The 129,224-nt window shown below is 33.9% G+C and overlaps 5 protein-coding genes, 1 non-coding gene and 1 pseudogene across 10 annotated transcripts; 2 read left to right on the top strand and 5 right to left on the bottom strand.

Annotated features, from left to right (window-relative positions):
* The first annotated feature begins 9,945 nt into the window (after window positions 1–9,945).
* LOC110794303 (probable NADH dehydrogenase [ubiquinone] 1 alpha subcomplex subunit 5, mitochondrial) lies at window positions 9,946–15,101 on the top strand. Its single transcript, XM_021999249.2, has 2 exons — window positions 9,946–10,378; window positions 14,643–15,101. Exons 1-2 carry the CDS (start codon window positions 10,066–10,068, stop codon window positions 14,843–14,845), a joined length of 516 nt encoding a protein of 171 aa, XP_021854941.1. The 5' UTR covers window positions 9,946–10,065; the 3' UTR covers window positions 14,846–15,101.
* A 954-nt stretch (window positions 15,102–16,055) lies between these two features.
* On the bottom strand, window positions 16,056–20,631 carry LOC110794302 (uncharacterized). Its single transcript, XM_021999248.2, has 3 exons — window positions 20,102–20,631; window positions 18,842–19,079; window positions 16,056–16,630 (listed from the first exon to the last, which is right to left on the bottom strand). The coding sequence occupies exons 1-3, from the start codon at window positions 20,429–20,431 to the stop codon at window positions 16,497–16,499; spliced, it is 702 nt and encodes a 233-aa protein (XP_021854940.1). The 5' UTR covers window positions 20,432–20,631; the 3' UTR covers window positions 16,056–16,496.
* An 11,778-nt stretch (window positions 20,632–32,409) lies between these two features.
* Window positions 32,410–40,232, bottom strand: LOC110794286 (wax ester synthase/diacylglycerol acyltransferase 4-like; annotated as a pseudogene).
* A 4,098-nt stretch (window positions 40,233–44,330) lies between these two features.
* Window positions 44,331–44,403, bottom strand: TRNAN-GUU (transfer RNA asparagine (anticodon GUU)). The gene has a single exon. It is a non-coding gene; the product is annotated as a tRNA-Asn (tRNA).
* A 1,421-nt stretch (window positions 44,404–45,824) lies between these two features.
* On the top strand, window positions 45,825–52,769 carry LOC110794300 (delta(14)-sterol reductase). The gene is made up of 13 exons (XM_021999247.2): window positions 45,825–45,983; window positions 46,062–46,179; window positions 46,281–46,351; window positions 46,859–46,915; window positions 47,708–47,799; window positions 48,735–48,782; window positions 49,941–50,061; window positions 50,148–50,194; window positions 50,853–50,934; window positions 51,069–51,145; window positions 51,300–51,419; window positions 52,004–52,078; window positions 52,164–52,769. The coding sequence occupies exons 1-13, from the start codon at window positions 45,936–45,938 to the stop codon at window positions 52,315–52,317; spliced, it is 1,110 nt and encodes a 369-aa protein (XP_021854939.1). The 5' UTR covers window positions 45,825–45,935; the 3' UTR covers window positions 52,318–52,769.
* A 638-nt stretch (window positions 52,770–53,407) lies between these two features.
* On the bottom strand, window positions 53,408–65,601 carry LOC110794299 (potassium channel SKOR). Of its 4 annotated transcripts, XM_021999246.2 has the most exons (14): window positions 65,391–65,601; window positions 64,820–65,087; window positions 59,759–59,983; window positions 59,613–59,676; window positions 58,417–58,756; window positions 58,029–58,324; window positions 57,444–57,524; window positions 57,004–57,102; window positions 56,669–56,890; window positions 56,379–56,570; window positions 55,377–55,452; window positions 54,995–55,289; window positions 53,870–53,991; window positions 53,408–53,764 (listed from the first exon to the last, which is right to left on the bottom strand). In XM_021999246.2, the coding sequence occupies exons 2-14, from the start codon at window positions 65,083–65,085 to the stop codon at window positions 53,520–53,522; spliced, it is 2,523 nt and encodes an 840-aa protein (XP_021854938.2). In that variant the 5' UTR covers window positions 65,086–65,087; window positions 65,391–65,601; the 3' UTR covers window positions 53,408–53,519. The 4 variants fall into 4 exon arrangements, with proteins under 4 accessions (XP_021854938.2, XP_056693872.1, XP_056693876.1 ...); XM_056837894.1 differs by lacking the exon at window positions 65,391–65,601 and having other exon boundaries at window positions 59,759–60,077; window positions 64,820–64,960; XM_056837898.1 differs by lacking the exon at window positions 65,391–65,601 and having other exon boundaries at window positions 59,759–60,074; window positions 64,820–64,955.
* A 16,846-nt stretch (window positions 65,602–82,447) lies between these two features.
* LOC110794298 (protoporphyrinogen oxidase 2-like) lies at window positions 82,448–91,523 on the bottom strand. Of its 2 annotated transcripts, none has more exons than XM_056837886.1 (18): window positions 91,258–91,504; window positions 91,122–91,161; window positions 90,646–90,781; window positions 90,464–90,529; window positions 90,294–90,359; window positions 90,116–90,172; window positions 89,816–89,892; window positions 89,466–89,502; window positions 89,312–89,377; window positions 88,934–88,974; window positions 87,330–87,459; window positions 86,269–86,442; window positions 84,703–84,777; window positions 84,200–84,323; window positions 84,022–84,130; window positions 83,826–83,900; window positions 83,625–83,731; window positions 82,448–82,937 (listed from the first exon to the last, which is right to left on the bottom strand). In XM_056837886.1, the coding sequence occupies exons 1-18, from the start codon at window positions 91,373–91,375 to the stop codon at window positions 82,825–82,827; spliced, it is 1,611 nt and encodes a 536-aa protein (XP_056693864.1). In that variant the 5' UTR covers window positions 91,376–91,504; the 3' UTR covers window positions 82,448–82,824. The 2 variants fall into 2 exon arrangements, with proteins under 2 accessions (XP_056693864.1, NP_001413364.1); NM_001426435.1 differs by having other exon boundaries at window positions 82,501–82,937; window positions 90,294–90,344; window positions 91,258–91,523.
* Window positions 91,524–129,224: the final 37,701 nt, after the last annotated feature.

Raw genomic sequence — 129,224 nt, 5'->3', positions numbered from 1 at the left:
AAATTTAATTTAAGAACATAATCTAAATTAACAAGCTTTAATTTAAAATAATTAGTTACTTAGGGTTTAAGAAATAACCAAGGATTAAGGAGAGAGAGAAGGGCTGGACGGCGGTGGCTCGCGGCAGGGGTGTTCACCGGCGACGGTGGCTGGGCGCGGCAGAAATTCACGGCGACGGTGGCTGGGCGCGGTGGTGCTGCGAAATTGACAAGGCTAAGCTACGAAAACAGAGGGAAAAGGAACGAAAAGAAAAGAAAGAAAGAACAAGGGGAGGAGAGATCGAATGAGAGGGAGAAGGCTCACCGGCGTCGAGGGAGGAGCCGCGGCGAGGAGGGTTGCTGGGCTGCTGTGTCGGGAGGATGAAGCTTTGTTTCCTTTTTTTTTTTTTTTTGATGTTTCACGTGAGTGAGGAAGGAGAAAGAGAATAGGGTTTTATTTTTTTTGTTTTACATGAATTAGAAAAGAGAAAGGAGTATGGTCATATGGGTTTTGTTGGTTTGGGCTTTGCCCAATTGGGCTAGGAATAGTAATTGGGATTTGCTTTCTAATTCCAATAGAACGTGATTTCAAAATTCGAATTCGTTTCAACGTAAAATTCAAAAATACATTTGATTTCGTAAATCATTTAAAATATTCAAAATGTAATAACATAATTATATTTCAATTACATATTCATTTCTAAAGTTCGTAAATTTACATTTAAATATATTAAATATACGTTAAAGTATATAATTAAAATATAATAAAATTACGGGGGATTACACTTACGAGGAGAAACCAATTGAAATTCTAGAACGAAGAGAGAAACGACTTAGAAGCAAAGTAATTCCAATGGTTAAAGTCTTGTGGGCCAATCACTTGACATCTGAAGCTACATGGGAAGTCGAAGCGCAAATGAGAGCGAAATATCCCCATTTATTCGTTTAGAAACGATAAGATGTATGAATTTTAATATCTTATTTGAATGATTACGTTATAATGTTATTATGCCATGTTTGTATAGCTAATAGAACGAATAAGTATGAATTGTATGATTTCTACGAATGGCTAGTTCTACTGAGTTCCAGTTTCGAGGACGAAACTTTTTCTAAGGGGGTAAGGATGTAATACCCCGAAATTTTAAATTCGATTTATTAAAATTAAAAATATTTATTAACTTAATTTCGTTTTAAATAATTACGAATAATCGAATTTCGTTATTTTAATCGTTTATACGATTTATTTTAAACGATAAATTTATAAACTGAAATTATTTATTTTTTGAACATTTCTATTTTTAGCAATTTCTGAAAATTACAAACAATTTCTGAATTTTGCCAAAATTGTGAATTTATTAAATAAAAAAAATAAAAAAAGGGGGAAAAATTTCTGCTTTATTTCCCTTGCTCTCCACGCATGAACCAGGAAGTTTTGACTTCCTCTCCTTCCCTCAAATCAGTCCATGTTCAATTGCTTGAGCCCCAAGGCCTTCCCCCTTCTAGAATCCTTTCAAAAATTACAAAATCCCTTCAATTTCTGATAAATTTCAATACCAAAATCAATCCACAAAACTGAAAACAATTCTTCCTTGTTCTTCCTAAAATCGAACCACCACCACCTCCGGCAGCCACCACCACCACCGTCCACCGTCACCCACCTTCACCACCTATCAGTCGCAAACGCCCCCAGCCACCCAGACCACCATCCACCACCACACACCCACCCGCGCGAACCCCTTGCCCTCCCCTGCCTTTCTTCCCCTCCTTTCCTTCGCGGCACCACCGGCCCCACGCCACCACCACAACCACCACACCACCAGCACCACTCTACTCCTCCGACCACCATCAACAACCACGTCCACCAAACCACCGCCCAGAACCACCCCGTCGTCCTCCCTCTCCCTCGCACCTTCCCCTCCCCTGCTTCCCCTGTTTCGCAAATCACCACCCCCCCTTAACTGCTGTGCCGCCGCTCCACCACCGTCACCATCGCCGTCGCATCAACCGGCGTCACCCACCCCAGCCAGCCTCCCTTCCTCCCTCCTCTTTCTCCTCCTCCTCGTTCGTTCCCTTCCCCTTGCCCCTGTTCGTGCCCCATTCAAAAAAAAAAAGGAAATCAGTTTCCTTTGAAACTTGATTTTTATCCTCCCTCAAACCCAATTTAAGGATTTGGGCCATTTCAATTGGGCCTTGGTAAGTTGAAAACTGAATTGTTACTTTCAGATTTCCTAATTACTAATTTTCACGTTTCAACAAAGTTTTATCATATAATTATTTACTAATGAATTGTTTATTATTTTCAGGTTTAATTATCGTTTTTACTAAAATAAATTACTAGCCCGAATTAGCACAAAAAGGAATTTTTAATATTATTTACATGAAAATCGATTAATAAAATATATATGTATTTCGATTGAAAATTCGATTAATAACAACATTTTCGTTAAATTTCGAAATTATAATTTTATTAAAATTCTTTTTTTATAAATTTATTACTTATAAAATTTATGATTTATAAAATATTGATTTAAATTATTTATCAATCTAGTACTAATTCAATTGTTTAATATTTTTAAAGAAATTGGACTCGGAGCTCAAGACGAACGAACCAACGAAAATCCTTAGCAAAGTCGTGGAAGTGAGGTAACGGCTATTGCTAGTACCCGCAATCCCCTTATAAATGTATTATGAAATTATGACGTTATGATTGGATTTATGAATTAAATGTTTTGACATGTTTTATGGATTGTGGGAATGAATTATGATTTGTTTGAATTATTCTTTATAATATGATTTGATTGAGTTTTCTCATAAAATAATGTTTATGCAATGCTATGAAAGACTTGATATTTTATTGATCCCAGGATCAAAATGATGATTTATGATATAAAAGAGTTATGTTATTTGAACTGAAATACAAGCCAAGACTTAGTAAAAATACATAAAACATGATAAATGAAAGTGAAATACATAGTTTGTCTGGCGGTATATAAACTACCATCTTCCTATCTATCGGTCATGCATGCACCACGGACACCTGTCCACCCATGGATCACGAGCTCAGGCTCCCATGGTTATGAGCCCAGGCTCAGGGCCCAGGCCCATGTTACGATGATGAGCCCAGGCTCTTATGGGCCCAGGCCCAGTGGAGAATTCCTTCACGGTTCGTACTTGCCGACAACTAGCATGTTAAATTGCAAAGTTTATGAATGAATTAAATATGATGTTTTGATTAAATGTTTTACCCATTCTATTCTCCCTGTGTTATTAAATAAAATGAATTGAAATGAATTTACGCTGCTAGAATAGTTTGTTACTGAGTCTTCGGCTCACCGTTTTTGTTTTCTGTTTTAGGTACTGATGGGGACGATGGACACGAGTAGTGGCGAGGAATTTCACGTTAATAATATTCACCTAGTTTATGCTTAAAGTTTTAATAGTTTTAATTAACGACTTTTAGTAAGTTATGCACTTTTATTTTGATAATATAAAGGATTATTATATATATTTTGGAGTATTTAATGGCTTATGATTGATGTTTGCCTTGTAATTTCCGAATAGGAAGTTACGGCAGGTAATGTCCCGACCAATTAGGTTAATTCCGCTGCTAACTATGCTCTAATTATTGAGTTAGAGGTCGGGGCGTTACAGGAACCCTTCTCAAGCTTAGACAACGACATAGTTTGCATTCCGGTCTTACTGAAGTAACCCCTGTTCAACCGCATGGTTTTTGGAATGTTAAAATAGGGCAACAGGCGGAGGTTTATACCCCTTTTCATTTACAGGTGGATGCAGCCTGTAATAAAGACATCCACCGTACTGGAACGGGGTGGTCTTTATCATCAGCTACACAAAGTGTACAATAGCTCACATTGGGTCTTGTTCCTGGGGCATGTCACATTATGCGACCCAGGGTGAAGCTACAACGTGTCTAAATGGAATGCAATGGGCTATCTCTTGCTCGATTCACTCAGTATTAATTTTAACTGACTCTTTTGTCATGGTCTCGCCTTTACAAAAGCATCAAACATAGGATATTCATCAGCAATGGACGATTGACATGATACGACAAATGGGTAGATTTTTCTGCAGGTGCGTTACCTATGACGTTACTCGAGAACAGGTGCAGGAAACGCATGATCGTGCAAGGAATGAAGTTCAAGAGGGATTTTATCGGGCTACTTTTTTCGTTTTAGTTTTGTTTCTTTTTGTTTTTTTCTTTCCTGTACTTTTCCTGAATGCAAAAAAAAAAAACACTACCCAACCTCCTATGTGTATTAAATAATTTGACCTTTTAGCATTAGTGCATTACATTCTTGATGCCCCTATTCTTTTTTCCAACAAATTTGGTAAAACTGCATTGGCTAGAATCATACTCCGTTATATAATGGCGACTAATGTGTTGGGAGTTTTCCAAAGGAAGACGAAGACTCTAAATGCTTCATGTTTCTAACAACGACCCTACTTACATGTGTCTATTTGTCATATTTACAACACTTCTTGGAAAGATTGGATTGTTTTCAACCTTAAACTCTATGGACTGGAAAGTAATTTTCACAATGTCTATTTGGCATATTTGGATTTCAAGAAACAAAACAGTTTTCGATTTCAAAATGAAAAGTGCTTTTTCGCTTTACAATTCTTTTTTTATAGATTGGAAAATTACTAACTTGGATTTGCAGGGTAAGACCACAAATAAGCAGATTGGTCAACCAGGTTACAAAAAGCATTGGACTGAAGGAAATAGTGCCCTTGGTCCAAGTATGGATATAATATTAAGTCTAATAAATGCGGTTCAGTATTAATTAACAAGTTAATAATTCAGTGAGATCAAGTGAGCTGAATGCCTAGCTAGAGGCCGCTTCAGTTCAAGTGGAATTAGTTATATTAATCCACAGATTACTCTTGACTGAACCTGTAGGGTCACACAAATAGTACGTAAACGGATCAAGTATTTAATGGCATTAAATACTCCATCTATGGATATTCGGAATCGACGGATCTTTGTTCCAGTGGGAGCTGAGATCGTCAAAGGCAAGCAAATGAATACTCCGGAAACGATGATATTGCCGGAAACGGAAATATGGATCGTATCGGAAATATAAATATTATCTAAGTCTTAGATGTTGCCGGAAACGGAAACATGGTACGTATCGGAAAATATTAATGGAAATGGAAATATTGCCGGAATCGGAAATATTGCCGGAAACGGAAATATTGTCTGAATCGGAAATATTATCGGAATCGGAAAATAATTCCGGAAACGGAAATATTAAATATTTGCTCGAAACGGAAATTAATTTCGGAATCGAAAATATTAAATATTGTTCGTATCGGAAATAAATTCCGGAATCGGGAATTTAATCGGAAGCATATCGTACGAATTAGCATCGGACGAGGCCTGCCAGACGAAGGCCCAGCACGAAGCCGGGCCATCGCCCAACAAGCCAGCGCGCCACACGAACAGCCAAGGCAGCGCCAGGCCCACCGCAAGGCAGGCCCAGCGCGCGCCCAAGGCTGCGGCAGTCGTGGGCTTCGTGGCAATTGGGCTGCGTTGCTCGGGCTGTGCGCGCGCGCATGGCGCCCCTCGTGGGCTGCTGTGCGTGCGTGTGTGTTTGTGTTCACATACGAAACCTAAAGCGTATAGGATTCGTTTAATGATTAAATTCCTAATCCTAAAAGATAAATTAATTAAATAAGAGTTCTACTAGGATTCTAATTTAATTAATTCGTATCCTAGTAGGATTCTAATTCTCTTTCCATACCCCTATAAATATGTGGCCTAGGTTCACAATTTATAACGAGTTTTTCAAGTATTCGAAGTGACATTTTTGAGAGCAAAATTCAGTCATATTATTGCCCTATAATACCCGAAAATTATAGTACCTTAAGGGCGATTCTAGTTGGTCAATCTTAAGGCGGATCCGGACGTGCTGTGGACTATCTACGGAGGGACGACACTTGGAGTCCTAAAGACTTGTTCTTGTTCGGTTCGGGCGCAGCTAGGGAGGGCACACTACAAAGTGTATGCATCTAAATTATGCTATATGATTATGTGTAAATAATATGTTTCCTGGCATTATGGTTTTTCCGCATGATTTATGTTTATTCATATGTATCATAACCTAACATGGACCCCTCATAAAGAAGGTTTCATGAAGCTGAACATTGATGGGGCTTGGAAATCAGGGAACGTGGCAGGAGGGGGTGGTGTATTTCGAAGGTATATTGGTTCTTGGTTTGTGGGATTTTCAAGCAAGTTTAATGTCCATTCTCCCCTAGCATCTGAGTTGTATGCACTTTAAGAAGGTCTAATGATTGCAAAGGACTTCATGATAGATAAATTGGAGGTGCAAAAAGATGCTTTGAATCTTAAGTTACTGCTAGCAAAGGTCAATGATCAGGCTCATCATGAACTTGGTCCTGTCCTTAGGGAGGTGGATCAATTGTTGGGGCAGAATTGGATAATCAGTTTTTCTCAAATTCCAAATTTTTGTAACAAGGTTGCTCACTCCTTAGCTGCACATTCTTTGATTATGGCAGTGGGGCATAAATTACATTACATTATTCCGTCCTGTGCAAAGGAGGATTATGAGAGTGATTTTGAAAGAGCCAATCCAGAGTATGCAAATGATATGAGAAGGAACGCTCGTGATAAAGTGCTGGCAATTGGAGCAACTAAGAAAAAAAAATGCTGACATTCTTAACAATACCAGTGCTAGTTCTTCAGCCTCAGAGATTGTGTTTGGATCTATAGTCTCTAATATTAAACAAGTTGTAGATAATTCAACAAGCAAGGAAGCAAGGAGCAAAGATAAAGGCAAGGGAGAGGAGTTCAGTCCATTCGTTGTTGGTGGTTCAACAATTGACAATGTCATAGATATTGTTGAAGTTGAGGACGATGGTGAAGATGGTGAAGTTACCAACTGATTTGGATGAAAGTCTATTTTTGGATGGCGCATAAAGAAGAAGTACAAGTATTGGCGTCAGAATTATCTAGTTTTATTTGTAGATATATGTATGGTTTATTAGGTATGAACTTTAATCTAGGGGAATATGCCACATCGTGGATATGGGTACATAGTATTACCCCATTTTGTCAAGTTTTTGGGTACGACGGGGAAGGAAGAATAAAATTAGGGTTGGCTTTTGTTCGGTTTTGGACAATTTTCCTCACTTAGTGTGGATTTCGGTTTGGTTTTTGCACCGCCCTAATTAATTAATATATTTCGTCGGTTTGGGTAAAAAAAAAAGACCCTACTTACATGTGTCAAATTGTTAAATGCAATGTGCATATCAATCAATACCTAGTATTTAAAAAACATAACCATCTCCATTTCAAGGACATATAAACAACATCATTTTGAAGACATGTGGCGGACACGTAAGCAACAACATTTTGAAGACATGTGGCCTTTAATCCTCCCTTTCAGCTTCTATAACCTCCAAATTTAATTCAACTTAATTCAATGAAGTATTAATTTCTTCAATTCCTAATCTTCTCCACTTCTCCCTCCACCTCCCTTTTCAATGTAACTGAATTGAGTTTGTCATTTAACTCATAACATCCCTTACAAATTCAACATCCCTTATAAGTACCTCATTTGCAGATACTCACTTGGATTGCATTTCTCATCCCAAAATATCAAGGCACAATTGAACGTTGTCGGCTGCCTCAAGATCTCTAGTGACTTTCTATCTCTTTCACTCTATTTTAAGTTGAATTCCATTTATATGTATATATGAGCAGTTGATAGTTGATATTTTTACTGCTGGTTCATAATTATTATTGACATCAATGTGCAGAATTCAGCAATAAGATATTCTATCAAAGGATTGGATTATAAGGTGAAAATGGACCATGTTAAACAAGGGGGTGATGAAAGACTGTTTTAAATTTTTGGAGAATGGCTTCAGTTATGAGAGACTATTTTCTACAATTTTAGACAGCAAATTTATTGATCCATCTGAAACCATTCTTTTGCGGGTTTAAATTGGCATTCTCTTTGTAAATATATGCATTCGTAGGTAGATTGTCGTTATTTTTTATTTTAAGCATTATAATAGCAGCTTGTGCAATTGTGCTTCATGTAACTTATAATTTGTTTGATAAATTGTAGTTTCTCCCTCAAAAAAATAGTTTCAAGTTTCAAGTGAGTAAAAACCCGTGCGAAGAACGGGCCCAAAAGCTAGTTGATTTATATATTTTTTACCCCTCTTGTAATAGGTTTCTATTCCTAGATACTTACGACTTTTTTACATTCTAAGGGCTATATATAAGCAATAGAAAATGGAAATATTTAATTATACTGAGTATTAATCACATCGATATGATTAATGTCATGTGTTCCTAAATTAATTCTAATTCAGGAAGTACATTGGATGTTTATTTGTAACCGTAAGAGTTGCATACGGAGTATATCATTACCAAATCGATTAACTATTTTGAAAAGAAACTAGTTAGTGACACGGACGATGCAATATATTTTATTGTTTATGTTATTTGCTCTTTATCCGGTTAATGATTGTTTTCCTTGCAAAACTTTTTGTATTTGTATTAGTATTTGTTTTATTTAATTTGTTGCCATATGAACGTTTTCAGAATAGTTCGTATGTTTAGATACTTCGTATTTTGTTTTTTCAAGTCTTACTTGATTGGTACTCTGTATAAAACTTTGTTTTTTTTTCCTTTCTAATTCACTTATAAACATAAGAAATTTCTTAAAGTATCAATTATTATAAATTGAATAACAAAAAACATATATTTTTGGAAAAACACACAATTGATTATCTAAGTAAGTAGTATAACAATTATTATTATTATTATTATTATTATTATTATTAATGTTGTTATTTTTTTTATTATAATATTAACATTATTATTTATAATAAAACCAAATGCTAACAAAGTCAAATATTTTACAAATAGTTAGTGGGAAGCCGAGATACAATCTGGGCCCCCACTCATCTGGCTATAGCAAAGCTATCCTGGTGAATTAAGAAAGATTAAGTAGAAAAAAAAATATTATAATAGGTTGTTATTCAAGTATATATTGGGCATTAAAGTTTTAGTATTTATAAGAATGACTTTTGTCTTTTTCCATTACTTTAGAGTCATACATTATATCATTGTAGAGATGGTTATAACTTTACATTATAAATAAGAGGTCATGGGTTCGAACTTATATTGATACTGACACATCGTCGTTTCACTTGCCAAATCACAGCGCCACTTGACAACGTGACATTCCTTGTCCTGGATTTTAATAATAGTATATATTTTTTTCATTTTTAATAACGGGATTGAGCATTACCGAAGTTTATATTTTCATTTTTTCCTATATTGACTATTCTAATAACAAGTGACCACTAATGTGCTTATGTAAACCTAATTTATGAATAAACCCTATCAATTCATATAAGGAGTAGTTCGCTTTAATTAGTTGCTAGTTAATAATTCATTTGTTTTTAATAGATGCATCACTTTGACTTTTTACATTATTTTTATATACAAATTTGACCATCAATATCTTTAATTATATATTAGTGAAAATTATAAACAAAATGAAATTATGAAAATATGCATTTGAGACTAACACAACAGCAATCGAAATAATAAAATTTATATTTAGATAATATATGAGTAATAAACAACAATCAAAGTATGAAGTATTTGTGTAATACCGAATACTACAAAGGTCCGTTCTATTCGACTTATTTTGTTTGAACTTATATCATCTGAACGTGTCTAAACTTTATCTGAAAAAAATTATTTTTATTTGAAATAAACTTATTTGTGTGTGAAAATGTATGAAGGTTTTTTTTTTCTGTTTCTAAACTTATATTATTTGAACTTAATTGAAATTATTTGAACTGATTTGTCTGAATAAGTCCAACAGAACCGTCAAAACGACGTAGCTATTGAAACGGAGGAAGTACTAAAATAGAGAGAAAAACCCCGTATTGTGAGAGTTGTGGCCGTTAACACCACAACCACCAACACAACACCAACAGTGAGGGGAGAGAGACTAATCAACTAGCTAGAGAGAGAAAAAAAAACTAGCGACGAAAACAAACAACGAACAAGATGTTCTTGAGGAGGATAGCAAGGCCATTAATGGCGAAAGTTAAGGAAACAACAGGGATCGTAGGTCTAGAAGTAGTTCCAAATGCAAGAGAAGTCTTGATTTCTCTCTACTCCAAAACCCTAAAAGAGATCCAGGCAATTCCTGAGGATGAAGGCTATCGGAAGGCCGTCGAGAGCTTCACGCGCCAACGTCTCAAGGTTTGCCAGGAGGAGCCTGATTGGGAGGTTATCGAGAAGCGCCTCGGTTGTGGTCAGGTTGAAGAAATCATTGAGGAAGCTAAAGATGAGCTTACCTTGATCTCCAAATTGAATGGTCTGTGTTTTTTTTGCTATTCTCTCTCCTCCATTTTGTTTACATTGTTGATTTTTTTGAATTTTGAGTTTTGCCTGATTTCTTCATGATTTGACATGAACCCTAGTTTTTATGAGATGTTACTTTCTTGATTTTAAAAGGGTCAGTTTCAACGATGATCTACTAATTGAATTAAATATCTTCGAAAAGGGTGTTTGTTCATTGCCATTTTAATCTGCCTTTAGAAATGCTGAACCACAGATTTATGATAAGAGGATGAAATGAGGGTTGGTTTTTGTACATGATAATGTCAATGCTAACTTGAGATTTGAGGTTCAACCCAAATGCGTGGTTTAATTATAAATCCTTCTGATTGAGAAGGACTGGATCATAAAATCCGTAGCCAAACGGTCCAGAATTTGTAAATGTTGATGTCAATCCATTGATTGGTCATAGTAGGAATTACAAACTTTGAATAACGGTTGTTTCTAAAATATATGCGGGATAATTGTGTGCATTGAAGAAAACCCCTGCTACTTGTTGAGGATTAGTTAAGAACTTGTGAGTTCAATGAATGGAACTATAAGTCTCTAACCCCTTTGTTCCACATCGGCGAAATAAAGTTTTGCTGGCCTTGATTTGGACATTTTGTGTCTTGTTTTGGGTCAAAGGACGTCTTGTTATTGGCTGTATTTGAGGTTTGGCTATGCATTGTGATTGATTTCTGAGGCTGTGAGTTAAGGATCCATAAAAGCAACAGACCGGGCAAACTAGAAGGAAATTAAGGTTTATACATTCCTCATTGGATTTTGGACATCGAGATCAGGTTTTCTACTTGTTTGACCCTCATTAGTACACATTCCTGCAATCCTTGGGATAGCTGGTCAGCTAGTGGCCTGTAAGTACCTTCTTGCTCATTGCTATATCCTTTCCTGCTGCGTCTCCAATAAGCATATGCGCAGCCTGTTGCAAAACATTCTTGCCGCTAGTGAAGAGTGGAACTGGCCCTTGAATCTCCTTGTCAGTAGTCATTGATATTCTCAAATTATCGACCCACAAGCGCTTCAAATCCAATAATTCAGGAAGGAAAGAGAGGAAATTTACACACTCATCAATTTGTAGACATCTGGGAAAGTTTTTTTTTACTCGACTCTAGTTATTAGGTGCTTTTGCAACTGTGGAGATAAAAAATGGCCCACTTGAATCTTCTTGTCAATTTCTGCATCTCTCCGTGCTGCTTTTTTGATAAACGCACATTAGACCTCAATTTTTATTTATTTATGCTGATTGATTTTTGAGCACCCAGACCAGTTTTGTACTCTTTTCACCCTCATTATACGAGCAATGCTTGGAATAGCAATTGGTCCACATGAATCTTGTTGTTCATTGCTGTGCTGCGTCTTCTGTTAACACCCTTCAACCTGCTAATTAGCATTGTTGCCAATTATTAAGATTGAAAATGGCCCATTAATCTCCTTCTCAATTGTCATTTCTCTGCTTGAGTTATTCACAAACAAGTACAACAAATCCTGGAATTGAAAAAGGACATTAGGAATGTATGGAAGAGTCATCAGGTTGTGAACATCGAGATAAGGTTTTCTTGACAATATACTTCTATAATTACGCACTTTTGCATTGGTTGCGATAGAAATGACCCACATGCATCTTCTTGTCCGTTTCCGCATCCCTCCCTGCCGCTTTTTTTATAGTCACACATTTGACCCTCTCCTAAGCAGTAAGCACTCTTGTCAGTGGTTGATATCAAATCCTCTTGTCCATTGGCATATCCCTTCCAATTACCTAGCTTCTAATTTGTTTTCCCTTATTGGATTATCAAGTGTTTCTCCTGTAACCTTTGATTTACTACTATCAGATTCAAGTCTTATGTTCTAAACAACCCATATGAAGGCAGTGGGTTACTGGTTATTTAACTGATAGACTGTATGGCATATGAACTTTTCTTCTTTCTATTACGAGTTATTGACGAATTTTTAAAGTTGCATACTTGCATGCATGTTTCTATTAGTTTACTGACATTGTAAGCAAAGAAGTCTACCTTCACAATTTTAACTGCAGTTCATTGATTTTGTTTACTGTAACTGCTTTTCCATCCATTCCAATGATTGTAACTCCCGTATTGAAAAATTTCAGTCTCATTTTGAATGTTATGGCACTGATTGCTGAGCGAACATTACTATGAGGTATAGGCAACTAAGCATAGTGCTGAAGTAGTGAAGTAGATCTAATCCAGTTGTCTTGGTGCCTAAATATGGGCCCACATAGAGATGACAACTTGCACGATCGGTTTCCCCTCCAGATCCCATATCTTCTTTACCCTTTTTTGCTCATTAAACAATGGATCATCAGCAAAAGTATCTGTTATGTGGGTCCTTAATCAGGAAACAGCTCCTACCTACAAAAACTACATAGAATCATCTATGAGTCCCAGGTCTCTTGTAACTAGTAGTAGAATCAATTAAGATTTAAGAGGCTCTTGTAGTCTTGTTACTGTTGTTACATTTAATGTGACTTATTTATTTATTTATTTATTTATCTTACCTTTTAGCTTTCATTTATCAATATCGTTCTTAAAATTATGGTCTTATTAGGAGGTGGGAAACTTGGAGAACATTAGGATTTACTGTGTTTCTATATTCTTCCTTTTATTAGTTTATTACACTTGGAGAACATAAGGACTTGCTGTGCTTATTCTTCTTTTATTACTCCTATAACAACCTTCCATTGGGGAAAAATATATTTCCACCCGGGAAAGTATGCAGAAATAATTTATTGGGGGGAAGATATTTTAGTTTTGGATATCCTCCTAAATCAATCTTCAACCGACGTTGGGGGGGGGGGGGGGGCAAGCAAATTAATCCAATGCAAGTGATTTTGAACATATATGTTTTCACTTGGGGAAGTATGCAGAAATAATCCATTTGGCGAAGATATTTACTTTTGGATATCCTCCCAAAATAATCTTCCACTGGATATACCTCACTACGTTTTTAGCCAGTGAAAATGTTGTCCTTAGACCAATTGTTCATTTAATGCTTTGTAGTAAGTGTGGCTAAAATTGTTAATGTTGCTTGCTGGAGGTAATATGTTAGACCAGCATGATTTTTTGTGGGTTTATTTATTTGTTTAATTTGATCGGTTGTATACAAGCATGTCTACACCTATAGCCTATAGGTATATCCGTATATTATTCATGGTTTTTTCATTTGGTTAAACGAATTTATTTACACAAATTAAAGGAGAAAATTTCTTAAAAAACATATCAAGGCATACCTATAAGATTTGATGACAATTCTTTTCAAAAATCAAAATCATTTGAGTACAAGGTTAATCAAAATGATACTAGTCCACAAACTAGCTAAAGACTCTCAATAAATTTTGTCCATATACATGAGGCACCTAAATATTTGTCTATTTTTATTAATAAATTTTTTAGAATATGTTACATAATTCCCATTAGCTTAAAAGAACAAAGAAAAAGTTAGAAGTCACTGGAACAACAATGCTATTTCTTTTGAGAAGGGATAAGAGGAATACTCTGTATTATAGTATCAACACACCCAAAACTCTTGAAAAAGTGAAAAAAGGGAAATGGGACAAACAATAAGGGACGGGGAAAGTATATTATTAGTAGTATTGAGAATGAGTTTGTTCCTGATTAAGAGAACTAACTGTCATATTGTCTCATCTTGGAGTAGTGAGACAATGTTATGAGAGAGTGTCCATAAGAATGCCTGCTGACCTGATGGCTTGCAGTTCGGAATGTATTGATACATCTTGTCGCTGACTGGATATTGGATTCTTAGTGCTATACTTCTATACTGCAATTGGCAGCAGAAAATGAAACTTCAATTATTATTTTGTTTGCTTTGACCAGGTAGAAAGTTGAAGTAAACCTTAATATTCCTTTCCAGATTAGTGAGGTTACCTAAGCTGCTGTATGAGAAAATGTATTGTGAGAGAAAAGAATTGCGAATTGATCCTTTAAGAATTCAGCTAAACCAAGAACGAGAATCATCTAAGATGCTTCAATTTTGCACGGATGCTCTGACCTGCAAAATGAAAATATTGAGTCCTAGTTTTTTTTTCTTTTTTCTTTTTTCTGGACAGGTTATTTTGATGATTAAGCAGTTCTTGGTTGTCATTTACCTGATCAGGGTTTTGCGAGTTTCTGTTGCAGTGCAGTTTGACATTCTCCTGGGTGTCTGTAGTCTATACCTTTCGTTGTGTCAGTATTTAACTTGGTTCTAACTTGTTTGATTTACAGAGTGGAAGCCATGGGGGGTTGATGATGACTATGAGTGTGAGATTATTGAGAATGATGCTCCAGTTCCAAAGCACGTTCCATTGCATCGGCCTGGCCCACTGCCCGCAGAGTTCTACAAAACGTTGGACGCAATTGCTTCAGAACCCGTGGACAAACCAGCCATTACGGATGGTGAATCAAAGCCAAAGCAGCAGGATGCTTAGCTTATTTTGAGTGTGGTGCTTATTTGGGGTTTTTTGGAAACCCAAATCTATATCTTCCATTGACTTTTGATCTCATCAGTGTAGTGAATGAAAATTATTTACTCATCTGAGAGACGTAATCTGTTTGTTTCAATAAAACGAAGTTTGGGTATGAGCCGGTCACACTAGATGACCGTTTTGTATGCACAAAACCGAAATTTTGATTTGTTGATAAGATGATTGTCTATGGAGGATTTGGCTCAGCCAACATTTACAATTGCCTCGAAAAATTATACTTCCTCTCTTCCTTTAAATGTTGCACCATGATTGACTTTTGTTCCTCTAACACATTACTTCTCTTAACATTTCAAGTTATGTGAGAGCAAAAATTATCAAAAATTGATATTCTAAAAATATATATTGATACGAATCTAAAATGATCACACATTACTGTAACTTTTCTTAGGTATGACACAAAAAATGGCCAAAGTTCGTAATGTGAATAGTTGTACCATTACAATGACGAGGGATATGAGAAATTTCCAAAGTCCAATTCTGTTGAAGTAACTGAGCGACATCTCAACATGAGCACCTCATTTCTACTTCGTATGTCTTTTGCACCTCTCCCTGTCTCCCTATTCCCGTCGATGTCACCTCTTCTCTTTTTACTCTTCTTTTCTCCCACTTCACAAGGAACCCCATTTGTTTGAACCGTGTAGAAGAACTACAAGCTTGTTTTCATGACCATTTTAAGATATCACCAAAATCCAATCATATTTTTTAAATAGTACTCCCTCCGTTTCTTTTTGTTTGTTACGTTTGGACTTTTGCACGTTTATTAACGTATAATAAAGATTCTTTTTTTTTTTATTATTAAAAAAATAGCCCAAGTAAAACCTCAATCCACTAATCACTACAATAACCAATGAAATTGTTTTATTTATCAAATGAACCTATAATGGAAAAGCACAAAGATTGCTAACTTAACATACTTGGAAAATGGTAAAGAAATTTAATGAGTTGAAAAAATTGGACTAATTAAAAATTAAAAGTTGGCACAAAAAATGATAGTATAATAAGTTTATAAAAGGAAAGATTCTCCCACGTAACAAACATTGTGAAAAACCCTAAAAGAAATACGTAACAAACAAAAAGAAACGGAGGAGTACTCCGTAATAATAAGAACATGTTTAGATTTCCTAACACGCCACGTTACAAATCTAGTGACCGATAGAGAAAATACTGTTACATTTAGTAACATTACTTCATTAAGTAATATCTTGTCATGGGATTGATTCCATTACTATTCAAATATATTTTGATTTTATATAACTTGCACTTTACCTATCTTCGTGTACTTTACGTATTCAAATCTTGATAATATTCTTTTCTTCTATACTTGACAAATACTACTACATAAGCACACTACACAGCTCTAAGCTTGATCAACGCCAAAGCATTCCAGAGAGCAGCCAAAACTACAAAGCCAGCCCCGACATATACATACATCATACATCAGATCATAGACATCATTGTTTGTGCTCAGCACTAGTTACTGAAAACCATAGCTATCAATAAGAAGCTTATGCACCAAACATGTCGGACTTATTTTCACAATTTATGCAGACTCCAGATACATACATGGTGTCCGGCTTCTTTTTCATGATCAGTATCAATCATGATGGTTATTCCGCCGACCTGAGGTATATGCTGTAAGTGCTGAACCAGTGACAGTCACTGAGTGCTTTGCAATGCCGGCACTTTTCTTTGTTACCAGCCACAGACTCCAAAAGAATCCAATCCAGCCTAGCAGACATTAACAGAAGAAAATCAGCAGGTGAATCAACAACAGACATAATTCATATACACGAGGCAGAATATTACTTGCTCTGTTCAGAAATAGTTGCATCATTTTGACTCGTCTTTTTATTGATACACTTCGTAAAATAAATAAATGAATCACGGAGTGCATAAAAAGTTGTTGAATTAGTATCAGAGTTTATTTTCAAAATAGATACCAGTGGTTAAAGTTGTGCGTTTACAAACATGAAAGTCAAGATGGTGTAGATATCTCTATTCGGAGGAAGTACTGGGTAAACAAATTTACTGGTTTCAATGTTATTGTACTTGAGAAAAGATGTGAAATGCAGTCTGAAGAAGTGGGAGTGACTCAAATACAGAGAAAAGAGGGAACTGGGTTTCAAGCTTCGAATGGATCTAATAATCAAATTCATTCAATGAAAGGATAAAATCAGTAAGCTCATTGAAACAAGGTCTTTGCAACCAATGACAATCCTTCTTTTACTCACTGTTTCCTCTAAACAGTCATTTCTTTTAATCTTTCCAGGTTTTCCACAAATAAGACAACTTGCATGACATAAAAGAAGACAGTGCCTTAGCTTTGAGTGTTTTGATCATGCTACTAATCCAGTAATCCTACACTATCATAGTAAGATCCTGATTATCCCTTAATTGTTAATGGGCATCTTCATAACCTAGCATTGTGAACAGTTGACTTCTTCAAAATTTACAGAAAACTTTGTGATGACATAATAGTAAGGTCTCCATAAACAATTTCCATTTACGAAATATTGGGCTTTTAGCAAGTTCAGCCCCTTCTCATGGGCGTTTGCCAAAAATCTCCTACCGTAGTATTATAAGCATCAAACATGAAACCATACAGACCCTTTGAATGACGACAGTGAAGGATATCATGTTACCAAAAATCTATAATAGATCCTTTGTAAATTAGCCAATTATAGACTTGCTTAGAATTGAGAGCCACTAATAAAATCCATTCCTCAATTTAAAGCAGAGTGTGAATGATATCCTAAACCCTACATATGAATTCCAGGTGCCTTGGGCCCAAATATAGATGTCCGGAGATCCGGACAGGAAAGAGCCAACCTCAAGACCACATCAGCGACCAACTACGTCAACGCGTAGATTATATGTCTAAATTGTTGATTTAGACCCCCTTACTACAATTACTGTGTATTTGAGGTCCAAAGAAATAAAAGCAAGTTTCACATTTTAGGATCGAGTAGGAGATAGCAACTACAGAGCAATACTGAAACCAAGGACCGTTCTCAGGCAGATTATAATTACAACTTCTAAGAAAACACAACGATTGAGATGAAAATGAATCCTTTGTTCTATTCAAGCATTATCCCTTGGCATGACAGCTAATCATTTGATTCAGATGTCAAAGAAAGACGTAAGTATTTATCCTAATTGGCAACCACTAAATGCCAAAATGCTGGAGAATAAATTACATTGGATGGGGCAATTGCTCTCCATTACAATCACTGTATTGACTAGCACAAAATTGTGGTTTCCATGGAGGAATGGTATAAGAGAGGTAGCTACACATCCATACAATTGTCTCAAGTAAAAGCTGGTTGCTCTCTCATTCCTCAACAACCACCTTACATCCATTTGTCAACTACAGATATAAGAAATTTTTTGGTACATATGGTGAGAACAGTTGAAACTGTATCATGGTTGCACAAGATTACAAGTGCGTTCAGTGAAGGTCACTGCTTTCGGGTGGTCATGAAGTTTAACCAACTTACCAGGAAAAAAAAATAGCAAATATTGGAACGACAATCTGCAGTAGATCATATTCCCTTGGAAATTTACTGCACTTCTAAGGAGCAAGAACTGATGCACTCTACAGTTTGTGCCCACTCTAGAAATAGTGGATCAGCTCAAAATTCAAAATTAAAGAAGGCTCAGGCACGTATCTTACTCTTCAGGCTCACCTCTTAGTATTAATCACAATTTTTACCCTCATTATCACTGAAAAAATGCCACCTCTCCACAAAGGAGTTACTAGAATAGTGAAGTTCAAATGTTCAATACAACTAGTTAAGCGAACAGAAAAAATGATAACACGTCAGTGATGAGGCTGGAGTAAGCACCGGCAGATTAGTGATCTAAAAGAAGTATCATAACACACACAGGCCATAGCACCAGAGCAGCAGGATAAAGGACACAAGGATTCACAAAGCGTACCTGTAACAATGAGCGCGGTTATGATTGCTGCTATTGTCACAGAGGAAATGACAAAAAAAGCAATTGACAATGCCCCGATGTAGATTCCTGCTAGACAGGCAAAGAAAATAGCCAAGAAGCCGCCAGCAGCAGCCAAAGACATAAAAATTGATAGGATGATTGCATTGACAGTTGCTGCTGCCAAAAACAGCAAAAAAACTAGCACCCCTGTCAAGGTTAGAAGGGTAATTGTCCCAACCTGCAACAGAAGAGGAAAAGATCAAACATATTCCCAAGAAAGACGAAGTTTACCCTGTAATAAATATAACAAAAAACAAAACAAAACCAATGTCATGGAAGAAGCAAAGAGCCACTCAAGAGAAGGTTCTTAGCTCATCAATCTGCTAGAAGAACAACAAATACTCTCATCCCTTTGTACCATTCGGTACAAAAGGCGACTGCAATGTTTGAACTCAAAGAGTCCTCTTGATGGATTATCAACCCCAATGAGATAGAATCAAGAAAAGGAAAATTCTAGAACCAGATTAAAAGTATATAGTCCAATACCATTGAAGATACAACGTATCCAGAACAAAATTATCAACTTATCGCCTAGTACCAACTACCAAGATTAATGGATTATCGATCATTTTGAGTCTATGGCTGTTAAGGGACTAACAGATCATGAACAAACTAACATCAGGGTAATCTCGCAAGTGTTTTGTGGTTTTATGATGATCAAATTGAACGCAAAGATGGCCATAAATGTCCAATCCCCTCTTCTACATTCCTTATTGACATATTGCATGAAGAGACAAGGATGGAAATACACTAAGACTCCACAACTCTCGGCCACACAAAGACTCTTGGCAACAGTGAACATCTCGGCAACACAACATAACTACTGCTCGAACTTGAAGCATCCAAGTCTTAGCGCACCTCACCGTGCTCGTTAATGTCCTCAATCATCATTTAATTATCCCAAGTGCAATTTTAATCCGGGTCAACGATAGCAACAGTGAAAACCATTACAGAAAGAAATCATTGATGAAATCTGGGATTGGCATATGCATCAGATTCCTCAACATTCAACAAAAAGTACATACATAGAAATATACCATCAATCTTAATTGTACCAATAATTGAAACATCTTAGGATAGGCTAATCAAACAATTAACAAGATTTCCTAAAATAGATTAAAAGTCAACAATAAATAAAACCCCCAATTAATATCAGAAATTGTCCAAATATCAGAAATTGAAGAACAATGACGAACTTACAGAAATAACAAGGAGCAAGCGAAAAGAGCTCCCATTACGGGCCCACCGAAGAACATTCAACCCAGTACTTCTAGAAGCGTCTCGAACATGCGGAAGGTTCTCTCTGAAAGAATCCTTGGTTCGGCGATAAAAAGAAGAGGGATAATGAGGATCTGGGAAGAAGATCGGAAAGAGAAGCGATGAAAAGGCGTCGTATAAACTCTTTGAATTTTCTTCAACCCCTTTGAAATGGGGTTTTCCTGGTTTGTTATTGTTGTTGCTGCTGTACTCTTCTTCTTCCACACGTTGTCCACCATTAACAGTCGTTGTTTCATCTTCTGTGTTCGCCATTATTCGTTCTACTGAAGAATTTGATGATGATCAATGATTGAAGTTGATTGATTGAGGGTGGATTGACGGAAGTGGAAGTGAGGAATGAGAGTATGGAAGTAAATTTAGTCGCTTATATTGAATTGATTGAATTGAATTGAATTGAATTGGAAGTGTGGGTCACGATGTGGTAACGACATGTGCGCGATGCTCGTGTTTTTCGATTTCGGGTACGTTTGCCGACCTCAATCACAGACTTCGTTTCTTTTAACGGATAACATTTTCAATAAAAATTACTCCGTACTTCTTATTGGGTTTTTGACACTATTCACCCAAACTCGTTTATTGGATTTTTGACACTATTCATCCAAACTCGTTTGACTTCATTTTGTGATACATAAGAAAAATATAGCCACGTAGGAACTCATTAGATTCGTCTCAATAAATATTTTTTAAATATCAACTTTTTATAATTTTTTCTTATTCATAATGAAAAATATTAATGTTTAAAATCGTACATTGTCAAACGTGCCTAAATAATTGTGTCATTTAAAAAAACAGAGAAAGTAGTACGGAGTACGTTTTTTTCCCTTTTCCAAAATGATTTTTAATGTATAATACAATTGCAAATTGAACTAAAATAAGTAAATTTTGTTATTTGTTAGTACTTTAAGAGAAAAATTAAAGGAAAAAAAAAGGGAGTCAAAAGGACAAAATGGATGTTTGTTAGATCGAAAGAAAGTGTTAAGCATATTTATTGCTTCAGCTACTCATTTGGTTTTCTTTGTTTTTCCTGTTTTAATTGTAAGCATTTTTCATTCCAATAATATCATTAATATTTTTAATTTTTTGTTAGTAAAACTACAAATAAAAATTGAATTTCATAAAACATTCATTGATGCGAATAAAACAAAACCTCACACGATGACACATTTTTTATATAATAATAATGAATTAATAACATCCCTCATATTCTAAATATTTGCAAGAAACTGAACAAGACGCAAATTATGAAACGGATGGAATAATATTTATTGGTCTTGTTTCCAATTACAACTTAAAGTTTAGTTGTTTACAATTTGCATTAGAGGTAGTTGATTACCTTTATGTTTAGGAGATTTGACTGCGAATTTGACTAAATGTTTATACAAATGTGTTTGGCAACACTTAGGTTTTGTTATGTTCTCCTTATTTCCACTTATTTTAGGAAAAAAAAATTAAGAATAAAGGTTAATCAAGTACACTTTATAACTAAAATAAGTTTTAATAAGTTCAAATAAGTTCTGCTAAATTCTTATAAGATAAATTCAGGTGAATATAACGGTTTTTTAGTTTATCTATACTAATATATTAAAAGGCGTTGTGAAAAAAGTCGATGTGCCACGTAGTGCTCTTCTCTTTGCGCCACATCATTCACTCATCAAGTGGTATGTCATGTCATGGACAACCAAAAATCATTACAATGAGATTCGAACTCCAGACCTCAAATGTGGATGACAATATTCATTACCATTTTAACCAACCACCAATTGTGTTTTATCTCTTCACATTAATTTATAAATAAATGTTAACATGTAGTCAAAAATAACTAACTTTTTATGTGACTTTTTATTTTCTATGGATTATTTTGGAAAAAGTTAACAATTAAAGAATTAGGACAAACAAAGAAACACGAGGTCATAAAGTCTCATAAGCAGCAACTATAAAAATGTCTTGCATGGCTGGATATATCTGATTTGGTGTTTATTAATTTGCAGCACATAGTTCAACTAGAAAATTAATTACACAAATTGTAAGATGATCTAATTGAAAAATTAGATGGTATGACATAATGTGCCTGTGTAGTTGACAAATTTAATGGATCATTTTCACTTTATGGTATACATGTCTATTGTCAAATATTGAGCTCAAGAAAAATCTAAAAATTTAACTATTCAATGTATAAACCGGGGCATCGCCCGAGCCACACACTAGTTATTAATTAAAAGATGTTGGCTACTACCCACCTACAAAAGATGGGTAGCTGTTTCAATCCAAAAAAAAAAGATGTTGGCTACTTAATGTGTTAAATGACATTTATGAACATCAATATACTAGTGTTTGTCATTACTAATGAACTAATGCACGGGTAGTAAGCTAATTGAATAAGAAGTATTTGAGAAAGAACTAGTTATTGTCCTGGGAGATGCCCCGATGATTACATGTAATTTGAGAACTAATCTTGATAAAATTTGGGTTAAATAAAAATAATTACAATATTTTGATATTAAATACTTATATAACAATATTTTGATATTAAATACTTACATATAATATGATATAAATATTTGTGATAATTTATTTTTACGTTTTATTTATGTAAGGGTGAGTCAATATAAAATTTGGTTAAACATAAGGGATCGTTTGGTTGGGGCATTTGGAATGGATTGAAATGGAGCTAGAACTCATTCCATCTATTTTATTGTTTGGTTGGGCTTTGTTGGGATGGAGTCTCATACCTAGGGGGTTCTATCTCCCTCCCAAACCCTAGGAATCCCATATCCACCTCTACCCCAAAGATTCAAAATCCATTCCACCCAAGTTTCTAACCCTAGCTCACAAAAGAGGGGAGAGAGAGAAGGTGCAGCCGCCCACCATTACCAGCCACCTACTATCCGGCGACCCTCCGGCGACCATCACCGGTGACCGTCACATCTTCTCCGGTTGGTTAATTCATGGTCGAAAGTCAGTTTTAATTATTATTTTTCTTTAATTTCGTCATCTGTAATATATCTTGGATTGAATTGTTGTTTTGGCTATCTGTAATTTCATGATCTGTAAAAAAAAAAAATCTTGAATTTCGTCATCTGATACCATGGCTTTCTCATGTCAACTATGGCTTTGTCCAAAAATTGATTCCTCTTTCATCATAATTCAAAATTTTGAACCCGTATTACTCACCCCTTTGTCCAAAAATAACACTATTTTCATCATTAATTCTATATATTCACTCCTTCAAAGGTTCGCTGATTAACATTAATGCCCGTGCATCATTTTTCTCAAGTCAATTTGGTACAGCAATTCTATGTTAGGGATAGGTCCTTAGGCTAACAGTGGTTTGTGGTTAATAGCAAACATCTAACAGTGGTTTGTGAGTCATAAAAGAGACAACAAATAATTTTAGCTACTGAGTATTGTAAACATTAAAATTTAAGTTTGAATTTTTTTGGATAATTATTTGTGTGGAATCGTAGTTTTTTCCAAATTTGATGATATATTACTAGTATATCTAAAAAATTATATTCAATATATATTTTAAAAAAAGTTGAATCAGAATCCATTTCAATAATGAACCAAACAACATGAATGGGATATATAATCAATTCTAGGATCAAACCAAACAGTTTCAGTTTGGTATGGGAAATACAGTCCATACCTCCCTGGTATGAGACTCCATACCATTCCATTCCAGTTCAGCGAACCAAACGACCCCTTAGTAAATTAAATTTAAAATTAAAATGGAGTAGTCTTTTATTATGTGTAATACTCTTTTTTTATGTGCTCTAGGTAAATTTAGATGAACTTGCATGCTAAAAAAAGTAATCATAAATAAACCTTAATGAAAATGAAAATGAAAAAAAGAAATTAAGTATAGTTTAGTTTCATAAGAAAAAAGAAAAAATTCAACTTTAGATTGTAGGAACAATGACTAGTAATGAACGAATAAACTTATCTTTAACCAAGTCGTGGCGTGTATGAACACTGCCCTAAAGTTGAATTTGCCCCGTTACGTACACACGGCCTCTTGACAATCAACCTCCAGGGTTACACGACATCTATCTCGTTGGTGTAGTACAAAAAGATAGATTGAAAACGAAATTGAACGTTGCCCAAAATGAATCAGAGAGTATGTATTTGAGAGGAAAATTTTCGGAGAGCAATTTTCCTGTGTTTTCTTTGTGAAGGAGGAAGCCAAAATAAATAACGGAAGGCTGAAGAATTATTTCGGGAAGGAAATAAATTCAGTAATCAATTAGAATCAATCAACGACTCAATTTCCGGAATAAAATCTGTAACCGTTATGGAAAATATTCGGTTACCAAAATACAACAACTAGCCGTTACACGGGATTGATTGGTGGCAAAAAGGGCCCCACCCACACCCGTGAACGCGCCGCGCCACTCGCCCGAGCCCGGTCCGGCCCGCGCGCGCGCGCGCGCGTGTGCGGTTGCCTAGAGTCTCCTCTCAAGTCTTCTAACAAACCTATTAGTGGAGTGAGGATATATAAAGTGGGTAAAACTCTTATTTTTTGTCAATGTGGGACAAGCACAATTTTCATTCTTTTGAAGCATCACTACCTATACTTCCAACAATCCCCCACATGATTCAAAAGAACAGGAAAAACTAGGAAGGAACGTTTTGGGCAACGGAGACTTTAGTTTTGAAAGTGTCAATGTCTTTTGGACTTGAATTAACACCCAACGCATACAAAAATATCTTACAGTCGTTTTAGGTAGATTTCTCATTGAACCTATCACGAAGTTAGTAAACTACTTTTGCGCGTTTCAACTTTTCTCAAATCAAGACTCGTTTTCGCAATTTGTAATTTTTTAGTGCCCCACAAAATACCCGGATTTTCATGAATGCTCTAGTGGTCCTAAGCCTTAAGGACTCTCATATGGGATTGGGCGTAACCCCCACATTCACATAGGTAAGTTCATCAAGTTTGTACTGTCACAAACCACCTTTTCAAGGCTATGAACTTATTAAGAGCCTTAGCTCAACCTTACGCATATGACAGTTAGAAAAATACTAAATCACTTTTATTATTAGGAAGGGTAGTAGTAACAAACATGAGTTCTTTTGTGATTTCGTTTGACCCATTGAACTTAGATTTCCTAAGATGGGTGTCCACCACAATTTACTCCACAATAGGCTTTAAACCCATTCCTTGTGCTGACTCAAGCACCATTTTTCTACAAAGGCCTTTGGTGAGAGGATCTGCAATATTCCTCTCGGACTTTACATACTCGAGTGATATTACATTTTTTCTGATCAGATCTCTAACTATAGCATGCCTTAAGCGAATATGCCTTCTCTTTCCATTATAGGCTTGATTTTTCGCTACCCCAATTGCAGCTTGTGAATCACAATGCATTGAAACTGAGGGAGCTGGTTTCCCCCACAATGGAATATCAGCAAGCAAACTCCTTATCCATTCAGCTTCCTGTCCTGCCAATTCTAAAGCAATAAACTCAGATTCCATAGTAGATTTGGCAATGCAAGTTTGTTTAGATGATTTCCATGATATAGCTCCTCCAGCAAGAGTAAAAACATAGCCACTAGTAGATTGAATTTCATCACTATCCGACACCCAATTGGCATCACAATATCCCTCAAGAACACAAGGTGCTTTATGATAATGTAAACCCCAATTGATAGTGCCTTTCAAATACTTCAATAATCTAATCAATGCATTCCAGTGATCTTGATTAGGATTATGAGTATATCTACTCAATCTACTAACCGCATATGCTATATCAGGTCTAGTGTAGTTCATCAAAAACATCAAACTTCCAATAATCTTGGCATATTGTTCCTGTGATACAGAATTACCTTTGTTCTTTTTCAAATGAATACTAGAATCATATGGGGTTTGCACTGGAGTGCAGTCAAATTGACCAAATTTCTTTAAAATCTTTTCAATATAATGAGATTGGTTTAAAGACATCCCATATGAAGTTCTAGTAATCTTTATGCCAAGAATCACATCTGCCTCTCCTAAATCCTTCATCTCAAAACAAGAATTTAGGAAAGCCTTGGTTTCGTTCACTATGTCTATATTGGTACCAAAAATTAACATGTCATCCACGTATAGACATATGAAAACGCAACCAAGTTTTGAAAGTTTGGAATACACACAAGCATCAGAATCATTTACCTGAAAGCCATTAGAAATAATAGTTTGATGAAATTTGTCATACCATTGTTTAGGTGCTTGTTTTAATCCATACAATGATCTAATGAGCCTGCATACCTTATCTTCCTGTCCAGGAACAACACATCCCTCTGGTTGCTTCATATAAATTTCTTCATTCAAATCACCATTCAAAAAAGCAGTTTTTACATCCATTTGATGCACAACAAGATCATGAATGGATGCAAGTGCAATTAAGACTCTAATGGTGGCAACTTTAGTGACAGGAGAATATGTATCAAAATAGTCTACACCATGCTTTTGACGATGACCTCCTACCACAAGCCTAGCTTTATACTTAATCAAGGATCCTTTTGGAGTATGTTTCTTAGTAAAAATCCACTTACTACATAAGGGCTTGCAACCTCTAGGAAGATCAGACAAAATCCAAGTGTTATTACTCATGATAGACTCAATTTCACTATTTATGGCCTCTAACCAAAAACTTGAATCAATTGACCTCATAGCTTCTCCATAGGATCTAGGGTTTTCTTCTAAGAGAAATGCATCAACTTCTTGCTCGTCTAATAACTCTTTCTCAATTAGGAAGGCAGTAATAAAATCGGGTCCAAAGCTAGACTCAGTTCTAGTTCTTTTACTCCTTCTAGGTTCTAGAGTCTCACTAGATGATGCAATGTCATGATGCACAATGGAAGGTGGAGATGCAACAGGTAAGCTTGCTTGAACATTAACTTTCATAGGAAAAATATGCTCAAAAAACTCTACATCCCTTGACTCACGAATTGGTCCAAAACCATATGCATCCTTAAGAATGAATCTATATGCAGCACGGTTGGACGCATAACCTATAAAAATACCATCCACGGTTTTAGGTCCAATCTTACTCCTTTGGAAATCAGGAAGTCCTATTTTTCCCAAACACCACCACACTTTAAGGTAACCCAAATTAGGCTTAAACCCTTTCCACAATTCATATGGGATTTTATCTAATTTCTTATGGGGAACACGGTTAAGCACATAGCAAGCAGAAAGAATTGCCTCACCCCACATGTTAGTAGGCATACCAGAACTTATAAGCATAGCATTCATCATATCCTTAAGTGTCCTATTTTTGCGTTCAGCTATTCCATTCTGTTCTGGGGTATAAGGAGCTGTAACCTCATGAATAATCCCATTAGCTTCACAAAATTTCTTTAAAGGAGTTCCATCATATTCACCACCTCTATCTGATCTAACTCTCTTTATTTTCAGGTCTAATTGGTTTTCAACCTCAGCCTTATAAATATGGAATTTCTCTTCTGCCTCATCTTTAGTACTCAATAAATAGACCTTACAATAACGAGAAAAATCATCTACAAAGGTAATATAATAACGTTTTCCTCCTCTACTCATGGAATTCTTAAAGTCGCCTAAGTCACTATGAATTAGTTCTAGTAGGGTAGAAGATCGACATACATTCTTATTAAAGGCTTTTTTCGGGTGCTTAGCTTCTACACAAACTTCACATTTGTCAAAAGAGGTATTACTAAAATCTGGAATAAGACTAAGTTGTTTGAGTCTCTTGACAGATGCAACATTCACATGACCTAGTCTAGAATGCCATAAAGAAACTGACTCAGCAATATAAACAGAAGCAGAATTATTATTATTATCAGTCACAACATCAAGCACAAATAAACCCCCATTACAAAATTCCTTACCCACAAATTCACCATTTCTGGTAAGTACAAGTTTATCAGATTCAAAAGTTAACTTGATACTTGCTTTGTTAAGTAAAGCACCAGAAATGAGGTTCCTGCGGATATCGGGTACATGCAAAACATTTTGCAAAGCAATAGTTTTTCCAGAAGTAAGCTTTAGAAAAACTTTTCCTTTGCCAAGTACACTCACAGTGCTTGAGTTGCCCATGAAGACACATTCTCCTTCAGAAACTTTTTCATAGTCTTGAAACATTTCCTTGCTCGAACAAATGTGGCGAGTTGCTCCAGTATCAACAACCCATTCAGTCACGTTGCTCACCAGATTCACCTCGGACACAACAGCAGCAATGATGTCTTCAGTGAGATTAGCTTGAGGCTTGTTCTCCTTTGGCTTGTTCCCAGGTCCATGTCCTTGCCTGCATTCCCTAGCTGAATGACCATACTTACCGCAAGTATAGCAATTTCCTTTAAACTGCCTTTTCTCCTTGTTGTTGTTGTTCTGCCTTGTACCATGGAACTGATTTGGACCATTGCCTTTCGGTCCCTTATTGTAACCTGCATTTCTTTTAGTTTAAACAAGATTAGCAGTAGAGGAAGAATGATCAGTAGTTTTTCCCTTGGTTTGGATACGGTTCTGCTCTTCAATCTTAATGTGGGAAACGAGTTCTTGAAGGGTAAAGTCTTTTTGTTTGTGTTTCATGGAATGGACATAGGTTTGCCAAGAAGGGGGTAATTTCTCAAGGAGACAATTGGCTTGGAAAAGCTCACAGATTTTCATACCCTCAGCAACAATATCAGCACATAAATGTTCATACTCATGAACTTGATCAAGGACAGGCTTATCATCAGTCATACGGAAATTTAACCAACGACTACAAGCATATTTCTTAGTCCCAAAATCATCAGTTTCATACTTAGTTTTCAGAGCATCCCAAATTTCCATAGCATTCTTAGACTTACTATAAATCATATAAAGAGAAGCAGTCATGTAGTGCAACAACATCCCACGACAGGTTTTGTTATCTTTCTTAAAATCCCTAGTGGAATTAGCAGGGGCAGCAATAACAGTAAGACAATAATCTACCCCTTGACCCAAGAAAAACTCCATCTTATCAGACCACATCTTATAATTCTTCCCATCGAAAGGATCTAACTTAGACATATCAGGGATGAAAGGGTTGGGAAGCATGGCAGAAGTAAAAGGGATAGCCGTAGGGATATGACCAGCCATTGTAAAAATAAAACACGGAAGAAAAAATTCAACTTTAGATTGTAGGAACAATGACTAGTAATGAACGAATAAACTTATCTTTAACCAAGTCGTGGCGTGTATGAACACTGCCCTAAAGTTGAATTTTCCCCGTTACGTACACACGGCCTCTTGACAATCAACCTCCAGGGTTACACGACATCTATCTCGTTGGTGTAGTACAAAAAGATAGATTGAAAACGAAATTGAACGTTGCCCAAAATGAATCAGAGAGTATGTATTTGAGAGGAAAATTTTCGGAGAGCAATTTTCCTGTGTTTTCTTTGTGAAGGAGGAAGCCAAAATAAATAACGGAAGGCTGAAGAATTATTTCGGGAAGGAAATAAATTCGGTAATCAATTAGAATCAATCAACGACTCAATTTCCGGAATAAAATCTGTAACTGTTATGGAAAATATTCGGTTACCAAAATACAACAACTAGCCGTTACACGGGATTGATTGGTGGTAAAAAGGGCCCCACCCACACCCACACCCGCGAACGCGCCGCGCCACTCGCCCGAGCCCGGCCCGGCCCGCGCGCGCGTGTGCAGTGGCCTAGATCCTCCTCTCAAGTCTTCTAACAAACCTATTAGTGGAGTGAGGATATATAAAGTGGGTAAAACTCTTATTTTTTGTCAATGTGGGACAAGCACAATTTTCATTCTTTTGAAGCATCACTACCTATACTTCCAACAGTACGTAGTCAATGGCGAATGTTCTATATGGCGCGGTTGGGCCCGCTACAAAGTTTTTTGTAGTGTGTTTTCAGTTACGGCCCCCTCTAATATTTGTATATAATTGTTTAAATTGCATACTATATTGTTTAATTTTTCTACTGCCCCCCTCATAACAGTATCCAAGATCTGTCACTATACGTAGTATCTTTTTTAGTAATAGTGTTCTTAAATTTTTTTGGGTTGTTAGTATTTGTATATATGTTATGATCCATATGTGAAAAATGGACAATAAAAGATGTGGTAATTATTCGAAACCATTTTCAATAAGGGTAACAAAATTACATTTCTTGCAATCACTATGTTGTGAAAATTAGCAATAACATAGCACGTGTGAAAAAATAGTATAAATACACACTAATCCTATCCAACTTAAATATATTTAAGTAGAGTTAAAAGACATAACTAATACTTAGCTAAGATGGTAAGCTTTCTACTATACTTCTTGATGGTCCCATGTTCGAACCTTAACGAAAACATTTTGTTTAACAATATTAAAAGCACACCCTACATGGCGACATGTCATCGTTGATGTGACGCCTTGTCATATTTAGAGAAGGTGACACATGGCGGCATAAAATGGTTTGTCTTGGAGATTTAATAATAGTATAGATATTATATGTCAATGTGGCTATGCCATCTAATGGTGGCGACATATGGTGAGATGGCATAAAATGCCATTGAAATTTAATAAGAGTATAGATATAGGAATGAGAATGTACTAATTAACATGGTTGGTTTAAATGTGTACAATATATGTTGGTCGTAAATCACATCAATCTTGAATTCTTATAGGCAATTCACCGTTTTTTCGTATTTAAGCTACTACTCTCAACTTCCAAAAGAGTTAGGATGGCGTAGTTGTTGTGCTATGCATAGGGGTGTGCACGGTCCGGACCGAAAATTGGACCGGAATTGGATCGGACCGGACTGGACCAATAGATTTCGGTCCGGTCTTCGGTCCTTGAAAATATACGATTTCGGTTTTTCGGTCCGGTCCGGTCAAAATCCGGAATTTTCCGGTTCGGACCTGTGACCCGGAATATAAAATTTTTATATAGAAGAGCCCAACTTGTAGCCCACGTACATTAATCTCCCCAACACAAAAAAAACCTTGGATATTTTTTATATGTCATTGGCCTTTATCACCTTTATATTAAGCTTATGATGTGATGTATGAGATACTTAAAAAGAAATATAGGTTGTAAAAAGATAAAATTGTAAAAACAAATTGAGTTTAAAATTGTAAATCGCAAAAATTAAAAAACTCGGTCCAAACCGGTCCAAAATCGGACCGGACCTGAATTTTCTGGTCCGGTCCAGACCGGATTCTTTCCGGTCCGGTCCTTGGTCCGTGAATTCAGAAAATTCTGGTCCACCGGTCCGGTTTTGGACCTGTGCACACCCCTAGCTATGCAGACTCATATATAATTATGTTTATCATATGTATTTAGAAAATTTATATTGAAACAAATCTAATGATATCGCATAAGTTAATGTTTTACTCTTAATTATACTATTAATTACGGTCAAAGTTCAATGAATAGTAAACATGAGGAACATTATGGATCAGAGAGATCCTACCACATGCACACCTAGTGTACAAGACATCTTGTACATCTTGCTTTTCTATTGGTTGAAATGACATATTTATTGTTTTTCATTCTCATTTATTAGTGGGATTGATGATATGTCAACAAATTAATGGTGGTGGGCAAGAGAATCTTGTATACTAGGTGTACATGTAGTCTTTTCCAGATCGGAGGGAGTATGTGTTTAAATGTGTGAATTGAATATTTCGTGAAGCCAAAATGAAATATCGAATTATACATATCTATAAATATGACATTAGGAAAATGTGAAAGATTTAATGTCCCCAATGACAAAGTGTGAGAGATCGATTAAATGCCCCCAACAAATTTAATTGATTAAACAATCATTTGGCAATATGGTTGACAGAATATTATGTGATAATACAAAAGTAAATATTTCAACTTAAAGATTAAAATAAAACACCCAGAAAAAAATAAGTAAAGAATATAAAGACATTGTAACAATTGACCTAAAAGATCGAGCAGATACAGTTAATGATTATTCATTCATTCTGAGTCTTTGTAGCTTCGTGGTATATTAAAGAAGGGTGATGATAAAGGTCGCAAGTTGCGACAACATTTAGTTGTCGCAATCTTACGTGTCGCAGTTTAATTGGTACATATAGGCGACACGTAGGCTATGAGTCATAATAATATTTTTACTATCAATGCAATATTTTTACTATGAAAATATGTAAATAAGGTAGTCGATATAAATAAGGAAATAAATTAGAATATTAAGATTTTCCTAGTTTTTTTTAAAACATTTAAAGTAGGATATATAAATTAAATATTTTATTTTCCAATTAAAATAATGACACATAAGCATGCCATGTCATCATTGTGACACGGCTTAAAGGTCGCATGTTGCGACCTTTATCATTTTCGATTAAAGAAAAAGCAGTCTGGATGCTTGAGTTCAACCTCTGGGAGTCGATGAAGCCCTTTTCAACACCAACTCCAATCCTTATAGTTTGCGCGTAACTCATAATTGTTATTACCAGGCTCTGAAAAATCATGGAGTTAGTTATTGAAGTATATTAGTTTTTGAGCCCGTTTAAAGAACGAGCGGTTATATAGTGGTTATTTAGTCTATCTTTTTAAGTTCTAATTTTATATAGCTTTTGATTTTAGAGAGAATATATGATTTAAATAGAGGTAATTTTGAAAGTTGAAAGAATACATAAATTAAATAGTGTATTAATATTGAGTGTTAATCGGGAAGATGGAGTGAAAAATGTTGAATGAATAGATTGGTGAATTGATGTTGTATGAGGAAGATGGAGTGAAAGAGTCGATTGGAGTTGTATAATATATCAAACAACAAAGAAAAAAATAAAATAAAAAACCAAATTGATGGAGGAAAGAATGAATGACACGTGTTATCTAATCAAATATGTTGATACATGTCATCTAATCAAATATAATTTTCTTTTTTAAATACTAGGTAGACTAGGTATAGATATGTATATATATTATCAAAAGGTCTTGTGCGCACAAGGTGTACAATAAATTTATTGTACACCAAGATAACTTTAACCTTTTTTTTTGTAACTTTAACCTAGTTTTGATTAACTTTTATATTAGTAAAAAAAAATTGATAGATAAATATTTTAAAGGGTTAAATGATTAATTTTATACATTATTAGTTATTTTGAAGAAAAAAGTTTTACTAAACTGAAAAAATTTATCACTGAAAAATCGATAACTTTTACATATATATGTTTAACTTTTAAGCATTTTGAGTTAACTTTTACTCCGGTGTACAATATTTATTGTACACCCATTGTAAATAAGAATTTGTGATATATTATGGAATTAAAGTAGAAATTAAGTGTATTAATTATTGTTTTCTAATTACCTGAGGACTGCCTGAAACCATGAAGTACATGCCTTTTATTGGATGATCAGCCAACGTCACTTGTTCAACTGGGCCGATCATGTTTGTGATTGCTATGCTTGATTTGTTCAATGTACTATGGATCACTTCTGCTACTACCTGAAACAAAAAATACGGAGTATATATTATATTTCCTCCGATTTTTAATACTCGCGATGTTTGTGATTTCTACATTATTCACATATTATACTTCAACCATTATTGGTGATTTATACATAAGATAAAATATAGTCGTGTTAGATCTTATTAGATTCGTCTTAATGTGTATTTTCAAAATATTAACTTTTTGTAATTTTTGCTTAAAGAGAATTAAGATATTAATGGTCAAAGTTGTGTATTGGAATGTGTTAAAGTAACAAACGTTGCGAGTAAAAATGAACGGAGAAAGTAGTATTCTCTCCGTCCCTTAATACTCGTCCCGGTTTGACCGGCACAAAGTTTTAGACAATTTATTTGACTTATTAATTTATTAGGTGGTAGTTGATAGTATAATACAGTTAGGCATTGTTTGGCCAAGCTTCTAGAGGATAATTTCTGTTTCTAAAAAGTAGTTTTCTAGAAACAGTTTCTAGAGAAGCTATTTTGAGATACGGAAGTGTTTGGCCATGAAATTTAAAAGTAACTTTGAGAAACAGAAACATATTTACACTGTTTGGCCAATTATTTTTCCAAAGTTTAATTATAATCCATTTAATTTAATTTTAGAAAAGTAAAAAGAGAAAGAACCCCAAATTGTTAAAGATGCATCATAGCAGAGGAGATCGATCAACAACATCACCAATCAAGTCCACATTCCCTTTTCTCTTCACAAGAATTTATTAACAATGCCTCTCCACATCACTTCAAATCATCCTATGACTACCATTATAAAAATCCAGAACCCTAAGAAATAAGGTGGAGGTCGAATTTAGAAAAGAAACTGTTAGGGGCAACTTACCTACTCCCTCCGTCCCGGAATACTTGACCTGTTTTCCTTATCGGGTCGTCCCTTAATACTTGACCTATTTCTAAAAATGGAAATATTCTAACAATCTATTACTATATACTAAAAGAGACACCAGGAATGACACGTGTCATTTCCTGGTGCGATTTTTTCCCGTCAATTTTTTTTTTATTTTTTTTTACTTTAAATACATTACGCCTTTTTAGGAAACTAAGATAAAAATATATTTTAATTACTATAAATGTGTACTGCATAATATATTATTGGAGGAAAGCTAAATCAATATTATTTTTTCCTTTATGATATAATTTTATTTATGTATTATTATAACTTTTTAATCTGATAAGAAATATAAAAAATATTGGTAAATGAACTTCTAATGTTAGTCTACTATTAATAATATAATACATGGTAACTGGTAAGTAAGAATGTTAATTAAAATAATAATACATGGTAAGTAAACTAACATATAAGTTTATTTATCAAGATTTTACTCAATTCAAAATATGTTGTATTTGACTAACTCGGTTATGCTCGGGTCTTTTCGAAAATTAGTCTTGAGTCATTCGGGTTTGGTTAACGTTGTTAGATCGTTCTACATACAAAGTAAACGACTATAATTTTTAACTTTGTATAGTAATATGCAAATTTAGTTCATTTGAATATATTTTTTACACAACTTTGAATTTATACTTTTTCATATATCCTTTTTACTTTCATGTTTTTTCCTAATATCACAAGTCTTTTAGTCACTATTAAAATAATAATTTTTTTTATTAGTAGCCGTGCGTTGCACGGGCCCTAAACTAGTACTACCTCCGTTCCTAAAAGTTCTTTACGCTTTCCGTTTTAGTCCGTTCCTGAAAGTTCTTTACACTCCTACTTTATTCCATTTTTACTCTTATTTGGCCCACCATAACTTACCCACTCACAATACTTTAATATTAGTTTTCACCCACTCACATTGTTGGACAATTTATAGCCACTCATTTTCCATTTGTTACCCCACCATCACATGTTCACCAAAATTCCTTAATTACCGTGCAAATAGTAACCGTAAAGATCATTTAGGAACGGAGGTAGTATTATATTATTTCTCACTCCACCCCTATTAACCCACCTACCCCCTACTCCATACAAAAAATAATTAAAAATTCAACCCCTACTCTCCTCCAACCCCACCTCTTAACCCACCTCCCACTAACTACATTAAAATAATATCCCACTATCAACTACTACTTATTAAATTAAATAAGTCAATTCAAGTCCCTTAAACTCTGTGGCGGTCAAACCGGGTCGAGTATTCCGGGACAGAGGGAGTATCAACTAATTCAAGAAGTCAACTCATTGCTGGAATATAGTGGTGGCTTGGAGGCTGATTTCTCTGATCCTGGCAAGTGTGACGGTGGAGTAAGCGCCAGTAACTTTTTCAGTCAGTGATTCTCGCAGTTCAGAACTGACATGTGACATGAGTGTAATGAGAGAGGGGGGTGAAGAACAAATAATGTTTTTAGGTGGGATATGATGGAATTACTATCAAAATCAGGGGCGTTATTGTCCAGCTAATGTTTCATTAAAGAGGAGGAAATGGCTCCCCGAGAAACCATTTTGAAAAGCTATGTTTTGTAGCTTCTGCTTCTCTGCATTAAAAACTCCTCCAGAAGCTGTTTTGGGCTTCTACAGAAGCTGAAGCCATTTTGCTTTTAACCCCTATTTGGCCCATTTTGTGTTTCTCAATTTGAGAAGCACTGTGAGAAGCTTGGTCAAACCGCTCCTTAGTGGGAAATTTGTAAAATAAAGGGGTGGGGTGGGGGACGGGGTAGATGGAACTTTTTAATGTTGTTTTTTTTAGGAAATATATATGTTTGTGGGTCCATGATAAGGGAGAGAATTACTCCCTCCGTCCCATAATATAAGGCCCGTTTAAACAAAGTCACGGTTATTAAGGTAAAGGATAACATTGATAATAAAAACAATAATTATTTGTATTTACAAGATAAATTACATGTTAGTTGGCTTTTATGGAGAGGGAAATTAGATATTAAAGGTGTGTACATAATAAATAGGCCTAAAAAGACAAAAATCAAGCACTTGGGTTGAATAAAAGTCAAAAAGTACAATTCTCAAAGTAAAAGTTCTGACTTTTTTAGGACAATATTGGAATTACAATTAGTGCATGAGGGTATTATGGGTAAAAAATAATGGTTTAAAATAGAAATAGGCACATCATTTAGGGACACTATTTTAGGAAAACAGACACTATATTATGGGACGGAGGGAGTAGTATAAATGTATAGAAAAGGAACGAATATTAAAGGACGACCTTATAAGGAAAGCGGGACGAGTATTAAGGGACAGAGAGAGTATTATACTACCTCCAGTTTATAAATATCTTTACGGTTACTATTTGCACAAATGTCGAGACAAAAGTTGAAAAGTTGGTTGAATGTAATAAAATATAGATAAAGTAAGATAAATGTGTAAAAAATGGGTGGGTGTAAGAAAAAATAAAGAATAAAGTAAGAGAAAATGAGTGAAAATAAAATTGTAAATATTGTGGAGCTGAGAAGAGTAACATGTAAATTTTCATATCCAAAAATAGAATAAAGCAAGTATATAGAACATTATGAAACAGACTAAACGAAAAGTGTAAAGATCATTTTAAAACGGAGATATGAGTCTGCATGATCAATGAAACTCGATCTTAAAACAAGATAGCATTATACTTCCACCGTTGCGAAAATATCGCACCATGATTGACTTTTACTCTTTTAACCATTGCTTCGACACTTAATATCTCAAATCTTGTGCAAGTAAAAATTATAAAAAAATAATATTTAGAAAAAATATATTGATACGAGTCTAACATGACCGCATATGACTAAATTTCTTTTACGTACGAATCCCAAAAAATAATCAAAGTCGTAGTGTGTATAATGTAAAAAACAAATGGTATAATATTTTTGGAACGGGAGAAGTATTGAGTTTCATATATGTACCTCAGGTCCTTTGCATTTCCTTAAAATCTCAAAGCACTGAGCAGTGAGATAGACTGCTGGTGAATTTCTGAGCCGTGTGATCTGCTTCTGTGCCTCATACACAAAATCAACAACGTTGGAGTATCTTTGTTCATTGATTAATTGAGGCATTGCTATATGCAAAAATGCAAATTGATTCCCCCATATTTTCTTATTATGTGCTTTATTCATATCCTTAGCTGACATATAACCTCCAATATTCCTAGTATTGAGTAGAACCAATGCTGTTGATTCTGAAATGCAAGATTCTGTCTCAGTTTCTTGCATGTATCTTCGTATCCCCAGGAATATTATGCCTGCAAGAATGTCATTTACTGTCTACATACACCAGTAGTAAATTAAGTCAGTACTGATATGATGTCCCTTTACGGCTCGTTTGGTAACCGGCCATAAACTGTGTCAATGGAAATGAATTTGTATGTAAATTTGTAAGGAAAATCAACATACATTCATATAATAATGCTACATAACTCTTAAATATCTATTTTTCTTCATAAATTTTCATTACCGTCCATTACCATTTAGAGAGTGGTACTGGGTGGGAAAGCAAATTTATGAAGAAAAACACCATATTTGAGATAAATTTCATTACCATGGACATTAAGATGTCTTAAACTCCGCACCGGTCAAACCGGTGCGAGTATTAAGGGACGGAGGGAGTATATGAACGAAAATGATAAAAGTCGTAACATGCGACCTTTAAGTCGTGTCACAATGATGACATGCATGCTTATGTGTCATTATTTAAATTGGAAACTAAAATATTTAACTTATACGTAGTATAACCTATTATACATGTTACAACAACAAAAAGGTAGAAAAATCTTAATATTCTAATTTATTTCCTTATTTCATACCGACTACCTTATTTACATACTTTCATAGTAAAAATATTCGGATGACGTATAGCATACGTGACGTCTATATGTACCAATTAAACTCTGACAATCTAACACGACATTTATCATCACCACTATATGAATTAAAATGCATTGAAAACTAATCCATGTAATATATTTCATGACTATATTCTACTTTCTCATACAAATTAATCATCAAGTTACTATATTTCAATTTCTCATATACTATATTCTACTTTTTTTTTTTTTTTTTTTTTTTTTAATAATCCCGCGTTTTTAATCAAACAGAACTTAGGAACTATAAAAATGAAACAGGGGGAGTATAATCGTATATTGAACGGCTACTAAAAACAAAAAACAAGAGATCGAAAAGGACACTTACTGTGCCTAGTTTAGTTCCGATGAGCTTAATTTGATATAGGGATAATTCTATAGTAGAGATCTCGATTGGGAGGAAACCCAGACCAACATTTCCAGATCTGATGGGTGTCTTATCATCTTCTTTGCAGGTGCTTTTAAGAAAACTCCATCCAAAATCATAGATTCCTGATAAAATTCTTGGCACCCAACTGGTAATAATACCTGCTGCTGTATTGTTGCTCTTGATTTCAGAGCTTGCTGATTGAGTTGAAGGAAAAGTTAATGGAAGTGAAGGATTGTCTGCTCTTTTCAGGCAAGACAGAAGTGCTCCCATGAGAGAATAGCCATCACCAAGTGCATGATGAAGCTTGAAGATGAAATGACTTGCTGCTTTGCTTGTTTTGTATTTTATAATATGAAGTTCCCATAAAGGCCTGTGTTGTGGTAATGGTTCTCCAGTTAATTTTGTCAGATATTCATCATAGTAATTGTCATATGATTCAACTGATAAACCATCTGGGAAGCTAGGGACTATAACATGATCTTCAAGGTTTACTTCCACTCTTTTCCATTGTTTTACTTCATCTTTCTTCTCAGATATCTGCTACAACGTACATACATAAGCCAATTAGCCAACATTTAATTTTAATCAGTTAATTAAGTAGTGACAACGTTGTTAGTTAGTGTCAGATGACCAACTCAACTAAAAGCTTAAGCTTATCAGTTTGTGACTGTTAATTCACCATTCACCACCTTTTATATAAGGTGGTCTTACACAAAAGACCGTTTTGGTGTCATATTAGTTAAACAATGAAATTGATTAGTTAAGCACTTGAATCAATTAGTTAAGCAATAGAATGAACACCACCTTTTATATAACGCGGTCTTACAAAAGACCGCTTTGATGTCATATTAGTTAATCAATGAAATCGATTAGTTAATCACTTGAACCAATTAGTTAAGCAATCAAAGCGGTTTTTTCGGTCTTACACAAAAGTTGCTGCGGTTAATTTCAAAGTTGAATATAGGATATTACCATGATAGAAGAAAATCTGGGGTTCAAGGGTAGGAAGACATCTCGAAGTTGTGGCAATACACATGATCGAGTCATCTATGGGAACTTCAAGTTCTAGAATGGCAAGGATACAAATAGACAACACTTTGCTGTTGAAGTATTGTCCAGTAGGTGATACTGGTTCTGTTTCTTCATTTTCCTGTTTGCCTCCATTCGTTACTATTTGCAAATTTGGAGTCATTTTTTCTGTTTTTTGTTGGATTATAGACTTATAGTTGTAGTGCAATAGGTGGTGTTTTGCCTTTGTTGGCCTGGTTGTGGTGATTAGAAGGGGAACAAATGATTTGGCAATGTTGAAGTGGTGTTTGCCCTTGTGGAGTTATGGTGATGGAAGGGAAACAGCTCTGTGGAATTTATAGACGAAAAATAGTTAGTACCTGGTCCTCCGATTTTTGAGCTGAACTGAATAATAAAGAAATAATAAATAATAATTCCCCAGTTTCTTTTTTGTTGCAATACTTTATCTTTTCACGTTTGTCATAAACATTAACAATTAATATCATTAATTACCAATAATTAAATTTATAAAAATGAATATTCGGAAAATATACATTAGGACGAATCTAAATTGCATTCCTTTCGTTTTTCACATTGAGAATTTTTTCTAAAATACCATCATTCTACAGTTAGGATAATTAAGTCATTTTTATGTTTTTAACTTCATTCTACAGTTAATAATATTGTATTTTTGCTAAATTAATAATACGAAATTCAGAAATAATGGCAGATCATCATATAATACCACGCCCCATGTGGGGCCTGGCCCTCGGTACAGGCCCAATAAAAAAGAAACTTAAATAGGTTGAGACGCTGAGTGATTTAATACCCCCTAAATAAAAGTAATATGGGCATATGGCCCATGTTCTTTACTCCGCCTGGACCGTCTTGGTCTTAAACATTCTCCAAATCACAACTTCCTTCTACCTTAATTTGGCAGTAAAATTGGGCCCACTTTTGAAACATTCTACTCGTTAACTTCCTAGACTATTATTATAGTACTATTATTGTAACTAGAGTCCAATTGTTGTAACTTCATATTGTCTTTGCTCCCGTCAAAAAAAAAAAAAAAAATATTGTCTTTGCTAAGTTTATCGTTAAATGTGATGCAACTTTTTGTGTTTCTACTTTTCTTGCTTTTTATGTCATTGTTTGTAGGAATTCATACCATATGTTCATTGCGGGAATAGTTGGTACTTTCACAACTGTTCATCTAATGCTGTCAAAACACAAGCTATCCTATTAGTTACTTCCTGGGTGAATGGTGATAGAAAAGACATGGCAGCAAGTCACCATCTTGTCTAATCCGCCACTGAAGAATGCTATAAATAGTAAGGGGCAAATTCAAAAAGAAAAACAGAAAAAGAAATTAGGGCTAATTTATAGGGACGAATGGAGTACTTGGTCCACCATTCTGAATTTTCGGGTGGCGCACCGTTTTGGGTACCGGGAAGTGTGGCTCGAAGGCGATGCAATTTATATCACACGGGTGATTGACGAAAAGGAATGTGGCTTCTCTCCTTTATTCCTAATTTTCGATGATATATGTGATTTATCTAAGCTTTTTAATGTTTTTGTCATTTCTCTGTTAAGAGGTCGGGGAATACGGTAACCCACCTCGTTGCACAATGGGATACTAGGAGTAGTTCTTAATTGTTATGTATGAACTCTTTTTCTCAAAGCCTTATCACTTTGGTGGATTTGGACTTGCAATAAAATTCCGGCCTAACTTTTCCCAAAAAAATAAAGTACACTTCGTATATGAACCAAAAGTAGTACAGGTTGTAAATCAATTGTTGGTTATACAATTCAACTAGTTTTTACCCCCCTGCGATGCACGAGTTTCTTAATTTAAAATTTTGGGTACATCATTTATGTAAGATAAAAGTTGAATACGCAAATTTTGAAATAATAAATGTAAAGCATTTGGAGTATAATGAAATTAAATTTAGAATGTGAAATAAATAAAAGTATTTTTAAAATAAAATGAATATCTAATTAATTAAGGAGGAGAATTGAAAATGATGAATATAGATGATGATTTAACAAAAAATAAAATAATATAAAAAAGATGACACGTGAAATCATTTCATGCAAACATTGTGTTTTAAAATATTAGAATAGATTTGGGGTAGAATGTTTTTTATAGTGAAAAAGGGTTAATAAATTAAGACATAACAGTCACGTTATTACACCTATTACAGTCCGAAGTCAAAGTATTCAAGCAATAACTAGGGGGAGAGAGGGTCAGGGTCCTAGCTAGTTATATTCACTTTTAAAGTTATGGTTACAAGCCTTCTTCGGTAATTGACATCCACAAGTTGATATGAAGTGGAATATGTGCCATGTGATTAACTACAACTACGGAACTACCTACACACTCATTTTTAAGTTTGTTGGTGCAGTGGGTCTCTTGTGTGGCCACCAATTAATAGTCTGTATTCACTATTCACACAAGGAAATAAATTGCGCAATTTAAATTGACGGTTATAACTAATACTTCATAATTACTTCGTGGAATCTATATGCATTCACACTCTCCATTGTCTCAGTGGTTACCAGGATTAACTTGTTTTATTTTGAATCCTTTGACCGTACGAGTTCGAATCCTGACAACATATTTACATGTATTTTTTTTCATGATTTTGTGCCTCTTGTAGGCGTTTTTTTTTTTTTTTTTTTTTTTTGCGAATGAGCAACCTAAATTGATTGTTATAACTAATACACATAACGCGGAATCTATATGCATTCACATTTTTCATTGTCTCAGTTGCTACTAGTATTAAGTAGAGCTTTATTTTGACCCCTTTGATCGTACGAGTTTGAATCCTGGCAACATACTTACGTGTACTTTTTTTTTTCTTTTTCATGATTTAGGGCTTCTTGTAGGCATTTATTTTTGTGGGAATGAGTAACAAGGCAATATAAATTATAAATGAGGGTAAGGGAAGACCTATCTTGGTTCTAGAATTAGTGACGATCAACGATTGAAGTTGATTGATTGAGGGTGGAAGTGGAAGTATGGATGATGGAAGTAATTCGGTCTCTTTTATTGATTGAATCGAATCGGATGTGCGGGCACGATATGGTAACATTGACCACGTGAGTGGTGCTGGTGTTTTCAATTCCGGGTACGTTTGTCGACTTTCGGTTTATGACTCCATTTGTTTTGACGGAAAACATTCAGTAACAACATGTGGCGATGCTCGTGTTTTTCAATTTCGGGTACGTTTGCTGAATTCGATTTATGACTCCTTTGTTTTAACGGGAAACTATTTTCAATGGAATTAAAAAATTTGCAAAAAATAATTTTCAACAAAAATACAATTGCAAATTATGCTAATATAGTTTTCCTTTATTTGTTTCTTTACGAGAAAAATCATAGAAGAAAAGTGAAAGAAAGAAATGGGAGTGGGAAGAACAAAATGGATATATGTCGGCTAGATCAAAGTGAAGTTCTCCATACATTTATTGCATATATCTTAACTATTCCTTTCGTTTCTTTTTGTTCTTCATGTTTTGACTATAAGCATTTGTCAATACAAGTACTATGTACATCTTTAACCATCAATATCTTTAATTTCGTATTAGTAATAATTCAACAAAAAAATAAAAAAAAATCCTAGAACACTCATTGATACGAATGAAACAAGAGTGCTGAGCACAACATCCTTATGCACCCATTTCACATGTTAGGTATAGCTTGTGTATTCGGCGACTCCCTATTTAGTGCTCAAATACTTACTGGACAAAAAAAATAGTACGGAATTGAATGGATTTCCATTTAAAGACCTATTATTTGTAGGCATAAAAAGTTTTCCCTTTTGGTTGTTCTGTATATGTCTGTTTTGACCTGAGTGGGCGTTCTGATGAGATTAAGGTATGCCGTAGAAAAAAAAAAAATCTAGATTTTTTATCTTACGCCAAGTTAAGAAAGCATTTATAATTTCAGCCAGTTTATTACTATGATTTTGTTGCTTTCGGACTCGAAACTGAAGATCGGAGAAAGCGGAAATCTGACAAGTTGGTTCCTATATAATAATTCGTGAAAAATTCCACGCAAAAAACTCAACGCATCTTTGAATAAAAATGATTTATTGGGCGGAAAATCGAAATAAACCATTTAATTTAATATATGAAGACTCGCTTTCGCTACGGCTCCGGTGGGTTCCCTTAACCAAGCCACTGCCTATGAGTCGTCGGCTCATTCTTCAACAGGCACGCGGTCAGGGTCTGGTCCCCCTCCCACTGCTTGAGAGCTTACGGTTTCATGTTCTATTTCACTCCCCGATGGGGGTTCTTTTCACCCTTCCCTCACGGTCAAATCCTCTTTTTTAACGATTGAATGTATCTCTATAGTCCCATATTTTGTAATTCCCGAACTCTTTCTTCGGTATCGAGGATCATTGAAATAAGCAAAAATACTATTTTTTACGGAAAATACCATTTATGGGTACGACGAGATAGAAAAAAGGACAGGGATGGGGTCACCCACTTACCTACTCTTAACGGTCAAAGCGAGCCCCTTCATTCTGAATTAAAGAATGAATCGAATCTCCCAGGTAGGATTCGAACCTACGACCAATCAGTTAACAGCCGACCGCTCTACCACTGAGCTATTGAGGAACAACGGGAGACTCGTCAAGACCCACATAACTATGCATTTTCTTATACTTCATCCGTTTCAAAAAAAATTGCAACACTTTGATTAGCATGTTTGCCAAGACACAACTTTGACCTTAAATATCTATAATCATACCTTTTTTATAATCTTAAAATTTAATATTTTGAAAATATACAATAAAATCAATCCACCAACATTTCACTTATAACATTTGCTTTAAATAAATTAGTAAAAACTTATGGTCAAAGTTAACAATTTTTTAAAACGGAGGAAGTATATCGAGTATAAATTAATATTGTACGTGGAAGAGAAATTCTCATTGGTAAGCTTGTGTAATTGCACTTTTCCTTGGTAAACTAATAAAAATTGATTATCTCTAATAATCCTGTACATATAATTATTATCATTTGTAGTATTAATGAAGCTAAAAACATAAAAATGACTTAATTATCCTTACTATTTATGGTTAACAACATAACATAGTTTTCTCTCCAAAAATACGAATATAGTTTTCTCTCCAAAATACTCCATCACTATATGGTTGGACAAAAGAGAGAAAATAAAGAAAAATTTGGAGAAGAAGATAAGAGCATCTCCAATGATTACATACAGGGGCTAGCTTGTAATTTTCATAAAAATTCAAGCTACTAGCCAACCATTGGAGTACATATGAATAATTGGCTAAGTTAAGCAAAATAGCTACAAAGCTAATTAGCTTGGGAAAAAAAGAACGATTATTTATTTATTTATTTGATAAATATGTGAATTGAATATTAAAATAAATTTAAAAAATGGTTAAAAAATTCAAGCAACTCGATAACCATTAGAGCAAAATACACACGAAAAAATAGCAGCTTGAAAATCTGATGTGGAAAATGAAAGCAACTTATCAATTTGCTTACAATTAAAGATGCTCCAGTTGTGATTTTTTTAAGGGGAAAGGAAAGTGGGTCTACATATTTCTGAAGGAAGAAGTTCAAATATCAGTGATGATTTTCATTTTGAGTTGGTAGGGGAAAAAAATGGCGTTCACTTGATAAACCTTTATAATACTGACAATTGGAGTACTATGCTTAAAAATAGTGTTATGAGTCACAAAATGGTGAAATTCAATACGTTGCTTGTTCATTCCTTCCTTAGTTATGAGTCACTCTTAAAAAATGGTGAAATTCACTATTACTATGAGTCACAAAATGGTGAAATTCACTAGTATTACTATGCTTTTTTTTATTCCTTCCTTTTAGATGCTCTATATTTCTTGTTCAAACAACCTAGATCCAAGCCTTGTTAATTACATATTTTTCAATTTCTTTTTTTGTTTTACTTTCTCCTTTTCTGATTTAATTTACGGACTAATTTAACAACTAGTATCACAAAATTACGGAACCATTTAAGAAATGGTTCCAAACCGTTTGACCCATACGAATAATGGACTCCACGACAGGACAAGAGATTGATAAAACCAGAATAGCAGTTTGCGATCAACAACACAAAATCAGAGAGTGAGAAGAGAGCTGAATCAGATTCATAAAACATGGATCTATACTCATTGCTTCAATCATCCATCCCTTCTTTGACTTCTGTAAGTCCACTTCTTCATTCAATTCCCTTGATTTTGCTGCTATTTATATTAATTCGATCATTTCTATGGAGATTTTAGGTGGGTTTATTGCTCTCATATTTTGGTTACTTGGCGGTTATTGGCTCAGTTTTACCTGGCAAGATTGTTCCCGGCGCCATTTTATCCGACGGCACTCGCCTCCATTATCGCTGCAATGGTTACTCTCTATCTTTTATATATAAAAAAAACAATCGTGATTTGGGTTTTGCAGTACTACATTTATCAATTTGTTTTTTTGTTTGTTTGTTGGGTTTTTAGGTTTGTTGTCATCGATTTTGTCGCTGTTGCTTCTTGGTGGTGGGATTGCTACTGGATTCGTATCGCCTACAGTATGTAATCTTGGCAATTTGCATATTTTGTTTAGAAATATGAAGAGTTTGAGTAACACAGAAATAATTTATTTTACTATTTGATTTAGTAGGAGTTGATTTGGGTTTATGTAAAACGAAGTAGTAATTGTTAGAGAGTAATCTAGAAGAGCTGCATGATTTTCTCAATTGAAAATTTATGCACCTGGATTGTTTATTGGAAATCTTAGCTGTAACTGTTGTCATAGCAACCATCCTCATCAAATGATACTTGCAGTCATGGTATCAGAAACTCAGACTTATGTAATTATAATTGTTAAATGAGGACGTAGTCTTGATTATTTGCGTGTAAACAGTAGTCTTGATTATTTGTGTGTAAACAATTAGCCATGGTATAAGAAAAAGCAACAAAAAAGAAGAAAGAATGAGGTTATAGGTTTTTGCTTCTGTGTGCATGTATTTTTGCTTATTTGGCTTTGCAGTTTTCTTTTGGCTTGCAAGTAATTCGACCAATTTTCTTATGTGCAGGTCATTGTTGACAGGGGACTAGAGCTTTTATCCGCAACCTTTATATTCAGTTTTGTTGTAAGTGATGCCTTACACTTGATAAACTAAAATTGTATCGAGGGCCTCCATATATTTGTACTCATATGTTTTTCTCGTGTTAATCCTCAAACATACTGACCATTGTAATTGTTTTCCCCCCTTTCATTCAACTATAAGTCTTTGTATGTTATGCTAGGGCTCTAATCTTTACATTCACTTGTGGCATTCAACCAGATCGCCCATGGACTTAGATTAGAGTTGTAGTATAAAGCTAGAGACCACTCATCTATATGAAATCTTCTAATCTAATATAGTGTCTAGGTTGTCATGTCATCTCCAACATCGTAAGATTTTGATCTAATATCGAGTCTAGATTTTGCAATTGCAAGGGTAAGACTGCGTACGTTCGACCCCCTTGTTGCGGGAGCCTCTCTAAAGGCAATGGGGTAATGGTAATGATAATGATGAATGGTCGAGTAAGTCTAGAGATTGATGCGGAGGATTATAAATTACAATGGGCCACATTTTGTCCGAATAATGCTGGATTTAAGCTAAGGACGCATACGCAAGCAAGGAATACTTCTACGCTTTATTAGGCAGCCTTACGTATTAAGTTAAAGGGTGTGTGTGAATAGCGCAAAAGTCAGAGCGTTGCAATATTTTTAGAAGGAAGGAAGTATCACATATCACCTTATTTTTCAAAGTTGCTATTACTTGTCTTATATTTTTATTGCGTCTTTTTTTTTCTTTTTTTTGTGATTATACATTTTACTTGTAATTATTATAGCTCGAAAACATCCTCCACTTATATTATATTGTTTTAAATGCAAGGTAAGCTTGTTACTTTGTGTTGCTGGTTGCACTTCTCGTGACAAAGGTTCATCACTCAAGCCTTATGTATCTGGAAATTGGATTCATGACTGGTACGTTTTATAGATGATACAAGAATCATTTAACTGTATGTTTCTTTTCCATCAACCTGAAAGTAAAAAAAGTAAAATTGTGAACTTTGACGTCTTACACATCAAAATAGAATGATGTTTAAGAAAGTTAGGAATAAGAGTTGTTTAGATAGCAAACAATGGTTTCGTTCTACGACATGCCTATAAATTCCTAAAAAGTCAAACTCAAATTTTGCATTTGTTGAGGCAAAACTTGAAATACTTGCAATTTTTTGAGATGAATCCCAATTCATTCAACGTGCGCCTTTTAATTGTTGCATATTGAAAATCTTCACTTATGCTGTTTTATGTCTCCTCTATCAAAAGTTTCCATGATCCACTGTTTTAGCAACTCCTTGCTTTTAACATCGTTGCTTCCGGGAGCTAATAGAGTTAATACTTTCTTCTTTAACATTGTTGTGGATATTCTCCTATTTGGATAATACAAAGATAAGGAAGGGCTTGCTTTTTAATCTCAAATCTGTCCAACTTCAGAATGATTTGATTTATTAGATCACCACTCTTCTTTCACATTCCCTTGAAATCCCCCCATTGAAACATAGTGTTAAACTTATGATTAATGATCTTTTAATTTATTTTATTTGAAGGGAGGGGGAAATGTTGCAAATCATCGGGAAAAGAAGTCAGAAATTTAAGATATTTAGTTCTAAACTAGAGGTCGTTGTTGTAGTTTCTAATTTCTTTGCTATTTTAATATGAAGCATGGAATTGAATAAGATTGTTTTGTTGCATTAAGGCCATATCACTATATTATATTATTATTTGTTATCAAAGTCAATTTTTGTGGATTTGCAATTTCAATCACGCAACACCTAATCAGTCCATTTCTAGTTATGTATTTGGTCTTAGGATTTGGTCCGCTTATTCTTGCTATTGGTTTCTGTTGTCTTTGATAGGTGGTTTGGAATACAGCTGAATCCTCAATTTATGGGCATTGATCTCAAGTATGTTTTACAACTTTCACTTTCTTGAAATGCTCCTTTTGATTAAGTTATACGTTGTACTTATCATGCTTTATTACTAAAACTTACTTCTTTATGAACCTTTTGACGTGTCTTCCAACCCCAGCCCAATGGTTGGTAGGTGGCTTGGTTGTTTGGTTCAATCTATGGATGTAACCACAAAACACATAAGCTTGAAGCTTCTCTCGGCTTCTGATCTCTACTTTATTGTCTTGGGACTTCCAAACATTTTTTTGTTTTTTTTGGAAAGAGACTTCCATACTTAATAACTTGCAGAATTGCTACATGGTTGAATTTGGTCTTTTTCTTGTTTATTTGCTTTCTTATGTTTTCACCTTGCTTCTTTCTGTACATGAGTTGTTTAACTAAATTCAGTTAGAGCTTTGTCATGGTTAGGGCCGGTTGTTTCAACTTATTGTAACTTTTTTTTTGACTTGTTTTAGAGAAAATAAGTTCATACTTGCAAGTTGCAACACTTACCTTTTCGAGATGTTTCTGAGAAATTGCAACACTTCTTTGTATAGTAACTTTTACATAGTATAATGTTTATCATACAATATGAGAATATAACCATAGGATTTGGAATCGATTTGGAATCCAAAAGTATATTTCTGCTGGTCCAATTGCAATATATGTGATGATTAATTTTTGGATTTTAATATGGGCAGTCCTGAATACATATTTGTAAATTTTAAATTTTATTGAAATATCGATGTGAAAGGTGTTAGACCAAACAATGTAACATTGTTTCCGTTTCTTAGTAACATTCAAATTTGTGGCCAAACAATTCTATTTCTTATAAGTTTATCTCTAGAAACTGTTTTTGAGAACTACTCCTGGGGGACAAAAGTTGTTCTTAAGAAGTTTGCCCAAACATACCATAAGTTAATAAAACACAAATAACTTTTTTTCCAGACAAAATTAAAAATAAAAATTCAGACAGAATATGTCCATGAGTTCAGATAATTCTATATAAGTTCAGATAAATTTCAGTCAAAATTAGGTGAATCAAACAAAGCCTATCTGAACATGCATATTAAGGTGTTTGCTACAGTTGACTCCTGAATATGAACTGGTTACTTTGCATTAAGTATCATTGCTGAAATAAACATGTTTCATGCCTTAGCATTCTGTTTGCAGATTTTTCTTTGTGAGAGCTGGGATATTGGGCTGGTTACTTATTAATCTTTCAATTTTGGCTAAAAGTATAGAAGATGGCAACTTAAATCGATCAATGGTTCTATACCAGCTATATTGCACTGTAATGCCTCTTCTTGACCCTCATGCACGGACCATTGCTATTTTATTTATGGAATGCTAATTTTGTTGTCTCATATCTTTTTTCAGTTTTACATCCTGGACTATTTCTTCTACGAGGAATACATGACTTCCACGTAAGTGCACATCCTTCTCTTTATGCTTTTAAAGTTCCAATGAAAGTTTTAAGCCTTAGGTGTTGTGTGCCTTAGGACGAACCTTTTTATTCTTTCATGCGTATGTGGTGAGGAATGGCTAAATTTTGGCTGTTGCATGTCTCTGGAAGGGGGATTCCTACTCTCTTCTTTGGGGTTTGGGAGTGTGGTGTCTTTAGTCTTTACAACTACATCTGTTTTTCTTTTGTTATATTCCTGATCGAGCAACTCTACAGTGTTCACCAGTATTTTGGGAACTTGAAGCCTATATTAAGTTTAGTTATATAAATGGCTAGCAGTTCTTTTCGTTTTTATTGATCCAAAAGCAAACGAGTGATTTTTTTGCTACGTAAGACTACGTTAGTGTTCGATCTGTAATACAACTTGAATGTGGTCAATATCTTTAGAGCTCCTGACTACAATGCTTGATATAGCTGAACCTTTATCTAACAAAAAAAAAAGTGCTTTCTTCATGTACGTGATATGTGGTACTTTCACATTATTGTTGCGGCATGCGTTGAAGTGCAAATGAATCTTGAAACCTGAATGGTTGCTGATTTCCTCATTCTTTGGGTCCTTCATCAGTTAGAGATAATTGGATTACAACTGTTTCTAAATTTATATTATCTCTCTTTTGTAGTTGGGACATAATCGCAGAGAGGCTGGGATTTATGTTGGTCTTTGGGGATCTTTTGTGGATTCCTTTCACATTTAGTATCCAGGTATATTTGGCCCTTTGAACATCCTCGTCAGAGCCCATTAATTGCTTTTGTTATGTGAACTCTTTGTGGCATTATTCTTTACCTTTTGTTTGTTTCCGTGCTTCCTATCTAATTTTTTATTGAATTTGATACAGGGATGGTGGCTTTTAAGAAACAAGGTGGATTTAACCACTGCTGCTGTTGTGGCAAATTGCATCGTCTTCGTAATGGGGTAAATATTTAGTATTATATTGTACATTTGGCACTGTGTGCATTGGTTTTCTTGTTTGTGCTATCCTTTCCTAATCCCTATGCTCCCCCGAGTCCCTGCCTGGAGATATCTATTCTCTATGACGCTCAGTAATTACAAGTTCTAATTTGGACAGGTACCGCATATTCAGGGAAGCTAACAGGCAGAAACATGTGTTTAAGAAGAATCCTAAAGCACCAATATGGGGCAAACCTCCAATGGTCATTGGAGGAAAATTGCTTGCTTCTGGCTATTGGTATGTTTTCCATGATTTCAATAAACTTTAGTTATATAACAAAACAAGAAAAGATCAAACAAATTATGTTCGAATATTAATCTTTAGTAGAATAATATTTTGTGACTGCATATTGTAAGAGAATACTCCATACTTGATTATTTAAGATACAAGTAAAATTTGTTTGTTCACTAATTGAAGGGTCCATTTGTATTAAATTTCTCTTCACATTATCGCTTTATTCTCAAGATAAAGGTTACAAACTTACAACTAATTGCCACGAACGAGTTGGAACACTCCTGTACAGCAAGTGTTCATCGCCATAGATTTGTCACATTGATGAAAACAGTTCAAATTAAGTAGTCTTCCACGTTCTTCTAGCCTTGTATATTGTCAACAGTAGAAACAAAATGAGAAGTTATAGTACTGCATGTTCCAACCTGGACTATGTGATGTTGTAGTATAACATACGGAAAATTCAAGAAATGGGTGCTTTGAAGAGTTGTTGTCCATGCATAGGCATTTTACATGACAATAGCAAAATAATCAACACTTCATATGACAAATCATTCAAAATCTTAATGCCTTGTATTTTTTGGTTGTAGGGGAATCGCTAGACACTGTAACTATCTGGGAGACTTGTTATTGGCACTGTCCTTCAGCCTACCCTGTGGAATCAGGTGACTTTCATACTCCTATTCTCATGGTAATGCAATTGTGTGCGCAACCTGATAGTTCTATTTACTCGGTGTCTCGTGTTTGCAGCTCTCCGATTCCTTACTTTTATCCTGTATATCTTCTTATTTTGCTGATATGGAGAGAGAGAAGGGATGAAGCTCGATGTGCACAGAAGTACAAAGACATTTGGGCTGAGTACTGTAAAATTGTGCCCTGGAGAATTTTGCCATATGTTTATTAGGAGTGTACATCATCAACATTCCCTTCAGTACGGTGAAGCAGAGATACCTCTTCTTCAGTCCGCCATTCCAGTGGTGTCGTGTCTGTACTCAAGCCTCATTTTGTTTTCCCTAGAGGTGAATCATCAACTTTGGTATTTCAACTAAAAGAAGAAATCTTTTGAGGGAAAATATCGTGTGGTTTCGAATTGGTTAGTCACTATTATGACTATGACGAAAGTATCAGTGTTTGGTTAGTGACTATTGGCATATCATTGGTTAAATGTTTGGAGTTGCTTAATTTTTCTTAAGCACTATAGTTTTAGGTTTATTTGTTGCTTTTTCTTCTTCTTTCTGGGTAATTAGTCATACAGCATACAATTTTATTTTTGTTAATCTGCGAATAATATTGTCACAATTAGTTGTCACTATTTGTACTATGTAATTCTATTGGTCCACATCATTTTTTAAAGAATGGTCAGTTTAATCACTTTCTCAGTCTCATTCTGTTTCTTCCACTTTTATTATCCAGGCAAAAGTTTTGCAAGTGCTTGGGGATATCTTTATCTTTTATACTGTGCGGCTGAATGTAAAAAACTAGTCGAGCTCAAGCTCAAGATTAAAGTTCAAACAGGTCCTGAACCCAAACTCGAGCCCGGGAAAAACAAACTTTATCCAGTTCAGCCTGGTAAAGACAAACTTTTTCCAGTCGAGCCTCGTTGTTCTAGTTGCAACATTATAGTTCTATTTACAGATTTGGATCAATTCATCTTCTTCTACCGCAATTTAGAAGGTGGACCATGGTGCACATAGAGCATGGTGCACTTTAAGAACATTAGTATATAATTAAAAGAACATCTGGTTAAGTAAAAAGAACATCGATATATTTTTTTTTATATTTTTAATAAATTGTGATTTTTTATAACAAAAAAGTAAAACATTATATTGCATGTTCTTTTGTCATAGTGTCATGTTCTTTTGTTTATGCACATGTGTTCTTTTGGTGCACATGGTGCACCATGCTCTATGTGCACCATGGTCCATACTCCACGGATTGCCGGTCACGTACTTATTACGAGAGACGTCGCAGAGCTTAATCTAAATACAGAAAACTTCAAAATGCCATTTTTTTATAGAGCCTTTACATTGAAATGAATGATTTATGTATAACTGCTAATGAATTATACATGAAGAAGAGGGTGTTAGAACTTAGAACACATGCAGCCTATTCTGTTTCACTTATCATATACAATTTCTGACCATTCTCAATCATATCAACATCAAGTATTTTACCACCATCTTCAGATAAAATACAAGAACCTTCTGTAGGAAACTTCAACTTTTCTGATGCCAACTTAATCAACTCATCTATTGTACGCGTTACCCATAAAACAATCCCTGGTTTTCGGTTCTCTTTCGTTCCCCATGGGTGGAACGGAAACACTGTACATTTCTTATTCAGCTTTTTATCTGCAACCAAGAAATATATATATATATATATATTAGAATAACATGTAGTCCTGCATATCAATTTCAGAAGAAAAAACTCAGAAACAATATCTATCAGTTGATAACCAAGCATTTCTTCAATATGGCCAGAGGATTGAGACAGTTGAGCAGCTTTTGCAGTTTCTAATAGCTTTATCAAATTCTTGTTTCCACACATCCATGCTTCATCTAATGGTGTGTTGCCCCATCTGCGGAATTCATACCGAACAAGTAAGAACAAATATTACCTTAACAACCCGTTTGGTAGTTTGCTATAAATGGTGTCAATGAGAATGAATTTGTATGTAAATTTGTAAGGAAAATCAAAATCCATTCCCATGATAATGTTCACTCAAAATTATCACTTTTTTTTTTTTTTATAAATTCCCATTACCATCCATTACCATTTGGGGAGTGGTATTAAGTGGGAATACAAATTTATAAAGAAAAACACAAAGTTTGAGACAAAATTTCATTACCATGGACATCATGATGTTATTTTCTTGCCAAATTAAGGGTTCGTTTGGTTGATTGTGGGAAGTAGAACTTCCTAGGAAGAAACTTTTCCCATGAATAAGCACTTTCTAGGAATTGGGTGATATTGTTTGGTTAAACATGGGAAGTTAATTCCCATGGGAAGTTTCACTCACCTAGGAGAACCCAGGTAAGCAACTTCCTTCATTTTGTAGGAAGTAGAACTTCATAGGAAGGTGATGTTTGGTTGACTTGGGTAGTAACTTCCCATGGGAAGTTTCATTTTATGGGAAGTTAATTCCTTAGTTAACTTCCTAGGAAGTAGCTTGATGATGTTTGGTTGAACTTGGACATTTGTAATTTATGGGAAATGGCATGGGAAATGTGACTTACCAAGGGGAGTGTAGGTAAGTCACTTCCCATGTTCCATGGGAATTACAACTTCCCAAGGAAGTTCCAATTCCTCCATTACACCCATTTCATGCCAACCAAACAACTTGTATATATATACAATTCCTAGGAACTCAAACTTCCCTCTCTATTTACTTGCAACCAAACATCACCGAAGTGTGACTTCCCATATTTTTGTCAACCAAACAATTCTAAAATCTTCCATTTCCATGGGTTTTCATGTCTACCAAACATCACCTAATACTTGTATTCATTCCCAAACGAGCCGAAAGTGCATGATCATATGTCAATCTTGATTTCCTAATCTATTCCACAAGATTTCATTACCTGTCTTTCAATGTAATATAAGCTCCAGCCTCTACCAGCAATTTGGCCATCAAATATAACCCTTGAGAACAAGCAACATGTAGTGGAGTTCTATGATCATAATCTTTGGAGTTTGGATCCATTCCATTTGTCAGAATTCTTTTCAAAAAATCCACATCCCCACTTAGAACAACCGTACAAAGAAAAGAACCAACATCTTTTACATCAATTCTCGCCTTCTCTTTGTATAACAACGCAGCAACCTTGTCATGTCCATTTTTGACAGCTTCTAATAATGGTGTATTACCAAAATTATCTGTGGAGATATCGAGTAATTTATCAGTAATTCTGTTTATTGAAAAACAAAGAAACTTGAACAAAGAAGTCAAAATCCCAAAAGCACCTGTCTTGTTCACATCGGTTCCTTCTTCAATAAGGAATCGGACAATATCTTCGCATCCTCCTGCTGCAGCTATATGCTGTGGCCAGAGGAAGTTTCAAGATTTATCAGATTATTTACCCAGGTTGAAACAGCCAACAAGATATATAACGCATATTTTTACAATCCTCTAAAATCATTACTAGGGCGTTGTTCTGTTCGACTTATTTTGACTTATTTCAGACGAGATAAGTTCAGATAAGTTCAGATAATATAAGTTCAGCAAAAATAAGTTTATTTTTCCAAACATTTTCACACACAAATAAGTTTATTTCAGACAAAAAACGTTTTTTTTTTCAGATAAGTTCAGTTAAGTTCAGATAATACAAGTTCAGTCAAAATAAGTCCAATAGAACGGAAGCCAAGTCACAAGATTCAAGCGACATGCTACATAACGTGAAGATACAAAGTACAAACCCACTAGATCTGGCAAACGTGTCGTGTCTGGTCATGTTCGTGTTGAATATGAACGGGTTGGAAAATCTCAACACTAACCCGACCCATTTAATAAACGTGTCGTGTCATGTTGACCCGTTTAACTAATCGTGTCGAAAACTCTTAACACTAACCCGTTTTTTCATGTCGTGTTGTCGTGTTTGATAAAGTTGGCTCCCTTTTATAAAGTTCACAACCCAATACTTTAAATTATTGGCTGTTTTTTTCTTAACCAGCTTAAGCGGTGTCAGTTTCGTGTCATTAACCCAACCCATTTAATTAAACGTGTCGCGTTGTGTCGTGTTGACCCGTTTAATAACAGGTCGTAAACCTTGACATTAACCCGTTTTTTCGTGTCTGATTCGTGTCGTGTTAGATTTTGCCAGCTCTAAAACCCACCCATTATGTCTAATGGCGGACCAGCTAAGGACCGAGGGGGTGAACGTGCCACCCTTAAAAAAATAAAAAATAAAATAAAATAAACTGAAACTGTAAATATGTAGCAAACTTCAATAAGGCTTAAAATCATACCAGTGGAGATCTTCCATTGTAATCTGTCTTCTTTAGATCAGCTCCAGCATTAAGCAAACTCTTTAGTTGATAAAGATCACCATGGTGTGCAGCATTGTTTACTTTCAGAGCAAGTTCTGATTCTTGCTTTGCTATATGAGATGCAATATCAGATTCAACTTGCTTCAAGTTGTATTTTCCATTATTATTTCCCTAAACGTCAAACAGTAAAGGTTGATTAAATTGACTTCATACAACGTAACTCAAGAAAGTGGATGCGTTGCAGGATGCAGGTTGAATCCTGTAATTACCTCAAGGAGATTGTCATATATTTTTTTACCGTCATAGAAGTAAATATCAATAATATTACTCAATGACTCTTTGTCAATCCGCAGAAGCCGGCAAAGTTCTAGAACTCTGACTATACTAGGCTGAGGAACATTGCAAAATATGGAAATTTGTCCAAATGTGTTGTTAGGTTCAAGAAGTGATATCGTCTGTTCTGATCCATCTTGCCCTATGCCAACCTCCTCCTGTTGAACAACAGCAACAGATATATTGATCAAATCCTACAAACTCTATCAAATTTATGAAAAGAAATCAATTGGATAGAAGAAAACAGAAACACAGTAGCAATGCAACATACCAGCAATCCATGACATATGAAATAAAGTTGATCTACTACGTTTCCTTGCTCCAAAATTACTTCACCTGGGAGAAAAAATTCTTCATGAACTCTAATAACCTGCAAAACCAAGACCATATGTTATCCATTAACCATTTTATTCGTTTATCACTAAGCGCATATTTAACACCATAATAATTCTGAAAGTACGTGTGCTTTGTTCATTCTTATTAAAGATTAGCATGCAGAAGCTCAAGAATACTTTATCATTGTACTAGCAACAGAGAAACACCATCACCCAAGTGCTGAAGTGCATTACTAGATGGAATATTCTACATAGTTTCTATAAATTAACTAGAAAATGAGACAAAAAATATTGTCCTGAAAATATAACCCTGCATAATTTGTGATTTACTAGAACTTCAACGATGCATTATAACTATAAAGATATTGGAACTTACAATCTGATTGATGAACTCTGGAGAACATCCTTTAAAAAGAGGAGCTTTTTCTATGTACGGCATGTACAATGTTTGGGAAATCTGCACAAAAAACATAATTAGTGTATCCTTAGACACCAAGGATTAAGTGATATAACACGGAAAACTACAGGAACTGGAGTCTAGAGCTACTAGATTAATTTCTTAGTTCAAACACCTTCCACTCAGGAAAGTAGAATACTCCTCTAATTCCACCATGATTGAGTTTCAATTCGGTTTTCCAAAAGTGATTTTACTCGTTCATTTTTAGTACAGTTCACGCATATAGTTGGAAACTTTTTAATTACTTGAACTGGTGGATAGCAATTGATATATAGGTTTGTTCAACTAAAAACTATCACAATATGATGCATGGAATGAGTAATATCGAAAGAGTTTGTACAAATTTTGACATCACCAAAGGCCTATGATTGTGTAAATTCAATTTCTCAGATGCATATTGAAGGTAAAGTCTAATAAGGATCATTAGACAGACACAATTTTGTCTAATAAGGACCATTAGGGATAAACTACAGACTCTGATGTTTCTAGTTGAGATATTATTACCTTAGCTCGGAGAGATATGGGAATGTCCTTGAGAACAGCAGCCTCAGTATAGCTACTTTCATATTGTAAACGCAAATGACCTTTGATCTGATTCCTGAGGTCCCTGTTAAGCCTATTTCTGTTCATATATTTCATTACTTCTGTCATTTTATCCCTGAATCTTTCAGTCTTAGAACCTTTAACTATCAATGCTGTCATATTACCAATCAGATAAGCACCCAAAATCATATCAAAAGAGACATAGATCATAATGAATATCATTTCCCTCATATTCACAGCATGTATATCACCATAACCTGCAACATAACAAGAGTACTGAAACATCAGTGACTCATCTAAAATTAAACATCAGTGACTGTTTTGCTCTATGAAGTTTGAGATAACTCACCTACAGTAGCCATAGTGACGATGGCAAAATATAGAGATGTGGTATACCTCCTCCAAAGATCAATTTCCCTGAAGTGGGAATAACTATAGTCTCCCAACTTTAAACTACCAATCCATGTGTAACCTTCTTCGCGTTCAGGAATTGTAGTGGCTAAATAATAAAATATGCAAGCTGCTGTATGTGTGCAGTAGAGTTCGACAGTAAGAAGTTTCACAATCCTGGTAAAAAGGTAGTTGATTCTGATATCCTTCTCCATTTTCTGGAGGAAAAAATGTATCTTCCTTGCCCTGCACAATCTGATCCATAGCAAGTATCTAACTGCTTCCCTATGATGAGATGCCTGCCAAGATATATATATTGTTGTCAGAACATGCAGGATGAGCTGAATTTTCAGTACTGCAGTGCAAAAAGGTTGGATTAACAGTCTTCAAAGTGGATCAAGTTATGAAACAGAAATGGAATTATGTGGCTCAACAGAGCCACAGGGGATCAAGTTATGAAGCAGAAGTTGGATGTGGTGACTAAACCTGTCAAAAATCAACCCGAAAATATTGGGTCTGAAGAAGATTTCATGACCAATAACCCGATTTTATCCAAACCCGAGCAACCCAACAAGTAATGGGTCAAAACCCGAACGAACCCGTTTTTTACCTAACCGATTGAAAATCATTGTATTTTTAGTAATAAATGAGATTATGAGAAATTTTAAGCACAGTAAACAATTTATTGTTAGTTTGTTACTATTATTGGGTTGCAATATGATTTTGATTTGAATTATACGCCATATTAGGGTCGAATCTGACTAAATAAAAACATTTGTAGAAAAAATTGTTAATTTGTGGCCCATATTTTGTACATTTATTACCCAAATTAATGAAAATAAAACACGCATTTTAAAATCTCTCTACTCGTTGGGTCGACTCGAACGGGTCTTGAACAAGCATTTGTAAACCCGGACACAAAAGTGACTGACCCGAATTAACCGAATCCGAAAATATTTTTTTACAACCGGACCCGACCGACCCGTTTAACAGGTCTAGTCATGACTAGTGTTCAAGCCAAGGACTTCATCAAATGATCAAGCTTATAAAGGTTACACTTTAAATCCAAGAAGGCATAAACAATCAATGAAAAGATAGACAAGTAGTGATAAAATTTAGACTGAGAGGGCAAACTGATCCCAAAAAACAGAATACCTTATAAATAAGATCCCATGGCAAACAAGCCAACAAATCTACCACAAAAGTTGATTTCAAGTACCTGCGAATACGAAAAGAGAATGATATAATATGATCTACAAAAACACAGTAGTATGGAGCACATAAATAACAAAAAATGGCACCTGAAGGCGATAGATGGACGTTGATAGACCATACGGTAAGTCTGTTTATCTCGGTATCCAACAAAGAATTGAAGCACAATGTCGACAAGGAAAGCAATTTGTCCAACAATGTCTAAGACGAACAAGTTCTCAGGAAGTCCTCGGAAGAAACCAAACTCCATTGGTGTAAAGAATGAAGAGTAAATTGCCCATAATAGTATGAAATTATCCCATGCCTTATACCACCTGCATTTTCCATGATGGTGAAGCAATCCTCAGTTTCAGTTTAACGACACTACAGTCAGTAGTGTGTGTGTACGACCACCCCACAACAATTCTGCTGCTCGAGTTGAACCATGATAAAACAATAATCAATCAAAATATAATTTACAAGTTATGAAAACATATTGTATATTTTAGATTTTGAAATGAATTTTTGATTGCCTGCAACATAATGTTTAACTTGAAACTTTAAACAACTACCTTATAGAGTTATAGTTTCAGCTCAATTTCAGATAGTGTGTCCATACATAGCCTTTTTACACTTGCATCCAATTCAAAACAACATTGTAAAAGTTTTGGTATATTTTAAAAGAGCGAGATCGAACTTAGTATATTTTTCTTTTGTCAAAGGCCACCATTGGCCAGAATCCCAAGGTTGACTCCACTTTCCGGCGTTGACTTCCCACGTGAGACCCACTTCCCTCCCTTTTTCCGTCCCCATACAAAGCAGTACAGCGTAATCCATCTTCTCCTCTGCTTCTAAACCAATCCTTGGTTCTAGCCATGTTCAAACTTCAAACCCCCATTTTGATTCGACCAGAAATAACATTTCACGAAAACCAGGGCTAATATAGCCGCCCCAAACAGATAAAACCCCATAAAAATAAAGGCAAATTATACGAGAATTCACCCTCAATTAGCTTCATTCCTTTAATAGCGCGAAAATAAGAGAAATCAAAATCAGGCAACAACAAAATTAACCAAATGAGGACGAAGGCGGAGGAGAAGAGAAAGAAGGCGTGTTTTGTGGTTGAAATGGTGGTGGAGCTACGGTGGAGACTGAGGCGGAGGCCGAGGAGGAGGCGAGGAGAAAGACGATGTGGTTGGGTTGAAAGTAGAGATGTCCAGTGGGTCGGGTTTGACCCAGCCCACCTGACACAATCCATAGCAGGTTACGTGGGTCAAACACACTTGTGACCCATGATACATCCCAATCTAACTCGGATTTTTCTTTGATGTGTTGTGAGTCGGATTTTTTCAACGAACCCATTTCGATCCACACCATCGGACCCGATACAACCCGCCACGGCACACCCAACCCACGAAACTCATTTTAATTTAAAAAAATTGTACATTTAAAATGCTAATAAATTCTAATTTTATTGTGTAAATATACATTTACCACATTTATGTGAGTAAGTGAATAGCATAAAAATTAATGTTAAGTTCATACAAATTTTATAACTTTTTATCGCTAAAATTCATGTAAACCTACCAAACCCACCTGACCCACCGGAAACACATATGTCGTAACCCACCAAATCCATCAGACCCGCCCGACCCACACAACCCATCACGACCCATGTAACCCACGGCCAATCATGTATTGTGTCCATTTTTTCCGACGCAGCCCACGACTCGACCCACCCTAGTTTGACTGAGGCGGGTCGTGTGTCAATTATCGTCGACCTACGACCCACCAAACCCATCCACGACCCACCCAACCTGCCACGTTGGCCATCTCTAGTTGAAAGGAAGCGGGAAGAGGGTGATATTGCGAATCTTGGGATTTTGTGTCAATTTGGAAGGAAGGAGAAGAACGAGAGAAGTTAGGTCAAAAGTGGCTTGTATCTAAAACGGACATAAATGACTTCTATTAGTACTTATTATTCATTAATTTGGTATTGGTAATAAGATTAGTGTGATATTAATTTGCTATTGGTAATGAGATTAGTGTTGGTACTGACATATTTTAAGTTGATAATAAAAATAGTTGTATTTAGGTGACTTGTGTCCAATTTAGTTGCAAGCCACTTGATCGACGTTTAGACAAGCTCAAAGAAGAACAACTTACTTAGGGTTATTAAGTGAGCGTTAACAAGTATCAATTTAGTTTTGATCAAAGTTTGTTCACTAAGTTAAAAAGTAACTTAAACTAAAATTGTAGGCTCGATTAATAAACAAGTTTAGTTTACCTATATACGAAGTATGAGTTCTAACATGTATAGGCTCACGAATAACTCTTTTATGTTCGTTTATATTCAATTTATCTTAGTTAATACGGTTTACTATAAAAACAAAAATTAAGAATTAATAAGTACCAGTAGTACTCTAGTAGGTACTTGTAGTACTATGCTTTGTTACTTTTGTATTCGATCATTTCAATTTATGTTCAAGAAAAACAAAATGTAACATCTTAGTAATTCGCACCATTGGGTTAATTTAGCGTATATCTTAGTGTTATTCAAACCGACTTCACAATAATCTATTTGTTATTAATTTAGTGTATATTGATTATAGTACAGATAAGTTCAGACAAATTTAAAAAATGTAAGTAAAAATCAGGTGTATAAAACGCACTCTTTATTAGTTACTTAACCTATACAATATTCTTAATTACTACCTCTATTTTCCAGTGCTTTTTATAAAATTAAGTAGTTACTTGATCAACCTAGCTATACATAATATACAGAGTTAGTACTCTCTCTAATGTCTTATAAAATTGAAACGAGTATTTGTCAAGCATTCATCGTATGAACATATACAAGTCGTGAATATATAATACTTTATACTCCGTAGTAAATATCACAAGCACGGGTACTTTTTCCTACTACATTGATTAAACTTAATCTTGCTGGTTTTTTAAGGCTCGCCTATTAAAATGTCTATTAATTAAGTTTATCTATCTCCGCTTTAGCCAACCTTAGCTTGAGCGTGAATGAGTTGCCTACTCATGAGCCGAACTCCACCAACAAAAAACCTAACTAACCAAGCTCGATTAAACAAATTAAAAGCTCGGTCAGAAAATTTCTCATCATGTCTAGTTTAAATAGACTAATTACTCAACTCAACTCGTTGACATTCTAATAATAATGTTGTTTAGTGGTCCAATTGTTGACAAAGGTTAATAACAATTGAATGATCCATGCAGTCAAATTAAGGAAAGCATCGGACAGAAAGCATATGTAACTTTTATCCTCGTTAATGCCAATCTCAGTTGTTTGCCACTCTCTATTCCCCTTAACAACCTAAATCATGTGATCTAACTCGTCCATTCTTGGGCTATGTTCTCAACGGCACCAAATATAGGCACATGTGGCTGAATTGGTTGCACAGAACAACACAATCTTGACCCGATGCCCTCAAAACTACAAACTACTTTGTACTTCATCCGTTTTAAAAAGATCTTTACAGTTACTATTTGCACGAACTCCAATGCAATATTTAACTACTAATATATCCAAATCTTATTTATTAGAAAAGGTAGTGGAGTATGGAAAAGTAGGAGAGAGAAGGTAAATGGGGAGTTTAATGAATGTAAGTATGAAATTGTGAAATGAGAAGATTATGTGATAAAGTTAGTGGAAAGTGCTGTGGACCAATGAGATGAGGGGAGAGAAATTCATGGGCTCTCCATGAATGTGGATGCTCTTAAGGTTGGGGACCACGTGCATATTGGAAGCTTTCCTTTTTATTTACCTCCCCATTTCTTTTCTAATTATGAGACACATCTAACATTCATGGGAACCATCCATTTTCCATTTTTGCTCCAATGGGAAGGGTGAAATCCCGTGAATGTGGATGCTCTTAGTGCACTCACTAAAGATTATCATGTTCTATGCACTTAATCGATCTATAGCTGGAGTCATTGAGTCAAATTCGGAATATTTTTTTATGTTCAATATATGAATAGAATTTCAATAACTTGGCTGTGAAATTTAGTCTAACTACATTTAAGAGTTTGTCTGTTTTAATTTATTTTGACTTATTTCAACACAAATAAATTCAGATAAGTTAACTAATACTCTGTATAAGTTCAGATAAGTTTATTTAGACAATTTAACACATAAATAAGTTATTTGTAGCAAAAAATAGTTCATATAAGTTTAGATAAGTAATTCCATAAATTAATTAAGTTGAACCAAATAAATCCTGAAGTGTTAGTTACGTTGCACAATTAGAATACGCAATGGGGTCTATTTGCTTAGTTGCACAATCAGAATAAGTAATGGGGTATATGTATATTTGCTTCAATTCAAAGCTACAAGACTAATTTATGCGTACATTTACCTTAAGCATAGGGTTAATTTGCCATTATTTCCCTTTTTTTTTTTTGTAATAATCTCCATTCTGTGTATTTACCCCATAGTATCACATTCAATTTGATGGTTAATAAATTCTTTGGAAAAAGCACAATCAGTTTCCATGCCTAATACTAATAGGACACTGGTGGATAGGATGCGCATAACATGACATATAATCACTTACTAGATTGTATACGATTTTTTGCAAAAAATTTGTGTTATAAAAAGTTATACTCGGTATATGACATGACTATTGACTAATACTATTAACAACAAACAACACTCGTTATCATTTATGGATGTTAACTACTTTGAACTTTCCCTTTATCCGGATAACATAAAATATTGTTATATTTTAGTATAACTAATAATCTTGCAAAATGCATTTTAATAAGTTAATAACAATTTCCATAAAAAAAACAGTTGTTTTTATATTTGATTGATAAGTACTCCGTAATCCATAAAAAAAAAGTAGTTAATAACAAAACAACACTAGAAAATGTACATGACATAATAATTAAAAGGTGATAAGTTGCTAATTTCTCCTAACCTATCGTAATTATAGCAAGTTTAGGAATTTACGGAGGGACGATAATTCAAAAAAAATCTATCAGCCAGTTGTTTAACTGATTTTTTTCCCATTTTTTTGAAAATGAGTCAAAAACACAGCTCAATCGATTTTAACTGCCACGTATGTGGTTTTAAAGGTGAAAAACAAACTGAATAATAAAAAAAGAAGGAAAAGAAAAAAGAGAATGTGATACGACGAAATTACCTGTTGTTCTCTGGGTGTATGACAAGACCATGATAAAGATCCTTAACACCATCGAAGAACCCTTCTCTACTGAACTGCCTACGAGTCGACTCATGGCTAAACTCGGTGGCCAACAAGTCGAACCGGCTTCCCACCGACGAGTACAGCCGTTCTCGCGGCTGCTCCACCACAAAATCCTCCTCCCGATTTGACGACGACGTCGATCCTTCCGCTCTTTCTTCTCTGCTACTTCTTGACATTATCCGAGCTATTTGTTTCGGCTTCATTACTATATGCATATTCCCCAACATTTTTATGTTAATTTTTTTAAAAAAAATAGCTGGAATTATAATAATAGAAGTTTTCCAGAAACAAAAAGGTTGAATAAAGGTGGAAAGAAAAAAAAAAGAAAAAAAAAGACGAATTAAAGAGAGAATATCACGAATTCACGAGAAATCTGAGGAACGTAACTTGATTAAAACTCGCAAAAATTAATTAAGTCGTTTACACAAATTACTATATTAGGAAACAACAATATTTATCAACACCAAAATTAATTATATGGAGTAATATTTATAATATAATTACTTACTTCAAATATTGTTAAAAGGTCGGGCTACTCTGGAGTTGATTTTTTGTTCATGCAGTCGTATCGGAAAAATTCGATCGAAATGGGGATGAGAGAGAAATACAAAGAGAGAAGTGCGTATGTGGATATTATGGGGGGAGTGGGGGAAGCCAATGGCGGGGAATATAAATGGAAATACAAATTGCATAGCATTTGGGCAATATGCAGCTTTCTTTAACATTTTTCAATTACCTAGTTGTTGCTATTTGCCACTTTGCCCATGGTATGTATTCAGGATAATTACGTTTCCCTATGTTTTTTTAACAAAAAAATATATTTAAAATCGTTACCCTAATCGATACTTAAAGAATTGTAACAAAAGGATTAATACTTAATAATGTTAGTTAGGCCCTGTTCTTTTTGGCTTAATTTCAGTTTCAGGACTTATTTGACAGTTCAGTTCAGTTCAGTTTAATTCAATTCAATTTAACTAAATATTATTATTATTATTATTATTATTATTATTATTATTATTATTATTATTATTATTATTATTACATATATTATTATTTATATTATATTACTTATTATTTATATTATTATTATTATTATTATTATTATTTATAACTAATTATTTATTATTAATTAATATAATTTATTATTTATAATTTTATTATTATTTTTATTAATTAATTACGGATTATTAGTTATTAATTATTTAGTTATTAGTTATTAATTATGAATTATTATTATTAATATTAATATTTTTCATTTATTATAATTATTTAGTAATCAATTACATATTATTATTATGTATTATGTACGTAGTAGTTATTTAGTTATTACCCCCTCCGTCCCGGAATACTTAACCTGTTTTCCTTATCGGGCCGTCCCTTAATACTTGACCTGTTTCTAAAAATGGAAATATTCTAACAATATTATATTATTTCTCAATCCACCCCTATTAACCCACATACCCCCTACTCAATGCAAAAAATAATTAAAAATTCAACCCCTACTCTCCCCCAACCCCACCTCTTAACCCACCTTCCACTAACTACATTAAAATAATACCCCATTATCAACTACTACCTATTAAATTAAATAAGTCAATTCAAGTCCCTTAAACTCTGTGCCGGTCAAAGCGGGTCGAGTATTCCGGGACGGAGGGAGTAGTTATTAATTATTATTTAGTTATTAATAAACATTTTTTATTATTATTTTGGGTAACTAACTACCAGTAGTTATTATTTATTATTTATTATTTCGGTAATATTTTGTTAAGCTAAGTTAAGTTCAGTTTAGTTCAGTATAGTTCAGTTCAATTCAGTTCAGGAGCTTTTAATTCAGTTCATTTCAGTTCAGTTCAATTCAGTTCAGTTCAGTTTAGTTCAGCTCTAAAGAACGTACATGGCCTTAGGTGGTATCACTGTCGGTCTTTAGTTTTTGGTTTTTTGGTTCTGAAAGTCATATGAATTAGATTGAATCATGAACAAAAAAAACAGTCATAACTATAGTACTCCGTAATCATATTTATTTTAAAAACTAACAGCAAAAAACTGAAAACTAGTTTCTGGTTTTCATATGTTGGTGTTTAGTTTTGTAAAAAATGAAAAACTGAAAACAAAGAATGACACCGAATGGACCCTAATTACTTCCATGTTCTCAAATACTCACACCACTTGCATTTGCGGGTAATTTTAGAAATGTTTGTGGTTAGTACATATTAAATAAATAAATTACTGCGTAGATGGAATAAATGGTGATCGATATATTAATTGTTTTATATGATACAGACACAATGATGAATTAGTGGTGTAATTTGAAAAGAGAAAGTGGTGCAAATATTTAGAAACGGTTGAAATAAACAAGTGTAGCCTGTATTAAAAAAACGGAGTGAGTATACAAAGGAAAGGGCATGAGAGGAGAGTGAGGTCCATAAAAGGAATGAAGAAATAATTAATAAAATAGGTGAGATTTAAGACCATTAGAGAAAGGTAATTTTTTTAAAGATATAACTCTTATTTAAAAACGACCAATTAACTCTTATTAATTTTTTTAAAGATATACCCCTAATGTTTCCAGAATGCACCAAATACCTCCGAGGTTTAAAACAATAACACAAAATGCCCTTAATGAGCATTTTCTGTCCATTCCGTTAACTCTTTAACTTTAATTAATTTATTTATTTTCCTTTATTTTCCTTTTCTTTTAACTCTTTCTCCTTCCCAGAAAGTGTCTCTCTTCCAACTCTCCATTGATGCTGCCATCTTAATTGAGAATTTCTACAACCCAATTTCAAAACCTACCAATTAAAGTAAAAGTTCCTATCATTTATCATTTTAATCATCAAATTCATATCCAAACCCAGACATAGTTATCCCCAGAAATTTAGAAAACAGGAAAAAAAAAATTCTAAAAAAATCTCCAGAACATCGATTTGAACTCCTTGTCAAAAATAGGGATAAGCGACTTCCAATTTGCAATTCAATTTCCTCCACAATCTTTTCAAATTCACGCCTCCAATTCGCTAGGGTTACAGAATCTCTCTCCTCTTCTCAAAATTTTGCACTTTGATTCTTTTTTTATCGTTTTCGGTTTGATTTTGGTACGCCGGCTGGGTGGTGTTGCGTGGTTGCGTCCATCGCGGAGGAGAAGGAGTCAGGGAGGGCGGGAGAAGGTGAACATGACGAAGAAGGAAGAAGGAGGCCGCGACTCAGGCCTAGGCGGCGCGGCGTGGTGTTGCATGGCTGGGGTGCTGCTGCATGGCTGTGCCCAGCGCGGAGGTGGAGGCAGGGAGCCGAGTGAAGGTGGATTTTTATTCCTCTCTTTCAAATCGAGACCACCATTGTTGTAGCTTGAGGAGAAAGAAAATGGTGGGTTTTTATTTTGGGAGGGATGAAGAAATTGAAGGAAAGTGACGGTGAGGAAAGAGATGAAGATTGACGGGATGAATGGGGATTTCCAAATTGATTTATTTGACATGCCATTATTGGAGGTTGAGTGATGGATTGAAGAAAGAGGGAAAAAAAATTGAGGCTAATTTTTTTTTTTTAAGATTATACTTAATTGTTTTGTTAGGTGTTTAATTAAGTTAATTAAGGGTTAATTAATGTTAAGATTAATTGAGAAAATAGTTGAATAAGGGCAAAAAAGTAAATTCACGCTAACGAAGACATAACGGAATGGACGGAAAATGCTCATTAAGGGCATTTTGTGTTATTTTTTAAAACCTCGGGATATTTGGTGCATTCTGGAAACAATAGGGGTATTAGATGCATTAAAGCAAAGCTCGGGGTCATTTCATGAAAAATCCATTTTTTTTGTTCACTCATGCCACATGTCAACAAGTCTGGCCATGAATTGGTCTTTCAAACGAGTTCATGAATTTATAGTTTCATTCTCTTTCTTCTCTTCTATCTCCTCTCTCTACGTGATTTATATATTTTTTTTAATTCTATTTTCTCTCCTCACCCCTAAACCTAAGATGTTGCTAAACATGGTCTGAGTTTCGCAAACTGAAGAAGTGTTGAGCATATCAATTGTCTGTTGGTTCAGTGGTGAGTGGGGCTGAACTTGATAGGGAGGACCCGTGTTCGATCTCCCGCAGCAACAATTGAGAGGGGACTGAAACCTATCCACTCATAACTCGCCCTGAATCCGAATTAGCCCTGAGGGTGAACCGGATGAAAAAAAATTAAAAAAAAAGTGCAGAGTATATACCGGTTGAGGTGCATTTATATTGCAGCATTTCCACTATGTGTCTATGTTCTTATAAATTGAATCAATTAATATTAAAAGTAATATTGCTTTTACATTCTCTACATCAATAATGTGTGAACCACTCGTGCAAATTTAGCGGACCATTATGGCATTATCCAAAAGTAATTAAGAAACCCCATCAAACTTTAGTACTTTACAACCCATTATAACTCACAAAAATAGATTATTGTATAGTGTATACATACATATAATTTAATCTTCATATATGTTATTGTCATCATTAGATTTGTAAATTTTACAACAAATTTGCCAACATGTTGGTGATATAAACCACACTAAAGCATTATTATTTATTTATTTATTTATTTATTAAAATGAGATATATTAAATCGCTAAGAAAATTAACAGTGGAAGTTATTAGGGGTTGTGGATAAGTTAATTAGTAGTGTTAAAAAGTTGTAATTTTCAAAAACAAAAAATGCACATAAATAGAGGAATAAGATATATATGAATGGTTGTGGTTAAAAGTTGGAAAAATTACATTATTTATGTATAGGGTAAGATGATTTATTTATTCATTATTGCTACAATACATGATTAAATTAACTAGTATGGAGTAATGAATGATTTCACATCGGAATATATTATTATTTACCTGGTTTTCACTTATTTTTTTATAAACTTAATGGAACTTATAAATTGTACTACGTGCTTGGATATCCCTTTTTTTCCTGAAGTTATATGACCTTGTTTTTTCTTACACACACTTTGCAAGAAAAAACAGTTTTTTTTGGTAAAGGCAATACAACAAAGCTAGGCTGCTTTTCTAGCACTTGAGGCTAACGAATGAGCCCTAGCAACAATAGACCTCAGAACTTTGGAACAACAAAAATAAGCGAATGAGGATATCTTTTGTTATCATGACAACTTCCATTCTGACTGACGTCGGGTCCTTCAGAATATTGATCACCTCCATGCAATCTGTTTGAATTTCAACTCTTGTGTCTATGCAAGTCACATCTTGAAGTGCGAGCCATATTGCTGACATCTCTGCATGAATCGGAGAAATGTCTCTAATGGTTTTCTGCCCTTCACGTTGCATGCCCGATGGAGTAGTTATCACCCACCCTGCTCCTGCATGATTATTCGTCATTGGGGTGTCCTTTTTGACCTTCTTACGGGCTCCATCTGTGATGATAACCGTTGGGTGAGGTCCCGAAGAAACGCCATGTCTCCAAAAGAGGTCCCCTAATTAAACTTCTCGTGCATCCCATGCTAGTTTTAGCCACCTGTAATCCCCCGTAAATTTATAAATTTTATAATATATATTAACGTACATTATTTATATTTAAATAGAATTTATGAATTTTAAGTAATAAATATATAATTAACGTATATTTATTTTATTTTAATTACGTTCTAAATATTTAACGATTTTAGAACTTTATTATATATTTAATGTATATTTAATTTTATTTAAATATATCCTAAATATTTTAACGGTTTGTGCAATCAAGAATGATTTTAGAATTTTATGTTGAAAAGAATTTGAATTACGAAATACATTGGAATTTGGAAAATAATCATAACCGGTTTTGGATTCAAACAAACTCAATTCTAATTCCTAGCCCAAGTTGACAAAGCCCAAATAGATAAACCCAAAACTCCCCACACTTGTTGAATTCACGTAAAACAAAAGAAACAAAAGCCAAAACCATTCCCTTTTCAATTTCACGTGAAAATCAAGCACCAAAAACCCTCAACCCTCATCCTCCCAATTTCGTGGAACCTGCTTCCTCTTCCTCCCTTTGCTCAGCCGCCAGCCGGCAGCCTCGCCGAACCACCGCCAGCTTCCTCTTCCGTTCGGTAATTTCGTCTTCCTCCCTCTCCCTCTTCTTCTTGCTTCTCCTTCATTCTTACTCTTCCCCTCTTTCTCACTTGCTGCTCTGTGTTCGAACCAGCAACCACCAGCCCAGCACCACCGCAGTCACCTTCGGCTCGTCGCTAACCTCTTTCCGCCACCCCTGCTCGCCGCCGCGAAACCCTATCGCCGACCAGCACGTTCTCTCTCCTCTCTGTTTCGTCACTACTCCACGCGGGCCATCACCACCTTCGGCAACCAGCCCAACCGCAACCTCCACCGCGCCCAGCCGCGTCTCCTAGCTCGCCACCACTGCCGTGCCTGCACCACCGCCGGCCAGCACTCTCCTTTCTCTCCTTTTTGGTTATTTCTTAAACCCTAAGTTATTTAAATATTTTGATTTAAGTTATTGATTTTAATTTATGTTTCTTGAATTAAATTATTAATCTTTATAGCTAAATTATAATTTTCAGATGTGATATTGATATTGTAAATTAATTAATTTCAGTTTTGGTTGATTAATATGTGAGTTAAGGTTTTAAATTAGTTTAGTGATTTAATTCATGTTTATTGAATTTAAATTATAAGTTATTATGATTAAATTATATTTTCAGATTATATATTATGTTTAAATAATAAATTCAATTTTCAGATTATGCGATTGCATTGAAATAATGATTTTTAATTATTAAAGCATGAATTTTTAAGGTTTTAATAGTTTTAAAATCATGGTATGATGTTTGTGAGTTATCAAGGTTATTGTTTTTATGATTTTAAGCATATTAATTATGGTTTGGCGAAGTTGTAAACTATTTTATATTGCTGGAATTTTAAAAAGGGATGCTTTATTGGAGCTTATGATAATTGGTGATCATTAGTGTAGTAATCACTATTCTAGGAAGTTAATTAATTAAGTTTCGATGTTAGGGAATGTTCTAAACATGTTTAGGATGTGTTTAGAATACGTTAGTGTTGCTGTAAATTATTAGGAATTGATTTGGGTATACGTTTCTTGATTATTTTAGGCGGAGAATTCTTTGTGGGTGACTTTTGAATTCGTTAAAGTGGCCTATCAGTTTGTTTACACAAGGTACGTACATACTTGTGTGCTTGGAATGTGTGTGATTTGTTGAAACCATATTGAAATGATTGATGAACTTCGTTATGTTGAAACGATTGAGGAACTTGGTTATGTTGAAATTGTTGATGAACTAGGTTATGTTGAAAGTGCATGTTTAATATTGTTGGATGGACATGTTAAGCATATATATTTCGTTATGAGAATTATAGCATGTTGGTATGGATGATTGATGCGAACATGTTGGTTGGGAACATTAGATTATTATACATATTGATTCAGATCGATTGTTCATTGTTCCCTTTTAGCTTTTCACTACTTTATAAGGGCCGAGGACCTTGTTTAGTAAGTTGAAACCTTATACCCATCTAGAGGGGTTGATCAGTATTAAAGGAAAGGTTGAATTAATTGGAATAAGTCTTGTGTGACATCTCTGTGATCACTTGTTTAATTCAAAGATAAAAGAAGTTGTGTTTACTTGTTAAATATAATATTTATGTTTGATGAGTCATAACCAAGTATTAAAAGTTAAGTCATGTAAAGTGAAGCTGAGTAGCAATAGCTTTAGACTGTGCACGTCTAAAGTGACGGACAATCAGGAGTTGGGGTCATGGGTCGCCTATGGCTTTTCTGGGGCCGGATTGATCACCGGTTCTATTTTATTTAAAAGTCCCTCGATATCGCAGGTCATTGGGGTTTACGGAGTCGCGCCCGTACCTCGTCTTCCTTAGTGAAGAAGAAGAAGTTTCTAGTAGACAGCTCAGTCCATTGCCTATTTCAATTAAAATAATACTCTTGTTATAAAAGTCTAGTCCAGTCTAGCTTAGTCTAGTCAAGTGTGGTATTCAAATTAATATGTGTCGTTTGCCCTTACTTATATTTCATTAACATCATGTTAGGATTGTTCGTTTAATAGAATTATGTTAGGATTATTATTGTTTTAGTATGTAGTACTCATCTTTGCTGATTACGTGCTTTTGCTTGTGCATGTTGATCATGGCTATGCCTTATTGATCCTGTGATGACCCAATCTTTGGTGAGCAGTCTCTAAGGATCAATAAGCATTGTCCATCTGCAGGTTTGAAGATGTTGCATCATTGGGATCGGGAATAGAGAGCTTGTATTTAGTTTTGATTTGCTAAGTTGACTTGGGTTTGTTAATTGGGACTTTAAACTTGTCGAACTATTTATATTTCCTTATTTTCGTTGGTTGATTTTTGGGGATTAAACCTGTAATCGATTATTTATAAACCTAAAGTTAGTCTTATGTTTTCCGCTGCAAAATTCTGAATAAGCCGTTACGTTTTCACACGGGCGATAATGCTTTGATAATTCTCTACGTTTTATATTAGAAGATTATTTTAGAAAAGAGAGAATTATCGGGGTGTTACAAAGTGGTATCTAGAAGCTAAGGTTTTATTTTAATAAATTTTTAGGCGCCTATTTAAAATAAATTTCTTAAAAATCGAGATTCTATGTATTATAGTGTTCAAAAATTGGTACTTTTTTTTGGGGGGCCGATTTCATTTTACCTTGTTTGAAAGTATACGATATTCCTTATTTACGTTCGAAATCAAATTATTTTTCCAAGTTAAAGTGATACTTTGGACATTTTTATTTTTCTTATTATTTATTATTCAAACAAATAAATAAAAATAATATGAATACATTTTTTTTAAGAAGGAGTTCAATTTTTTTTTAAAAGTTGTTTCAAGAGTTAGAATTCGTTAATTAGGAAATATAAATCTTTTCGAATTAATAACTTTATTCTCGAATTTATTCGCTACGCATTTTCTTAACTTATTTCATTTTATTTATGTTATATTTTTATTTATGTTATTACTCTACGTTATAATTTTATTATATTTTCGTTCTTTTATTTCGTTATATAAATGATTCTAATGCTTTAGTTTATGAGAGATGGGTAGTATAAGAAGGGCATATAAGATAGAATTATATGTGCATTAGTAGCTAGTCAATGATAAGAAATTGATTGTTATGTATGTGCATGTGCTAATTGTTTAAGTGTTACATTTACAAGTGCATAAAGAATTGTTTGATTCCACCAAACTTATCGATTACTGAACCTTGTTTATGTTTTGGCTGGAAAATCGTTAGTGAGACCTTGAATTGTTTACTTCAGGAATAAAATGTTTCTTTCCAAGTATACCAATATAGGATCCTTCGAGAAACTTGATATAGAAACCCTAGATATTTACGTGAAGAAAATTGTGTTTGGATGTGAATATTATGCTAAAGTTCAAGGGAAACCTATCTTAATGAGAAAGGATATCATAGCAGCCACTATCATTAATTGCTTACCTAACAAATTTCCATACCTAGAACTCAAGGAAAAGTTTAAAGACATGCATTCTGATAATGGAACTCCAAACTTGGCTAAGTATGGGACTTGGGATGGTAGATGGAAATATGATTCAGAAATTCTGACCACCATTATTGAAGCGGCAGAAAGTGGGTTTAGAGACGGTAAAATCGTAGGAAGTCATGTTGGGGATTCAGTTACAGAAGAACCTATGGGAATTAGTGTAAATAATGACCTAGAGGAAAATGATGTAGCTGTGGAGAATGAGAATGTAGGTGTTGAGGCAGAGAATCCTAACCCAGCGGCTCATGAGCCAACCATTGAGATCTCTAGTGATTCGGATGCAGAGCTCGAAAGTGAACATGAGATGGCAAGTGAACCTAATCAAGATGAAGACATGGGTGAAGATGCAAACCCTGAGGAAGACCCCGATGAAGACCCTGAAGAAGAGTTCGATGATCTTGAGATCTAAATTTCACTCTGCAAGTTTCAGGAGCAATGATTAGGCAAGAGGCCACAAATATTTTGAAGTCATAAATAGTTAATTAGCTCTTTCATGTTTTAAAGAATAAGTAGCAAGCAAAGCTACAACTGTTTAAGGTTTAAGTTTATTGAAGTTTGAGATGTTCTTTATTATTTTCAAGGATGTAATAAACCTCTATGGAGTTAGCAATAAAAGTTAAAGTTTTCAAGGAATTGTTCTTTATTCTATTTTGAGGATTCCATAATACCCCAACCTCTAGGTAGTACGTCATGGATTAATTGTTTGCATACTCAATGTGAATTGTGGATCAATTTAATTGCCACAATAATATTAAATGATGAGTACATAAAGGAAGTGAGGGCCAATCTAGACCCTCATGACCAATATAATTCAAAATGTTATGCCTTACATGCAGTGTGAATGTCTTTCGTGAACTATTGAGGATGATTTTTTTTTAATGATTATTGCATCTTGTAGACGATCGTTGCACATTTGCAGACGATTGTCGTGCCTTCGTAAATGATGTGTATTAATGTGAACATTGTTGGTTGAGGCGATCTTTATTGCCAATTCAAGTATTAAATTGTATGGGATAACGTATAGGTGATGTTTCAAACCTAAAGTAGAGTATACTAATTGCAGGTCGCGTTCTAGAATGGCCAACAACAATGATCTAGCTGCTGCGATTCGCCTCTTAGCGGAAAAGCTAACCCAAGAGAGAACTGAGCGCCCCGATTCTGCAGGGGAAATGTTTGAAAGACTTTCTAAGGTTAAGCCACCGTATTTCAAGGGACAAGCAGACCCTACCTTCCTGGAAAACTGGATTAGGGAATTTGAGAAACTATTTGAGGCTGTGAGTTGCCCTGGGAGTATGAGAGTAAGTCAAGCTGTTCTATATCTAAAAGATGAAGCCGACCTTTGGTGGAAGGAAAATGGAACTAGACTAAGTGCTGTTGAGGGATTCAATTGGGATTCATTTATTGTTGCCTTGAGGGGGAAGTTTTATCCTCCTTTTATGAGAAAGCAGAAAGCGCAGGAGTTTATCAACCTTAGGATGGAGAATATGACTATTGCTGAATACTATAGCAAGTTTATAACTTTATCGAGGTTTGCACCTGAGGTGGTAGCTACTGAGGAGCTAAAGGCTCAAAGGTTTGAGCAGGGGCTGACTGATGAAATTCAACTGGGATTAGGTGGTGAAACTTTTACATCCTTAGACATAGTGTACGGGAGAGCTGCTCATATTTATGGGCTACAGTCTAGAAGGGACAAGAAAACTGTGGTAATTGGGGAAAAGAGAAAAGATTTTAATGCTGGGGGTAACCAAGAAAACTTTAAAAGGAATAGAAACGGAAATGGGAATGGAAATGGAAATTTTCAAGGAGGAAACAATCAGGGGCACCACAACAACTCGAACTCATCTGAGAGAGTGCATCATTGCAAGATGTGCAGTAACAATCACCCTGGTAAGAACTGCAAAGGAGAATTAGTGACCTGCAACTATTGTCAAAAAAGGGGACATAGGGAGTATGAGTGCTTCACTAAACACAGAAAGGAACAAAATAGTAATGGAGGTGGAAACCAAGTGAGGTTTAACCAGTCTGGAGGTCAAAATTCAAAGCCTGAAGGGGCACAAAACAATCAAGAGAACTATAATAAGCCTGCAAATGATAACAACAACCCGAATAAGGCTCCAGGAAAGTTGTACATGATGAATCAGAATGAGGATGAACGATCTGCCGATATAGATTCTGGTACTTTTCTATTAACTCCGCACAAGTTAAGCATTATTTAATTCTGGTGACTTGTTCTTTTGTTTCGTCATCTGTGGTGAAAAGTCTAAAGTTAGTAGTTTTAATGAAATAGGAATTTTGAGAATAGAATTCGTCGAAAGAGAATTTTGGTTAGCTATTCCCGGATGTGAGTTACGAGGGCGTAACTCGTTTTCTTTAAGGGGGTAGAATTCGATAGAAATTCGCGCTTTTTACCTATTTTATGGCATTTTTATGCATTTATATGCTTATTTTAGCAAATTTTACAAGTTTAGGCAAAGCAAATAGACTCTCCGCATAAGAAAAGGTGTTCATGAGTAACACAAACAGCTTTGAGTTGGCAAAAGAGTGCACATAGGTGGCACAAGTACTTCTCTAGTAAGAATAAGTTAAAAGCTTTTGGGGAAAATGTGGGAAATTTCGTGTCAAGTTTCGGGACGAAACTTCTTTTAAGAGGGGTAGATTGTAATCCCCCGTAAATTTATAAATTTTATAATATATATTAACGTACATTATTTATATTTAAATAGAATTTATGAATTTTAAGTAATAAATATATAATTAACGTATATTTATTTTATTTTAATTACGTTCTAAATATTTAACGATTTTAGAACTTTATTATATATTTAATGTATATTTAATTTTATTTAAATATATCCTAAATATTTTAACGGTTTGTGCAATCAAGAATGATTTTAGAATTTTATGTTGAAAAGAATTTGAATTACGAAATACATTGGAATTTGGAAAATAATCATAACCGGTTTTGGATTCAAACAAACTCAATTCTAATTCCTAGCCCAAGTTGACAAAGCCCAAATAGATAAACCCAAAACTCCCCACACTTGTTGAATTCACGTAAAACAAAAGAAACAAAAGCCAAAACCATTCCCTTTTCAATTTCACGTGAAAATCAAGCACCAAAAACCCTCAACCCTCATCCTCCCAATTTCGTGGAACCTGCTTCCTCTTCCTCCCTTTGCTCAGCCGCCAGCCGGCAGCCTCGCCGAACCACCGCCAGCTTCCTCTTCCGTTCGGTAATTTCGTCTTCCTCCCTCTCCCTCTTCTTCTTGCTTCTCCTTCATTCTTACTCTTCCCCTCTTTCTCACTTGCTGCTCTGTGTTCGAACCAGCAACCACCAGCCCAGCACCACCGCAGTCACCTTCGGCTCGTCGCTAACCTCTTTCCGCCACCCCTGCTCGCCGCCGCGAAACCCTATCGCCGACCAGCACGTTCTCTCTCCTCTCTGTTTCGTCACTACTCCACGCGGGCCATCACCACCTTCGGCAACCAGCCCAACCGCAACCTCCACCGCGCCCAGCCGCGTCTCCTAGCTCGCCACCACTGCCGTGCCTGCACCACCGCCGGCCAGCACTCTCCTTTCTCTCCTTTTTGGTTATTTCTTAAACCCTAAGTTATTTAAATATTTTGATTTAAGTTATTGATTTTAATTTATGTTTCTTGAATTAAATTATTAATCTTTATAGCTAAATTATAATTTTCAGATGTGATATTGATATTGTAAATTAATTAATTTCAGTTTTGGTTGATTAATATGTGAGTTAAGGTTTTAAATTAGTTTAGTGATTTAATTCATGTTTATTGAATTTAAATTATAAGTTATTATGATTAAATTATATTTTCAGATTATATATTATGTTTAAATAATAAATTCAATTTTCAGATTATGCGATTGCATTGAAATAATGATTTTTAATTATTAAAGCATGAATTTTTAAGGTTTTAATAGTTTTAAAATCATGGTATGATGTTTGTGAGTTATCAAAGTTATTGTTTTTATGATTTTAAGCATATTAATTATGGTTTGGCGAAGTTGTAAACTATTTTATATTGGTGGAATTTTAAAAAGGGATGCTTTATTGGAGCTTATGATAATTGGTGATCATTAGTGTAGTAATCACTATTCTAGGAAGTTAATTAATTAAGTTTCGATGTTAGGGAATGTTCTAAACATGTTTAGGATGTGTTTAGAATACGTTAGTGTTGCTGTAAATTATTAGGAATTGATTTGGGTATACGTTTCTTGATTATTTTAGGCGGAGAATTCTTTGTGGGTGACATTTGAATTCGTTAAAGTGGCCTATCAGTTTGTTTACACAAGGTACGTACATACTTGTGTGCTTGGAATGTGTGTGATTTGTTGAAACCATATTGAAATGATTGATGAACTTCGTTATGTTGAAACGATTGAGGAACTTGGTTATGTTGAAATTGTTGATGAACTAGGTTATGTTGAAAGTGCATGTTTAATATTGTTGGATGGACATGTTAAGCATATATATTTCGTTATGAGAATTATAGCATGTTGGTATGGATGATTGATGTGAACATGTTGGTTGGGAACATTAGATTATTATACATATTGATTCAGATCGATTGTTCATTGTTCCCTTTTAGCTTTTCACTACTTTATAAGGGCCGAGGACCTTGTTTAGTAAGTTGAAACCTTATACCCATCTAGAGGGGTTGATCAGTATTAAAGGAAAGGTTGAATTAATTGGAATAAGTCTTGTGTGACATCTCTGTGATCACTTGTTTAATTCAAAGATAAAAGAAGTTGTGTTTACTTGTTGAATATAATATTTATGTTTGATGAGTCATAACCAAGTATTAAAAGTTAAGTCATGTAAAGTGAAGCTGAGTAGCAATAGCTTTAGACTGTGCACGTCTAAAGTGACGGACAATCAGGAGTTGGGGTCATGGGTCGCCTATGGCTTTTCTGGGGCCGGATTGATCACCGGTTCTATTTTATTTAAAAGTCCCTCGATATCGCAGGTCATTGGGGTTTACGGAGTCGCGCCCGTACCTCGTCTTCCTTAGTGAAGAAGAAGAAGTTTCTAGTAGACAGCTCAGTCCATTGCCTATTTCAATTAAAATAATACTCTTGTTATAAAAGTCTAGTCCAGTCTAGCTTAGTCTAGTCAAGTGTGGTATTCAAATTAATATGTGTCGTTTGCCCTTACTTATATTTCATTAACATCATGTTAGGATTGTTCGTTTAATAGAATTATGTTATGATTATTATTGTTTTAGTATGTAGTACTCAGCTTTGCTGATTACGTGCTTTTGCTTGTGCATGTTGATCATGGCTATGCCTTATTGATCCTGTGATGACCCAATCTTTGGTGAGCAGTCTCTAAGGATCAATAAGCATTGTCCATCTGCAGGTTTGAAGATGTTGCATCATTGGGATCGGGAATAGAGAGCTTGTATTTAGTTTTGATTTGCTAAGTTGACTTGGGTTTGTTAATTGGGACTTTAAACTTGTCGAACTATTTATATTTCCTTATTTTCGTTGGTTGATTTTTGGGGATTAAACCTGTAATCGATTATTTATAAACCTAAAGTTAGTCTTATGTTTTCCGCTGCAAAATTCTGAATAAGCCGTTACGTTTTCACACGGGCGATAATGCTTTGATAATTCTCTACGTTTTATATTAGAAGATTATTTTAGAAAAGAGAGAATTATCGGGGTGTTACACCACCCCGCCTAACTTTGTCGGCATACAGTCAATTCTTTTCTAGTAGCCCCTATAAATACCAATAACCCTTTCCGGATTGAACTCCTCCCTTCCAAAAACAATATCGTTTATGTGCAGCCAAATGCTCCAAAGAAGGCCAACGAATGTTGCTGCCGCTTCTTCACCCGGGTTGTGCTTCCACATAAAGTTAAGAAAATTGCGAACCCACCTCTCCAAATTTAGGTTATGACCATCTATTCAAATTCCAAACTCAAAGGCTGCCCAAATTCGTCGAATCAGTTCACAGTCTCTTAATATATGTTCTAACGATTCCGGGGCGTTGTGGCAAAACACACACTCCACTTGAACCCCACACCTCGTCTTTGGAGACCCACCTTAGTTGCAATCGCGTTATTCATGATTTTCCAGCCAAACAGTTTGCATTTTGGCATAGTTTTCATTTTCCAGTACTTCTTCCAAAATAAGTCTTCCGAGCTCTCATGGCCCCCATTCCGAAGGAAAGTGCAACCTGATCTAACCGTGAATTTTCCGGACTCTGTGCCCCCCAAACTAGCATGTCCTCCCTTTGAGTCTTGCTTAAGTGTGTCGTGAGAATGCTTCTAGCTATCAAAGGAGGGAATAACTTCCAAATCATCGTCGCATTCCAACATCCACGCTCCGTAGCTCTGACACCCAAAGAGGCATCTCTTCATTCACCCCCATTCCATGATTCTTGAAAACTGCTTTCCCCACCTCAACCATATATCCTCCACAATGTCAATAGATTTCCCATCTCCCACTATATGTGTCAAACCCAACTTGAACGATGTGGCCGCATTGCACATACTCCTATATGCCCACGAGGCTCTGCCCACTAGCTTATTCGTGCGTGCCTGGTCAATTGGGAATTTACCATATTTTCCTTTAATCACCTGACTCACTAGTAGACTGCTCTGGGTTTGAATTCGATTCGCATTCTTGTATAAGAAAAACAGTTTACAATACATTACATAATGACAATTGACAACCCACATTGAGTAAGGTTGAGCATTTTTAAATGGCTCACATGTGAGAAATCCTCAAGTATTATTTCCTTCACTTTAGTGCTTGAAATTAGTGTCACTTTGGTTCTTGGTTAAGATGATTTTCTGGCCTTATTAAGTTATGTTTTCCTTGGTGAGGATAACTTTTGTCGAGTAGGGTCATCACCCAAAAAACAAAACTTTTGCCGAGTAGGGTCATCACCCAAAAAAAAAAAAACTTTTGCCGAGTAGGATCATCACCAAAAAAAAAAAATGCCGAGTAGGGTCGCTTTTATGACCTGTTGTTCAAAACCAGAGGTCAAGAACCAGAACTTACGACCCTGATTTGCTCCAAGGTCCAGTGAATATGCAAATTCTTACCTTCCTCCTGTTAAAAAGACATTCCTAGGACTAGGAGTGTTGAATCTGAGCAAATATGATGTGAGCTAACGCATTTAAGGTGTCTTATACTCATATAATTTTCATTTATTTTTCTGAATTTATCTTATTTGAACTTAACTGAACTTAGTTTAGTTATAAATTGTATTTGACCAACTTTTTATTCCCCTGAACTTATCTATTGAACTTTAGTGAACTTGTTTAAATTTATTTATACTTATTTTTCTTGAAATAAAATGAAAAGGGGAGCCTTAGGCCCATGAGCTTCACCAAGAAGTGTTAATTGAGCAAGGCGAAAAGAATGAGGCTCATACATTTGAATAATACAACTATACAAGTACGGAGTAACAAGTTTGAATAATTCTCTTCAGTTTGGATCCAACATGACTCAAAACTGTATCATACTAGCCAACTTTTGGTGTCCACCTAAAATACCTAATATCCCTTTACTATTTATATACACTTTTTAATGTTTACAAAGTATATACTAAGACATACATTTCCATCCAAAAAAAAAAAGAGTTGATATACATATTTTTATTAAAATATGAAGCAAATCTTTTATTCATAGCTTTATAAACACAAAAAATGGGAATTTTGGTGCAGGTCACGTGCATTTAAATCCAGTACACTTGAAATTAGGAAGTGAGGGTACCAAACAAAGGCATTATAGTTGACTTTGTTTATAGCAAAAAAAAAAAAAAACAAAAAGTAGAAAAACCATCAACCAAAACTGGAGTCGAGTCCAGATTAAAAGCCAAACCTTTTTGGCCACCCAAATGGGATTACTAAACTAATTAATTATTGCATAACTAAACTAATCAAAGTGGTATAATACGTGTAACTAACGAACAAAAAGGGATGATTTTATCCACTTTGTGGTTGAGTTGGCAACAACAACAGCCCACTCAGCTAATTTTGTTTAATTAGCTGCTAATTAATTATTTTATTATATTAATTAGAGATAAACAAGAGTGTTAATTACAAGGGGTTAAGGGCTTAATGCTGTGTGACACAATCTAACATTGGGGCCAAATTAAGGAAGGAGGCAAATTTATTGACTCCCAAAAATGAGGTTGCATTGTTAGAATTCCACCTGTACCACAAAATTCCCACTTGGGCATTTTGGTAGTGCCCTAAGTGACTTGTACAACAGTTTAATTAAACTAACCAAACCACTACCTATGACTGATTTGAGAAGAGAAGGGAATTCTTCTGAAACTGAGTTTCAGCCTTCAACTATTTCAGACTGAGTGTAGGAAGCTACACACAATCACGTCGATGTGTTTCCTCGAATTATAAATGACTTTATTATATAGTCTCCTCGGTCATCTTGTTAGACTCGAGATAGGATATCGCAAGCTCGGCAGCTTTGTATCCAGAGGCTATTGACTTTCCCACAGACAGTCCACCCTTATGGTTACCTGAAAAAACAGCACAGAAAAGACCATTACATATTGGGGTAGTCGGATTAACTTTTCACAAAAGTAGAAAACAGAACTACCCTGATAGATGATAATTCTAGTCAAGTCAATTGTCCCTTTACTTTGATTTGATGTCTCAAACGAGATGTTTTTAAAAGAAACAATCAGAATATCAAGCAACATCAAACACACAACTTCAGCTTTCAGAAGATGGGAATTCTACATATACCACAATTTTGCATTTAGGCTCTGTTTGGTTTGGTGTAAAACGTTTTCAGTACAAAATGATTTTCCATAAGGGAAAACGCAATTCCAAACTAGTTTTCCTTTGTTTGGTTGCTTAAAAGAAAAGCGGAGAAGATGATGGTGAATAATGAGGGGAAGAAGGAGATGGAGGTGAGGAGGAAAGGTGGAAAAGTGGTTTCCCTCCCTTTCAAATGGAAAAAGGATTTTCCACCTTTGAGGGAGTTATGGAAAATTGTTTTTCATCCTTGTCAAACCAAATAAAGTAAAATGATTGAAAAGGGGAAAATCATTTTCCACGAAAAAAACGTTTTACACCCTACCAAACAGAGCCTAAAAACAATAACTTGCTGGAAATTACTCTCTGCGACACTCTGCTGTTACAAGTCAACGCTCCTGATAGACTTTAAAAGAACTCTATTGTACAAGCAAATGAGAGGTTACCTGCGTAAAAAAGTCCAGGAAGGTCCCTTTCCATCTTCTCTATTGCTCTAAGAACTGAGTCGTAATTGCGTCCATAAAGAGGGAATGCTTTGCTCCAGTAAAAATGACTGTTGTCAACAATTGCAAGGTTAGTTTCAATGACCCTCGTCACAATTCAAACAGAACAAAATCGTGTAAAGTTATGTGAATGATAATCAATACTTCACAAAAGTAGGTTCGCCCTCGGTGCCCAACAGCTGCTGGAGGTCAGAAGAAACTATTTGCTTCAGTTCATCCCTAAAATCAACAACAAATCCAAAGGAATAAAATTAGTAAGAAAGAGTGGCAGAAAGGTGGAAATGATCAGCACTAGGATTACAAATTAACAGACATCAAAAACATTGAGAAATGTCATTACGTTGAAGCTTTTGCAAGTTCTCTATTTCTGCTACCTCCAACAAAGGTAGTGTATAGATACACATCAGAGGGAGCACGATCAGGAAACATCATTGAGGAAAACAAAGTACCTGAGATGCTAAGAAACTAGCATTAGATGTAATAATATGATTTATTACACAAGAAAATCAGAAAATTACCAAGAGTCTTCAGCCCATTATGTTGCTCATTAGAGGGTACAAGAACACCAAAACCCTCAAGAGGTCTCTTCACATTGGTCTTCTTGAATGTAGTAATAATAACAGAGAGGGGTAGACAGCTCACCTGCTCAGGAGTAATCAAACTTAACACATCAGTACTGACCTAGGGATAAGGAGGCAATTATGAAATCATAAAAAATCAACTAATAAAGGCTGAGGACTAGCTAGTTAGGATTAATAAATATATAATGAAGCTAGATGAGATCAAGGGAAATTTTATGGTACTTAAAGAAGAATTGAGGAAGGTAAGTCGATTACGCAAATGAATCAATCAATGAACAAAATCCAATCTAGCGTGTGCTAGGAAAAGAGTGAACAGGTATGGGAAGTCTTAATTTTACAACTGAAATAACGTAAAGAAGCATTTACAAACCACCATATCAAGCATATTTACGTACGTACTTCATTCCTCAAAAAGTTCTACCTACAACGAAAATACATACCTCTGGAATGAAGTCAAGAGAAAATGGGTTTCCACCTTTCATAATCTTCAGTTCTTTGACATTATTGATTGGGGCCTGTCATAGAATCAAACAGATAGAATATATTCAATAGAAGGAGAAGTATGGAATTTTATATACATTAACTGATAAAAAACTATCAATGGGCAAGTAGAGCCTAACAAAATCATCAGGTTTCCATTTACCATCTAGCAGGTAGATGGACACAGAGATCAATTTTGACCACAGGAACATAAAAGTACAGAACATATAAAAGAAACAAACTGTAAATGTTATGGAAGTTGAAATTATACAGCCAATGTGGAGATTACATGACCTTTTCATGCAAGAAATGCTATACAGCTTATAACTCTCAATGAATATCCCTGCTTCTCTTGCTACCCAATATTTATTTTTCCTTAAACACCAAAAAGGAGTAAATATAAACAATAAACGTGCCAGACCCAAAAGTGTGTGACTCATGCCTACACCATGTAAATATGATGTGATACACAATGTCGAGGAGATGATACCATGAAAATTTTAAATATATAGTCACCTCATTCAACTGTCATATTTGCATCTAGGGGATAGCAAACAATTCTGTAAACAAATTCAAATATACTTTAGCCCAGAATCTTCAGGAATCATTTTCATATCTTCCCAGTTACTATCTTCCCTTTACGGCCAGAGGTTACTAATTGAATAATCTTTGATTTCTTGACCTTGACTCCTTGAAGGAACAAATTAGGAATGAAGATTTTCGGAAGAAAGTTGGACTTGCTGATATTGAGGATAAGACAAGGGAGAATCTGCTACGTTGGTTATGGCATGTGAGACGTCGACCAGAAGATGCGCCAGTAAAGAAAGTGGAAGGATGAGATTAAGAAATTTTCAAAAGAAGCCGAGGGAGGCCAAAGATGACTAGGATAAAGGGAGTTAAGAATCCCATGAAGAAAATGGATTTGCATGAGCATGTAGCACTAAATAGTAGCTACTGAAGGAAGAGGATCGTTCTGGATGACAACGAGAAATAAATTCCTGGTTCATGAAGCCGACCCATTCTTTTGGGAATAAGGCTTTGGTTGTTTTATTGTTGATTTCTTGACCAATGTCCAGTGGTAGGGAGCTCACTGCTCAGTTCAGATATTTACTGTACCTCCGGTTTTTGTAAGTTGCTACATTTTTTCTTTTGACACTACTCACACAATCTACTTTGATTCCTCACTGAACGCTAGACAAAAATCACAAAATACTAAGCTTGATCCATGGAACTTTTCCCAGGAATAAATTTTATGCAGGAGGGGTGATGCTAGGGCCTGTGCAATCAACTCAAAACATTTTAACATTAAGGAGGCACCTAGGTGACAGACTTTTCTGTAGAAAGAAAAGGGGGGTCATAAAGGCATGGTTACAAATCAGATTTTTTTTATTTAAAAAAAGACCTGAATGTTTGAAATATTCCTCTCTGACCCTATAGCATGAATGCAAACCAGAATAGCAGCTGATCACAATATCTCACAAAAGAAGTAAGTGCCCTGAGAGTTGGTAAAGTAAGCAAAAACTTACGGTCACAACGACAGCATCATATGGTTGATCTTGGATGGTGCTGTTTGACATAGAAGACACTGACCAATTCTCTGATGTAAGGCTTCCATTATGGCTGTATGACAATGAAAGAACCTCAGACTGGAGTTTGAGTTCATCTTCACCAAACTCTTTGCATATAGTGTCAACTAGTGTCTGGGAAAGATAAATTAATCAGTAAAAAGAAAGAAACAAAAATTATATCAGTAAACAAAACAGAACTTCTGTGAAATTGTTAAGGGAGCCATAGGTCAAAGTCAAGGTGTCTCAATGCACCTTACTTGCAAACTTGCAAGCAGACTTTGACAGAGACTTCATTTGTATTAAACGCTTGCAATCATTAGATGCATGCCACCTGACTTCAACTTAATTATGTTATACAAAAATGTTCACTAGGAAATTGCTTGCCCTCCTTGTATTCTAAACAGTGGAAAAGAAAATGAAAGAAAAGAAAAATGACTCCAACAGTATGCAGCCTATCCCCCTCTCCTACTCCTCAACGCCAAAACCCCTACCAAAATCCAGTACATCAGTCTAAGTCTTATAAATCATGGAAAGATTCCTTCAGAGACGATTTCAAATTATCCAACCAACTTCCATCCCCAGATCAGCTTATATCTTATATAATATTTCCCCTGCTTTCTCGCAACTAAATGGGCCAAACAACATTATATTGTTTGTCCATGCCTTATTTATAGTAAAGCCTATAATCAAGGCTCTGTGTCTCTAATTGTGACATCAATGCACTACTCGCCTCCCCGGCCCCAATATGAAAGTGTATTTAGGTGATACCTTTGATACTAGGAAGAGGTTGAATCACCTTCCAAAAGGAGATAAAACCTGATAGAGAAGATGTGACAGTCACCTGCATCTAGGAAAGGTCCCTTATCTGGTTCTCTCCATCTTATTAATAAAATTAAATCACTTTCGATCCTTCTGAGACCAGTTTAAATAATATTCTAGATTTCTACCTAAAGTTTGAAGGGATTACAGAAGTAGTACAAAATGGTACAGACAGTGACATTAAAGCTATATGTGAATACCTGCATTCCACCCTGAAAAGAAAACGAACCACGTACACGTGGCTTCTTATTAGAAGATTGCTTTTCTCCACCCTTTTCCTTCTTGGATGACAGTTTAGACTGAATGAATCCAGAAATCACTGAACCAAACCTGGTGGATAATGGATTCATGCACACAATTCATTAGAAATGGTCACTTAACAAATCAGCAGGGAAATCATATTTGTAATGGACATGTCAGGTCCCGCCGGAACCATGTCATGCAGTTTAAATATTCTCATTACAAATAGCTACCTGATTGAACCAGTAATACTGACAAACACTACCAGTTGCATTTAGCTGAAAATTACTCTGTTCTTGACTTAATCTAATTCACCAACCAAAACCAACAACAGTTAACTAGAAATACAAAGATGGGCTCCGAGAAAGCAAAAGAATATGATTGCACTTGATAAATAAAGAAAAATATCCACCCAGAAAAGTGCGCTTATGGAAGAAAGCGACCAGCATAATTTAGAAGTCTGTACATAAGATACAAAAAAAACGAAATGGTCTTACAGAAGAAGGCAGAGCAATCCCATATTTTCCCGTAAGAAGAATTAGGTTATATCATACTCTAGGACTATATTATTAAGATATTGTTTTTCCTATTATTACCACCAATAATGTGGAAAACACTTTCAACGGTCTTTCTCATTGTCCACTAATGTGTTTAAACCAAAAATCTACCACCCATTTCAAACTTCAACTAGCGGCTGGTCAAATAAATTTATAAACAAACTTGCCAACTCAACTTCAAAGCATTTAGTAAGGAGTCTTCTTTTGTAAAAGAAGAGTAAGTTCACGTCTCATTGCATGGAAATATTAAAGATATTTGGAGAGAATTCTTCTGACCTCCTTAGTTTCAGATTGTCAACCCCCCTTTCCTTTTGCAGTTTCATCTGCCATCTTCCCTCCCTTTCTCCCTCCCCCCCCCCCCCCCCTTCCCTCTTCCTATTCCACATCAAGGCTTCAACCCTCCTTCCCTCTTCCTATTCCACATCAAGGCTTCAACAGAAAAACAAAGTAAAGGGAATTACAAGGTGTCTATATTTTCCAATTATCCAAAGTTTTGAAGAATGGAAGCAATACAGGGTTCAATGTGTTCTTTTGAAGTTTTCATGGTAAAGGATCATAAAGAGAGCTAATATGAAGAGTGCAAAAGGTTTTTATGGCAATTATGTACACTTCTAACAAATCAGCTCGCCTTTTGCCCAAATAATCAAGTCAACCATCACATCTATCACTAGTGGAATGACTAAATGTGTTAAGAGTATGGTGCGATGAATTCATCACTCAGCAGTTGCGAATTAGCAACAGATTTTAATCCGCTGTCGTGTTTTTAAATTTATGTGTTAAGATGTCTAAGAAAAGTTGATATAAAATTATTGTACAGTAAGAGCTTTTCACTAACAGCTATATAATCAATTATTTGCTAATTGCTATATAATCAATTGGCAAAAGCAACATTGAATATCAGGAGAATTTAACACAAAATAGTCAAGAAAACTGAGAAGTAAACAAATACATCAATGGATAAACTAACATGTATGTCAGATAAAAAATAAAGGATTTAAGGTCAATACCTGTTCTCAATATTCCATAATTCTGGAAATGCATGACGCATCTGCACAAGAAATAAGACATGAATACAATGGTTAATTCCTTACAGTGGCTTTCTAAAAAAAAGGACAAAAGAGAAGAACATCAAGACAAGCATCAAAAGGAACAAAATAATTAACAATAAAGATAATATTGATACATCAAATAAATGTGACTCAAGTTAAATTGAACTTTCTTTTGGAGCATGGGTAATACAGTAGTAAAAATGTACAGCATGGGACCTAAAAGTTATTTCTGAATATAAAAAAAAAGCTATATCTTTCTAAGGAAGCACAACTGAAAAAGAATTTGTTTACAACCTCCCACAACTGGGAAGAACTGAAACACAAAATATTACTTACAGAAAGAGATTGAGGATCTCCACCACTTGTACCCGCGACAAAAGGATCAATTAAATAATCAACAAACTACATAGAAATATATTTATCAGCAACATTCGAATAGAAGAGAAACATACGTTACTTAATTGAAATGACTCAGACACGGTAAGCATACCTCTTTCCCAAAATGCCGCTCAAAAAACTCAGCCACACTGCAGAAAACCAGACAGTTTTGTCAATCCAGCAAGTCACACAATCACAAATAACTACAAAGAAGTTGCACAAGCCCTTCACACTTAATTAAGCTCTTCTTTGATGCTAGAATATTATTGCCAATTCAATAGAGGGTAAAACAAGCAATAAGTTCGTTTATTGAAATTGATTGAGCAATACCCCCAGGACTCAGGAATTTTCAAGATTGTAGTTTGAAATGTATGCTCAGCTCTCGGAAGGAAGATTAGAAGCAAAGTGTCATAAATCTCAGCAACAGAAACTTATAATGTTCAAAGAAGGATGGACAGTTACCTTTCTTGGGCATTCTCGTCAGAAACCTTAGCACCATTGTGTTTTTTCCAAAGAAAAGGTTCCAACATAATTTGTAGCTGAGCAAGAAACAGCGACAGTTTGTCAATAAAAATTTTGCAGCTCAAAAAAAAATAAGTTGCAACAAATTATTGCAGCAAAAAAAAGAAGAGGCTATGCAAGCGAAGTTGCATTTGTATTTCCTCCTTTTCAAATCCTAATCATTCATTGCATATTTTGCACACACCAAAAGTTTAGAAGTCAATGAACTCTCAACATCAATTATTTGTTAACAGAAATGACCTTAGATTTTGCTGAAAGGATATTGCTCTTCAGGAGCGCAACTGGATTTGAAGGTAACTGCAAACAATAACAAGCAACTGTAAATACGATGGCGAGAAGGGAACATGCCTCATCCATCACCTTTTATTTAGAGTTAGAAGATAATTACAATGGTCAAAAGAAAAAGCAGCAAACTAACCAGCACAGGAAGACCATCTCTGGCAATGTATCTTTTGTTTTGTGAAATTGGCTGTGAAAGAGTAAGCTATCAAATAAAACCTTACTATGAAACTACGAAGCATTCTACGATATACGAAGCTGCAATAATAGCTAAAACAATGGCAATCTTAAGATATACCAAAGACTTACTAGCTGTAGCTTCTCACGAATCCCGAGATCATCAAACAAACTCGTGACCTCCTCATCGCTCTCTGTCTGCAAACATAGTAGGTGATGACAAGTTAATCACAATAACCAACACAAAATTGAACAAAAATCCAGAAATTAACTTCTAGCTAAAGTGTAAGACCTGCAATGTTCACAAACATTACCATGGTATTTGCCCCTTCATCCCAAATCAAACCATCCTTTACAACAGTTTTGAGTTTCCCACCAGCTCTACTATCAGCTTCAAACAATGTCACATTCAAGCCATTCGATTTTAGCTTATACGCCGCAGCAAGTCCACTACAATTCCGCAAAAACAATACAGCAAATGAATAAACTCGGACATATAACAGAAACTGAAAAGTATTCTCTTATGTTAATCAAGAAATTCAAACATCCCCTTCATCCAAATAAGTATGTGCATCTATAAATATGATCCCAACCCCATTTCTTTGAACAATACATAAAGGGGAATTCTGCATTAGTTTGGAACATCTAAATTCAAAAACTTCAAACAGATTGTTAATCCAGAAATTATAGCAAAATTGTGGCCATTTGCATTACAATTATCATATAAATTGCACCCAAAAAATGTATTTTTGAAAAGAAAAAAAAAATCAGCAGGAAACAGTAAGATTACCTAACACCAGCACCAACAACAGCAACCCTTTTAGCAGAAACTTGGGGAAAAACCCCAAAATTAAGAAGAAAATGTCAGAAACATAGAAAAGCGGCAAAATGTGTAATGAAAATGGAAAGGGATAGAGTTGACTAACTGGGTTGATTGACTTGATTTCGCTCAGAAACGTTGCCCATAACTGGGTTGTTCTTGGTGGGTGAAACCAGCGATAAACCCAGATTAGTTGATAGCTGGGAAACCGGTAGTATTACCATTCGATCAGTTGGAATATGCAAACGGATGAGCAGTAAATTTGATACAATTCGTGTGCAGTGAAGTGCTAACTAAGAAAGAGGCGTTTGGTACGTGGGAGTTGCTGGGAATGGGACTTTTCTGTTTTCATCACTCCTAAGGGCCCGCCTGGTATGAGAGTAATGGCAGGGAAAAAGATAAAGCAGTAATAATTCTGAGTTTTTTTTAAGTTTGGATTGGGGATAATTAGTTAGTGGGGTAACTTATTCCCCTAAAATGGGGGTTAATTGTTACAATTCCACTTGTATGGACCCGGTTCACCATAAGATTACCATGGACCAGGGTAATTAGGTAATTTTAACAGTGAGTAAATTATAGAAACTGTAGGTTTTGTAAAGTAACTATATCTCCAGAATAATAACTATAAACATAATAATGATAAGAATAACTATTCTATCATAAGAGTAACTATATCATATAGAAAAGTAATTTTAACTGTAAAACAATTACTACTATATATTCATTCTTGCAGACAAAAAGAGTAAATTATAAGTAGAAACTATAGGTTCCGTAAAGTAACTATATTTTCAGAATAGTAACTATGAAATAAATAATAATAATAATAATAATAATATAGTAACTTCGATGAGAACAATTATTCTATCCAAAGATTAACTATATTATATAGAAAAATAACTTTAGCTGTAAAACAATTACTATATTATAAAAATTAACAATATGATATAGATGGTTTAGAGGTCATATAGTAATTTTTTCTATTATATATCACATAATTACTTAAATATAAAAGAGTAACTATATCAAAAGTAACAGTAATTATAACTCTTGAACAATAATAAAGAAAACATTAACTACTTGGTTAGTTGTTTTAGCTACGACATTCTAATTCTTTGCATCTATTAAATAAACCATGTTAAACTCAAATGTTTTTTGAACTAAAAAATAATAATCGATACGTCCACGTGGACCACGTCTCTTTTTTCCACCAACACATCATGTCCTTCCTCTACCACGTTCTTGGTTTCCATTGTTGTTAGGATTTTCTTCTTCTCCTCCTGCTTTTGTTTTCCTTGCAGAATTTATTCTTTGCACGATTTCAATTCTAGGTGCATCATATTTGTATTTCTGTCATATTTGTATTTCTGAATCAAAAATATTTAAACTAAGTTAATAATTTAACATTTAAATATGAAAAAAGAACATAGTAACTATGTAAAACGTGTAGTTTCTATTATGCATCATGTAGTAACTCTTACAATTAACGATGGTAAAATACTTGCAGAATTGCATATATGGTTATTGTTATTGTTATAGTCATATAGTTACTGTCAAAATAATATAGTCACTTTTATTAATAATAACATGGAGTACAAAGAAAGATCATAAAAAGAACATAATGATAAGATAATAACTATTAAAAATATATAGTTACTATTATACATGATATAGTAACTCCTAATATTAATGATAGTCATATACGAGCAAGGTTGTAGATATAGTTATTGTTATGATCATATAGTTGTTGTGATCATAACATAGGAACTCTTATTACTAATAACATAGAAGACAACAAAGAACATAAAAAGAACATTATAATATACACAAAAAACTATACCAAACATATAGTTACTATAATACAAGATATAATACCTATAAATATTATTGATGGTAATTTAGTCACAGAGTTGCAGACATAGTTGATGTGATGATAATAATATAGTAACTCTATCCATAATACAGTAACTATATCATTAAAAAATATAGAATAACATAAAAACATGCACATAACATAATAAACTAACATAGTACTTATTTCAAAAATATAGTAACTATATAAAACGTACAATAACTATTAAAGAAAATAAACATATGGTAACAAGTCATGATCAAATAAACATAATATCTATTTCAAACATATAGTAACTATATAAATAATATAGTAACTATAGAATAAAATAAACATATGGTAACACATTATGATAAAATAAACATAGTACCTATTTCAATCATATAGTAACTAATATAATAATATAGTAACTATTGTACACATATAGTAACCATTATAATTACACAACAACTACCTTAACATATAGTGACTATTATTATAATATAGTAACTATTGCACAAATATAGTAACCATTATAATCATATAGTCACTATCTAAGAAGCAGACAAAAATATACTCGAAATAACATATTACATAATGTAATCGTATAGTAACTATTATTTATCAAAAAGTCACTATAAACTGTTCATAACATATTAACTATCTTAAACACATAGTTATTGTTTTAAATTTATAATAACTTTCTAAAAAATATAGTAACTATTTTAAACACATAGTTACTGTTTTAAAGTTATAGTAATTTTTAAAAAAATATAGTTACTCTAAAAACTACTACTAACATAAACACAATGAATATTTCAATGACTATTAAAAACATTATTTCACAACATAAATTAAAGGTAACTATATCATTTATATACTAACTATATATATGAAATACTAACCCTAATTTCACCCAAACAACAAACACTATTTCTACCTCTTGTGCTTTGCTGCATCAATTCTTAAAGTTCACAGCCTTTGTCTCTTTTTTTCTAAATTTAAGGCATTATTTCTTCTTATACACATGATATTGTAAAGTATTTTTGGAGATTCGTCACTAGATAGTGCAACTTTAGGACCTGGAATAACATGTGATTGATACTTCGTATTATTTTCTTATACAAATATCAAATATATAATAACTATATAAACCATATAGTAACTATATAAAACATATAGTGACTATTATTAAAATGTATTAACTATTGAACACATATAGTAACCATTATAATCATATAGTCACTATCTAAGAAGCGGACAAATACATTCTCTAAAAAACATAGTACATAATGTAATCGTATAGTAACTATTATTTATCAAAAAGTCACTATAAACTGTTCATAACATAATAACTATCTTAAAGACATAGTTACTGTTTTAAACTTATAATAACTTTCTAAAAAATATAGTGACTATTTTAAACACATAGTTACTGTTTTAAAGTTATAGTAACTTTTAAAAAAAAGTATAGTTACTCTAAAAACTACTACTAACATAAACACACAACGAACATTCCAGTGACTATTAAAAACACTAATTCGCAACATAAATTAAAGGTGACTATATCATTTATATACTAACTATGTGAAACACATATATATACTAACCCTAATTTTTACAAAACAACAAACATTTCGAATCACTCAACAAAATAATAACTATTGTACACATATAGTAACTGTTGTACACATATAGTAACCATTAAAATAATATAGTAACTGTTGTCACATATAGTAACCATTAAAATTACATAGTACCTCTTTAAACCATATAGTTACTGTATTACTCATATAGTTACTATTTAAAATCGTGAAGTCACTGATCGAATTCGCGAAGTGAAAACGATACTTCGGTAAAACACAAACATTAATTTCTTCAAAACAACAAATATTTTCAATTTTAAATAAAAATAGACTTAAAATTCTTTAAAAAACAACAAACCGAGATGTGATCTCTAAAAATTCTTGCGAAGATTTGTAGGCGAGCGCAAATTCTTCGTTTCGATTTCGGCAACGACGAACCTCCTTCTTGATCTACTACTTCCTCCAATTTTTCCTCGTCAAATAGATCCAATCATAAGAATTATAAGATAATTACGAAAAAAATCGAACAAAACCTAGAAATTTGGGCTAAATTTTGAAAAGCATAGAGAGAAAATGAAGAGAGAGAAAATGAAAGAGAATGAACAGAATGTAGATCTGAAATTTTGAAAAATAAAAAAGTTTAAAACGTATATAAAGTGGGCTAGACACAAATCGCATTAAAACTCTTCAAAACACATAGTAACTCTTTAAAACACATAGTTACTGTAATACGGATATAGTTACTATTTAAAATTACAAAATAACTGTCACATGACAGTTACATATGTTACCCATAAAAATTACTCTGTTGCCTTGGTCCACGCTAAGTTAGCATGGACCAGGTTTATATTAGTGTAAATATTAATATTTAACCCCTTAATGATTATTGGCATTCCAGGCAGGCCCTAAGTCCTAATTAACTCCTAAAGAACAATATCAGTAGAAAATGCTAAAAAAGTCTAATTTGTTGTAAGGTACTCCCTCCGTTTCTTATTGTTGTATCCGTTTCCATTTTAAGCGTTTCATATTGTTGTATCCATTTAGAATCTATTCTATTTTTGGACATAAATTTTATCCTAAAATACCCTTACATTTCTATTTAATTACCAAAATACCTAAATATTCTACCCATATTCCCACTTAATTTTCCCCACCCATAATATTTAATTCTTTTCCTTTCCCCATATACCCACTCTCTCACCTCCTTTATCACTCATCATTATCACTCATCTCTCTTACCTTATTTCTTTATTATTTTCTCACTCCTTTATTTATTATAATCTCTTACACCCAATCATTTCTCTTACACCCAATCATTACACTTATACCCATACAAACCAAGATTCCAATTTTCTTAAAAACCACACCAGATTCCAAATGGATACATAAAAAAGAAATGGAGGGAGTAATAAAAAAGAAAAGCAAATTTACTATTGTATCTGATACGGAGTATATGAATACTATACAAGCATTACGCAAGCATTTATGTTAGAAGCTTGTGCTCTTCATAAAGGATTTTAAGAAGCGAAAAAACTCAACATCAAGTATCTTTACATTGAAGGAGACAATCTGATGGTTATCAATGCAGTAAAATGAACTTGAAAAATCCCGTGAAAGCTCCATTTCGTCATTCAAGATATTCTCAAATTTTTCGACACTTGAAATATTAAGCACGTCTATCGAGAAGCTAATCGAGCAGCAGATTGGATAGCAAATAAAATGTTGGTCATTTAGTTAGCAACACTATGTGTATCGAGTCTTGTGCTAGTCCTCGTTTACTTTCCATTTTAGATAGTGATTACTTAGGAGTATCCCTTGTGCGGAGAGGGGATCCTAATGTATTATTCTTCTTACCTTTCAAAAAAAAAAGTTGTAGCAAATGATTGGAATTACATGGGTATTTTAGTATTTATAGCGGTAATTCTAAGCTATTTAGAGTAGGAGCTGAGGCAAGAAAAATACAATGTTGGATATTCAGCTCATGTAGTGTAAATATTTGACTCTTAACATAAATGTTATAAATAGCATGAGGAAGTGAATATCAATAACAATTCTGGAAAATAAAATAATAATATGACATATATGGTAATTCTGTAAATACGTTAAACTTTTACGCCGCAACTTTTTTTAATTATATTTTTATGATTAATTTTCACACTGCTCTAAAGATATCAACGAGTAATGAAAATTAGTACAAATTGATGGTATTGTGATACATTTAAATAGTACAGAGGACCAAAAACGAGTAAATCGGGGGCGAGGTCGGGGGGGTGCCTGGGTAGGCCATGATCCCCCTCCCCCTAAGAATTAGTTATTTCATATATAATTAATGTTGCAAATAAATATATACAACTAAGCTAGTTGAGTTGGTAGCATTTTATTTGGTTTTTTGATGTGTAAGTGTCATGGAGTTTAAGGTTTGAGCTCTAACACTTGTTTTTCTACATTGTATTATGTTATTTTTTAAAATTTATTTCACTCACAAACATTTTATTTTTCATGATTATAAGACATTTTGATGTTATTCGAACGATATAAAGACTGTAAATAACTAAGATCTCGCAAATTGAAAGTCTATTGTTTTATTTTGATACGTACGATGTAGATTGACCCCCTAACAAAAAACGTATGGCTTCGCCCGTGGAGTAAATGGTATTAAGAATGAGACAATGATACCAACAAATGAAATAATGGTACTAAAAAATGAAACAAATGTATCATTATATCTTTTATGATATTTAATTTTTTGGGTCATATCTTCTTCGTGTCGCTCTCTCCTCCTCTCCTTACCGTTTTCTCCATTCTCTCCCTACTTCCCCCCCCCCCCCCGTTCTCTCTCTTCTACTTATGTCCTTTCCCTCTCTCTTTTGTATTTTTTTTGTCCATTAATTTTCTTCTGCGTTGGAAGATCCAACTATTGTTATAGAAATAATTTTCCATCACATAATGTTGCTACGCCAACCTCAAATGTCATACCCCTAATCTATATATATACTATACTAAAAGAGAGGAACTCAATGTGGTGATGACAAATGTCACCACATGATTGGTCCTCTCTTTTAATATAAATTAATTAATAAGATAACATTTTTGTCATATTTAACTTACTTTATTTATTGTAACAATAATGAATATGGAAAAATCGCACAATCTATATTACTGTATATTTCCCATAATGTGCGATGACACTACTATTTACAAAACATGTATCATTTTGAAGATATTATATGAATAACTAATATGGAAAGTTGCTCAGTTATTATCTTCCAAATATTTGGAATATATTATTTGGAAGTTACATAGTATTTGTTTGTCCACAAAATTACTTTTGCAATTTGCAAACAATCATGCTGTGGCTAAATTATTTGGAAGATATTTGATTATATTAAGGTTTTGTGCTGTTTGACTTATTTCAGACAAAATAAGTTTAGAAAGATTCAGTTAGGTTTAATTTAGATAATATAAGTTAAGAAAATTAAGTTTTTTCCAGAATTTTTTTCACACAAAAAGAAGTTATTTCCCGGATAAAATCAGCTTAGATAAGTTAAGATAAGTTCGGTTAAATTCGGATAAGTTCAGATAAATTCAGATAACATAAGTTCAAACCAAATAAATCGAATAGAACATAGCTTAATAGAGAGGATTAATGTGGAGCTGACAACTTCCACTCTTTGATTTCCCTCTCTTTTAATATAAATAATTAATACATCACATTTTTTACTAGGGTAATTTATAATTGTTCTTAAAATTATATTTATTGTGGCCATGTAAGCTCTTTCATAAGAGACTAACTTACATAATTAGAATTCATTAAACTAAATTTCGACCAAATATGTCAAAGAATATTTAAGTCATATATGTTGATATTTAATTTTAACATAATTAGAAACTCTAACAAAGCTATAAAAGATAATAAAAATGCAATACTCTGTAGATTACAAAATTAGAAATCATAACATGATAGAAAGTTTATAACTCATACAGTAATACTCCAAACATGTTAACTTTTCACATAATCTATATCTATATATTATACTGAAAGAGAGAAAATCAATGTAGTGATGACAAATGTCACTCATTGATTCGCCTCTCTTTATTAAACAAAAATAATTAAAATACTTAAATTAAGGAAAAAATATTATTGATTTTCATTATAAATCTTAAATATTATGTTGATAATAAACATATTAAAAATATTTCCCGGCTCTTTTCCCCTTCCTAATTAAACAAATCAATTATACGGAGGATATACTTCAATTCAATACCTTATTACAAAGTATATTTTTAAAAGATATTGTTGCTAAACTAAAAAATATCTTTTATAATTTATGTATTAGTAAATTAGTAAACATGAAATGGTATTACTATGACATACAGATTATATGTCAACGCAACTGATCTGCTTCATATTATGTCCATGCAATTGTACATGCAAAACTAGATATTACGAAAACATTAATTTGTGATATAACATGATAAGATAGGTGAGAATATACATACATATAACTTAGTAAAATTCTAAATTTGTATTTTATTATATTAAGTTCAATTTAAAGTTGATGAATAAGATAAATTTTTAAATTGGTCAATTGAGTTAAGAGGGTGGAGTATGACATTGTTTAATGAATATTTGGTCGAATAAAGTGAGTGAGCATTATAATGTAACATATTTGATCTACTAATAATATATCATGTTATATCATACTTGGGGTAAAGGGGCAAATATGATTTTGAAATTACTAACTCCATAAGTCAACATAGACTTTATAATGGTTATATTTTATAATTAAGGGTTTATATTGTACGTAGTAGTATCGTAAATTATAACAAAATTATTATTAATATGTTTGCAACGACAAAAATAAGTTTTCTATGTTAATGTAAAGGATTGTAATATCACTTATATATAAAATTTCGTGTAAAGTTAACATTTTGATATATAAACCATGCATCACATGCACTTGATATGGGCGAGTCCGGACTTAATTTATTCTAACGAAGAAAGTAAAGATAAATTATTGACTAATATTAACTAATAAATGGAGATTTAGCGTTAGTGAACAGATATGAGGATAACATGTACCATGCCACCTTGGTGATGGGGCGAGTTTAAATTATTGGATTGAAAACCCTCACCCTCACCCAATTCTAATTATGTATGTCAGATATTTTCATCAATATTATAGCGAATAAAAATAATTTTAATAATAAACTTATGTCAATATATTCAAAAGATAGATGAAAGACAAAGTGACTTATTTAACGAATATAGGGACGAAAGATTGTCAATGGGGCAAGTTTTTTTTGGGAGATAAGCCCGCGCATCCGCACTTGGTGGGAAGGGTGGAGGAAATTTGGTGTGACGGGGTTAAAAAGTTGTACTCGCCGCGGGTGACGGGAAGAGGATGCATGAATTTTTATTAGCCCCGTCCGCTTCTCTTATCCTTCAACTAATTTATTGTGAATCTTTAAAAAAAAATACTAACCTACATATTATAATGTGTTGTTTATTTACTCAATTACTCTAACCAGACAACCAAATTGTAGAAGTCTCTAGAATAGAGTTTTAAAATTCAAAGTTCTCTTACCTACAAAAAATGTTGATTTTAGGGGTGGGTTTGAGGCCGGTGTAGATACACGGGAGGGTGATTGAACGGGGATGAATTTTATTGTTTACCCTTCAGGAAAGGGATTGGGTGGGGTGGCCCAATTGGTACTATTGTTCCTATCGTGGGTGGCAAGGAGGGGGATAAGATCTTAGGTGGTTACGAGTGTGGAGGCCCCTCCCCGCCTCAAAGTCATCTATATCTGAATAAAGTAAATGGTGGGGGTATGTGTTAAGTGATCGGATAATGAGGTAGTTAATAAGGATGAATTTTATTTCGTATCTCATAATTAATACGAGCAGGAATGGGATTGGATTTGGTACTATACCTACAGTTGGTGGAGGGGATAAAAAATTTACCCTTGTACGGTTGTGGAGGCTTCACCCGCTTCAAAGTCATTTATAGTCGAATAAAATAGATGGACGGTGGGAGTGTTAGAGGAGTATGACTACCGAAGTATAGGGAGAATGAGAATAATTTTTTATTTGACACAGGTGATGAGAGGGGACGAAAACAAACATATCTTTGTACCCTTATTTTTAATTTTTTTTTTTTAATAAATAAGACATTGTACGAATGGGGCAACAACATATTTTATTATATTTTATTCATCATTAATTTTTAAATAGAAAAATATTTATAAGCTCTGTTTTTTATTATAGATTGTCTGCAACTGCAACTTAGATTTCATGCAAATTTAATATTAGGATTATAAACCGTGCATCGCACGGGCATTATACTAGTTACTTACTACCCCAACGAGATGCGGATGAAGTGTTTTTTGATAACCATTACTAATTTGCAAAAACATAACTTTTTGTTTGGTGGATACTCTAGACTTTTAAATTTTAATGCCCTTAAACTCCTCCAATAATACTTGTATGAGTTTTGTTAATTGTTATACGTTTTACTAATATCTTTTAGTAATAAAACTAGTTTGTGGTCCAGGTGATGCCCCGATTTTTTTATTTTTTTACATAGACTGGCGATGCCGCCGTTGCTACTTTGAATAATTAAAATTCGAAATTCTTCTTAAGACCAATATTTGACCAAAATACATGTTAGTCCATAAAAGTGAAAAGATTCATTAAATTCATCAACTACACATGTATACTACATCATCTAACATGCGAAGTAATTTTTTCAATTATATGATCTTACAATTTGTTTAAATTTATTTTCTAATGGTAGTATATACTTCAAATTAACTAGTTGTTGGACCGTGCGCTAGCGCGCACGGTCCCCCAAGTTATAAAAATTATTTCGTAAAAATGCTAATAAAAGATAACCGCTAAACTATAATCATAAATACGTTTACAATTAGTTGTTATCGGTAGTTTGGAGGCACAATAACAAGCTAAAAGGTGTATCGGTATTTATTTGAATATGAGGATTCAAACTCCTCCATGCTCCTCAAAAAGACACAACCACAGTACCTATAGTACCAAAATAATATGATTTTGGAAGCAATGCAACATATATAGCTAGAGTTTGCTTGAAAAAAGGATACATACATAGCCATTAAACACATTTTTGCCAAGGATTTACCTTACACAGTTTGCATGGTAATGAGAACGCCTCCTAACAAGTCTAATAAGTTCAAAAAATTCATAAAACCCCGCACAATACATGGACTATAATTGTGCAACTATAAAGACACGGTTATTGATATGATTAAGTGATTGAATTTCCCAAACAAAATTTTGTCAAACATTATTCTGTATATTCTTTCCCCTTTCCTTTGAAAATGTAGGATTTCCTGCATGACTATTGACTCCCTCCATGGCTCCATCACCAATAAAAATTAAAAGAATAGAGAAAAATAACAAATGCCTCGATTCTTGGGAGGCTTGCATCGTTAGAGGGAAGCTCTGGCTCAAAATTGAGTTTACATCTTCATCCTGGACACACAATTGAACACCTCAAATAAGTTGCAGTAACAATTTCGCCAATTTCATGGTAGCATTAGTTCTTTCATAGTATGGATCGCCAACTATTCAGAACTTAACTATCAGACTTTGGCTTGTAAATATAAAAGGAAAATGACCATGTTTGATAGAGTGTAACAACAATATTGTCCTCCACATTAAATAGTATTGATTCAATGGGGAAAACCAACTATCTAAACATTATCTTGATTCAACGGGAAAAACAACCATCTAAAAAATATCTCCATAAGATTTGCAGAAGTAAGAAATAGACCTGAAATAGTTGAGAAATATCCAGACTGGTAAGGTTTAATATTACAATGGACAGTTGAATGATTTTAATTAAATTATCATATTTGTCACTTAGATTTGGCTTTACTTTTTGGCTGAACTGAGCAAGCATGACATGACGTAGATGTGGCGTCCAATAAAATGCAACACATGCCAAAAAAATGGCATTTACAACAGAGCCCAAATACCTTGTTCCATGATAGAAATTCTAAGCTATATAAAAGTGGGAGAGATAAGGGAGGGAGAAGGAAACATCGTGCAAGAACATTCCCAATGCTTATCCTTTGTGTTCTGGTTCCCTTTGGAAAGAGATAGGTGGAAAAGTGAGGAATAGATCGAAATAGGTTAGATGTACCCATAAAAGATGAATCCGTATAACACACCCTTAAAAAAATGGTTATGGATAAATTAATCCTTGAACCATAGTTGATAGATCTTGACAAAGAAAACAAAGTGAATGTATTATGTTTATATTTATACAAAAAGTCGTAGCAATGAGAAAGGAGATAAGAATTGTTATTAAGACTTATTTAGTGTTGCTTTTTCTTCCGTGATTTGCAATTTTAAGACACCTTGCTATGCCTTCATACTTTTACAGACATATTGAACAATTTTGACAGGTGGGAAGACTTCATTGTACTGACACATTTAAGGACACATCATATTTCTGGGTTACCTGGCTTCCATATAGACTTATGGATCAAATGAGCATATTTTACCTTATCAACCATGCTTTAAAAGGAAATATAGGTCAATGCAAGTGCTATAGTACTAATCAGCACATGCAGTTTAAACTAAGAATAAATGATGTTATATTAAACTGACAGGAAAGAACGTCCATAATGAAGTCGTATGGTTCTTACTAAATGACAAATGCCTTAGAATTTGTGTTGAGATAAGCAGTGGAAGATGAAACATGAAATAGTCACGAAACCAGTTTACCATTTTTCATACATAAGCATCATAGAGGACACCATCAGCAACCCATATCAATGGACCAAGATTCTAGGATAAGCAGCCCCATCAATATCCCTGAGAAATCATAAAAGAATGAGATTTGACAGTGCACCAAAGAACTGCTATAGTGCACAAAATTAACACACCCATCAGCATCCAATACTGGATACTCTATACTCTGTTGGATCGACTTGCTTTCGTACCAAATACGTAATATTCACATGTTTACAATAACATGGCCTAAGTAAGTAGAGCACTCATAGGGCATTGTACACATTTTGTAAAATAAAGCAGATATACTAAATAGTCTCAAGGACTCTCAACTAATTACATCATGTGGTAGGTCCGAGATTTTGGTTCTGCTTTGATTATACTATCAATTACTTACATTATGTGTAGTCTTCCCACGTTCATCACTTAACTTTCGGAACTCACTGTTGTTACTAAAAAAGATCCAACAAATGACTGTCAGTTTGTCACCTTTTTCATTTTATTCCAAACTCAATTTGGCTAATTACCTTTATACAATGTTATAAAAGTACCTTTTGAGTCTTTGACAATAAACTTTACAGAGTACATACTCTCTTTGTCCCCTATTTGTTTACCCCGTATTCTATTTTAATCCGTCCCTTAAAAATTACCTTATTTCTTCATATAGTAATAGGTCCCCACCATTTACCTCACTTGTATACACTGTAAACGTTAAAAAGACAATATTACCCCCCTATCCTTGCAAAATTTAGCTCAACCCTTAATAAAGCACATTTTACCTATGACCTATGGGGCAAACAAATAGGGACGGGGGAGTAAGAACTAAGAGAAGATGAAAACTTCGGCAATAAACTTTTGAAAAAGGAATAGAGATGGTTGAACTTACAATCCACTTAGAATGTTAATTGTGTCATATACGAACAGTTGCATAGCTCTATAGGTTCCACAGCAATTCAAACACGCAGAATCCTACTAAAAAAAATTCATGAATCCTATGTTTTTCATAGCCTAATAGATAATTAATCAAGAAAAAATCACTGAACTTATTTTGAAAGTCCACTTCCAACTATAAACAAGGGGACAAACCATCCTCAAAAGACACAAAGACCTTATCCCCAATCAGCAAAGAAATCCTCTTGCAAAATTGCTTATGCTTCTCCTCAACAAAGCTCCTATACTTAATAGTCTGTAACAAACAGTTGCAGGAGCCAGTTGAAGGGAAATCCAATTGCAAATTATTTTTCTTCTCCACGACAAAGTTCTTATACTTACTAACACGAAGTTGCAGGAGTCAGTTGTAGGTGGACAAAGAAACAATGCTTTTTTAGAATGGAAATATATCAACAAGGAGGCAACCAATGTTACTCTTTCAAATCATTAACTTAGGAAATGCATCAAATGTCAGCTATATTTATTTATTTTCTAAAGAAAGGCCTAACACTCACTCCATAAATCACCCTGTGATTCCAAATTAGCAAGTGGGGAAATGGGAAGCAAAGCATTTCAATGCACGATGGATGAAAACCCAGTAATGTATATACGGAGTACAAAAAATTTCTTCGCGTCGAGCTCTATTTCACTATTTCTCTTGGAATCATCCTTACTACTCCGGCAAGTGCAGGAGTTAAGAGACTTAAGGTGTTTGTTGGATTTTTTTTATAAAAGATCATCATGTACAATTCTCAACTTCTGAAAAATATTCAACTAAAAGAGTATTTATTCTCAGATGAGGTTGTTACAAACAAACCAATATACCCTAGTAACCCAACAATGGAGGGAGCTTGTTTAACTACATCAGGACGACATTGTAGCTTTTAGTCTTAGATAGTTTGATGTTGTTTGTAAGATAAAATAATCAATCTAATACATTAATGGTAACAACCTGACACCGAGTAGTTCTTAAACATAATATTCCCCAACTCATTACAAGGGGGTAGAGAGTAAGTATAAAATTAAATAGGCAATAGAAAAATCACTCAGAATAATATGACTAATAAGATTAGAATACTCGGGGATAAAGCACACAGTAAACCCCCCTCGTAAGCCTCACTTAATTTTTCTCTAAATCAGTAAATCTTAAAACAACAACCAATAAGTTCCATATAAATAAGTGATTATTAGCTCAACTTGTTACCAACCCAACAACAATTTCGATCAATTCAATAATACCCCGATTTACCAAATTCAAATATAATAAAATTTAACAAATACATACATTGATTCATGAACATACAACTTTATTAATAATAAAAATCAATTCAAGAATTAATTCGAAATAAAAAAGAAAATAAATTAACCTGTTTTTTTCTTGGAAATTCTCATTGATCTTGTAGCCACCTCTTTCATTGGTGTTGCTTGCGCCAGCTTTACTTTTCTGGAGCTACCACCTTCGCTAATTCTTCTCTCCTTCCATTCAAAAGGCCACCAAATTATCTAAACTTTAATTCAGGCAAAAATGTGATTTGAAAAAGCAAGCCTAAATTCACTTTAATCAAAGAAGTAAATATCACCACTTTGTGTTACCATCTCTCATGGTGGTAGACATTCTTAGGTGGGTTATCTCACTGTATTATATAACTATTATGTGGTTAGGACTTTTGAATATGGCTTTCCCAACCTGTTCATATCTAATGCTCAAGGTATACGTGGGAAACATGTTGCTATCTTAGCATCATTCAGTTCCCCTGGCGTAATATTTGAGCAACTGTCAGTGATATATGCTCCGTTTCAAATTCCGCAATCAAATTCAGTTGATTCCTCAACAGAAAGACATTACTTACATAAACCCCAGACACCTTATCTAAAAAATCAAGACCTCATTCATATTAAAATTTACAGTACAATGCAAATTGTAGTCCTATATTTCTCTCAATAGCTTGGTGTACGACCAAATTTCACAAACATTGAAACACAAATGAATTACAAAGCTCAAATTACATTACTAAAACAGTAAATCGTCAACAACATTAAAAATGAAATGAGATTATAAACAAAAGAAGGAAACTTACAATTCTTCTAATAAGTTAGAACCCAGATAAAGAAAAGTGTAATCCCCTCATCTCTCTGTCTCTCGCCTTATGCAGTACTCCGTAGAATTTTAGAGGAGCGGTTGAATGATTCGGTCACGATATTTTGAATTAACTGTGCAATAAACAAATAATAATTATAATAATTAGCAAATAAATTGTATATGTTAAATAGGAAATTTGGAGGCAGGTGCTTATCAAAAACTTACGAAAATTGGGATAATTGGTGTTATTCATCCTCTTTGGCTGACTTTTGAAAAATTTAAGGAAGTTTAGAAATCCCTAATTTGATTTTTGAGTAAAGATCCTTAGAAATTACAAAATGAAATCCTTGATGAGAATAAAAACATACCTTAATGTCACCATTCTTTGAAACATTACTGACTTCAATTCGCATAAATCTCCATAACTTGAATTCAAGAAGGAAGCCGTGACAATGAATTGAGGATTTCTGCAAATTCTCGCCATTTAATGCTACAACAGATGTCTCATTTATCTTTCTGGATATATTTTCCCCAAATTAACAAAAAAAAGCAGAATTAATCAACAAATAAAACAATCTAATAAACTAATATCGAAAAAATTAACTACCATATATATAGAAAAGGGCGAATAAGAGAGATACCTATCTTTGATACCTCGCACGGGGTGAAGAGCTCGCCATGGAATTACTTCTCAGGTTCCATTCCTTTCGTACTTCTACTAAACCCCGAAAATCAAAACCCTAAATTTCAAGAACTCTACATAAATCCTAAATCCGACCATTAAACCTATTCTTTCGATAATGAAACTAAGAAAACTTGACATAAATGGTTGATGGAGATGATAATATTTAAGAGATCTCACCATTCTTGTCGCGATGAAGCCTTGATCGGGAGAGAGAGAGAGAGCAGCAGCAGAGAGGAGTAGGGTAGAACAATGAAGGAGAGAGGAAGAAGAACGGAGAGGAGAGAGAAATGGTGGCGGAGGAGATTGGAGTGAGAGGTAGGGTTTGACGAAAAATCATCCAAGAATCAGGGGTGAAAGAAAGAAGAACTGAAGAAGGGAAGCAGGGAGGAGGGAGCGTGGGATGATCAGTAGAAAAGAGTGCACGTGGCACAATCAAGAAAGAATGGCAAATGAGTAATAAAGAGTTATAGGTGGGGGTAAAATTGGCAGCACACTATTGCTGCAATAGTAATTTGAAGTTTGTATGTTTTAAAGTGTTAGGATAAACACCAAATTAAATATACGGATTTTTCATGAAATACCCCTGAGTTTTTGCAAAATTCACCAAATGCCCCTCGACTTTCAGAAATTCATCAAATGCCCTCCACTTTTTAACAAATACACTAGATACCCTTATTTATAAACTTAATACACAAGATGCCCTTAATAACGGTTTTCCGTTAGCTCCGTTAACTTTTCCTTAACTAACTAATTAATCTAATTAACTACCCGTTAAAAAAAATCTAACTGCCAACCTACCACTAACCTTCCTCATAAGTCATCCCTTTTATTTTAATTTCCCTTTCTCCTTCTTTCATGGATGCCTAATCCCTATCTTCTACTTCCCTCAGTTCCCGAGCTTCGTCTCCTCTCTCCCTTTCAAATTTGAAAATAAAAAATCAAAATAATCCCTCACAAATTCAGTGAACATATGGAGCCTCTCCAATTCCAATTCCCATGCAACTTCCTTCTATTTCCTCCTCCACCACCTCTCTCCAATGGCGCTCTTCCACCGCATTTCCCCCAATTGTAATAACCCATATTTTTAGGCATTTTATTATTCATTTTATGCATTTTTTTAATATATATTTAATATTCAAATATTTTGGAGGGAAAATATTCAAATTTCTTAGAGGGAATATTATTTTCAAAACTGAGTTTAAATTATTTTTTTCGGATTTTATTAATTCCTAATTCTATTAGGAATCAATTTTGGAGAAAAAGAGTTTTAATCAACTTAAAATTATTTTATAAATCCAAAAATTATGTTTAGTATTTTATAAAATCAGTCTTATATGATAAGATATTTATGAGAATATATTTCGGATTTATTTTGGAAAAATAAGATAATTCTATTTAAAATTGGATTTAAAGAGTTTTACCAATTCAAAATTCCCTAAAAATCCGAATTCTTTGAGATAAATTCTGAAAATTTCAAGATAAATCTTAATTCATTATTCAAGCCTCTGTTTAAAATTTCGTGAATTTATATTTTGTATTTTTATTTTAAACGATTTTACTCTAAACCGAATATCACCAAAATCATGATTAGATTCAGAATCCTATCATAACTTAAACACCAACCACGTCCATACCCCTTAGGGTTCCATTCTAACCCTAACCCTAATCCTATACCTATAATACAAACTTTTGTAAAAGACGGTCTTACAGGAAAGACCAACCTTATCCAATACTCGCGGGTCAATTCAAACGGATACGGGTCAGCGCGGGTTTTTAATTTTCGGGTCATATAAGAACAAATTTTCCACTCCATAATTCATTTTCTCTCTCCTCAAAATGCGTCTTCCCTCTCTCTCTCCTCTAAAACTCTCGCCTCTCTCTCTCCTCCAAATCTCGGGCACCTCCTCACCGCCGTCTCCGTCGCCTCCTCGCTGCCTTCTCCATTTTCTTCGACCTCCTTTGCCGACATCAAGGTTTTTGAAGCTGAATGAGGCTACGTAGGTCAAGGTGCGGCGGTGAATTTTAACCCGTGAAAGTCCCTCGCCGGCGTAAGTGGCGATGTAACAGATCGGGGGTGTGAGGTGATGTTCTGTCGCCATTCGATGATGTTGAGAATTTTGCCTCCTTGCCGCCGCCGCCATCGGAGGTTAGGGTTTTTCGAACTTCATCTCTCTCCTTCATTCATCTTTGATTTAAGATTCTTCATCTTTTCGAATACGCGCGTCTTCTTCTAATATTCTTTTCCATTAGTTCTTCGGATCCATTAGCATGATTTGATTTTGGTTTCGAATTTGTTTCTGATTTGATTTTGGTTTGTGGCGTTGAATGCGGCGTTTCCTCCTTTTGTAGATCGAAGAAATGAATATATGATGGGCAGGAGATGAATCCTTGTTCTACTCTGTTTCTGACGTTGTTCTTCTAGTCTGGCTGGAGGTCGCCCCTGATTTTCGTCGCCGGAGCTGCTTCTGCTGTTGTCGTGGCTGCTGTTGATGTTGTTGGTTGTTGGTGATGTTTTAATTTCGGTTTAGTTATAATATTCATGGTTTTAGTTAAGAAATGTATTGTTTTAGTTATATTTAGTTATGAAATGAAATTTTTTTAGTTGCGGTTTTTTGTCAATTATTATTTCAGTTATATTTTTGTTGTATTTAGTTAAGAAATAAATAGTTTTATTTATTTATTATCTTATTTTAGAATAATTTCGTTTTATTTTGTTACATTTAGTTTAATTTTGTTACATTTAGTTAAGAATAAATTTAGAATTTTGAAATTTTAGTTTTAGTTAAGATATTCTTAGTTATAGTTTAGATTCTTTTGGTTTTAGTTACGATTTTCTTGGTTTTAGTTAGGAATGTTTGATTTTTAGTTATGTATTTACGAGTTTTAGATAACGAATTTCAGAGTTTTAGTTAAGATTTAAATTTTTAAGCAATGAAATTAATTAGTTAAGAAATATAATGAATTAGTTAACTAATGTAACTAATTAGTTAAGTTCTGGAACTAATAAGTTTACATATATATATAAAAAATGTATTTGTAGCTTGAAATTCAATTAGTTAATTATTGGAACTAATTAGTCAAGCGATGAAATTAATAAGTCAATTATTTAAGTATTTGGATCAATTAGTTAAGCATTGAAGCCAATTAGTCAACCATTGGAACTAATTAGTTAAGCACTGAAACCAATAACTTTACAGATATGAAGAAAGTATTTGCTAAGCCTGAAAATCAAATAGTTTAGTTATTGTACCAATTAGTTAAGCCTGAAATTCTATTAGTTAAGCAATAGAATCAATTAGTTAAGCAATAAAATCAATTGGTTAAGCAATAAAACCAATTAGTTAAGCAATGAAACGATTTAGTTAAAGCAATTAAACAAATGGAACCAATTAGTTAAGCGTAAAATTCAATTAGTTAAGCCTAAAATTCAATTAGTTAAACAATGGATCCAATTAGTTAATCAACTGAACCATTTTAGTTAAAGCAGCGGAACGATTTAATTAAATCAATAGAACAAATTAGTTAAACAATGGAACCAATTAGTTAAGCCAGAAATTCAATTAGTTAATCAATTGAACCAATTAGTTAAACCTAAAATGCAATTAGTTAAGCAACGGAACCAATTAGTTAAGCCTGAAATCCAATTAGTTAAGCAACGAAACCAATTTAATTTAGCACTAAAACTAATTATTTAAGCAATAAAAAAAAGTATTTATTAACCTTAAAATTCAATTAGTTAAACAATAAAACCAATTAGTTAACCAATTAAAACAATTAGTTAAGCGTAAAATTCAATTAGTTATCAATTAGTTAACCAATGAAATTCAATTAGTTAAACAATAAAACCAATTAGTTAACCAATGAAAAAAATTAGTTAAGCGTAAAATTCAATTAGTTAAGCCTGAAATTCAATTAGTTAAACAATGGATCCAATTAGTTAATCAATTGAACCAATTAGTTAAACCTAAAATGCAATTAGTTAAGCAACGGAACCAATTAGTTAAACAACGAAATCAATTAGTTAAGCAATGAAACCAATTAGTTAAGCCTAAAATTCAATTAGTTAAGCAACGAAACCAATTTAATTTAGCACTAAAACTAATTAGTTAAGCAATAAAAAAAAGTATTTGTTAACCCTAAAATTCAATTAGTCAATAAAACCAATTAGTTAACCAATGAAAACAATTAGTTAAGAATTATCGTGTTTTAGTTAAGATTAAATATAATCTTAACTAAAACATCATTATTCTTAACTAAAACAAATATAATCCTAACTATAACAAAATAATTTTTAACTAAAACCAATTCAATGTGACTAAAAGCAAATGTATAGTAAGTTCGTAACTAAACCAATTTTTTTAAACCTAAGACGATATTATACTTAACTGAATATAACAAATATATAACTAAAACAACAAATGACTTAACTAAATATAATTATTAAATTAATACAAAATTTGATAGACTTTACTTTGCATACAACTATAGACATTTTAGTATTTTACAATCATAGATGCAAATTACAAAATGCAAGTGCTGTTCCAATTGCTGAGGACTGCAGAGAGTTTTTTACAATTGCTGTTCCATACGGCCAAATCAAACATATAACAAGGAACTCTAGAAGATCATTGACTATTATTAGTGTTGTTTATCTTTATCTCAATAAGCTCGTTAAACAGTTGGCGACAAATTGGGCACTTGTTTGATTGTAGCCTCAGCTCTTGGGCACATACACTGCAAATAGAATCATAAATTAGTCAAAGAAAAGAACAAAAGATACAACAAAGAAAAGACTTGTGAAAAAACTTTTACTCTCGATCTACAATCTAAAGCAGCTCCTTATACCAAATGCCAAGACTGGCTAGGAAGAAATAATGCAGTCTTCAGACAGCAACTAATGGATCCAAAGGAACTTATGGTCATCAAAAACCATTGGATTCACAGATGGAACATGGAACACAGGCCATATACCAGACCACCCCACAAATAAGCCAGAGTTGGATCTCAATCATTATTGATGGAGCATGGGAAAAACCGACACATAAAATCAAGAGCAGCAACAGCATGGATCATTAACAAGAATAGAGTAACAATTACTAAAGGAGCACATATGTGGGCGGCAACTCCCCTTCAAACAGACAGAAGCAACGACTTTACTACTAGGGATACATCAAGCGAAGACTTATGGAAATCAAAAGGTGCCGCTCAAGGACTGCAACAATTTAGTTACAGCATTACAACAACCTGGATAATTTTATTGACAAATTTTCCTTACTATTTGCAAATTGTATTAGGACCTGATTACACACAGCTAGGTGAATCACACATAAGCACCACAAAGCTTAACTAAACAATGAAAAATCAAAACTAAATATGACAATGCATTCACTAATTCACATTGAAAACTAAACACATCAAAAACATAACTAAATTTGAGAAATCCTTAACTAATTTGATTCATAACTAAGCATGCCACATACTAGAGTACCACAAATCCAAACTAAAATTAACAAGAGATAACTAAAATGTAAATTTGATCAATAATTTCATGCGTACTGGAATGAATAATTTCAACAAAATCAGCGCAATTAAGAGAACTATGTATATGCGAAGGAACTGAAACACTAGATCTGTGAATTGAGTGTGAAATTGAATATGAAAAATATACTTACACAATCTCAAAGAAAGCGAAACGGTTGGGCTTTCCGTCCGGTATATTTCGTGCCATTGTTGTCGAGGTAGAGTGCGGATTTAGGATAGAGGAAGTTTGAAGTTGCAGAGTTTGTTCACCGGAACCCTAGATCTGAAGCTCTTCCATGTGAGGCGGCGGAAAAGCTTCCAAAGAGGCGGAGGGTTTGAGGAGGGAGAGAGATCGCCGATGGCTTTGAGAAGTTAAAGAAGTCGGCGGAGAGATCGACGAGGTGACCAGGACAGTCGGAATCCATGTCGTAAATGAAGTTAGCCGGAGATTGAGGAAGGAGAATGAGAGTTTTTAGGGTTTTGAAAGGGACGGCGACGAGTACAACGACGGCGAAGAGGGGACGATGACGGCTGCAAAGATGGGACGGTGAGGACGGACGGCGGCAGCAAAGAGGTGACGAGTCGACGGCGTGCCGAGTTTTGGAGGAGAGAGAGAGGCAGAGAGCTTTGGAGGAGAGAGACTGAGAGCAAGAGTTTAGAGAAGCGTTTGCAGAAAATGAGAGAATAGTGAAAAATAACCTACTTATACCGCGCGTGAAGTTACGCGCGCGTGATATTTTCACTCGGTCTTTCCTACACGCGCCTATAAGGCGGTCTTACCGAAAAGTTACTGTACCTATAAATACCCCCTACTTCATTCATCATTCCTCACGCCAAAAGTTGAGAGCTTTCCCAAGCCCGCTCTTAAACTTCTTCTCCCTCTTTGGCTCTAAACCTTCTTACCTAAAACCCTTATACAACCACCAAGACACCCCCGTCTTGCACTCCTTGCCGCCGACGTCTAACTTTTGGTGTCGTGACTTCAACACCCCAATTGTTTTCAAAGCCTTCTTTTTTTTACGGTCAGTTTTTACCATTTAAACTCTTCTAAATTAATGCCGTAATTTTTAAAAAAGTATTTTTAAACCATGAGTTCGAAATTTTGATTTATAATACTATTATTATGAATGCATAACTCATGAATTAAATTTAAGTCCATTAGATTTATTTTTATTAATTTAATTGTTTAATCATGAATTAATTAGGGTTTTATTTATTAATTGTTAGGAACTCGTGAGTGATCCGTAGCAGGATCAAACTAATATTTGTGTGAGGTGTTATTTAATCAAGGTACGTGTATGTGGCTAGATTAATATATGAATGAAATCTATGTATGGTTCGATTATTAACTTCAAATTATTAATTGTTTTCAAATTGAAAATTGTGAATTAGTGATTTTGAATTGTTTCTTGATTTGTGAAAATTGTTTGAGGCTTTTTGAAAGGTTAAATATTTTTCTTGATTTTAATATGATGATGGATTTGTTCAAGTGGTGTTTGAAATAGTTTGTTTGGTTTTGATGAGTTATAAATCTTTATTTCAAAATACGTTGTTTTCTTTAAAAATAAATTTGATTAAATAAAAGGAGGATTGTTGGTTTATCATATGGTTGGAACTGTATGGTCTTTCATGACATTATTGTACTTTTATAAAGTCTCAAGGTGGAATGGATTTCATGGAACTTTTATGTTCATACGCATCACTTGTTGTGTAAGTCGAGGGTCACTTGTTGACTATTATTTTGGTTAGTACCCCAATGTATAGATTTGTGATGGAATACTAGCTTGGGGGTGTGCACATTTAGGAAGGAAGGGGAGATAAGAAGAGGTGTTTGATTTTCATATTCTAATTGGAATCTATTTTTGGAAAGTTCCTACTTTTGGAATATTGTTATATTTGGAAAGTTTATACATTGGGAATATTTCTTTTCGTGGAATGTTTCTATTTTTGGAAAGTTTCTATTTTGGAAATCTTAATTCTTGAAATGTTTATACTTTTGGAAAGTTACTATTTATGGAAAGCTACTATTTATGAAAAGTTACTATTTATGGAAAGTTACTATTTATGGAAAGTTACTATTTTTGGAAAATGAATCTTCTATGATTTCAAAAGCAATTTTGAATTAAATGGTTTGTGAAAGTATGTTCAACTATATATAAATGTTTTACATGTCTTGCATATATTCGTACTTAGCTAGCTTTTGCTAACCCGTATTTCCTATTTGTTTTGGCTTGGCCCTGTTCACCTTTCGGTGAGCAGTTTTCAGGAACTTGATGTGATGATGTGACATGCTTGCATACGGGATTAATGGAGAGTTAACTAGTTAGGATTTATTTTTCTAAGTTGGTTTCATTTGTGAGTTCAGATTTTAGTATTTAAATTTCAAGGGTTTATCGAATACACACTATTATTATTTCGATTATTATTATTCAATAAAGAAAAGTATTTGAGTTATTCCGCTGCATTAGTTGAGTTAATTAGCCTTTAACGTAATCACGTGGCGGTAAAACTCCTAAGTTTCTCTCAAGATTGGTCTTATTTAATTAAAGGTTATTTAAAAAAAAAAAAAAATTGGGGGTGTTACACCAATTCTCGCCGGAAACTTACCATAATTTCCGCCAAAATATGCAATTTGAATCTGAGTCATAATCAAGCATATATCATGAATCAGTGATTTGATCTCGTGGAATAAGTTTTTTTTTCAATTAGTTAGATAAAAAATGGAGGAATGACCGAAGAATTAAGGGGGAAGGAGAGAGATTGGGCGGCGGCGATTGATCTTCAGATTTCATTGGTGAGGAGAGCCGGAAGAATTAAGGGGGAGGAGAGAGATTAGGCGGCGGCGAAATCACATCCCAACTTCACACAAACAAGTACTCAGCCCAGATCCCATCCCACGTGAATTAAAATCCTCCAAAATCTGTAATTTTCCTTGTTAGGTTATGATACATATGACAATTCATAAATCATGCGGAAAAAACCATGAAGCCAGGAAAGCATATTATTTACACATAATCATTTAGCATAGAATAGATGCATACGTGTTGTAGCGTGCCTTCCCTAGCTGCGCCCGAACCGAACAAGAACAATTCTTTAGGACTCCAAATGTAGTCCCTCCGTAGATAGTCCACAGTACGTCCGGATCCGCCTCAAGTTAGACCAACTAGAATCGCCCTTAAGGTGCTTAGGAATTTTCGGCTATGTGTTTGCAAGTGTATGGATGATTTTTATTTCAAAAACTTACCCTTTGAATACTTCAATCGTGCCCATAAATTGTGACCCTAGGCACCTATTTATAGGGGTATGGAAAAGGAATTGTAATCCTACTAGGATGTGGATTTGCTAGTTAGAATCTTATTAGGACTCTAAATAACAAAATCAATCTATTAGGATTAGGATTTAATCTTTGCACGAACTCTAATAGAATTAGGATTCCTGCACAAGCGTTTGCACGAGCCGTGCACCCGCGCAAGCCTTGCGGCCCACGACAGGCGCACAACGCTCGCCCACGCTGCTGTGCTCTCGCGCGCGCGCGCCCTTGGCTGGGCCTGGCCTTGCGCTGGGCCTGGTCGAGGCGTGCGTTGGTGCGTGCGGCTCGCTGGGCGATGGCCTGGCTTCGTGCTGGGCCTTCGTCTAGCGGGCCTCGTCCGATGCTAATTCGTACGATACGCTTCCGACTAAATTCCCGATTTCGGAATTCATTTCCGATACGAACTATATTTAATATTTCCATTCCGGAATTAATTTCCGTTTCGAACAAATATTTAGTATTTCCGTTTCCGGAATTATTTTCCGATTCCGATAATATTTCCGATTCTGACAATATTTCCGTTTCCGGCAATATTTCCGATTCCGGCAATATTTCCATTTCCGATAATATTTTCCGATACGTACCATGTTTCCGTTTCCGGGAACATCTACGACTTGGATAATATTTATATTTCCGATACGATCCATATTTCCGTTTCCGGCAATATCATCGTTTCCGGAGTATTCATTTCTTGCTTGTGACGATCTCAGCTCCCACTGAAACCAAGATCCGTCGATTCCGAATATCCATAGATAGAGTATTTAATGCCATTAAATACTTGATCCGTTTACGTACTATTTGTGTGACCCTACGGGTTCAGTCAAGAGTAAGCTGTGGATTAATATCATTAATTCCACTTGAACTGAAGCGGCCTCTAGCTAGGCATTCAGCTCACTTGATCTCACTGAATTATTAACTTGTTAATTAATACTGAACCGCATTTATTAGACTTAACATAGAATTCATACTTGGACCAAGGGCATTATTTCCTTCATTCCTGACTTTCTCTCTCCTCTGACACCGGCCACCACCATGAACACCCCAACATCTCAAGATCAGATCACAAAAACCCACAAACAAAATTTCCCCCAAATTATCAATAGAGGAAGAGAAAGAAAATAAGGAGATTTAGTAATGGTGTACCTGATAACAAGTTCATGGGCGAGAGCTCTGGTATTTCCCCATATCGCAATCCCTTTGCTTTAGGATAGTTAATTAGATTTTTTTAGGGTAGTTAATTAGATTAAGTAGGAGTTAATTAGTTTAGTTAAGGAAAAGTTAACGGAGAAGCTAACGAAGCTAACTGAAAATTTCATTAAGGGCATCTTGTGTATTAAGTTTATAAATAAGGGTATCTAGTGTATTTGTTAAAAAGTGGAGGGCATTTGGTGAATTTCTGAAAGTTGAGGGGTATTTGGTGAATTTTGCAAAAACTCGGGGGTATTTCATGAAAAATCCGTTAAATATATGCATGACATTTCTATAGTTGATGCTTATGAGACTTATACATCATGTTTAATTCATGGTTTTCTCAATGTTTTAATTGCTAATTTATTCTAATATGGTCCATAATAAAGAAAACGTAGCATGAAGATTTATTTATTTTAGACTTAATGTTAAAAAGTATTTATAAATTAATGTGCATGGTTAAACAACAATTAGTGGTTGGTTAAGATGGTAATGAGAGGTATTCTTCAAATTTGAGGTCTTGTGTTCGAACCTTATTGTATTGATTTTTGGTTGCCAATAACATCAAATAACCTAGGTGTAATCCCCCGTAAATTTATAAAATTTATTAATATATTTTAACGTATACATTAGTTATTTATATTTAAATGAAATTTATGAATTTTATTAATATATATACATATATATATACATATATATATATATATATATACATATATATATATATATATATATATATATATATATATATATATAGGGGAGGGATCCGGTGAAAATAGGTCCCTATGTGAGTATACTAGTATATATGAGAATGAATCTAATCCGTAGGATTAGATGAATTTCATGGGCTAGGATTAAAAGAAATTAATGGAAATATTGTAAATAACCTCCCACCTACTAAATAATAAAAAGGCGTACGTTTCTCTCTCTAAAGATAATATTAGATGTTCACACTCTCTCTCTAAAATTCAACCTTCTTCCTCTCTCTCACCATTTTCTCTCTCCTCAAAAAACTGCCATTGAAGCTTAAAAAACGTCGATGAAGCTTCAATTTACTAGATTATTAGCTGATTTAAGGTAGTTTCTTGTCGAATTCTTCTATATTTCTTTTTTTCTTCTACATTTTCGTCAATTTTGACCTAATTTTTTGAATTCCTATAAGATTGAAGATGAAGGAAGTAGAAAAATTCGAAAATTAAGCCGAAAAACCTACGAACAAAGAAGGTAAACAACAATACACAAATTTCGCACCATTTTTCTTGTTTTTAGACCTTAATTTAAGTAATCAATTGATTGAATGTTCTGTTTTGTGATTTGTTTTTTTCTAAAAATTTTTGTGCTTATTTTCTGAATCTAGAATTAGTTTGTTCTGAATTTTTGTGATTAGTTCTTAAATTTCTGAATTATTAGGTTAATAATTAATTTCTGATTTTTTGAATTAATTTCTGAAAATTTTCTTTATTTTATAATTTACTGATTGTATGAATTAATTCATGATGTTCTAATGATGTTCTAAAACTTATAGTTTTATGTTCTGAATGTTTAAACAGAGAAAATTCAAATGTCGGAAATGAGAATTAACACGCCAACATCAGAGCCACAACGCACAGGTAGTCGTCCTATTGTCGAACAATCACTTCTGAAAGGCGTCCTTGTAAATGTTGAGTAATATTTTATAATCTCAATTCTTTAGAACATGAAGGTTCAACATTTAGAACATTAAGGTTTGTTGTTTAGAACAAAATTCTTTAATGTTTGGAACATGGAAGTTACTTATTAGAACACCAAAATTTAGGGATAGTGATGGTTCAAGTATTAAGAAATGGAAGATATTGGATGACATTAGATCTTATTTGACTCAATTACCATATTTGAACCTTATGTGTGACTGTGTAACATCAAATCAACCAATGTTGGCTTGAATTTGAATTTTGTTATTTGATGTTTGCGCTTTTATGTAAGTTGAAGTTTCATCGTCTTGGTGTATGTATGTATTTATAATGAAAACATTGTAATTTAATCAGGAATCATGTGCTTAATACTATTGAATTTCAATTGGTAAATGTGGTCTTTATGGGAAAGTGATTGACATTCTTTAGGTCACATGAATTGGGCATGGAAACACAAGGGTGTTCCTCGATGAAAATAGAGACAAATTTGGAATGAAATTCCTTTGAAAGATATAATTTGTCTCAAGAACATGAGTTTTCCCTGAATATCTTGAAATGGTTCTAGGAAATAATAATATGAGCACATATGCAAACATATTTGTGCTGGTTCTTGGAAGCATTGTTGTTGGTCTTAGAATACCAAATCAACCAGTGGTATGCCTTTCCATAATTTATAGACAATTACACGAGTGACCTTTTTTCTTGCTTTGAATCCTTCTGTGTTGATTGATATGTCTCCTTCTAATTAGAACACGTATCTTAACTGATTATAACATTATCTAGACTAATTAGAACATGTAGCTTAACTGATTAGAACATATAGGAATAATGTAAAGAACATATAGATTCACTTGTTAGAACATATAAATTCAACAGTTAGAACATATAAATTCAACTGTTAGAACATATAGCTTCTCTTGTTAGAACATGTTGCTTCACTAGTTAGAACATATAGTACATTGGTTAGAACATATAACATATGTTGTTTTTAATATAATATGTATATATTTAAAACATAACTCAATTTGTTTCATATGTTGCAGGGAAACCGAAGCTCACCTCGATAAGGAAACTGGTCTGAGTAAAGGAGGGACATGACCTGCTGATGTGCAACATAATGTGGAACCAATTGCTGAGCACGATATTGAGGAGGTGAACCAGAAACATCGGAAACCAGAAACATGTTGCAAAGAGGAAAGAAATGACAAAAATTATTGTTAGAGATGTCAAGAAGCACAAGTCTGTAGTTGAGGTGCGTTCAGGGCCACAAGACTGTGTAGAAGTGTATAAAGAATCAAGATCGGTGGAGAAAGCTAGACTCTTGAGTATTGCGCATGTTACTTGCATGTGTGTGTGCGCTCTTTCATGAGTACATGTGTAAATTCAGAACATTAAGTTGGAGAATTCAAAACATTTTGCTTAAGAATGCAGAACATTTAGTTTGGGAACTCAGAACATCTAGTTTAAGAATTCATATAATTTAGTTTGGGATTTTAGAACATCTACTTTGTGAATTCATGACATCTACTTTGTGAATTCATAACATATACTTTATATATTCAGAACATATGCTATTTTATTGTTTCTAATATTCAAAATTTAATTTATTGCAGTTTAGGCAAATGAAGAGATATTGTGGCAAGATATTGGCGCACAAGGAAAATATTGAACTTCATGTTATGATTTCAAAGTCAAGTAAATGGGAAACAAATAATCAAATTTAACGAGATCATAATTCCTTTGTAACATCAATGTTGAATGTCTTGTAAATACTTTAGGTTGAATTCGTACAATTAGTAAACTGACAAATTCGATATTGGTTGGTTTTGATCAACTTGTAATAGATTCATTTTCTTAAAGTTTTATCCTTGTTTGAAGTTTAATTTGACGAATATTTGTTATGTGATATGCTAATGAATCTATTAAAAAAAGGTCAAATAGTTCACAATTCTACTAGCTAAACCTTGTTCAAATGATTGGCAAAGAAAAATATTCTTTTTTCTTTGTAGAACAAAATATGTAAAAATTTAGAACATGATCAACAATATGTAGAAAAAATGTGTTTAATTTTAGAACATGGTCAACAAAACCAATATACGATTAGAACAAAACATATAACATTTATATAACAATTCGAACTGTAACACTGTCCATCCATAATGATAACTAAAATGTAACACTAAAAAAAAGACATGAAAAAATTATGTAACAAAGAGTGAAACGTTAGATAATTCTTCAAAACAAAAAAATGTAACAAATAAATCAACAACTCTTGTTGCACGACACTGAAATCGAGTATTGTCTGAAGAAACGGATTCGGTGACAGAGTCCTGAAAATATCAAAAGAGATTTAGTGTCAAGACAACTAAACACAAATAATAAAAGTAAATACAAATTAGAACATTCTGTACATTTTTTAGAACATGATGCATATTATTTAGAACATTATGTATATTATATTGTATAGAACACAATATAGAGTTTCTTAGAACATGTTGTGTATTCTTTAGAACGCAGTGAAAATTTATTCTGAACATGAAAAGAAATAAAACAGAAATCTAAATATTCAAATAACTTTATAAAAAGTTATAACTTACAAGTTCACTTCACTTTTGTTTGGTAAATTTCGGATCATGGTAACCAAACTTAACAACTAGACACATTTGAATTAGAACAACTTGCAAGTTGTTCACTATTTACAACAGAATCTACAAAAGAATGGAAAAAAGTTCAGAGCATATATAATATTAACATATAGAACATATGAATACAAGTCCAGAACATGAAAATCAATTATTCAGAACATCAGAAACAATTATTCAGAACAACAAAAGCAACTATTCAGAACAAAAAGAACAATTATTCAGCACATTTAAAATAATTATTCGGAACACAATGACCAATTACTCAGAACATTAAACATCAGATGTATTAATAAAAAAAACTGATTGGATTCGATGAATGATGATACCGGATTATGATGAACTTCTAATTCCATTACTCAAACAGATAGAATAATGATCAATCTGAAATTAAAAAACAAGAAAAACACAACAATGTTCCAACATATGGAGTCGATTCGATCCAAATTCGAATTGGATTCGCACAAATAACAACATGATCGATCGTCGTCGGACAATTGAATTGGCACAAATATGAATTTTTCAAACAATAGACTTTCACAAAACATGATGTAATCTGAATATAAACACAAATTAAGAACGAAATTGAATCATAATACAAATAATCGCTCCAAAATGAAATTTAATTCAACAAAATTTGTCCAAAAATCACAAGAATAATCACATAATCATGAAAATAAAAATTGGTATCATACCTTTAAAAAATTAAAATCTGGAAATTTGATGAATATATTCGAGAATTTGATTGAAATCGCAGCGAATTAAACTGAAATTGAAGCGAAAATCGGCCTTGATTGAGGTCTCTAATGGAAGTAAAGTGAAGAGAGAGAAAACAAAGGTCAGAGATAGAAAGAATTATGCGTGAAAAGGGAAGGAGATGGTTGGGTTATTGTTCAACGTATTTACAAAAATGCCATTACTAGTCCCTTGATTTTGAGCTGTTAGATTAGAAAAGATCCAAATACCAAGATTTATTCTCACATAAGAATGTATTCTCACATAAAGGGGGTGTTCTCACACGAGTCTTCCTCTCTCTCTCTCTCTCTCTCTCTCTCTCTCTCTCTCTCTCTCTATATATATATATATATATATATATATATATATATATATATATATATATATATATATATATATATATATATATATATATATATATATATATATATATATAAGGCTCATGTGAGAACACCCCTTCTATGTGAGAACACAATCTTATGTGAGAATTAATCTGAGCCTTTAAATCTTTTCAAATCTAACAGCTCAAAATCAAGGGATTAGTAATGGCATATTTGTAAATTTATTAAACTATTACCCAGCCATTCTCCTCCCTTTTCACGCTCACTGCTTCTCTAAAAAACTATAGACCTCTATTTTCTCTCTCTTCATTGTGCCACCATTAGAGCTTCAATCAAGGTCGAATTTCACATCACTTTCGGCCTAATAGCTGCGATTTCACTCCAGATACTCAAATATATTCACCAAATTTCCATATTTCATGAGTTTAAAGGTATTATTTCATTTTCTTGTTTAATTTTTCAAATTTTATTTTCATGATTATCTGTGATTAATTTTTTGATTTTAGAACGATTTTGTTGAATTGGATTGTGTTTTGGAAAGATTATTTGTTCTCTGATTCAATTTCGTTCTTAATTTTTTGTTTTTTATTTGAATTCGATCATATTTTGCGAATTCGTATTGTTTGAATTTCAAACATGGATTTGTGAATTCATGTAATTGTGCGATATTCGAAATCATGTTGTTCTTTGATTCGATTATGTATATTGTCTAATCATTGTTGTGTTTTTCATGCTTTTTAATTTCACATTAATCCTTATGCTATCTGTTTGTGCTATGTAACTAGAAGTTTTCATATTCCGCAATCGTCAATCACTGAATCTGGTGCGTTTTCTTATTAATATTTCTCCAGTTTAATGTTCTGAATAATTGTTCATTTTGTTCTGGATGATTGTTTTAAATGTTTTGAATAACCGGTGTTTTTGTTCTGAACTACAATGCAACTGACAATGTTGTTGTTCTGAATAATTGCTCTTTTTGTTCTGCACTTTTATTCATATGTTCTATGTTATTATTATATATGTTATGAACCGTTTTCTCACATTCTTGTATAGATTCGGTTATATAGAGGATGTGAGGATCTTGGTTACCATGATATTCGAAATTTCCCGGAAAAAGTGAAGTGAACTTTATAACTTTATTATAATATGATTTGAATATTTAGATAACTGTTTTTATTTCTTTCATGAACTAAATGAATGTACATCGTGTTCTAAAAAATATACATGTTCTAAACAATATACAACATGTTCTAAACTTTACACAACATGTTCTAGGAAACTTTGCATTGTATTCTACACAACATGCTTACTGTTCTAAACAATATACATCATGTTCTAAAAAATATACATATATAATGTTCTAATTTGTATAGTACCTTTATTATTTTTTGTTTAGTTCTTTTGACACTAATCCTTTTTGTTATTTTCAGGACTTTGTCATTGATTCGTTTTCTTCAAACAAAACTCGATTTCAATATTTTTCGTGCAGTTAGAGTTGATGATTTTATTTGTTACATGTTTTTTATTTTTTATTTTGAATAATTATGTACGTTGTACTATTTTTTACATTATTTTTTTATATCTTATTTTTAGTGTTACATTTTAGTTATCATTCTGGATGGACATAGTGTTACGGTTCAAATTGTTGTATAAATTTTATATATTTTATTATAAGCGTATTTTGGTTTTGTTGACCATGTTCTAAAATTAAACACATTTTTTTTCTACGTGTTGTTGATCATGTTCTAAATTTTCACATCTTTTGTTCTACATAGAAAAATAGAATATATTTTTTACCGATCTTTTGAACATGGTTTAGCTAGTAGATTTGTGAAGTAATTGACTTCTTTTTTAATAGATTCATTAGCATATCACATTACAAGTATATTCGTCAAATTAAACTTCAAGCAAATGAATCTATTACAAGTTGATCAAAACCATCCAATATAAATTATTGGTTTACTAATTTTACGAATTCAACATAAAATATTTACAAGAAATTCAACATTTGATGTTACAAAGACATTATGATCCCGTTAAATTTGATTCTTTGTTTCCCATTTCCTTAACTCGGAAACCATAACATGATGTTCATCATTTTTCTTGTGCGCCAATATCTCGCCACAATACTCAAGCCTCAATCTCTTCATTTGCTCAAACTGCAGTGAATTAAATTTTGAATATTAGAAACAATAAAATAAGATATGTTCTACATTTACAAAGTAGATGTTCTGAATTCACAAATTAGATGTTCTGAATTCCCAACGTAAATGTTCTGACTTCCTAAACTAGATGTTATGAGTTCCCAAACTAAATGTTCTGCATTCCTAAGCTAAACTTTATGAATTCCGAAACTAAATGTTATGAATTGACGCAGATACACATGAAAGACCGAGCACATACACATGCAAGTAACAAACACAATATGCATAACTACACCCAACACATAACTGAAGACATCACAATCTCGTATGTGTTCATGGATAAATACCGTGATTTGAAACGAGTTGCCTATGTAGGATTTGAACCTACATCATTGTGAAACTGCACAAAGCTCTACGAATTGAGCTAATAGGCATTGTCCCAAAACATCAAGCATTGACGGCCATTACTTGCAACGGCACCACACACACAAAGCTTATAGCAACAACCAAACAGAGCAGAACCACTTCCCACCCTAGACTGACCTGCAACAGCCCTCTCTGCAAAACAAATAGCCTACACCAGCAACTATGCAACAACTTAAGACCAACACCAATCTTTGAAATGAATATACTAGCCCATAATGTCGCACATGAAAACACAACATAGCTAACCACGCCAAAATTGTCATAGAAACAGGCATAAAATCAGACCCAACGCAACTTCATGAACATATTAGATACAAGAAAATAATATTGGAACATATCCTTCTAGTTTCAGAACATCTTGTTATGAAATTTAGAACAAAAATATTCTTAAATAATGCATATAATGTTCTAACAATTAAATTTATATGTTCTAACAAGTTGATCAATATGTTCTACTAGTTAAGAAACATGTTCTGCATTAACAAAGTATATGTTCTGAGTTACTATCTTTTGTTCTGCAGTAATTAAAATTATGTTCTGAACTCATTTAATATAAGTACCAAGGACCAATACCCTGTGTTCTATGCATTTCATCTAATTGTTCTAATAATTAAACCTACATGTTTTAACAGCTAAAGCATATGTTCTAACAATTAAACTTATATGTTCTCACAAGTTGAGCAATATGTTCTAACTAGTTAAGGGACATGTTCTGCATTAACAAAGTACATTTCTGTTACGTTGTTGAACATCCATTACACTCATCTGGGAACTACCCATTAGAAAAAAGAAAAACAGACCACTGCACTTATCCTGTAAGATTTTTGTACCTTTATCTACACGAATACACTTATTTTTCATCCCAAATTGGTTACTAACATGAGCCATAAATGGATAATGGTCTTATGAACCTGGTTTTGTTATCCAAATGGAATGTTCAGGTGGTTCTTTTTGTCATCATGCAACAAACTCACTCACTCAAACTCATATTTAAATGAAAGATTGTAATTTGTATTGATAAATGCTTAAAGCTTGTAAACATGTATTGCTTGAGAACGTTCAAGAGGTTCTCTACTCTCCCACTTTCACCTAATACAATCAACATGCCTGCATACTCACTCCCCCCCCCCCCCTTTAATTACAAATCCCTTACAAAAGACAAACAACATAAAGGAAAACAAGAAAAAATACAATAGGCTTAATGTTCCTTAATGGCTTCTCTCGCCTTTCTTTGGATTGTTACCATTGTACATTATTCCTATATGTTCTAATCGTTTAAGCTACATTTTCTAAGCAGTTAAGCTATATGTTCTAACACAGTGAGAGATGATGTTTCATTGTTATTTAGTTTACTTTTAGAGATATTTTGTTTACTATTTGAGAGATTTAATTTACTTTCGGACTAACTGCTAGCCAAACCTAAAGCTCAATTGCACAGATCGCAGCAGCTAACAACCATAACCAAATATCAACATAACAGGTAATTCCTCTAAACCAAACGCAACCAAAATTTAGTTTTGTTTTTGATATGGATATTATATCAAAAACAACATATGTTATATGTTCTGACCAACGAAACTATATGTTCTAACTAGTGAACCAACATGTTCTAACAAGATAAGTTATATGTTCTAACAATTGAATTTATATGTTCCAACCTATGAAGCTATATGTTCTAATTGGTTAAGTTACATGTTCTTATCAGTTCAGCTATATGTTCTAACAAAAAATATAACCACTGATAATAACAAATGCATTAGAAGCATCAAACATGAGCTTACATCTTTGCAAACAAAACAAGTTGCATAAGATGACCATTTCAATTGTTGTAGGCAATTCCTTCGGAAAACCAAATAAATAAGTTTAGACTTGAGAACTTTAATGACGGTAATAACTAATTGCATAATCACTTCAAAAAAGAACCACAAAGTTTGTAGATCAGAAGGCTTGAGCAATGAACAGTTGTCCTTTCCAGTGAACTATGAGTATTATCTTTTGTTAATCTCACCTTTCATAAATTGGTAAAAGATAAAATTGAAGAAGATAAAGGAATTAATTGTTTCCTAAGAACAAAGAACATGAAAGTATGACCTACTTTTCTTTGTGGCAGTTCTTTACTTTCTAATTCTCAAATAGTTGATATACGTACAACAATTAGTTAACCCACGCAACCTCAATTGTTATTGTCATGAAAAGTAAGACATTGTACAAGAAAGAAACACCTTAACTTCTAAGAAAGCATGTGACTAACATATGTTGAGAATCTACACAAAATTCTCTACTTTCTCTGAATAATAGTTTCAATGCAGATCCTGCAGAAATTTCACAAGAAAGTGCATCTAGAATTCTTAACATCCAAAGAAAAGTCAGAAAAAATGCATAAGAATGGGATCAAGGATTTGATGCATGGCAATGAGGAGTACTATTCATCAATAACCTAACAATCCTAAGCAAACACAAACAAATTTAAAGTATTTAGCCTAATTCGAGAAAAAAAATCACCATTTGTCAACAACTTCTCCCAGTAATCAACAAATTATAAACCTACCCAAAGCATACCTCATCAACTAAACATTTACTTTTTGAATTCAATGCATACCTCATCAACAACTTCTCACTCACATACTTTTGTAATTCAGAATTTTGTCTTTTTGAATTCATACAACTACATGCTTTGGGTTCATGGTCCTAATAGAGAGAGTAGAATGAAGAAATGTAATCCTAAATACATGATAGATTTGAACAATTTTAAGAAGTAATCCTCCATGCTAGGAGTGTTAGACTACTAGTCATAGGGAATGCAGTAGCTACTCAAGAACGAAACTCAAGTTTGACATAGAGGCCAGAAGACTATATGAAAATCCTTTGATCAAAAGTTAATATGTTTGGGAGAAATATTATTTCATCAAATTCAGAACATGTGCACTTATAATTAGAGCATATGCAATTATGATGTTCTACACTACAGTGAGCTATGATGTTCTACATTCTTAACCTTTGTGTTCTTAAGTATTGAGAGTATAAAATATTACTCTAAATTGTTCATGATGTCGTTCAGAAGTGATGGAGGGACAATAGGCTCCGTTGATTTGGCGCGTTTATTATTAGACACAAAAGCCAACAATAGTTAGTTTGATGACATAGTCATGCACAAGGTCCAAATATGGTAAATGTAGTCAAATAAGATCTAATTCTTTCAAATATCTTTCATTTCTCAATAATTGAACCATCACTATACCTAAATTTTGGTGTTCTAAAAGGTAACTTTCATGTTCTAAACATTAAACATTTTTGTTCTAAACAGAGAACCTTCATGTTCTAAATGTTGAACCTTCATGTTCTAAAGAATTGAGATAATAAAATATTACCCAACATTTACAAGGACGTCATTCACAAGTGCTTGTTCGACAATAGAACTACCAGTGCGATATAACTCTGTTGTTTGTGCGCGTTTGATCTCATTTCCGACATTTGAATTTTCTCTGTTCAAACATTTAGAACATATAACTATAAGTTATAGAACATCATGAATTAATTCATAAAATCAGTAAATCCAAAAATATAGAAAATTTTCACAAATTAATTAAAAAAATCAGATATTAATCACCTAAACATTCAGAAATTCAAAACTAATCACAAAATAATTTAGAAACATGAACAATTAATTCAAAAACTAATAACAAATATTAAGAATAAACTGATTATGATTTCAGAAAATAATAACAAAAAATTTCAGAAAAATCAAATCATGAAATAGAACATCCAATTAATTACTTACATACGATTCTTCGCGATCTTATGAATCGGATATGTGTTTTTCTTCCGTTTTTTCACAATTTCATCTTCTTTTTCATAATTTTCCTTACAATAAAAAATAAACACAAATTAACCTAAATCAAGATCTAAAAACAAGAAAATAGTGTGAAATTCGTGTATTGTATTACCTTCTTCGTTCCTAGCTTTTTTGGCTTGTTTTTTTGGATTTTTCTGCTTCCTTCATCTCCAATCTTAAACGAATACAAAAAATTAGGTTAAAATAGACGAAACTGTTGAAGAAGAGAAGAGATATAGGAGAATTCACCAAGAACTACTTGAAATCAACGACTAAATCGAGTGAATTGAAGCTTCATCGACAATTTTTGAAGCTTTAATGGCAGTTTTTAGAGGAGAGAGAAAAGTCTGAGAGAAAGGAAGGGGGTTGAATTTGGGAGAGGC

This window comes from Spinacia oleracea, chromosome 1 (genome assembly GCF_020520425.1).
Source record: "Spinacia oleracea cultivar Varoflay chromosome 1, BTI_SOV_V1, whole genome shotgun sequence".
Taxonomy (NCBI): Eukaryota; Viridiplantae; Streptophyta; class Magnoliopsida; order Caryophyllales; family Amaranthaceae; genus Spinacia; species Spinacia oleracea.
This window is presented reverse-complemented; position numbering and strand designations above follow the sequence as displayed.

Excerpts from the sequence above, each read along its gene's own strand:
- LOC110794298 (XM_056837886.1), bottom strand. The coding sequence starts at position 91,375 with ATGGTAATACTACCGGTTTCCCAGCTATCAACTAATCTGGGTTTATCG. Across the intron at positions 91,162-91,257 it reads AAATCAAGTCAATCAACCCA|TTTCTGCTAAAAGGGTTGCT; the intron begins GTTAGTCAACTC and ends TTTTTCCCCAAG. Across the intron at positions 89,503-89,815 it reads GACGAGAATGCCCAAGAAAG|TGTGGCTGAGTTTTTTGAGC; the intron begins GTAACTGTCCAT and ends GGTTTTCTGCAG.
- LOC110794299 (XM_021999246.2), bottom strand. The coding sequence starts at position 65,085 with ATGAAGCCGAAACAAATAGCTCGGATAATGTCAAGAAGTAGCAGAGAA. Across the intron at positions 59,984-64,819 it reads ATACACCCAGAGAACAACAG|GTGGTATAAGGCATGGGATA; the intron begins GTAATTTCGTCG and ends TGGAAAATGCAG. Across the intron at positions 56,891-57,003 it reads TCATATGTCATGGATTGCTG|GAGGAGGTTGGCATAGGGCA; the intron begins GTATGTTGCATT and ends GTTGTTCAACAG.
- LOC110794300 (XM_021999247.2), top strand. The coding sequence starts at position 45,936 with ATGGATCTATACTCATTGCTTCAATCATCCATCCCTTCTTTGACTTCT. Across the intron at positions 45,984-46,061 it reads CCATCCCTTCTTTGACTTCT|GTGGGTTTATTGCTCTCATA; the intron begins GTAAGTCCACTT and ends TGGAGATTTTAG. Across the intron at positions 47,800-48,734 it reads GGAAATTGGATTCATGACTG|GTGGTTTGGAATACAGCTGA; the intron begins GTACGTTTTATA and ends TGTCTTTGATAG.
- LOC110794303 (XM_021999249.2), top strand. The coding sequence starts at position 10,066 with ATGTTCTTGAGGAGGATAGCAAGGCCATTAATGGCGAAAGTTAAGGAA. Across the intron at positions 10,379-14,642 it reads CTTGATCTCCAAATTGAATG|AGTGGAAGCCATGGGGGGTT; the intron begins GTCTGTGTTTTT and ends TTTGATTTACAG.
- LOC110794302 (XM_021999248.2), bottom strand. The coding sequence starts at position 20,431 with ATGGCGAACACAGAAGATGAAACAACGACTGTTAATGGTGGACAACGT. Across the intron at positions 19,080-20,101 it reads GCTTGCTCCTTGTTATTTCT|GTTGGGACAATTACCCTTCT; the intron begins GTAAGTTCGTCA and ends CTTCTGTTGCAG. Across the intron at positions 16,631-18,841 it reads AACCGCGCTCATTGTTACAG|GCTGGATTGGATTCTTTTGG; the intron begins GTACGCTTTGTG and ends AATGTCTGCTAG.